The 118,249-nt window shown below is 48.8% G+C and overlaps 2 protein-coding genes across 2 annotated transcripts; both read left to right on the top strand.

Annotated features, from left to right (window-relative positions):
* The first annotated feature begins 46,723 nt into the window (after positions 1 to 46,723).
* coil (coilin p80) lies at positions 46,724 to 57,478 on the top strand. The gene is made up of 7 exons (XM_059948134.1): positions 46,724 to 47,010; positions 47,939 to 48,947; positions 51,192 to 51,278; positions 52,211 to 52,258; positions 52,765 to 52,834; positions 53,730 to 53,821; positions 57,260 to 57,478. Exons 1-7 carry the CDS (start codon positions 46,775 to 46,777, stop codon positions 57,344 to 57,346), a joined length of 1,629 nt encoding a protein of 542 aa, XP_059804117.1. The 5' UTR covers positions 46,724 to 46,774; the 3' UTR covers positions 57,347 to 57,478.
* Positions 57,479 to 61,345: 3,867 nt separating this feature from the next.
* LOC132380338 (rab11 family-interacting protein 4B-like) lies at positions 61,346 to 113,829 on the top strand. The gene is made up of 15 exons (XM_059949085.1): positions 61,346 to 61,504; positions 82,251 to 82,338; positions 86,306 to 86,397; positions 87,112 to 87,314; positions 89,826 to 89,999; positions 92,688 to 92,822; positions 95,140 to 95,175; positions 95,554 to 95,647; positions 98,409 to 98,512; positions 100,555 to 100,695; positions 101,676 to 101,757; positions 112,167 to 112,304; positions 112,883 to 113,041; positions 113,255 to 113,392; positions 113,713 to 113,829. The coding sequence occupies exons 1-15, from the start codon at positions 61,346 to 61,348 to the stop codon at positions 113,827 to 113,829; spliced, it is 1,860 nt and encodes a 619-aa protein (XP_059805068.1).
* Positions 113,830 to 118,249: the final 4,420 nt, after the last annotated feature.

Genomic DNA, 118,249 nt, shown 5'->3' with positions numbered 1-118,249 from the left:
ACCCCTGGTGTTCTTCAGCAAACACCTACGATCACCTGAACTCAAATACAGTGCTTTCGACCGGGAGCTGTTGGCACAATACCTGGCAATCCAGCATTTCAGGTATTTCTTAGAAGGTAGGCCCTTCACCACGTTCACGGACCACAAACCGCTTACCTTTGCGTTCATGAAGGCGTCTGATCCCTGGTCGTCCCACCAGCAGCGACATCTGCCTACCACCCACAATTGAACGGACTAGTGGAGCGTTTCCACTGTCACCTGAAGTGGGCTCTCATGGCCCGCCTGAAAAGGCCTAACTGGGCAGACGAGCTTCCCTGGGTCCTGCTCGGAATCCACACGGCGTCCAAAGAGGATCTGCACACCTTGTCGGCCAAGTTGGTGTACGATGCGCCCCTGGTCGTCCCAAGAGAGTTCATACCAGCCCCAAGGGGGCAAGAGGAAGAACCCGCAGCAGTCCTGGACAGACTACGTGAGAGGCTTAGTAACCTGGCCCCCATACCCACTTCACAGCATGGACAGAGCCCGACCTGCGTACCCAAAGACCTGAAGCACTGTAAATTTGTTTTTGTATGATGGAGTGGACATCGGGCACTGCTGGAGTGGACATCGGCCACTGCTACAGCGGCCCTACGAGGGGCCATTTAAGGTGATCAGGAACAAGGGGTCCACGTTCGTGCTGGACATTGCGGGGAAAGAGGAAGTTTTCACAGTGGACCGACTCAAACTGGCCCATGTGGACTTAGCGCATGGTCGGAGATCAGGCACCGCGGTGCAAAGGCAGACCTCCCAAACAGAGGCCGACTCAGACTGTGAACATTGTGGGGTGTATCGCTGGTTCTGGGGTTGGGGGGTTATGTGGTGACCCACTTTCCAGAGCACTCAAACCGGCTCACAAAATGGCGCATGCCAGCAGAGAGGCTGGCCCCAAAAAGGGCGCCAGGCCTTCTTCACCAGCAAGGGGAAAAGCCCATGTGCGGGAAGGGACTGTGAATATGCGCCCCCCCTACAGCATTCCTGCCCAGGGAGGGCGGAAACAGGAAGGCTTAAAAGTGAGCACGCGAAGTTTGAATAAATCTTTTACACAACTGCAACTCACCGTCTGTGTGTAGCACACCACTACAATGTATACACAGGCCTACGCCCTGCAACCTCAACAGCCTCAACATTTGGCTATACTCCTGCTACCTGCATACAGACAGAGTGAAGAGCAAGGCTCCAGAAATCAAGGCAGCTAAGAAGCTTTCATGAGAGGCAGAGGAACGGTTTCAGGATTGCCTCGAGGCAGTGGACTGGGCTGTGTTCATCTGAGGACCTGAATAACTACAACAGAGTTGTGTTACAGACTTTATTAAACAGCTGTGGATGAGTGTGTTCCCACAAAATCATTGAGGGCTTTCCCCAAACAGAAGCCCTGGATAAACAATGAAATCCAGAACCTGCTGCGAGCCAGATCAAGAATGCTATAAGCGGTGCAAATATGATCTCCAGAAAGCCATCTCTGGGGCAAAGTGGAGATTCTGGACTAGACTAGAATCAATGAGGGATGCTCAACAACCGTGGCTGAGTTTGAACACCATAACCTCCTAAAAAGTTAAACCTTGCAACAGGGGATAGCAGAGCTTCACTTCCAGATGAGCTCAATGCCTTCTACACTCGCTTTGACCATCTGAACAGGGAGGAACCATCACACACACCCTCATATCACCCAGTGATCCTTTGGTATCAGTATCTGAATATGACATGTGGGCTACCTTCAAGAGAGTGAATCCAAGGAAAGCATTCGGTCTGGATGGAGTACCTGGCCAAGTACTGAAGACCTGTGCCAACCAACTGGCTTGTGTATTCACAGATATCTTCAACCTCTCGCTCCAGCAATGTGTGGTACCCTCCTGTTTCAAACAGGCTTCAATCATTTCAGTACCCAAGAAGAGCATAGCAACCTGTCTAAATGACTATCGTCCATTGACACTTACACCCACAGTGACGAAGTGTTTTGAGAGGCTGGTGTTGAAGCATATCAGCTCCTGTCTGAATGGGAACTTGGATCCGCTCCAATTCACCTACCAAAGCAACAGGTCTACAGCAGATGCTATCTCATTGGCTTTTCACACAACCCTGGAACATCTGGAGAGTAAAGATGCATACAGCAAGATGCTCTTTATCAAATTTTACTTTGAACTAGATTTGGTCCAATCTCAAAAAGAACGTCTGGCCTCCAATTTAAAATACCTGTTTTAATAGATGTGAAGACCAAGAGCGAATCAGAGCATGAAGTAGAAAACAAGATTGTACTTCTTCAACCCATTCCAAATGATAGCAACCATCTCAGATGTGAATATTGACACTTTGTCTGATAGAATCATGGATAATAAATTCACCTGAAATGTTGAAACAATAAACAAAGGGGGTTCCGGTGACCTCATCGTCGAGAATGGCAGCTTAAGTCACTAGCTCCTCTGGAAAAACGCGTATTAAGCCCCGTTAACCCGTCAAATATAATATTTTTCAAAAAATATTTGAACTGAAAAGAGGGGCAAGAATGGGGAAAAAGAATGGAAATTAAAAAAGCGACACTGCGGAGCCTGCGGCCGAGAGGAGTACAGCGAGCGGCTCTCCGACCCGACCACGTGCTAGCAAGGCGGTCACTGGGCCTCGTTCAGGCAAAGTGGCGAATATGATCGAAATCCTGAAAAAAATAATGGAGGTCCAGAAAGATATAAAACAGCAGCTCCATGATATTAAGTCAGAGCTTGCCAGCGTCAATCAAAAAATAGCGGTGGCAGAGACTCGAATTGAGAAGGTGGAAGATCGCGTTCAAAACATGGAACGGATACTGAGTAAGACAATAAAAATACTACATCACCAAGAAGGTAAACTGCTTGATCTGGAGGCAAGATCACAGCAGAAAAATATCAGAATCTACAACGTTCCCGAAGGAGCGGAGGGCTCGTCTATGACGGAGTTTGTCGGAAAGTTACTGTGGGACGCGCTGGATCTTCCTTCGGCTATGGAGCTGGAAGTCAAAAGATCCCACTGCACACTCATCCTGAAACCTACCCAGGATAGAAAGCCACGCTCAATAATAATTAAATTCCTTCCGTACAGCACCAAGGCGGAGATTCTAATCAAGGAGACCTGGGGTAAGAAGAGAGTGTTTTTCAACAATAAATTAGTATATTTTGACCAAGATTACCCCCCCCCCCACCACGGTCCTGCAGAAACGCAAAGAATACTCTGAAGTAAAGCGAGTACTAAAGCAAAAAAAGATTAGATTTCAAACTCCGTACCCTGCTAAACTTCAAGTGTTTTATAACAACGGGACACGGTTGTACCAAACAGTGGAAGAGGTGACTACAGACATGAAGGCCAGAGGGTTGCCCATCAGCGAGACCAAAATGAGGGAAAACCTGGCTGGGGAATTATCCCGCTCCACTTGGGAAATAATGCGATAATCGAGAAGGCAAGAGACTGGAGGAGGCCGAGAGAAATATATCAGGAAGAGACCAGGAGTTTCCTAAAGACAGTCCTCACCCCCTTCAGAAGAGCCATAAGGTTTGGCTAACTTTAAAAATGTTGAGAAGCTAAACGGAAGCAAAAGTACACAGTGATATACCTATCTTGAAAAATACTTATTATAATGTGGATTTTATATTAATTAGTTGTTATTCTTTATTCGCTCACTTACTCCTCTTTCCCCACCAAAATGAGAACATAATGCCTCATAGGCCTGATTTTATTCTCACAAATCAATGAATCTGTTGTAAAAAAAAAGATCACTCCCTACTTGTACATAGTTCTTTCCTTTTGCTTGTTTTTTCTTTCCTCTCTTTTCTATAAGTGTGTACCTCAGATAAATACTTTTTGTGGAGATTTGTGATATATATGTACAATGTCTGAAATACATTTTATGGAAATGTTTGTTTGATGATGAACTTCAATAAAAAAATAAATTACAAAAAAAAGAAACAATAAACAAAAACACCTGAATGAGCTGTCACTGGATCTTTTGAACAATCTGTACAGAAAAAGTTTGAAGTACATTTATTATTAAAGTACGTATACATTATACAACCTTGAGATTCATCAGCCACAAAACAAGAAACCCAAAAGATCATCAAACACCCAATGTACAGAGAAAAAAAGTCAAATTGTCCTCTACTTCATTAATAGCTGCAAGCAGTTTCCTAATCACGTAATTTATATTCCCGCCCCTCTTCCACACTGCACCATCATCAGCAGATAACAATTTGGGAATGTCTGAGCCAACATTTAGAAACTACCATTAAAACCATAAGACATCACAGGGAGCCCAACTTTAAATACATGGATGGACATTTACAAAATGGAGAAGATAACAGCATCTGTTAATCATAAGTTGGAACAATTTGATTCATACTGGGAAAAATGGTTTAACTACATAACACCTCGTAGGCCTGATTTTATCCTCACAAATCAATTAATAAGTTTTTAAAAAAAGATCACTCTCTACTTGTACACAGTTTTCTCCTTTTGCTTGTTCTTCCTTTCTTCTCTTTTCTATAAATGTGTATACCTCAGATAAATATTATATGGAGATCTGTGGCATATATGACTATATGATATATGTACAGTATCTGAAATACATCTTATAGAAATGTTTGATGATGAACTTCAATAAAAAATAAATTACAAAAAAAAGACCATAAGACATAGGAGCAGAATTAGGGCATTCAGCTCATCGAGTCTGCTCTGCCATTCCATCGTGGCTGATCCCGGATCCCACTCAATGCCATACACGTACCTTCTGCCCATAACCTTTGATGCCCTGACCAATCAGGAAACTATCAATTTTTGCTTTAAGTATACCCATGGACTTGCCTCCACCACAGTCCATAGCAGAGCATTCCACAGATTCTGGCTAAAAAATTCGTCCTTACCTCTGTTCTCCCTGCAGTTTGCGTACCGTCCCAACTATTCAACGGGCAATGCCACTACCATCACCCTCCACCTGGACCTAACACACCTGGACAAAAAAGACACGTTATGTTCGAATGCTGTTCATAGACTTCAGTTCAGCATTCAACATAATCATTCCTCAGAAACTGATTGGAAAGCTGAGCCTACTGGGCCTGAACACCTCCCTCTGCAACTGGATCCTAGACTTCCTGACTGGGAGACCTCAGTCAGTCCGGATCGGGAGCAGCATCTCCAACACCATCACACTGAGCATGGGGGCTCCCCAGGGCTGTGTGCTCAGTCCACTGCTGTTCACTCTGCTGATCCACGGCTGTGCTGCAACACACAGCTCGAACCACATCATCAAGTTCGCCGATGACACGACCGTGGTGGGTCTCATCAGCAAGAACGACAAGTCAGCTTACAGAGAGGAGGTGCAGCGGCTAATGGACTGGTGCAGAACCAACAACCTGTCTCTGAATGTGAACAAAACAAAAGAGATGATTGTTGACTTCAGGAAGGCAGGGAGTGACCACTCTCCACTGAACATCGATGGCTCCTCGGTAGAGATCATTAAGAACACTAAATTTCTTGGTGTTCACCTGGCAGAGAATCTCATCTGGTCCCTCAACACCAGCTCCATAGCAAAGAAAGCCCAGCAGCGTCTCTACTTTCTGCGAAGGCTGAGGAAAGTCCATCTCCCACCCCCTCCCCCATCCTCATCACATTCTACAGGGGTTGTATTGAGAGCATCCTGAGCAACTGCATCACTGCCTGGTTTGGAAATTGCACCATCTCGGATCGCAAGACCCTGCAGCAGATAGTGAGGTCAGCTGAGAAGATTATTGGGGTCTTTCTTCCCGCCATTACAGAAATTTACACAACACACTGCATCCACGAAGCAAACAGCATTATGAAGGACCCCACGCACCCCTCATACAAACTCTTCTCCCTCCTGCCATCTGGGAAAAGGAACCAAAGCATTCAGGCTCCCACGACCAGACTTTGTAACAGTTTCTCACCCCAAGCCATCAGATTCCTCAATACCCAGAGCCTGGACTGACACCAAGTTACTGCCCTCTACTGTGCCTATTGTCTTGTTTATTATCTATTGTAATGCCTGCACTGTCCTGGGTAGGTCTGTAGTCTAGTTTTTTGTGTTGTTTTACATAGTTCAGTGTAGTTTTTGTATTGTTTCATGTAGCACCATGGTCCTGAAAAATGTTGTCTCATTTTTACTGTGTACTGTACCAGCAGTTATAGTCAAAATGACAATAAAAAGTGACTTGACTTGACTTGACTTGTCTAAAAGGTTGCCCCTCAGTTTTGAAGCTGTGCCCTCCTGAACACCCCCACCATAGGAATCATCCTCTTTACATCCACCTCATCTAGTCAAATCAACATTCAGTAGGTTTCAATGAGATCCCCCCTCACACTTCTAAATTCCAGTGAGTACAGGCCCAAAGCTGCCAAATGCTCCTCATATGTTAACCCCTTCATTCCCAGAATAACCCTCGTGAATCTCCTCTGGACTCTCCAATGACAACACACCTTTTTTGAGATATGGGGCCCCAAAACTGTTGACAATACTCCAAGTGCTGCCTGACTAGAGTCTTATAAAAGCTCAGCATTATCTCCTTGCTTTTATATTCTATTTTCCTTGAAATAAATAGCACCATTGCATTTGCCTTCTTTACCACACTCAATTTGTAAATTAACCTTCTGGGAGTTTTTTTTACCGCCACCACCAAAGTACAGGAGTCTGAAGATCCATGTTCAGTGGATCCACACTCAGAAGTTCTTCCCCTTCTCCATCAGAATTCTGAAAGGTTTATCTTTGAGGAGATGCGAAGGGATTTAGAGAGAGTGGATTGGGTCAAGTTGTTTTATGGGAAGGATGTAATAGAGAAATGGAGGTCATTTAAGGGTGAAATTATGAGGGTACAGAATCTTTATGTTCCTGTTAGGTTAGAATGAAAGGTTAAAGGTTTGAAAGCACCATGGTTTTCAAGGGATATTAGAAACTTGGTTCGGAAAAAGAGGGATGTCTACAATAGATATAGGCAGCATGGAGTAAAGGAATTGCTCGAGGAGTATAAAGAATGTAAAAGGAATCTTAAGAAAGAGATTAGAAAAGCTAAAAGAAGATACGAGGTTGGTTTAGCAAATAAGGTGAAAGTAAATCCGAAAGGTTTCTACAGTTATATTAAAAGCAAGAGGATAGTGAGGGATAAAATTGGCCCCTTAGAGAATCAGAGTGGTCAGCTATGTGTGGAGCCGAGGGAGATGGGAGCGATTTTGAATGATTTCTTCTCTTCGGTATTCACTAAGGAGAAGGATATTAAATTGTGTAAGGTGTGGGAAACAAGTAAGGAAGTTATGGAACCTATGACAATTAAAGAGGTGGAAGTACTGGCGCTTTTAAGAAATTTAAAAGTGGATAAATCTCCAGGTCCTGACAGAATATTCCCCAGGACCTTGAGAAAAGTTTGTGTAGAGATAGCAGGAGCTCTGACGGAGATCTTTCAGACGTCATTAGAAACGGGGATTGGCGTATTGCTCATGTGGTTCCATTGTTTAAAAAGGGTTCTAGAAGTAAGCCTAGCAATTATAGACCTGTCAGTTTGACATCAGTGGTGGGTAAATTAATGGAAAATATTCTTAGAGATAGTATTTATAATTATCTGGATAGACAGGATCTGATTAGGAGTAGCCAGCATGGATTTGTGCATGGAAGGTCATGTTTGACAAACCTTATTGAATTTTTTGAATAAGTTATGAGGAATGTTGACGAGGGTAAGGCAGTGGATGTAGTCTATATAGACTTCAGCAAGGCCTTTGACAAAGTTCCACATGGAAGGTTAGTTAAGAAGGTTCAGTCGTTAGGTATTAATGCTGGAGTAATAAAATGGATTCAACAGTGGCTAGATGGGAGATGCCAGAGAGTAGTGGTGGATAATTGTTTATTGGGATGGAGGCCAGTGACTAGCGGGGTGCCTCAGGGATCTGTTTTGGGCCCAATGTTGTTTGTAATATACATAAATGATCTGGATGATGGGGTGGTAAATTGGATTATTAAGTATGCCGATGATACTAAGGTAGGAGGTGTTGTGGATAATGAGGTGGGTTTTCAAAACTTGCAGGGAGATTTATGCCGGTTAGAAGAATGGGCTGAATGTTGGCAGATGGAGTTTAATGCTGAGAAGTGTGAGGTTCTACATTTTGGCAGGAATAATCCAAATAGAACATACAGGGTAAATGATAGGGCATTGAGGAATGCAGTGGAACAGAGAGATCTAGGAATAACAGTGCATAGTTCCCTGAAGGTGGAGTCTCATGTAGATAGTGTGGTGAAGAAGGCTTTTGGAACGCTGGCCTTTATAAATCAGAGCATTGAGTACAGAAGTTGGAATGTAATGTTAAAATTGTACAAGGCATTGGTAAGGCCAAATTTGGAATATTGTGTACAGTTCTGGTCACAGAATTATAGGAAAGATATCAATAAATTAGAGAGAGTGCAGAGACGATTTACTAGGATGTTACCTGGGTTTCAGCACTTAAGTTACAGAGAAAGGTTGAACAAGTTAGGTCTCTATTCATTGGAGCATAGAAGGTTGAGGGGGGATTTGATCGAGGTATTTAAACTTTTGAGAGGGATAGATAGAGTTGACGTGAATAGGCTGTTTCCATTGAGAGTAGGGGAGATTCAAACGAGAGGACATGATTTGAGAGTTAGGGGGCAGAAGTTTAAGGGAAACACGAGGGGGTATTTCTTTACTCAGAGAGTGATAGCTGTGTGGAATGAGCTTCCTGTAGAAGTAGTAGAGGCCAGTTCAGTTGTGTCATTTAAGGTAAAATTGGATAGGTATATGGACAGGAAAGGAGTGGAGGGTTATGGTCTGAGTGCGGGTAGGTGGGACTAGGTGAGATTAAGAGTTCGGCACGGACTAGGAGGGCCGAGATGGCCTGTTTCCGTGCTTTGATTGTTATATGGTTATATGGTTATAAGCCAATGAACACCACCTCGTTATTCCTTTTTCATTGCACTCTTTCTTTTGTAATTTAATTTTTATGTATTGCTGCCATAAAACAGCAAATTTCACATCAAGTATGTCAGTGTTATAAATCTAATTCACATTCTGTGACATCTTGTACTCAGTGCCCTGACTGATCAAGGCCAGTGTGCCAGTGCCTTCTCCGCCCCGTCTGCCTGCGCAGTCACTGTGAATGTGACTTCTGTTGCGTGAAAACATCTCCATCAAATGAAAGGGTTTTACTGTGTGCTCCCAGTTCCTGATTCACCAGAATGAGAATGGAGTTAAATGAAGCAGCCCTAATGCTGGTCTTCAACCCTTACGTGTTCAAACTTAAACTTGAGTCCCAGTCACCAGTTTGAAATTATTGCACAAGCACAGTAAAATCATTTAGTGCTCATTATCTGCCTTCATCTGATGTTCTTGTGAAAGAAGAGTTCTTGCAAAATATTGGAGCTGTAAGCTGCTTGAAATCTGTATCAGGGTTCTTTGTACACACAGCAAACAATGTCAATGTCAATTTGCTATAATCTCACCTTTTTAAAAACATAATTCAGAATACTGCTTTGTTGACTGTTTATTTCCCTTTATAAATGATTTGTGACCTGCTGACATCCTTGAACATTTTGTGTGTTGTTCAAGCCTCTGAGTCTATCCTGTCATAATCTTATTTGCTTATATCAGGTATCCCCTGAGCTTTGATATTTCAGAGAGAATAGCCCAAGTTTGTCCCACCTTATGTTTGGAAAAAGTTAGATTAATCATGGAATAGGTTAAAGAGTTGACTCACCATTGTGGGCTGAATGGCCTGTACCGAATGGTAGTGTTCTGTGTTCCATGTTACAACCTTCCTGGAGAGGGGAACTGTCAGTAGGTCCTCACCAGCTTGTAGGCTGCTAAATGGGAGGAAGGGAGGGCAGCATCAGAGAGGCTGTCTGGTAAAACCAGGGAGGGTATAAAGTGAGGACAATTTAGATTGGACAGAATGAAGTGAGGACGATTTAGAGTGGGGGAATATGAAGTGAGGGCAATTTAGAGTGGGAGAATATGAAGTGAGGGCAATTTAGAGTGGGCCAGTATGAAGTGAGGACAATTTAGTGGAACTGCAGAATGATTACTAGGAGGAATCTGGAATAAGAATTCCAGAATGCTGATTACTTGATATTGTTGAGTCTAATATAATATGAGAGATAAGACGTGTTTCCTTGAGATTTTCTTGGAAGACAGGGAGGTCAGAGTGGGGGTGGGATAGAGAATTAAAGAGACAGATCACCCTCCCCTGTGGACTAAGGTCCCTCAATCTTGGTTTGGTTTGTCCATTGAAGAGGAGAGCTCAGTGTGGGCAGCAGAAGTGGGAGATATACATGTGAATTGTTGCTGCAGCAGCAGGAAATGGTTGCACAGTATGTAAAAAGAAAAAATAGTGGAGACAAATGTACTTTATGGACAGAAATGGTGGAATTTGCAATGAGAAGCAAAAAAAAATGGCAGAAGAATAGACAGTGAAGAAAATGATCAAAGATCACAGCGTAATCTTCATTACCTGAGTAACTGAGTTGTGGAATGGCAAATGGCTCTCAATTCAGATAAGTTCAAGCTGTCGCATTTTAGGAAGTCAAACCAGCTACTGACTTTCACAGTGAACAGTTAGGCCCTGGGAAGTGCTATGGAACAGAGCGACCTTGGAGAACAAGTGCATAGTTCAATGAAAATGCATCACAAGTAAACAAAGGTGAAGGTGGCCAGAATCAGGTTTAATATCACCGGCATATGTTGTGAAATTGGTTGTTTGGAGGCAGCTGTGCATTGCAATACATAATAATAGAAACAGCAAATACGGTAAGAAGTTTACATGTTAAGTTAAATTGAATTCTGTCAGTAGAGCAAAAAGACAAAAAAAAGTAGTGAGGTAGTGTTTGTGGTTCAGTGTACATTCAGAAATCTGATGGTAGATAGGAAGAAGCTGTTCCTGGATCTTGAGGCTCCTGTACCTCCTCCTTGATGGTAGCAATGAGAAGAGGGCATGTCCTGGATAATGGGCATTCTTAATGATGGATGCTGCCTTTCTGAGGCATCACCTTTTGAAGGTGTCCTTGATGCTTGGAAGGCATCATGATGCTGACAAAGTTAACAACTTTCTGCAGCTTACTTTAATCCTGAGCAGTGCCTCCCACCCACACCCCCCATACCAGACGGGATGCAGCCAGTCAGAATGCTCTCCACTGTACATCTATAGAAGTTTACAAATGTCTTTGGTGACATACCAGATCTCCTCAAACGCCTAATGAAATATAATCGCTATTGTGCCTTCTTTGTAACTGCATCGATATGTTGAGCCCAGGATAGATCCTCAGAGATGTTGATGCCCTGGAACTTGAAATTGCTCATGCTTTCCACCTCTGATTCCTCGATGAGGACTGGTATGTGTTCCCTCCTCTTACCCCTTCTGAAGTTTACAATCAATTCTTTGGTCTTACTGACCTTTTGCATAAAGTTGTTGCTGTGACGCTACTCAATCCGCTGATCCATAATGCTCCTGTACGCCTCCTCGTCACCATCTGAAATTCCACCATTGACAGTGGTGTCATCAGCAAATTTATAGATGGCATTTGAGCTGTGCCTAGCTACACAGTCGTGGGTGTAGAGAGAGTAGTGCAGTGGGCTAAGCACACACCCTTGAGGTGCACCAGTGTTGATTGTCAGCAAGATGGAGATGTTATTTCCAATCTGCAGAGACTGTGGTCTTCCGGTGGGAAAGTTGAGGATCCTGTTGCAGAGGGAGGTACAGAGGGACCAGGTTTTAGAGCCTTATGATCAGAATTGTAGAAACAATTGTGTTAATTGCTGAGCTGTAGTCAATAAACAGCAGCCTGACATAAACATTAGTAATGCCCAGGTGATCCAAGGCCTTGTGAGGAATCAATGAGATCGTATTCGCTGTAGACCTATTGTGGCAATAGGCAAACTGCAGTTGATCCAGGTTTGGCACATTGGCCTTCATCAGTCAGGACATGTTGGGGTGTGAAGGTGAAGTTGTACAAGATGTATGTGAACCCATAGTTGAAGTATTGTGTACAGTTTAGGTTGCCCTGTTATAGGAAAGATGTAATTAAAGTGGAAAGAAGGTAGGAAAGATTTATGAGGATGTTACAAGGACTCGGGGGCCTGAATTTCAGGAAGAGATTGGGCAGGCTAGGTGTAGGAGATTGAGAGTATATAAAATCGTGAAGGGTTAGATTGGTTGAATGCACACAGTCTTTTTCCCAGTGAGGAGGAACTCAAAACTAAAGGGCGCAGGTTTAAGGTGAGAGGGAAAATATTTAAAAGGCATATCAAGGGGAACTTTTTCACACCAAGGAGGGTCAGTATATGTAAAGGAAGTGGTTGAGGCAGGTACAATAATGGTATTTAAAAGATTTTTGAATAGATACATGAATAGGAAAGGTTTAGGGGAATGTGGGTCAAATGTTGTCAAATGGAATGGCCTTGGAGGAACATGGTCAACATGAATGAGCAGGGCCGAGAGGCCTGGACTGTGCTGATTTATACCAACTCAAAAGCAAGTACTTTATTTGTTTTCATAGTAGAGGATGCAACTTCCCAATATGTTAGGGAACTGAGAATGCAATGAGAAAGAGGAAGTTTTGGTTAAACACAGGCAAAAAGATTCTGCAGATGCTGGAAATCTTGAACAACACATTCAAAATGCTGGACGAAGTCAGCAGGTCAGGCAGCTTCCATGGAGGGGAATAGACAGTTGATGTTTTGGTCTGAGATTTATTTCTGGTAATTTTACTTTATGTGTTATGTGTGAGTTATATTAATGTGTTATATATCTTGGGCCAGAAGATGTCGTTTCATTTGGCTGTATACATGACATGTGTACGGTTGAATGACAATAAACTTGAACTTGAAGTTCCACCAGAATTTTGTGTATGTTGCTCAAGATTTGGTTAAAAAAAAGTTTAAGAAATTGATGTCCCTAAGGCTCATAAATGTATTGGGCAGGATGACTGAATCCCAAAGGGAATGATGGAAATTGTGGATACATTAGTTATCATCTTCCAGGATTCTGCAGATAGTGAAATAAATACTTCTGGTGGGCAGGTGAGAGATGCAGCCACACTATTTTATACAAAAAGAGGGAGTGTTTGAGAAATGTGCTGAAGTTTTTGTTGGTAAGGCTTTGGCAAGAGGTGGCTGAGTAGAAGAAGGGAACCAGTGAGGCCTTGTATATCCTTTTTAACTTCACTTTTTAGAATGAGTGTCATTGGGATGTTGGTCAGGACAGTGGTGTGTTCCTCCTGAGGTTATGGGAGATCAGGGAGACTGCCAGTTTCCCTGAAACTACATTCATGAGCAGAGTGCTCAGGGCAGGGCTAGCACCTGATTCACAGCATTAAGGAATTAGAGCTGAAGATGAATATATTGAAGACCATCAGGCTGCTGAGAGCTCTATAGACCAGAGTTTTAGTGAGGTAATCCCACCTAAGGTTTAGGCTGCAGGTAGCTCAGTGATCTCCAAGAGAAGTAATGTCAGGGTCACTTGCAAACTCAAGTGCAGGAATCCTGGAGACTTCAAACAAAACAAAATTTTATTACAGAAATATATCAGCAAAACTAGCAAGAACTCAGGTATACTATATGGAATCTTGAAGAACTGAAGTCACTCACGATGCAGTGAAGATCTTGGTCCGAGTTTCACCAGACAAGGATCAACAATGACTGAACAAAGACTGGTTGGCAAGCCCCTCTGAAATACACCCTAGAGTGCATAGGAATTCAGAACCAATCAGACACCCCCAGTGTCCAGACAGATAAAATTACCTCAAAGACAACAACTACAATACAAGACTTTGGACATCCCGAGCTAATTTAATCACCCCAAATTGAATGAAAGTGATAAATACAAAGCGAGCTTAACAATGCCTATGATCCCAAATGAGACACCTGCAACACAAAGTGAAAACTCAGAGCAAGTCCAAACACAAACAATTCAGCATAAAAGGTAAGCAATCCTAGGAACACTGCATACTCATGAGGTAACACACACTACTGAATTTTTTTAAATGACCCCTGGTTCTGACAAACTACCCCCCCCCCAACCCTTCTAAAGCCAACTCCTGGTTGCTCAGAGCAAGCAGGGTAAAGCCAATGAAAATCAGTAATCAGGTCAGGATCCAAAATATTCCAGACTGGAACCTAACTCCTCTCCTCCAGACCATACCTTTCCTAATCAACTAAATACTGGAATTGCTCCTGAACTTTCTGGAAATTAAGCAATCAGTAGACAGTGTAAACAGGCCCTCAGTCTATAATTCCAGGATTAGGGGGAGGCTTAGCAATAAGGGCCAAAGAACTACAAAGTCAGGGTTTAAATTTAGAGATGTGAAAGATGGGATGGATTTAGAGAGACCTAAGAAACTGTAATCTATAAGTTACAGAACTTAACAATTCTAAAGTGAAATTGAAGCAAGGAGCTGGCTTGCACAATTCAGTTTTATGGGGAGGTATTGGGTAGAAAGCCAAACCAGCTGACCACACAAAAAAAAAAGACTTTGTCACCTCCTGTTGATATGGAATTGCTGCCTCACTGAAAAAAGTTCCAAAGTCTTCTTGGCTTTAAGCCATCACTGCTGACAGCAGGCAGAACACTGAGCTCCGCTTCCTGCTCAGGGAAGAGAAGTATTAAGCAAAGAATGGCGAAGGCTGTAATGAGCTCTCTCTGAATGGTGAAGGGTGTTATTTACTATCTCTGAATGGTGAAGGGTGTAATGAGTTATTTCTGAATAGTGAGGGGTGTATTGAGCTATCTCTGAATGAGGAATGGTGTATTGAACTTTGAATGGTGAAGGGTGTACTAAGTTATCTCTGAATGGTGAAGGGTGTAATGGGTATCTCAGAATCATGAAGGATGTAATCAACTATTGCTGAAAACTGAAGGGTGTAATGAGTTATCTATGAATGGTGAAGCGTATGAGTTATCTCTGAATGGTAAAGTGTGTAATGAGCTATCCCTAAATGATAAAGTGTGTAATGAGTTACTCTGAATGCCTGAAGGGTGTAATAAATGTCTCTGAATGCAGAAGGTGTATTGAACAATGAATGGTGAAGGGTGTATTGAGTTATCTCTGAGTGTTGAAGGATGTAATGAGTATCTCTGAATGGTAAAGTGTGTAATGAGCTATCTCTGAATGTGAAAGGTGTAATGAGCTATCATTGAATGGTTAAGGGTGTAATGAGCTATCTCTGAATGGTGAAGGGTGTAATGAGTTATCTACGAATGGTGAAGGGTGTAATGAGTTATTTCTGACTGGTGAAGATTGTAATGAGTGATCTCTGCCCAAATTAAATGGTCTCTCCAAGAGTATTGGTTACCAGAAACAAGGCAATGAAGAGTGCAATCAAACTCTTGGTTAGTCCACTTGGTCTGACCATTTGTGTGTGGGTGAACACTGGAAGAAAAGTTAGAAGTGGCTCCAATAAGTTTACAAATTGCTTGTGTTACGAAATCCCGTAACTGGAACACTTACCAGCAAAGATAGAGAGGTCCGTTGAAGTCTGATGGTACTATTTTTAAAAGTATTTATTGATAAAGGGCACAAAATTAAGATTAATGCAAACATACAGATAATATACGTCATCAATACTAAATCTAAAGCACAGGTATAATAATAATCAATAAGAAATAGCTCTATCGTTGTCTAGGGGTTAATGTATTGTCCGATGGAAAGATAACAGTCACTATCAGTTCATTCAAGCTGCAGCGTTGTTGGGTTTAAAAGCGATGCGGTTTAAACTTTCCCAAGTCTTTTATGATGCCAATCTGTGGAGTCAGGGGAGTGGATTCCCCCATTGTTAGCTAAAAGCTGTTTTCCATGGTTCCAGCCACCAATTCCAGCCACGGAATTGAACGCACGTGGCCTCCTTCCGATGACTTCCTGCTGTTACGTGGTCGCTTAACGTTTCTTCTGGTGCATCTGAAGGGGTTGGTCCCCAGACCCTCTTTTATACTTCCTCACGGGGTCTCAGATGTCAATCAGGTTGGAATGATGCAATCCCTCAACCAGCCCACTCTGGTCGTCCCCTGAGGGGCTTCAATGAATAGTACAGTACTCAATACACAACTTGGTCTTCCGGCGACAATGGCCATGTCCCGTAGCTTTACATCGCCGGGGAAACGAGGCATTTTGCACGTCCCACTCTCATTTCCTGGGCCCCTTGACCCAACCCAACGGTGATCTTGTGATTCTCACAAAGGAGGGGGCTACGGACGTAATACCCCCTTTCTTCAGGGCGTTTTTTACCATTGGAAAAAAAATGAATTAATACAGAGTCTTACAGGGTGTTAGAATCTATCACAACACCAAAGTTTTTTTTCCTACAGAGTAATACAGTGATACATTCACTTCAGTATCTAAACAGTTAACAATCACAGTGTCACTTTCTTTAATATCTTAACATCGTGTACCGTACTAAAGTCTTGTAGCATCAGGCTTCAATTTAATAACCACCTATTTTTTTTAGTTCTTTCCTTCAGCAACAACTCTAAGGAGGTGTGATCTCAGCTTCCGTGCATCTACAAAAGTTTTTGGAACTACAAATCTTTCTGTCGTTTTCAAACTGAACAGGCAGGCTTCCAGGGGGTTGTCTTTATTATTCACAGGCTGTGTCGAAATCCCGTACAACCGGCTTTGCTATTTAAAAATGGCGTCCCCATTAACCCTCGCCTCGTTTCCGGGTACTTCCCACGTGGGGAGTTGGCGCACCCTGGCGAAATCGGCTTTTGTCCGCTCCTTCCAGAGGAGTTATTTTATCAACAATGTGTTCCAAATTTAGCCCATTTTCCGAATTTCCACCCAATTCCTTAATTTTACTCAAGTTGCTAGTTTTCTCTTCAGGACCCCTGAGGCTATTGGGTCTCGATACCAGCGAACCCTCTTTGTTCAAACAGCATTTCGAATTCTGTGGTTTCACACCACACTCTGGAATAACAATAGCGTATGGGGCCCCTTTTCCTTCTACTTCAATCTGTAATCGATCTGCGGGTTTAAAATTTCTTCATTCGATTTGGGAACCACAGATTTCCCGTTTCCTTCAATGATAATATTTATCTCCCCATTTTTTAACTCCGCATTAACTTTGAACACACCTTTGAGCACAAACACCTGGGAACTCTCACTTCCCACTATTACCAAGGTTAACCCTTTCTTCACTGAACCAAGTCTATCTGACCCACGAGGACGGCCGTCTTGTTCCACTGAATCAAATACCTCAGACTTTTTCTGAGCTCCGTTACTAGGTTCAGTACCACGTGCATCCCCATCTTGGACACACTCAAACGGGACATTGGCCTCTTCCAGGCTTTCAATACCCGTACCCTTTTCAAATTCTAAGTTCCCCCGATCCTCCCAGGTACTCTCTGGGCAACTCCCTTCTGGAGTAAACTCAACCCCGTGGGCTGAAACAACCTCATCTGCCAACCCAGCAGACTTCTTCAAGGTAAGGGCACCCTTTTCATCTAGGACTGCCCTCATTTCATTAACGGGAACACCTTCAGAATTTTCAACTTCTTCAAACAGTTCTGCCAAACCAGACAGATCATCCCTGTCCAACTCTGGACCTCCTAACTGCTCTATCGGTTCCTCATCTTTATTTCCTGCCTCTAGGACCTTTCTTTTCACTAAGGGCAGGTCTACCTCCGCTTCCTTATCCTCTTTCACCTTACTACTCTTCGCTTTACCACCCTCTAAACCCTCATGGTACAGGGTCGGTAGAAACGTCTCGGCCAAATCGAAACTGGTCGGATTTAAACTGCTCTCGTTCTCAGCTGCCTCTCTCGGCAGGCTGCGAGTGACCACGCATGCGGGATAGATCTTGGAATCTAGGGGCGGGGCCTCAACCCTCACAGGCTTGGTTGTCAACTTCACGACTGCACCTATCTTTCCACCCGCTAAGTCGTTACCCAGAAGGACGTCCACACCTTCCCCCGGCAACTCCAGCAGTACCCCCAATTCCACTGGTCCAGACACCAGCTCACAATTCAGAATGACCCTATGCAATGGCACCACTTCGGTCCATTTTCCTATTCCTCTCAGGGCTACCTCTCCCGTCTGAGGACCAAAATCTAGCACCTTACTGCTAATCAATGACAGCTCAGCCCCCGTGTCTCTCCAGATCCGTACTGGAACTGGTGTGCCTCCCTCTTTCACCGACACGGTTCCGTGTGACAGTGTGGTGAACTACATATACCTGTCTGGACAGGCCCCCTGCTGACTGCTCCTGTGGCTCCTCCCACAGACCCCGTGTGGTGAACTACATATACCTGTCTGGACACGCCCCCTGCTGACTGCTCTTGTGGCTCCTCCCACAGACCCCGGTATAAAGGCGATCGAGGCCTGAGCCCAGCCTCTCAGTCTCCAGGATGTAGTATGGTGGTCACTCACTGCTTGTTCCTTCTTCCAGTCAATAAAAGCCGATATCTCGCCTTATGTCTCAGAGTGAGTTATTGATGGTGCTTCAATTTTATTGACTGGAAGTTTTAAAACATGGAAACTGTTTTACGTCCGGAAAGATTGGATTTGGACCCCCAAGACCCTGAAGCAGCTCTTGCTTTTGAACTCTGGCTTGCATGCTTCCAATCATACTTGGAGGAGGTTCGTGCAACTGAACCCGCCGTTATGCACAGAATTCTCCTCTCGAGAGTCGCCCCAAAAGTTTATTCATTTATCAGAGACCTGCCGACCTACAAAGGGGCACTGGACGCCCTCAAAAGACAGTACCTGCGGCCGGTGAACACTGTCTATGTGAGACATTGCTTAGCTACCCGACGGCAGCGGCCTGGCGAATCGTGCGCCGAGTTTCTCCGAGCCCTACAGACACTCGTCCGAACTTGTGACTGCAAAACGCTCACGGCAGAACAGCATGTGGAGCTGCTAGTACGAGACACCTTAGTTACAGGGCTGAGGTCAGTGTATGTGCATCAGAGGTTGCTGGAAAAAGCCAATCTTACCGTACGCTCGGCGATTGAGACGGCTGACACGCTGGAAGCTGCTCTGCACAACGCTGACGCTGTCCAGTTGCGCGATTCCCCACCGGTTCCCGCGGGCGAATTCGCCAACACAGCTGCCAGTCGTGATTCCACGAGCTCCCCGAACCCGACCACGGCTGCGGCCCATCAAAAGCCCGTGCTGATTTATTTCTGCGGAGTCGGAAAACACCCCTGAAAACGCTGCCCAGCGCGAGAAGCGACCTGCTCCAGCTGCGGAAAGCGGGGCCATTTTGCCAAGGTCTGTAAGTCTAAACTACGAGCGGAGTGCTGCGCTGCGGGTGAGACATGGGGGCCGCCATCTTGCATGCCCGGATGTGGGCGGCCATCTTTGTCGGCGTCAGCATGCCCCGCCCCCGACCCGCCGGTGCTTACCGGGCACCAAGACGGCTCAACTCTGGCCTCTGTAACCCTCGACCAGAGCGCCCCACACCAGCTTGCAAGGTCAATGATGGACATCTTGGTGGAGGGGCACAAGACTAGCTGCCTGTTTGACACGGGCAGCACTGAGAGTTTTATTGACCCGGACACAGTGCAACACTGTGGACTCGTGACATGGCCGGTAAGTCAGAGGATCGCTTTGGCTTCTGGGTCGCATTCCACAGACATCCGGGTGGGTTGTGTAGTGACATTGGTGGTGCAAGGCACAGAATATCAGAACCTTGCGCTACTGGTCATGCCTAAACTGTGCGCACCTGTGCTATTGGGGCTGGACTTCCAGAGCCATCTCGAAAGTGTGACTATGGCATATGATGGGCCCCTCCCACCACTCACTGTCAGGAATCCTCAGTTTTGTGGGACTTCATCACTACTGACCACACACACACAGCGACACACACGTCCCATCCAGCACCATGCCGACAGCCGCGCTACCGACACCACTTGCAGCCTCTCCACCCTCAAGGTCTCTCCCCCATCGCTGTTCGCCAACCTGACCCCCGACTGTAAACCTGTGGCAACTAAAAGCAGGAGGTTCAGCGCGGGGGACAGGTCCTTCATTCAGTCAGAGGTACAGCGGCTGCTCAGTGAGGGGATCATTGAGCCAAGCACTAGTCCTTGGAGGGCCCAGGTGGTTGTTGTTTGGACTGGGCAGAAAGATAGGATGCTCGTGGACTATAGTCAAACCATCAATAGGTTCATGCAGCTTGACACGTACCCCCTACCCCGCATCGCGGATATGGTCAACCAGATAGCTCAGTACAAGGTGTACTCGACAATAGATCTGAAATCCGCTTATCACCAGCTCCCCATCCACCCAGAGGACCATCCCTACACCGCCTTCAAGGTGGGCGGCAGGCTCTATCACTTCCTGCGCGTCCCCTTCGGTGTCACGAATGGTGTCTCTGTCTTCCAGAGGGAAATGGACCGGATGGTGGACCAGTACCAACTGAAGGCCACATTTCCCTATCTGGATAACATCACCATCTGTGGTCACGACTGGTCGGATCACGACGCCAACCTCCAACGATTTTTCCAAGTGGCCAAAGCCCTGAACCTACTTTTAACAGGGACAAGTGTGTGTTCGGAACCACCCGCCTCGCTATCCTTGGGTATGTTGTGGAAAACTGTGTCATTGGCTCTGATCCCAACCATATGCACCCCTGTTAGAACTCCCTCTTCCCACCACTCTCAAAGCCCTCAGATGGTACCTGGGTTTTTTTTCCTATTACGCCCAATGGGTCCCCCATTACGCAGACAAGGCCCGCCCCCTGGTCAGGTCTACCACTTTTCCCCTCTCTGCTGAGGCCTGCGCGGCCTTTAGCTGCATTAAAGGGGACATTGCCAAAGCAACGATGCATGCGGTGGACGAGACCATTCCCTTCCAAGTAGAGAGTGACGCCTCCGATTTCACGCTGGCTGCTACCCTCAATCAGGCAGGAAGGCCAGTAGCATTCTTTTCTCGTACCCTTCAAGGCTCTGAAATTTGGCACTCCACGGTGGAGAAAGAAGCCCAGGACATAGTGGAGGCTATTAGGCACTGGAGGCACTATCTCACCGGCAAAAGGTTCACCTTACTGACCAACCAGCGCTCGGTTGCATTCATGTTCAGCAACCAACAGCAGGGCAAAATCAAAAATGATAAGATTTTGCGGTGGAGTATAGAACTCTCCACCTACAACTATGATATTCTGTACCGGCCTGGCAGACTCAATGAGCTCCCTGATGCCCTATCCCGGGGAACGTGTGCTAGCACACAGCTCGACCAGCTATATGCCCTTCATGAACATCTTTGCCATCCGGGGGTCACCCGATTTTACCATTTCGTGAAAGCCCAGAACCTGCCGTACTCCCTGGAGGACATCAGGACAATGACCAGGGACTGCCAAATCTGCGCCGTGCAAACCGCACTTCTACCGTCCTGAAACGGCGCAACTTGTCAAGGCCACCCGCCTTTTTGAGCGACTGAGTGTTGACTTTAAGGGCTCCCTTCCCTCCACCGACTGCAATGTCTATTTTCTCAATATTATTGATGAGTACTCGCGGTTCCCCTTTGCCATTCCCTGCCCCAACACCACTACCACGTCCGTCATAAAAGCCCTGCGCCAGCTCTTCACTCTGTTCGGATATCCCTGCTATATCCACAGTGATAGAGGGTCCTCCTCTATGAGTGATGAGCTGCGCCAGTACCTGCCAGCTAGGGGCATTGCTACGAGTCGTACCACGAGTTATAATCCCCTGGGAAATGGACAGGTGGAGAGGGAGAATGCCACAGTGTGGAAGGCCACACTTTTAGCCCTTAAGTCAAAAGGGTTGCCGGTCTCTCGATGGCAGGAGGTCTTCCCTGAGGCATTCCACTCTATCCGCTCTCTGTTATGTACGTCCACCAATGCCACCCCTCACGAACACCTATTCTCTTTTCCCAGGAAGTCTGTCACTGGGACCACCCTACCAGTTTGGTTGACGTCCCCAGGGCCAGTGCTGCTCCGGAGACATGTGAGGAATACTAAATACTCCCTGCTGGTCGAGAGGGTTCACCTTCTACATGTGAACCCCCAGTATACCTACGTGGTCTTACCTGATGGGCGGGAGGACATGGTCTCCATCCGCGACCTGGCGCCTGCAGATGCAGCAGACCACTACCCTGAACACTCTCCAGTAACTATGAACCCTGTACCCGAGGTGACACCGCGCACACCAGGCCCTACACAGACTCCTCATGACACTCATATACAGGGTGTTTTGTACGCGTATATACCAGGCGCCTCGCACATGCGTGAGAGATCACTGACGCCTAGTGGGCTGACACCTCCAGTTAGGCCGAAACCAGCATAACCTCCGTCTCCGGTGCAAGCACCACTGGCACCTGTGCAATCACGGCCAGTGCTACATAGATCGCTGCGACAGATTCGACCACCTGATAGACTTAACCTGTAAGAAACTTCGCCACATGGGGACTCTTTTAAAACAAAGGGGGGGGGGGGGTGAATGTGGTGAACTACATATACCTGTCTGGACACGCCCCCTGCTGACTGCTCTTGTGGCTCCTCCCACAGACCCCGGTATAAAGGCGATCGAGGCCTGAGCCCAGCCTCTCAGTCTCCAGGATGTAGTATGGTGGTCACTCACTGCTTGTTCCTTCTTCCAGTCAATAAAAGCCGATATCTCGCCTTACGTCTCAGAGTGAGTTACTGATGGTGCATCAGACAGACAAGTCTCAGACCCTTCTCGTACTCTGTCTACCCAAGGCTCTCTTGTCGATTTACGGATTACCAAGGCACATCTGATAGGGACTGCTGCTGTCCCTTTTCCTGTCTCTTTCTTCGGAGCAAAGCACCGAGATGCAATATGTCCCCCCTTTCCACAATTAAAATAGGTCAAGCCCGGAAATCTCTGGCTGTCTGGCTTTTCTTAAATTTCTAAACTTTTGTCTATAGGCCTCAGGTACTAGCTCATAACTCCAGAGAATGGCCGCCTTTACTTTGTCATAACTCTCCTCCTCTCCCTCCTCCATGGCCAACGCCGTATATACCCGCTGTGCCTTCCCCGTTAACATACTCTGTAACAGCGCCACCCACTGATCTCTGGGCCACTTCTGATTCACTGCCACCTTTTCAAAAAGCAAGAAATAACTATCAACATCCGTCTCCTCGAACGGAGGTACTAACCTCAACTCTCGACTAACACTGAACCGCTCCTCTCGGTCTGACCCCGGAACTCGTGGCTCCATCTCCAAGTCATGTTTCCTCTGTTTCTCTTTCTCAGCTGCTTCCAGCTGTTTTAACTGAATTTCATGCTCTCGTTTCACCTCTAACTCCTTCAGCTGGAGCACATGCTCCCTCTCTTTCTCTCTCTCGGCCCTTTCCCTCTCTCTCTCGGCCCTTTCCCTCTCTTGCTCTCTCTCTCTCTCTCTCTCTCTCTCTCTCGGCTGCCTCCAGCTGCTTTAACTTAATTGCATGTTCCAACTTTAATTTCTCCAACTCTAACTGAGCCGTCCCACTAGCTGGTGCCTCTTCAGGGATATTTTCCAACACCTCATCTGTAAACAATTCTTCCCAATATAATACTGAGTTATTGCCCTTTGCACCTCCCGCTTTTTCATTGACAACCTCACCCCTGCGAGGTTTAACTCCTTCGCCAATTTTATCAAGTCTGATTTGGAGGCCGCCTCCAGCCCCTCCAGATTCGGGTTTTCTATAAATTCACCCACATCCATCTTTGCTGGTTTCCCGTCTGGCTACCCGTGTAACCAGATCCAAGTTTTGGACTTACAAGCCCAATTCACTGGCCTCCCAATTTGGTGGCAAATCCCGGATGAGCCCCCAACTTTGTTACAAAATCCCGTAACTGGAACACTTACCAGCAAAGATAGAGAGGTCCGTTGAAGTCTGATGGTACTATTTTTAAAAGTATTTATTGATAAAGGGCACAAAATTAAGATTAATTCAAACATACAGATAACATACGTCGTCAATACTAAATCTAAAGCACGGGTATAATAATAATCAATAAGAAATAGCTCTATCATTGTCTAGGGGATAATGTATTGTCCGATGGAAAGATGACAGTCACTATCAGTTCGTTCAAGCTGCAGCGTTGTTGGGTTTAAAAGCGATGTGGTTTAAACTTGCCCAAGTCTTTTATGATGCCAATCCGTGGAGACAGGGGAGCGGATTTCCCCATTGTTAGCTAAAAGCTGAGTTCCGTGGTTCCAGCCACCAATTCCAGCCACGGAATCGAACGCACGTGGCCTCCTTCCGATGACTTCCTGCTGTTACGTGGTTGCTTAACGTTTCTTCAGGTGAGTCTGAAGGGGTTGTTCCCCAGACCCTCTTTTATACTTCCTCACAGGGTCTCAGATGTCAATCAGGTTGGGATGATGCAATCCCTCAACCAGCCCACTCTGGTCGTCCCCTGAGGGGCTTCAATGAATAGTACAGTACTCAATACACAACTTGGTCTTCCGGAGACAATGGCCATGTCCCGTAGCTTTACATCGCCGGGGAAACAAGGCATTTTGCACGTCCCACTCTCATTTCCTGGGCCCCTTGACCCAACTCAATGGTGATCTTGCGATTCTCACAAAGGAGGGGGCTACGGACATAACACTTGACAAAACTTGGAAATAAATTGTGCGACAATATTGTCGGAGACAATATTGGAAGGAAACACCTGCTTCAATGGAAGGTTTGTAGTTTCACAGACTGTGGGTAATTTAGTGAGGGGAAACAATTTACAAGCCTTGGAAAATCAATCAGCAATGACTAAAATAACAGCAAAGTAGTGTGAAGGGGTAAACTAGTGATAAAATCCAGCAAGAGATGAGACCAGAGATGGGTGGGAGGAAGATGACCCTGGGAGGAGAATTTGGAACAGGTACAAATGTCACAGGCTAGGGACAAATGACTTGACGTCTCTATTCATACCAGACTACCAATAAAATTTTTATGAATTTTAGGCTGCGTAAAATCACAGGATGGGCTATTATCTTGGATGTATGCCCTATCTAAGGAGGTTCGGCCTAAGTTCAAGTGACGCAGAAAGGCAATCTAGGGGAACGTTACTGGGAACTAGATTACTCCCCTCAAGTACTTGTCTGACTTGGGAATCAATATCAAGAACCTATCAAGCTCTGCTTTAAATACACCCAACAACTTGGCCTCCACAGCTGCCTGTGGTAATAAATTCCACACATTCACCACCCTCTGGCTAAAGAAATTTCTCTGCATCTCTGTTTTAAATGGACAGTCCTCTATCTTGAGGCTGTGCCCTCTTGTACTGGAGTCCCCCACCATGGGAAACATTCTTTTCATATGTACTCTGTCTAGGCCTTTCAACATTTGAAAGGTTTCAATGAAATCCCCCCCCCCACCCCACCCCAATCCTTCTAAATTCCAGTGGGTACAGACCCAGAGCCATCAAACATTCCTCGTATGATATTCCTTTCATTCCTGGAAACATCCTTGTGAAACTCCTCCGAATCCTCTCCAATGCCAGGACATCGTTTCTTAGATGAAGAGCCAAAAATGTCACGATCCAGTCAAAAGTCTGCATTCCGGTTCACATTCCAGTCTGCAGGCTCCGGACTCCAGGTCCTCCGACTGTCCCTTGTTTCAGTTGGACTCAAGCATTTGCACCTGATGCTCATCTTGTTGGCTGGGAATATAAGCAGCTCTGGGATTGTATGTAGTTGGGGTTGTCAGTCCCTATTTGGAGTAACCCACTGGTGGAAGGGTAGCTCATTCAGTGAGTTATGGATTTGGCTGTTTGATAGCCTCCGAGGTTACCGGCTGCCTCGAGTCTTGGAGCCACCCCAGACCAAGCTCCCTCCCTGTCCCTCGCCTCTGTTGGGTAAGCCAGGTCATTTGCCGTTACCCTGCGCTTGGTTCTGTCCCTTCCTGTTCCTATCCTCTGTCGGGTTGTGTCCTGCGTCCTGCCCAGGAGGCTAGCTCCAAGAACCCAAGAACTCCAAGCCCCAAGACTCCAGCCTCGAGCTATCCAAGAACTCCAGGAACCCAAGTCTCTGAGATTCCGACTCCTAAAACCCAGGCCTTATCATGTCTCCGCCTGGTTTGGGGGTTCAAGCCAGAGTCTAGGCCCAGGTGCTGGGTCCACGTCCAGTCTCAAGCTCAGAGTCCATCCCAGGCTCCTTGTTTCCAGTCCCTCGTCCCGGTCCTGCTTCCCCAGCCCTGTCTGTGACCTGTCCCGTCCTGTTCCTAGTACCCCAGTGTCTGCGTCCTGCATTTGAGTCCTGTCTCAATGCCCCCCGTGACAAAAAACTGTTCCCAATACTCAAGGTGAGGCTTCACCAGTGCCTTATAAAGCCACAGCATCACATCCCTGCTCTTGTATTCAAGCCCTCTTCAAGTGAATACTAACATTGCATTTGCCTTCCTCACCACCGACTCAACCTGCAAGTTTGAAAAAAGCAGCAAGTTTTTCAATGGGAGTTGTTGATTGGAGTACTGTACAGAAACTTCATGAGCACTCCTGAACAGGTCTGACAAAGAGCCTAGAAATCAAGAAGTTTTTCGATGGGAGTTGTTGATTGGAGTTCTGCATAGATGCCACAAGAGTGTTCAAGCGCAGGTCTGACAAAGAGTTTTTAAAAACCCCAGTCTCTATAAAAGTGAGGTACCACTTAGTGGAGCCGATTGTGGGACCGGTCATTGTTTAAGTAGTCTTGAATCAGAGTAGTAAGGCTTTGGCAAGAACAGATGGAGACCAGTTAAGTTTGTTCCTTATTTCTTATTTAACTCTAGATAGAATAGAGGGTATGTCTACAGAGCCAGTGTTCTGTTCCAGGTGTCAGATGTGGGAATTTCAGGAGACTCCCAGCCTCCCCGATGGCCACATCTGTGGCAGGCACATCGAGATACAGCTCCTTAGAGAGCATGTTAGGGAACTGGAGCTGCAGCTCAATGACTTTTGGCTTGTTGGGGTCAGTGAAGCAGTGATAGACATAAGTTACTGGGAGGTAGTCTCCCCAAGGCTACAGGACACAGATAAATAGGTAACTGTCAGGAGAGAGAAGGGAAAACATCAGATAGTGGAGAGCACCACTGAGCCAGCCCCCTCAACAATTACTCCATTTTGAGTACTGTTGAGGGAGACAGCCTATCTGGGGGAAGAGTCTGGCCCTGTAGCTCAGAAGTGTAGGGAACAGAAGAGGATGGCAGCAGTAATATGGGAATCTATGGTCAAGGGGACAGATAGGTGATTCTGTGGACAGAAAAAGGAAACACAGATGGCAGTTTGCCTCCCAGATGCCAGGGTCCAAGACGTTTCTGGACGCAGCCACAATATCCAAAAAGGGAGGGTGAGCAGCCAGAAGTTGCGGTATATATTGGTAGCAATGACATGGGTAGAAAAAGGGAGGAGGTCCTGAAAAAAGAATACAGGAGTTAGGAAGGAAGTTGAGAAGCAGGACCTCAAAGGTAGTAATCTTGGGATTGCTGCCTGTGCTACGTGACAGTGAGGATAGGAATAGAATGAGGTGGCAGATAAATGTGTGGCTGAAGAACTGGAGCAGGGGGCAGAGATTCTGTTTTCTGGATAATTGGGACCTCTTCTGGGGCAGGTGGGACCTGTACCTGTGTCCGAGGGGGACCAATATTCTTGTGGGCAGATTTACTAGAGCTGTTGAGAGTGGTTTAAACTATTATGGAAGGGGATGGGAACCAGTATGATAGAGCTGAGGATGAGCCAGTAGGTTTACAAGTAGATGATGGGTGTAACATGAATGTAAGGAAGGACAAGCCAATGATTGGGTACAAATGCAGAGAGAGCAGAGTTAAATTGTACCACAGAAGCAAAATTCAAAGGGGTGAAGAATGCAGGATTGAAGGAGCTGTATTTAAGTGCACGTAGAGTTCAGAATAAGGTGAATGAACTTGTGACACAATTAGAGATTGGTCAGTATGAGGTGGGCATCACTGAGTTGTGGCTAAAAGGAGGCCATAGATGGGAGCTTAACATTAAAGGATATACTTTGTATTAAAAGGAGACAGGAGGGCAAAGGCGGTGGTGTGTTTCTGTTGGTAAGAGATGGAATTACATCTTTAGAAAGAGGTGACATAGGGTCAGAGAATGTTGAATATTTGTGGGTGGAGTTAAGAAATTGCAAGGGTAAAAAAAACAATTTTGGGAATTATATATAGGCCTCCAAATAGTAGCCAAGATGTAGGGTTGAGATTGGAAAAGGTGCTGGAAAGGACATGTAATAAGGGTAATGACACAAATGTAATGGGGGACTTCAATATGCGAGGGGATTAAGAAAATAAGGTTGGTGTCGGATCACGAGACAGAATTTATTGATGGCTTTTTAGAGCAGCTTGTGCTTGAGCCTACTCGGGAAAAGGCTATCTTAGATTAGGTGTTGTGTCATAACCCTGATCTTATTAGGGAGCTTAATGTAAAGGAACCCTTAGGATTGAATTCATACTGCAGTTTGAGAGGGAGAAGCATAAGACACATGTATCAGTATCGCAATGGAATAAAGGGAATTAGAGGCATGAGAGAGGAGCTTGCTCAGGTGGATTGGAGGAGGATACCAGCAGGGATGATAACAGAGCAGAGATGGCTGAAGTTTCTGGGAATAGTTCACAAGGCACAGAATAGATATATCCCACAGAGGAAAAAGTTCTCAAGTGGCGGAGTAGGCAACCTTGTATGACAAAGGAAGTTAAGGACTGTTTTAAAGCCAAATAAAAGGCTTATAAGGTAGCAAAAGTGAGTTGGAAGTTGAATGATTGAGAAGCTTTTAAAATCCAACAAAAGGCCAGTGGGAAAAAAAATATTCTGGAAGTTAGGGGACAAACCAGTAATAACTCCCCCAGATCAGTCAATCACAGAGACAGGCTAAGACAAACAAGAATAAGAGGGATTCCTGGAATGAATTGATTGGAACTTTAATGTTTCATGGTGTTTCCCAATCCGAGAGCCTAACAGTCTGGAAATATAACAAACTTTCCCTGTCTTGAGAGGCCTACTATCCTATGCAGTGGCAGTAAAGGGATGATAAAGCTTTAAGAGAGGAGCCCCACTTGTAAGTGCCAACCCTAAATCTAAAAACTTAGTTACTGAACCCAAGTCAACAAATGCACGAATGGGAAAGTCCTTTCGATTTCATATCAGACAAGAGGGTAAATGTTATCCCAAAGAAGTACTTATAGGAGAAGCCATGGAGATCATCACAGATGTCCCCTCAATGGACAACCCCTGGAGTTTACTGACCTCTTGAGGCACATGGCCAGATAATGCCCCAATTCCCCACAGTACAAACAATGTGTGACAGACAGGAGCTACAGGGAGGTAGTTAGCCCCAGCTTGCAGGAGACAGGAAAATGACTGTCAGGAGAAAGAGGTGAACTGCTCAGCCAGTGCAGAGTACACCTGTGGCTATTCCTATCAATAATAACTTTATAATTTTAGGTACTATTGAGTGGGAAACAACATACTGGAGGGTAGCTACAGTGATTGGGTCTCTGGCACTGGGTCTGGTGCTGTGGTTCAGAAGAGCAGAGATGTGAAGTTGGTTTTTTAAAAAAAGAAATTAAATCATTGGAAAGAGGTGACAGAGAGTTGGAGGATGTTGAATTATTGTGTCTAGAGCTAAGGAACTGCAAGGGTAAAAAGACCCTGATGGGAGTTGTATACAGACCCCCAAACAGTAGTAAGGATGTAGCCTGTAAATTACAAAGGGGGATAGAAAATACATGCCAAAAGGGCAATGTTGACATAAGATATAGGAGCAGAATTAGGCCATTTGGCCCATAGCATCTACTCTGCCATTTCATCATGGCTGCTCCAATTTTCCCCTCAGCACCAATCTCATGCCTTCTCCCCATATCCCTTCATGCCCTAACCAATTAAGAATCTATCAACCTCTACCTTAAATATATAGTGCCTATAAAAAGTATTCACCCCCCTTGGAAGTTTTCATAGTTTATCATTTTACATCGATTGACAGTGCATTTAATTTGGCTTTTATTGACGCTGATCAACTGAAAAAAATCTTTCATGTCAAAGTGAAAACAAATCTCTACAAACTGATCTAAATTAATTACAAATAAAAAAACAAAATAATTGATTGAAGAAGTATCACCCCCTTCAATATTTAGTAGATGTACCTTTGGCAGCAACTACAGCCTTGCATCTGTGTGGATAGGTCTCTATCAATTTTTTACATCTGGACACCACAATTTTCCCCCATTCTTCTTTACAAAACTGCTCAAGCTCTGTCAGATTGCTTGGAGATCGTGAGTCCCTTTCAAATCCAGCCACAAATTCTCAATTGGATTGGAGGTCTGGACTCTGACTTGGCCACTCCAGGACATTAACTTTGTTTTTAAGCCATTCCTGTGTAGATTTGGCTTTGTGCTTGGGGTCATTGTCTTGCTGGAAAACAAATCTTCTCCTAAGTCTCAGTTCTCTTGCAGACTGCATCAGGTTTTCCTCCAGGATTTCCCTGTATTTTGTTGCATTCATTTTGCCCTCTACTTTCACAAGCCTTCCAGGACCTGCTGCAGTGAAGCATCCCCACAGCATGATGCAGCCACCACCGTGGTTCATGCTAAGGATGGTGTGTTTTTGATTATGTGTGGTGTTTGGCTTATGCTAAACATAATGTTTAGTCTGATGGCCAAAGAGCTCAATTTTGGTTTCATCAGACCATAGAATATTCTTCCAGCTGACTTCAGAGTCTCCCACATGCCTTCTGGCAAATTCAAGTCTCTTTGCCACTCTACCATAAAGCTGCGACTGATGAAGCAACAGTTGTCGTTTGCGTAGTCTCTCCCATCTCAGCCACTGAAGCTTGCAACTCCTCCAGATTTGTCATAGGTCTTGTGGTGGCCTCCCTCACTAGTCCCCTTCTTGCATGTTCACTCAGTATTTGAGGACAGCCTGTTCTAGGCAGATTTACAGCTGTGCCATATTCTTTCCATTTCTTGATGATTGACTTAACTGTATTCCAAGGGATATTCAGTGACTTGGAAATTTTCCTGTATCCATCTCCTGACGTGCTTTTCAATAACCTTTTAATGGAGTTGTTTGGCATATTCTTTTATCTTCATGGTGTAGTTTTTTTTCCAGGATATTGACTCACCAGCAGTATCAACTGAAACACCATGAACACAGGTGTTCTCCATTTAACTAATTATGTGACTTCTAAAACTAATTGGCTGCACCAGTGATGATTTGGTGTGTCATATTAAAAGGGGTGAATACTTGCACAATAAATTATTGTGTGTTTTATATTTGTAATAATTTAGCTTGCTTTGTAGAGATCAGTTTTCACTTTGATGCAAAATAAACTTCCGGTGGGGGGGGGGGGGGTGCAAGTACTTCTTATAGGCACTTTACATAAAGATTCTGCTTCTACAGCTTCACCATTTTTTGGCTAAAGAAATTCTTCCTCATCTCCGTTCCAAAAGGACGGCCCTCTATTCTGAGGCTGTGGCCTCTTAGACTCTCCCACCATCAAAAACAGTCTTTCTACATCCACTCTATCAAGGCCTTTCACTATTTGATAGGTTTAGACAATAGACAATAAGTGCAGAAGTAGACCATTCGGCCCCTCGAGTCTGCACCGCCATTCTGAGATCATGGCTGATCATTCACTATCAATACCCAGTCCCTGCCTTGTCCCCATATCCCTTGATTCCCCTATCCATCAGATATCTATCTAGCTCCTTCTTGAAAGCATCCAGAGAATTGGCCTCCACCGTCTTCCACACCTCCACAACTCTGGGAGAAGAAGTTTTTCTTCAACTCTGTTTTAAATAACTGACCTCTTATTCTCAATCCATGCCCTCTGGTACTGGACTCTCCCAACATCTAGAACATATTTCCTGCCTCAATCCTATCAAATCCTTTAATTATCTTAAATGTTTCAAACAGATCCCATGAGGATCCATGACGTTTCCATGAAGTTATCCTTCATTCTCCTGAATTCTAATGAATACAGGCCCAGAGCCATGTAACACTCTTCATATGACAAGCCATTCAATCCTGGAATCATTTTCGTGAACCTCCTTTGAACCCTCTCCAGTTTCAGCAGATCCTTTCTAAGATAAAGGGCCTAAAACTACTCTCAATACTCCGAGAGGCCTCACCAGTGCTTTATAAAGGTTCAACATTACATCCTTGCTTTTATATTCTAGCCCTCTTGAAAGAAATGCTAACATTGTATTTGCCTTCCTCACCACAGGCTCAACCTGCAAGTTAACCTTTAGGGAAACCTGCACAAGGAATCCCAAGTCCCTTTGCACCTCATTTTTTTTTTGTATTTTTTCTGCATTTAGAAAATAGTCAACCCTTTCATTTCTTCTATCAAAGTTCATTACCATACACTTCCCGACACTATATTCCATTTGCCATCTCATTGTTCATTCTCCTAATATGTCTAAGTCCATCTGTAGTTCCTCTACTTCCTCAAAACTACCTGCTCCTCCAGCTATCCTGGTATCATCTGCAAATTTTGCAACAAAGCAATTAATTCCATCATCCAAGTCCTTGACATATAATGTAAAAAGAGTTGGTCCCAACCCTGTGAAATACCATTAGTCACCAGTAGCCAACCAGAAAAGACTCCCTTTATTCCCACTCTTTGCTTCCTGCCGATCATCCACTGCTTTATCAAATCTAGTACATTTCCTGTAATACCACTGGCTCGTAGCTTGTTAAACAGCCTCATGTGTGGCACCTTGTCAAAGGCCTTCTGAAAATCCAAGTACACAAGATCAACTGATTCTCCTTTGTCAATCCTGCTTGTTATTTCTTTAAAGAATGCCAAAAGATTTGTCAGGCAAGATTTTCCCTTGAGGAAACCATGCTGACTTGGGCCCATTTTATGTTACACCAAGTACCGTGAGACTTCATCTGTAATAATCGACTCCAACATCCTCACAACCATTGATATCAGACTAACTGGTGTATAATTTCCTTTCTTCTGTCTCTCTCCCTCCTTGAAGAGTGGATACAATAGACAATGGGGATTTCAATACGCAGGCAGATTGGGAAAACCAGGTTGGTGTGGGATTTCAAGAAGGGGAATTTCTTGAATGCTTATCAGATGGCTTTTTAGAGCAGCTGATGGCTGAGCCCACTAGGGGATCAGTTATTCCGCTTTGGGTGTTGTGCAATGAACCAGAATTGATTAGAGAACTTAAGGTAAAAGAACCCTTAGGGGAATGTGATCATAATATGTTCAAATTCACACTGAAATCTGAGAAGAAGCTAAAGTCAGATGTATCAGTATTACAGTGGAGTAAAGGGAGTAACAGAGGCATGAGAGAGGAGTTTGCCAGAGTTGATTGGAAAAGAACACTGACAGAGATGTTGGCAGAGCAACAATGTCTGGAATTTCTAGAAGCAATTCAGAAAGCACAGAATATATACATTCCAAAGAGGAAGAAATATTCTATAGGCAAGATGACACAATAGTGGCTAACAAGGGAAGTCAAAGTCAACATAAAAGCCAAAGAGAGGACATACAATAAATCAAAAATTAGTGGGAAGTTAGAAGATTCAGGAGCTTTTTAAAAAAAAACAACAGAAGGCAACTAAAAATGTAATTAAAAAGGAAAAGATGGAATACAAAAGTAAGTTAGCCAATAATATTAAAGAGGATACTACAAGTTTCTTTAGATGCATAAAGTGTAAAAGAGAAGTGAGCATGGATATCAGACCACTGGAAAACGATACTGGAGAAGTAGTTATGGGGGACAACGAAATGGCAGACAAAATGTATAAGCATTTTGCAACAGTCTTCACTGTCAAAGACACTAGCAGAATGGTGGAATTTCTTTGGTGTCGGGTCAGAAGTGTCTGAAGTTGCCATTACTAGGGATGAAGATCTTGGGAAACTGAAAGGTCTGAAGGTAGGTAAATCACCAGGACTAGAAAACCTACAACACAATACAGGCCCTTTGGCCCACAATGCTGTGCCAAACATGTACTTACTTTAGAAATTACCTTGGGTTACCCATAGCCCTCTAGTTTTCTAAGCTCCATGTACCTATCCAGGAGTCTCTTAAAAGACCCTATCGTATCCACCTTCACCACTGTCGCCAGCAGCCCATTCCACACACTCACCACACTCTTTTTAAAAAATACTTACCCCTGACATCTTCTCTGTACCAAGTAGTTGGGAAGATGATGGAATCAATTGGTAAGGATGTGATTTTGGGGCACTTGGAGGCACATAATAAAATAGACCGTAGTAAGCATGGTTTTCTTAAAGGAAAATCTTGCCTGACAAATCTGTTGGAATTCTTTGAAGAAATAAGCAGGACAGACAATTGGTTGATGTTGTGCACTTGGATTTTCACAATGCCTTTGACAAGGTGCCACATATAAGACTGCTAATCAAATTAAGAGCCCATGGTCTTACAGGAAAGGTATTAGAATGGATAAAGCAGTGGCTGATTGACAGGAGGCAAAGATGGGAATAAAAGGAGTCTTTCTGGCTGGCTGTCTGTGTTGGGACCACTTCTTTTTACATTATATGTCAATGACTTGGATGTTGCAAACTTTGGTGTGATACAAAGATAGCTGGAGTGGCAAATAGTTCTGAGGAAGTAGAGAGGCTACAGAAGGACTCAGACAGATTAGAAGAATGGGCAAAGAAGTGGCAGATGGAATACAGTGAAGTGTATGGTCATGCACTTCGGCAGAAGAAATAAAAGGGTAGATTATTTTCTAACTGGAGAGAAACTTCAAAGATCTGAGGTACAAAGGGACTTGAGAATGCTTTCACAAACAAGTCTGCGGATGCTATAAATCTAAGCAACACACACAAAATGCTGGAGGAACTCAGCAGGCCAGGCAGTATCTATGGAATCCGCCAGTATTTTGTGTCTGTTGCTGTGAGTGCTTGTGCAGGATTCCCTAAAGGTTACTTTGCAGGTTGAGACTGTAATGAGGAAAGCAAATGTAATGTTAGCATTCATTTCAAGAGGACAAGAATATAAAAGCAAAGTTGTAATGATGAGGCTTCATTAAGCACTTAGTGAGGCCTCATTTAGAGTACTGTGAGTAGTTTTGGGTCCTTTATCTTATAAAGGATATGCTGACACTGCAGAGGGTTTGAGCGAGGTTCACCAAAGTTAGAAGACTGGGAAGTTTTTAAATACGAACAGAAGGCAATGAAAAATGTCATTATGAAGATAAAGATAGAACCAATAATATTATTGATGAAATAACCAATAATATTGAAGAGAAATGCACAGGCAGAGACTCAAGTTTTTGGGTCATAGGGAACTTTTCTGGGTCTGGGGTGCCTTACACAAGAGGGATGATTTCTACTTGAGCTGGAGGGGTACCAACATCTTGGCTGGGGGATTTACAAATGCTACTCAGCCGTGTTTAAACTTGAGTGACAGAGAGGTAGGACCTTGAAAGTGGAGTGGCTGAGGAGAAAGCAGGGATCAATACTAAATGCAAGAAAGTCTGCCGATACTGGAAATACAAAGCAACACATACAAAATGCGGGAGGAACTCGGGAGATCGGGTGGCGTCTATGGAAATGAATAAACAGTCAACATTTTGGGCCAACACCCTTCATCAGGACTGGAATAGAAGAGGATTGACAGAGAAGATGGATGAACCCAACGTGCAGATTGGTTCTGGGAACTGAGAAATCAGAGTCAGAACAGAAACATGGCTAAGGGAAGGGCAGGACTTGCAGTTCAATGTCCAGAATACAGATAAATATTTAATATTTAATAATATTAAAGAGGATACCAAAAGTTTCTTCAGATACATAAAGTGTAATAGAGAAGTGGATATTTGACCACTGGAAAACAACGCTGGAGAGGTAGTAATGGGGACAAGGAAATGGCAGACAAACTGAAGAAGTATTTTGAATCAGCCTTCACTGTGGAAGACACCAAAGCATGATGGAAGTTCCAACTGTCAGGAGGCATGAAGTGTGTGAAGTTACCATAACTAGAGAGAAGGTTCTTGGGAAACTGAAATGTCTGAAGGTAGATAAGCCACCTGGACCAGATAGTATACATCCCAGGGTTCTGAAAAAGGAAGCTGAAGAGATCGTGGAGGCATTAGTAATGATCTTTCAAGATTCTGGAATGGTTTCAGAATACTGAAAAATTGCAAATGTCACACCACTCTTTAAGAAGGATCAGAGGCAGAGGCATAGTCAGCATGGTTTCCTCAAGGGAAAATCTTGCCTGACAAATCTGTTAGAATTCTTTGGGAAATAACAAGCAGGGTGGACAAAGGAGAATCAGTTGATTCAGTATCTGGATTTTAGAATGAATAAAATAGTGGCTCATTTGCAGGAGGCAAAGAATGGGAATAAAAGGTATTTTTTCTGGTTGGCTGCCAGTAATTAGTGGTGTTCCACAGGGGTCTGTGTTGGGACCTATTCTTTTTGTTATATGTTAATGACTTAGATGATGGAATTGATGGCTTTGTTGCAAAGTTTGCAGATGATATGAAGATTGGTGGAGGGGAAATTGTTTTAAAGAAGTGGGGAGGCCACAAAAGGACTTAAACATATTGGGAGAATGGGTAAATAAGTTGCAGATGGAATACAGTGTCGGGAAGTGTATGGTCATGGACTTTGATAGAAGAAATGAAAGAGTTGACCATTTTCTAAATAGAGAGAAAATACAAAATAGAAAATACAAAAAAAAACTGAGGTGTAAAGGGACTTGTGCAGGATTCCCTAAAGGTTAATTTGCAGATTTGAGTTGGTGTTGAGGAAAGCAAATATAATTAATACACACAAAATGCTTGTAGAAGAAATGAAAGGGTTGACTATGGTGTCTGTGGTGCAGAAGGCAAATACAATGTCAGCATTCATTTGAAGAGGACTAGAATATAAAAGCAAGGATATAATGCTGAAACTTTATAAAGCACTGGTGAGACCTCACTTGGAGTATTGTGAGCAGATTTCAAGTCATGTCATCTTTTATTGTCATTTCGACCGTAACTGCTGGTACAGTGCATAGTGAAAATGAGACAACGTTTTTCAGGACCATGGTGTTACATGATACAGTACAAAAAACTAGACCGAACTACGTAATAAAAAAAAACACAACACAGAGAAAGCTACACTAGACTACAGACCTACACTGGACTGCATAAAGTGCACAAAAACAGTGCAGGCATTACAATAAATAATTAACAGGACAGTAGGGCAAGGTATCAGTCCAGGCTTTGGTTATTGAGGAGTCTGATAGCTTGGGGCAAGAAACTGTTACATAGTCTGGTCGTGAGACCCTGAATGCTTTGGAGCCTTTTCCCAGACGGCAGGAGGGAGAAGAGATTGTATGAGGGGTGCATGGGGTCCTTCATAATGCTGTTTCCTTTGTGGATGCAGCGTGTAGTGTAAATGTCTGTGATGGCAGGAAGAGAGACCCAGATGATCTTCTCAGCTGACCTCACTATCTGCTGCAGGGTCTTGCGATCCGAGATGGTGCAATTTCCGAACCAGGCAGTGATGCAGCTGCTCAGGATGCTCTCAATACAACCCCTGTAGAATGTGATGAGAATGGAGGGTGGGAGATGGACTTTCCTCAGCCTTCGCAAAAAGTAGAGACGCTGCTGGGCTTTCTTTGCTATGGAGCTGGTGTTGAGGGACCAGGTGAGATTCTCCATCAGGTGAACACCAAGAAATTTGGTGCTCTTTACGATCTCTACCGAGGAGCCGTCGATGTTCAGTGCCCCTATCTTAGAAAGGTTGTGCTGAAACTGGAGAAGGTTTAAAGGAGGTTCACGAAAATGATTCCAAAGTTGAATGGCTTGTCATATGAAGAGTATCTGTTGCCTCTGGGCCTGTATTCACTAGAATTCAGAAGAATGAGGGGTGATCTCATTGAAACCTATTGATTAGTGAAAGGCCTTGATAGAGTGGGATGTGGAGAGGACATTTCCTGTGGTGGGAGCATCTGAGACCAGAGGGCACAGCCTCAGAATAGAGGGCCATCCCTTTAGAACAGAGATGAGGAGGAATTTCTTTAGCCAGAGAGTGGTGAGTCTGTGAAATTCATTGCTACAGGCAGTTGTGGAGGTCAAGTCTTTATGTGTACTTAAGGCAGAGGTTGATAGATTCTTGACTGGTCAAGACATGAAGGGATACAGGGAGAGGAATGGAGGCTGGTGCTGACAGAAAGAATGCATCAGCCATGATAAAATGGTGGGACAGACTCGATGGGCCAAATGACCTAATTCTGCTCCTGTATCTTATGGTCTTACAAGGGTGCGACAGAGGTTCAGAGAAGAGAAGAGTGGGTGCTCCCTTGTTGATGAAAGAAGAAGGAACAAGAGTCCTTTGGGAGGATTTTCAGTATGTAGAAGTCCCAAAGAGAGAGTGTGCAATACTGGATCTATTATTAGGGAATGAGACAGAAGTAGGTGTAGGGGAGCACTGTGCATCCAGTGACCACAATGTCATTAGTTTCAAAGGAAATGTGCAAAACAGTAGGTCTGGTCCGTGGGCTGAAATTCTAAATTGGAGAAAGGCCAATTTTGATGGTAACAGAAAGGATCTGGCAAGTGTGGTTTGGCTGTTTTCTGCCAAAAGTGTAGTTGGAAAGTGAGAGGCCTTCAAAAGTGAAACTCTGAGAGTACAAAGGTTGTATGTGTCTGTCAGAATAAAAGGTAAAGAATACAAGTGTAGGGGACCTTGTTTTTCAAGAGATATTGAAGCTCTGGCTAGGGGTTAAGGGAAAAAATATAGCAGGTACAGGCAATTAAGTGCAGATGAGTTGCGTAGAGAGGACAAGCAATACAAGCAGACATTTAAGAAAGTAATCAGGAAGACTAAAAGAAGGCAGGACGTTGCTCTGTCAGATAATGTGAAGGAGACTCTTAAGTGATTCTACAGGGATGTTAAATGGATTGTTTGGGACAAAATTGGTCCTCTGGAAGACCAGAATGGTAATCCATATGTGGAGCCAAAACAGATGGAGGAGATTTAAAGTGCATTCTTTGCATCTGCATTTACTCAGGAGATGGACACAGAGTCTACAGAAGTGAGGCAAAGCATCAACTTCATGGACCCTGTACACATTACAGAGGAGGAACTGTTTGCTACCAGGGTGATTTGCAAATCAGGGTGGTAAATCCCCAGGGCCTGACAAGGGGTCCCCTCAGACCCTACAGGAGGCAAGTGCAGAAATTGGCGGGGCCCTAGTGGAGTTATCTAAATTATCCTTGGTGACAAGAGAGGTACCAGAGCATTGGAGAACAGCCAATGTTGTTCTACCATTTAAGAAAGGCTCTAAACGTAAACAAGGAAATTATAGGCCATTGAGTCTGACATCAGTTGTGGGAAAGTTATTGGAAGGTATTCTAAGGGACTGGATATAAGTATTTGATAGACATGGGCTGATTAAGGATAGTCAGAATGGCTTTGTACATGGAAGTTCATGTGAAACCAAGATTAAAAAGTTTTTTGAGGAATTTGCCAGGAAAGTGGATGAAGACAAGGCAGTGGGTGGTGGGATCTGCATCAGGTGAAAAAATGGGCTGAAAACTGGCAGATGGAATTTAGTGCAGACAAATGTGAGGTTTTGCACCGGTAGGACCAACCAGGTCCTGCTTACACTGCAAGCAGGCTTTCTCCACTGAGCTTGAGTAGGACCACAACCAGAGGCCATGGCTGGAGGGCCATGAGAGTGTCGACTGAGCTGCAGCACAAGTGGTGCTGTGAGCTCGATTTCAACATTTAAGAGAAAATTGGATAGATACATAGATAGTAGGAATATGGAGGGCTGTGGTCCCAGTGCAGGTCAGTGGGAGGAGGCAGTTTAAATTGTTTCAGCACGGACTAAAGTTCAAAGTTCAAAGTAAAATGTATTATCAATGTACATGTCACCACATACAGTCCTGAGATTCTTTTTCAGCAGGCATAATGAGCAAATCTACAGAACAGTAACTCTAAACAGAATCAGTAAACTGTGATCATCAGGAACTGTAAACAAGCCGTGCAAATACAGATAATTAATAAATGGTGACCCACTTCCTAGAGCCTCGAACCAGCTCACAAATAGCCAGCGCGCCGGCATAAAGGCCAGTCCCAAAAGGGTGCCAAGTCTGCTTCACCAGCAAGGGGAAAAGCCCGCGTGTGGGACGGGACTGTGAATACGTGCCCCCTACAGCATCCCCACCCGGGGAGGGCGGGATCAGGAAGGCTTTAAAGCGAGGCCGTGAAGTTCGAATAAAATCTCTTTTGTAACTGCAGTTCATCGACTATGTGTCGTTATTTCAGCGCTGCGTGTAGCACATCACTACAATTGGTGACCTCGACGGCCCAAACGATATTTGGGCCGAAGATGAACAACGCCGCATCTGTTCATGCGGTTTCGTTAAAACTGCCAAGCTTCTGGAAGCATTAGGGTCCCTAATGCGACCTCACCTATGGTTCCAGCAAGCAGAAGCCCAATTCCACATTCGGCAGATAACCTCGGATGCCACATGTTACTACCACGTGGTGAGCTCCCTCGACCAGGACACAGTGGCCCAGGTTGAGGAGTTCATACAGTCTCCCTCAGCAGATGGCAAATACACAGAATTCAAAGCCCTGCTCATAAGGACTTTCGGACTCTCACGGCGCGAGCGAACTGCTCGCTTACTGCACCTGGATGGGTTGGGAGACAGACCGCCATCGGCTTTGATGAATGAGATGCTATCCCTGGCCAGAGGACACAAGCCCTGCCTCATGTTTGAGCAGCTGCCCGAGGACATCCGCCTGCTGCTGTCCAACGCGGATTTCAGCGACCCCTGGAAGGTGGCAGTCCGGGCGGACTTGCTGTGGAAAGCCAAGAAGGAGAATGGGGCGTCCGTCGCACAGATCACCAGGCCACGCTCCCAGCAGCAGACCAGACCAGGCCCGGCTGCAGAGCCCACTAACCCCAGAGGCAGGGTTGAGCAGATCAACGAACAATGGTGCTTCTACCGCCAGTGTGGGGTGCAGAAGCCCGCCGCTGTAGCCCGCCCTGCAAGTTCCCGGGAAACACCAGGGCCAGCCCCTGCTGATGGCTACGGCAGCTGACTATTGGGATAGCCTCCTGTATGTGTGGGACAAGTGGTCGGGACGCCGTTTTTTGGTCGACACCGGAGCCAAGATCAGCGTCTTACCTCTGACAAGTTACGACACCCGCAACAGGGCACCGGGTCCCACCCTGAGGGCCGCAAACGGCAGCACAGTAAGGACCTTCGGCACTTGTACGGTGCGGCTACAGTTCAGCTCCAGCCAGTTCATGTGGGACTTCACACTGGCTGCCGCAGCCCAACCGCTCCTGGGTGCGGATTTTTTGTGGGCTCACAGCCTACTGGTCGACCTGCCCAGGAAGAGACTGGTCCACGCCGAGACCTTTCAGACGTTCTCCCTGGGTGCAGCCCAGTTGCCAGTCCCACACCTAGACTCCATCACCCTGTCTGACAACGACTTCACCAGAGTCCTGGTGAATTTCCCATTGGTTCTGACACCGCAGTTCACAGCAGCCATGCCCCAACACAGCGTACAGCACCACATCCCGACACAAGGACCACCCCTCCACGCCCGTGCTCGATGGCTTCCCCCGGACAAGCTCCAACTGGTGAAGGAGGAGTTCAAGAGGATGGAGGAATTGGGGATCATCTGGCGGTCCAACAGCCCATGGGCCTCCCCCCTGCACATGGTGCCCAAAGCATCAGGGGGCTGGAGACCATACGGCAACTACCGCAGGCTGAACAAGGCTACGACACCGGACCGCTACCCTGTGCCACACATTCAGGACTTTGCAGTAAACCTGCATGGCACATGGATCTTCTCCGAGGTAGATCTCGTCCAGGGATACCATCAAATCCCAATGCATTCTGACGATGTCCCCAAAACGGCACTCATCACCCCTTTCGGCCTTTTAAAGTTCGTCCGCATGCCGTTCGGCCTGAAGAATGCTGCACAGATGTTTCAGCGGTTAATGGACACGGTGGGACGTGACCTGGACTTCGCTTTCATCTATTTGGATGACATCCTCATAGCCAGCAGCAGTCGTCAGGAGCATCTGTCCCATCTCCGTCAACTCTACGCCCGGCTAAGTGAATACGGCCTGACAATCAACCCGGCCAAATGCCAGTTCCGGCTCGACACCATCGACTTCCTGGGCCACAGGATCACTACAGACGGAGCAACCCCTCTGCCCACTCAGGTAGATGCAATCCGCCATTTCCCCCGACCCACCACAATCAAAGGCCTTCAGGAATTCATGGGTATGGTAAATTTCTACCACCGCTTCCTCCCTTCAGCTGCCTGAATCATGCGCCCCCTGTTCGCCCTGATGTCAGGTCCGGGCAAGGACATTACCTGGGACGAGGAGTCCACCGCCACTTTCATTAAAACGAAAGAAGCCTTGGAAAATGCCGCGATGCTAGTGCACCCCAGAACAGACGTCCCTACCGCTCTCACAGTGGACACATCTAACATGGCAGTCGGTGGGGTACTGGAGCAACTCATCACGGGTCACTGGCAACCCCTGACATTTTTCAGCAAAGACCTGCGACTACCCGAGCTCAAATACAGTGCGTTCGACCGGGAACTGTTGGCGCTATACCTGGCAATCCGGCATTTCAGGCACTTCTTAGAAGGTAGGCCCCTCACTGCGTTCACGAACCACAAACTACTTACCTTTGCGTTCATGAAGGTGTCCGATCCCTGGTCGTCCTGCCAGCAGCGCCATCTGTCCTACATCTCTGAATACACGACGGAAGTCCGGCATGTCTCGGGAAAGGACAATGTTGTGGCGGACGCTCTCTCTCGCCCTACCGTTCATGCCCTTTCCCAAGGGGTAGACTTTAAGGCACTGGCAGAGGCGCAGCAGGCAGATGAGGAGATCCCTAGTTACAGAACCGCAGTCTCCGGTTTGCAGCTCCAGGACCTCCCCGTAGGCCCAGGTGAGAGGACCCTACTCTGTGACATCACCACCGGCCAACCCCGCCCCGTCGTCCCGGCAGCCTGGCGGCAGCACATTTTCCACTCCATTCATAACTTAGCACACCCCTCCATCAGGACAACTGTCCAGATGGTGGCCAACAGGTTCGTTTGGCACGGACTCCGCAAGCAAGTCAGTGAATGGGCCAAAATGTGCATGCACTGCCAGACGGCCAAGGTGCAGCGGCACACCAAAGCTCTGCCGCAGCAGTTCCATCCCACCCACTGGCATTTCAACCACATTCATGTGGATATCGTGGGCCCCCTGCCAGTGTCGCACGGAGCGCGGCACCTCCTGACTATCGTGGACCGGTTCACAAGATGGCCAGAGGCGATCCCGCTCACTGACACCACCTCCGAATCTTGCGCCCGGGCACTGATCGCCATCTGGGTGTCCTGCTTTGGTGTACAGGCCCACATTTCCTCCGACAGAGGCGCCCAGTTCACCTCCAGCCTGTGGTCAGCTATGGCCAGCCTTTTGGGGACACAGCTGCACCACACCACTGCCTACCACCCATAGTCGAATGGACTAGTGGAGCGTTTCCACCGTCACCTAAAGTCGGCTCTCATGGCCCGCCGCAAAGGGCCTAACTGGGTGGACGAGCTTCCCTGGGTCCTGCTCGGAATCTGCACAGCACCCAAAGACGATCTGCACACCTCGTCGGCCGAGTTGGTGTACAGTGCACCCCTGGTCGTCCCAGGGGAGTTCATACCAGCCCCAAGGGGGCACGAGGAAGAACCCGCAGCAGTCCTGGGCAGACTACGCGAGAGACTCGGCAACCTGGCCCCCATACCCACTTCGCAGCATGGGCAGAACCCGACCTGCGTACCCAAAGACCTGCAGAACTGTAGGTTTGTGTTTGTACGAAAGGGCAGACATTAGGCACCGCTACAGCGGCCCTACAAGGGGCCATTTACAGTGATCAGAAACAACGGGTCAACATTTGTGCTGGACATTGGGGGGAGAGAGGAGGTTTTCACAGTGGACCGACTAAAACCGGCCCCTGTGGACGTGGCGCAACTGGTCGAGTTTCCGGCACCGCGGCACAGAGGCAGACCTCCCAAACAGGGTCTGGCCCAGACTGTGGACATTGGGGGGTGTATCGCCGGTTCTGGGGGCGGGGGTTATGTGGTGACCCACTTCCTAGCACACTGGAACCGGCTCACAAATAGCCAGTGCGCCGGCATAAAGGCCAGTCCCAAAAGGGCGCCAAGTCTGCTTCACCAGCAAGGGGAAAAACCCAAGTGCGGGACAGGACTGTGAATACGTGCCCCCTACAGCATCCCCGTCCGGGGAGGGCAGGATCAGGAAGGCTTTAGAGTGAGGCCGCAAAGTTCGAATAAAATCTCTTTTGTAACTGCAGCTCATTGACTACGTGTCGTTATTTCAGCGCTGTGTGTAGCACACCGCTACACAGGCATAATTAGCAAATCTACAGAACAGTAACTCTAAACAGAATCAGTAAACTGTGATCATCAGGAACTGTAAACAAGCTGTGCAAATACAGATAATAAATAAATGGCAATAATTAACAAGCATGGAATAAGAAAATAGAAGTGTCCTTAAGTGAGTGTAGTTATCTCCTTTTGATCATGGTTCACAAGCCTGATGATTGGGGACAACAGATTTGACACTGTGGCCCCTGCCCAACCCCCACATAATTCATCTATTGTCTGCCCCCAACCAACACATACTCCACTCTCCCCTTCTTCCCTTCCTCACAGCCCCCCACCCTGCTCTCGTGACTACACCCCTCCCACACCTGAAACCACCATGGTGGGCTTCACAGCTGAACAGGTGAGAAGACAGCTGAAACGTCTCCACCCAAGCAAGGCTGCAGGCCCGGGTGGTGTCAGCCCCAGGGTGCTCAAAGCCTGTGCCCTCCAGCTATGTGGAGTACTTCACCATGTCTTCAACCTGAGCCTGAGGGTTCCTGTTCTGTGGAAGACGTCCTGCCTTATCCCTGTACCGAAGGCACCGCGCCCCAGTGGCTCCAATGACTACAAACTGGTGGCATTGACCTCCAACATCATGAAGACCCTGGAGAGACTTGTTCTAGAGCAGCTCCGGCCTATAGTTAGGCCACACTTAGACCCCCTCCAGTTCGCCTATCAGCCCTGACTAGGAGTTGCCATCGTCTACCTGCTGAACCATGTCTACGCCCACCTGGACAAGCCGGCGAGCACTGTGAGGGTCTTGTTTTTTGACTTCTCCAGTGCGTTCAACACCATCCACCCTGCTCTGCTGGGTGAGAAGCTGACAGTGATCCAGGTGGATGCTTCCCTGGTGTCATGGATTATTGATTACCTGACTGGCAGACCACAGTACGTGCGCTTGCAACACTGTGTGTCAGACAGAGTGGTCAGCAGCACTGGGGCTCCACAGGGGACTGTCCTGTCTCCCTTTCTCTTCACCATCTACACCTCGGACTTCAACTACCGCACAGAGTCTTGCCATCATCAGAAGTTTTCTGATGACTCTGCCATAGTTGGATGCATCAGCAAGGGAGATGAGGCTGAGTACAGGGCTACGGTGGGAAACTTTGTCACATGGTGCGAGCAGAATCATCTGCAGCTTAATGTGAAAAAGACTAAGGAGCTGGTGGTGGACCTGAGGAGGGCTAAGGCACCAGTCACCCCGGTTTCCATCCAAGGGGTCAGTGTGGACATGGTGGAGGATTACAAATACCTGGGGATACGAATTGAAAATAAACTGAACTGGTCAAAGAACACTGAGGCTGTCTACAAGAAAGGTCAGAGCCGTCTCTATTTCTTGAGGAGACTGAAGTCCTTTAACATCTGCCAGACGATGCTGAGGATGTTCTACGAGTCCGTGGTGGCCAGTGCTATCATGTTTGCTGTTGTGTGCTGGGGCAGCAGGCTGAGGGTAGTAGACACCAACAGAATCAACAAACTCATTCGTAAGGCCAGTGATGTTGTGGGGGTGGAACTGGACTCTCTGATGGTGGTGTCTGAAAAGAGGATGCTGTCCAAGTTGCATGCCATTTTGGACAATGACTCCCATCCACTCCATAATGTACTGGTTAGGCACAGGAGTACATTCAGCCAGAGACTCATTCCACCGAGATGTAACACTGAGCATCACAGGAAGTCATTCCTGCCTGTGGTCATCAAACTTCAAAACTTCTCCCTCAGAGTGTCAGACACCCTGTGCCAATAGGCTGGTCCTGGACTTATTTCCACTTGGCATGATTAACTTATTATTATTTAATTATTTATGGTTTTATATTGCTATATTTCTTCACTATTCTTGGTTGATGCAACTGTAACAAAACCCAATTTCCCTCGGGATCAATAAAGTATGTCTGTCTGTCTGTAGTAACTGTTCTTGAACCTGGTGGTGGCACCTATATCTTCTACTTGATAGCAGCAGCAAGAAAAGAGCATGGCTTGGGTGGTGAGGATCTTTGATGATGGATGCTGCTTTTCTACAACAGGATTTCATGTAGATGTGCTCAATGGTTGGGAGGGCTTTATCAGTGATATACTGGGCCGAGTCCATACCTTTTGCAGGCCGGCTGTCGTGCTATATTTCCCGATGACTCAGCATTTGTGAGGGATTGCTCAGTCAGGCCATTTGGGCAGGTTAGAAATAGGAAAAGGGTGGAACATCACAGGATAGAGTGGGAGATTGCAGCTGTTATCTTGGCCAGGTAAGAATGGGCGCGGTCTGAGGCAGCTCCGCCCATCTGCAAAAGGGGAGGGGTCATCTTGCTTGTCAGTAGCCCCTCCCACTTCGGACTGCAGAAGCTCCACCCCCGCTGCAGAAGGGGTGGAGTTTGCAGTGGACCCGCCCTCAACGCCGGAAGGGGCGGGTTTTCCGGCGGACTTATCCCCGGCAACCAGCGGCCTACCATGGCGGCGCTCCGCCTGCGCCTCGCTTTCGACTATCCGCCGCCGCTGCTGCCTTCCGCCCGGTTTTGCTGGCTACTACTGCCCGACGAGCAATGCCGAGTGGTGGCCGACCTGGAGAGCATCATCCGTGGCCGCTTCGGCTTCAGTCGCCGCACCCGGCTGCACCTCTTCCTGGACGGTGGTCTGCTGCCGCCCAACGAGAGCGTCCTGTTGGTGCGGGACAACGACTCGATCCGGTGAGGCTGGGGCGGCATACCGCCCGGGATAACCCTCGATCCCGAATACCCTGGGTAACAACGCCCCAATACCTAGATATCCCTTATGGCACCCGATATCCCGGGACAACGATTCAATCTGGTGAGGCTGGAGGGCCGGCGCCTAAATCCCCATGGTGCCCATCTCGTAACCTGGGGAAACACTCCTAATGTAGTCTGCGTACATTCTGCAGTACCATGCTTCCCGTACCCCGATAATACATCCGGTACCCTGAGCTAACACCTCCGATATACCCTGCATACACTCTCCCACTACCAACGTCCCCAGTAACTCGATAACCCACCCGCTACCCCGGGGTAACACCTCTGATATACCCTGCTACACACTCTTGTATCCTCATCATCTGCCCGGTACCCTGCCTGCAATACCCTCCCATGCAGGGGATCTCTGCCAGTATATCATCTGGTGCTGATGCCACTGTTATCCACCATTCCCCAGAGACCCTCCCTGATATCCATTCTACTGAAATCCCTCAATACCCCCCCCAGCAGATCCCCTCAACCCACTGCCCCAAGCATCTTCTGTCTTCCCAACCCGTGACCTTCCTTTTCTGCTCCCTCTCCTTGTGCCCTGCAACCTCTGTGCCAGGGCTGGGTGGGGGGGGGGGAGGAGGAGGGGTGGGCAGTCTCCTGACCAATTGACCTACTGAAATTGCATTAAGAATGTACATGTGACCAATGCACTGGGGGGTGGGGGTGGGGGATGGAGTCAGCCACCGAGAGGCGCAGGCAGCTGTGGGGTGTCGTGGACAGATCATCGCTCTGGTCAGTGTGACTAGTGACTGCAGTCAATGCTGCGTGTGGATGGAGTAGTTGTGCCAGTCAGTGTGACTGGTCACACAGTATGGTTGTGGGTGTGTGTGACCGTGTGCTGTGCACTCTCTGACAGGGTGAGACAAGAGGAGTTGCCAGTGGACGGGCCTGTGGCCAGTGAGGATGCAGGTGGGCTGCTGCTGATGAACAGGAAAGGGAACAGACACCAATCGGCGGAGAGGAAGAGCAGAAAGCGGAGGAAGCTTGCGGAGCTGAGTGAGGGGCAAACCCCCAACTCGACTGAGGAATCTGTCTGCGGCATAACCACAGAACATTTGGGGAAGAGAAAGAAGGCAGCAGAGGATGGTGCTCAGAAAAAACAAGGCAAGAAGAGAAAATATAAGCATAGCAAAAAGTGGGAGAGGATTGAAGCTTGCAGTGAGAGCCCTACGTTACAACGACACTCTCTGGCCACAACATGCACTGTCCCAGCCTTGGGGAGCAGAGACTGGGAGAGGGTTGTACCTCGCAGTGAGAGCCCTACATTACAACGACACCCCCCAGCCACAACGTGCACTGCCTCAACCTCAGACAGGTTCTCAGCTGGTGAACCGGATCACCATGCTCCGGCGACTAATGGTTTTTTATCGGTGCCCGGCCTCGCTGGGAAGGGACAGAACTGCAGGAGTTCGGAGCAGACAAGAAGCATGCTGGCAGCAGCAGAGACAAGCAGCAGCACTGACACACACAGCAGTGATTCAGACACCCCCATGGGGAGCCGGGAGGCTCTTCCTAGCCCTGCCTCGATCACAGCCCTTCCTGCCTCCAGCTCGTCTGCAGGCTCCGGGGATTCCCAGCCAGAGAAGTCCGGGGAAGTGGAGACTGCATCAGGATGTCAGACCGCCTCTCCACCTGCCCCACCCTGTCATCCAGGCAGAATAGGCTTTGGACTGGGGTGCGGGAGGGGCCGTGGACGAGGAGGTGTGACTCCACCGTGGGTTGGTGCTAGGGGCTGGCAGCAGCGGGGTCCCACCCGGGGCAGGGGCCGAGGGACTGGAGGCCCACATAACCGCTGTCCACGTGGCCGTGATACAAAGCCAGGAGAATGGTTGGACCCCTCACCTGCACAGCACTGGACCTCAGAGGTGAGCGGTACAGAGCCGGTGTCTAGGTAGGGGTGGCTGAACAGTTTGTTCTGTCCATTCTTGCTAAACCCCCTGGGAGCTTGTCTCTGGGTTACTGTTGTGTTGGTCTGTGTCAAGCCCGATATTCTTCCCCTCTCCCATCATAGAACACAGCACAGTACAGGCCCTTGTGTACTCCAAGATCAATCTAACCCTTCCTTCCTACATTGCCCTCCATTATTCTCTCATCCATGTGCCCATCTAAGAGCCTTTTAAATGTCCCTAATGTATCTGTGTCTACCAACACCCCCAGCAGCATGTTCCACACACCCACCACTCTCTGGGATTTAAAAGAAAAACTTACTTCTGACATTGTCCCTATACTTTCTTCCAATCACCTTAAAATTATGGCTCCTCGTATTAGCCATTTTTTTCCTGGGAAAGTTTCTTGCTGTTCACTTAATCTGTGCCTCTTATCATCTTATACACCTGTACCAAGTTGTCTTTCATCCTCCTTTGCTCAAAAGAGAAAAGCTCTAGTTCAGACAGACAGACAGACATACTTTATTGATCCCAAGGGAAATTGGGTTTTGTTACAGCTGCACCAACCAAGAATAGTGTAGAAATATAGCAATATAAACCATAAATAATTAAATAATAAATTAATCATGCCGAGTGGAAATAAGTCCAGGACCAGCCTATTCGCACAGGGTGTCTGACACTCCGAGGGACGAGTTGTAAAGTTTGATGGCCTTAGGTAGGAATGACTTCCTATGACGCTCAGTGTTACATCTCGGTGGAATGAGTCTCTGGCTGAATGTACTCCTGTGCCTAACCAGTACATTATGGAGTGGATGGGAGTCATTGTCCAAGATGGCATGCAACTTGTAAAGCATCCTCTTTTCAGACACCACTGTCAGAGAGTCCAGTTCCACCCCCACAACATCACTGGCCTTATAAATGAGTTTGTTGATTCTGTTGGTGTCTGCTGCCCCAGCACACAACAGCAAACATGATAGCATAGCCTCGTAGAACATCCTCAGCATCGTCCGGCAGATGTCAAAGGACCTCAATCTCCTCAGGAAATAGAGTTCCTCAGGAAACAGGTTCGTTCAACCTGTCCTTATAAGACACGCTCTCTAATCCAGACAGTATCCTGGTAAATCTCCTCTGCACCCTCTCTAAAGCTTCCACATCATTTCTAATGAGCTGACCAGAACTGAACAGAATTTTCCACTGTGGTCTGACCAGAGTTTTCTGTGCAATCCATGAATGTGACTGCATTATTCCTTTTTATTTATGTATATATTTGTGATTTTATGTCTTGCATTGTACTGCTACCACAAAACAAACGATGTCATCTGAGGCAGTGAAAATCAAGCTGTTTGTAATTCTGGAATCAGGGTCTCAGGATCGGATTGTGCTTCAGTTCCACTGCCTCTGACAGAAATAGTCAGTGCCCACAGTCACTGTGGAGCTGGGAGGGAATTTGTCAATGTGTGAAACGGTTCCTGTCTGAGGACAAAGGAGGGTGTGTATTTGTGAGCCCTGCAGGTTTGTCAGGTGGTTGGGATACTGCCCGTGTGATAGAGATGCAATAGCTCCCTGCACCAGCCGTGTTTCTATTGGGAGAAGTCCTGGCAGTTTGGTAGAGTCTGTGTGTGGGCATTACAGAGTGGGGCTCTGCATGAGTCAGCAGGCCCAGGGCCTGTGGGAAGGGCCCTAGCCTCAGGGAAGCCTGGCCATGACCAGGAAGGTGGGAGCCATGGTCTGGTACAGACAGGGGCAGCATTGACCCAGGGCAATCTGGCATTGGCGGGGGGTGGGTGTAGCCTGGTACTGATAAGGGAGGGGCTGGTGGTCTGGCATTGACGAGGTGGTGGTACGGAAATGTGAAGGAATTTCTTCAGCCAGATAGTGGTGAATCTGTGAAATTCATGGCCACAGGTTGTTGTGGTGGCCAAGGCATTGGGTATATTTAAGGTAAAGATTGATAGATTCTTGATTGGTCAGGGCACGAAGGGATACAGTGAGAAAGCAGGAGACTGGGGCTGAGAGGGAAATTGGATCAGCCATGATGAAATGGCAGAGCAGACTTGTTGGAATAAATGGCCTAATTCTGCTCCTGTATCTTGTGTACTGACCAGGCCAGCACTGTCCAGTGGGCACTGATTAGAGGCAGTCCGGCACTGATCCAGGACAGGCAGTTCCCATCTGTTACTCCCGGCAGCCTTAATAACATTGTCTGTGCTCTACCCTGAGCAGAGTGTCCCTAAGGTTCCTCAGAGGGATTACAGCAAACTGCCGCTCCTGGCCGCTCCACCGCAGGTTGGGGAACGGATTGCCTTCAAGGTAAGCTCTGCACTAGCTGAGTATCACCAGTGTTGACCTAGATTGTCTCTTGTGAAGATAGAGCTGGGATCCTCATAGGTAATTCTGCCCTAGGGAGAAATGCAGAGAGTGGGCATATCATATAGTCATAGAGCACTACAGCCCTTCAGCCCATCTGCTCTGTGACTACCTGTTATTCTACCTACTCCCATCGACTGCACCCAGACCATAACCCTCCATATCCCTCCCATCCATGTACCTATCCAAACTTCTCTTAAACATTGCAATCAAACCTACATCCACCACTTCCATTGGCAGCTTTTTCCACATGCTCACCACTCTTTGAATGATGGTTCCCCTTAAATATTTCACCTTTCACTCTTAACATATGACCTTTAGTGCCAGTCTCACTCAACCTTAGTGGAAAAGCATCCTAACTACACAACTCATAATTTTGTATACCTCTGTCAAATCATTGACACTCCAGGGAATAATTCCTAACCTATTCAACCTTTCTCTATAACTCAGGTTCTCAAGCCCCAGCAACATCCTTGTGAAATTTCTCTGTACTCTTTAAAGGTTATTGATATCTTTCCTGTTGGTGAGTGATCAATAATACTCTGAATTAGGCCTCATCAACATCTCATACAACTTCCAACATAGCATCCCATCTCCTGTACTCAATACTTTGATTTCTGAAGGCCAACATGCCTCAATATGTTCATGAACTAAACTGTTTTAGTGTAAGAAGGTTTTCAAGTTATATGGAGCATTGAGAGCGCTGTGTGAAGGACCCCAGAGAGTGAGGAGTGGGGACAGTTCCATTCTGTGGGTGTCTGAGGGTTTGTGTGGGTTTCAGGATGGTGTGAGAGGGCAAAGGGGAAGTGTCTACAAGAGGGCACTCTGTTCTTTCTTGAACCTCTGGCGCTTGTGACTCTGGATTTCCCATTAAGGTGCTGGAGTTGTCGGAGAATTACACACCGGAACTGTCTGATTACAAGGTACTGAGATACCCTTTCTTATCGCACTCGTGTACGGACTCTGTAGCACTGCCTTGGTGTGCAGAGCACATGCCAGCAGGAGCTGATTATGGGCTTGGTAATGGGTGGGAGGAGGGCTGATGAATTCTGCACCAGTGAAGAGGGAGGGTCTGGGCGGGAGGTGGAGGGGCAAGACCCAGTTGCAGCCAGGCAGTGGGATGCAGGCGGAGTTGAGGAGTAGGCAACATTTTGCTAGAGGGGGTTGTTGTAACGTGGATTCAGGGAACAGCAGGATTAATGGGGAATCGGGGAACGGTGGGATTAATGGATGGTTGGTGTGCAGATATAGAGGGGATGGTGGAATTAACGGACTGTGGGTGTGCAGTTAGCGGGGATGGTAGGATTAACGGACTTTGGGTGTGCAGTTAGAGGGGATGGTGGATTAAAAGACCAGTCACGGTGAGGATGGAGGGAACAACGGGAAGCATAAGCTCACTGTGTGACTGTTTGGTAACTTTCTCCTGAAGGAAGGAAGAATCGTGAGCTACGATGCTGAAACCCAGCAGGTGGAGCTCAGTGTGGAATCGGAATCCTCAGGTGAATGCTCTGCACAGTTGCGCTGACCGCTACACTTGCTGTGCCCACAGTTAGACCTGGGAGACGTTCCTTTGGACGGGATGTGATCCCCTGGCTCACTGCACTCTGTGCTGAAGGCTCTAGCATCTGATTTGGTGGTCAGGATGGCAGGGAGTGACATGTAGAGGGATCTGGGGGGGTGGTCAGATGAAATGGGGTTGATAGTGCAGCAGGGTCTGATGGCGGAGCAGAGTTTGGAGGGATTGTGGAGTGGGGAATGGGGGCTGATAATGGACTGGCTCAGTTCCAGGAATGGACAGTGGAGAAAGGTTTGGAGAGAAGCTGTAGTGGGGAGTGGGGCCTGATTGTGGACTGAACTCAACTCCAGGAGCTGACAGTGAAGTGGGGAGCGGGGATCCAATGATGGACCAGCTCTGCTCTGGGACCTACAGTGGAGAGGTTCGGAGGGATATGGAGTGGGGAGCAGGGTCCTGGTGACAGAACAGCTCAGTGCTGCTCAGTGGCTCTCTCTTCAGACTAGAGCAGGGATTAGGGCCCTGGTGACAATAGCTCAGCTCCTGGAGCTGACAGTGGAAAAGGGTTCGGGGGGGTTTGATGGAGTGGGGAGCAGGACCCTGGTTTTGGACTGGCTCAGCTCAGTTGCCTGATGCTCTCTCTCCTCCTGCTCCTGACTGGAGTGGGGCCTGATGATGGACTGGCTCAGCTCTGTTGCCCGATGATCTTTCTTCCTACTCCTGACTGAATTGCCTCTTTAATTAGAATCACTGGTCTCCGTAATCTTACACATTTCACCTTTTGGAACCTCAATCCCGTGTAACCAGCTCTTGCCCTGTTCATTGTTAAATAAAATGACTGCTCTTCTGACACTTTAGATCACAGTTCTTCTCTCTTCCAGAAAGTTCCAAAGAGCCTGGAAAGTTCGACCTCGTTTATCAGTCTGAGAACGGAGAGGAGGTGGTGGAGTATGCAGTGACAAGGGAGACCCAGGTACCTGTTGGCTAACTGCTCACTTCACCCTGCCTGACGCTCCAACCCAGGCCCCTTCTGGTCTTAGCCCCTGGTGGAGATGGTGAGGGGGAATGGTAGGGAAAGGGCCGCCCAATCCAGCAGTTCCTTTCCCAGCTCGGGATCGGCTGCAGGAATCTGAGTACGGGGGCTGCAGAATCATGTTCTAGCTGCACGATACACACTCAGAGAGCCATGTCCAGTTCTGGTCACCACATGTCACTAGGGGTGTGGGGCAATGGTAAGAGCGCAGGAGAGATTCACCAGGATCTCTGCATCCTCACTTCCCTCGGGAGTAGTACCAGAATATTGCTTAGGGCAAATACTGCATTGTTCAGAAAGATAATGATGATGATCCTGGGAATTATAAAGCAGTGAGTCTTCTGCCAGTGATGACAAACTATTAGAGGGGACTCTGAAGAATCAAGGTTAAAGAGCTTTTGGAAAAGCTCTGGATAGCCAGCATGGCTTTGAGAAGGGCAGGTTATACCTCACAGGCCTGATTGACTCTTTTTTGTGGAAGTGAGAGAACCATAGAGTGGATAATTATAATTAATACCTTTTTCTCCGGGCGGAAACGGTTACTATCAGAAGGTATAACTTTAAAATGATTGGAGGAGCGTATAAGGGGCATGTCAGGTAGTTTTTTTTTACATTGAGAGCGGCACATGTGTGGGATGCACTGCCCAGGGGAGATAGAAGAGGCAGATACATTAGGGGCATTTAAGTACAGCCAGGGGTGGTGGGTAGAGGCAGATATATTAGGGACACTCCTGGTTGATTTTTAAAAAATGGAGGTCTATCTCAGGGTTAGATTGTTGTTTGAGTACATTAAATGGCACAACATTGTGGGCTGAAGAGTCTATACAGTGTTTGCTGGAATGGAATGTGTAGTCACAAAGAGGGACCGGATACGTTGAGTGTCAGAGGTTGGAGTGCTAGTTACATTAGAGGAGTGAAGAGAGACAGAATTAGGGTAGATAGTGTCTTTTTCTCCAGACAGGTGAGTGTAGAATTCCATAAGACTATAAGATATAGGAGCAGAATTGGGCCATTCGACCTATCAAATCTTCTCCACCATTTCATTATGGCTGATCCATTTCTGTCTCCACCCCAGTCTCCTGCCTTAACCCTTCATGCCCTGACTAATCAAAAATTTATTAACATCTGCCTTAAATACACAGAATAACCTGGCCTCCACAGCTGCCTGTGGCAATGAGTCCCACAGATTTAGCCTATGGCGAAAGAAATTTCTCTTCATCTCTGTCCTAAATGGATGTCCCTCTGTTTTGAGGTTGTGCCCTCTGGTCCTAGACTCCTCCACTATAGGAAGCATCCTCTTCACATCCACTCTATCTGTGTCCTCTGGTCCTAGACTCCCCCACTACAGGAAACATCCTCTCCACATCCACTCTATCTGTGTCCTCTGGTCCTAGACTCCCCCACTATAGGAAACATCCTCTCCACATCCACTCTATCTGTGTCCTCTGGTCCTAGACTCCTCCACTATAGGAAGCATCCTCTTCACATCCACTCTATCTGGGCCTTTCAGTATTCAATATGTTTCAATGAGATCGCCTCTCATTCTTCTAAATTCCAGCGAGCACAGGTTCAGCATCATCGACTGCTCCTCATATGATAACCCTTTAATTCCCAGAGTAACTTCAGTGAACTTCCTTTCAACCCTCTCCAATGTCAGCACATCCTTTTTTAGATAAGGGGCCCTAGACTACTCTCAGTACTCCAAGTGAGGCATCACCAGTGCTTTATACAGCCTTAACATTACATCCTTGTTTTTATATTCAAGTTCTCTTGAAAAGAATGCTAACAGTGCCTTCCTTACCACCGACTCATCTTGCAAATTAACCTTTAGTGAATCCTGCACAAAAACTCCCCAGTCACTTTGCACCTTGGATTTTGAAATTTTCTCCCTGTTTAGAAAATAGTCTATACTTTTATTTCTTCTACCAAAGTGCATGACAGTACACTTCCTGGCACTGTATTCCATCTGCCACTGCCCATTCTCCTAACTTGTCCAAGTCCTTCAGCTTTCCTGCTTCCTGAACACTACCTGTCTATAACATCTGCAAACTTGACCACAAAGCTATTAATTCCCTCATCCAAACACTGACATATCATATAAATAAGTGGTCCCAACACCGAACCCTGTGGAACACAACTAGTCACCAGCAGCCAATCAGAAAAGACCCTTTATTCCCACACTTTCCCTGTTGCCTATCAGACATTGTTCTATCTATCCATAGTAGTATCTTTCCTGTAATACCATGGGCTCTTATCTTGTTAAGCAACCTCACGCGTGGCACTTTATCAAATACTTTCAGTCCTGTATTTGTCACCATTTTCAATTTTGTCCTTATTACACTTCAGTTCATCCCGCTGACTGCAATTTTGCTAATCATTTGCCTGTCCTTCCTGTCAGTCTCACTACACACTGCTCTGCTTATATATCAACTGCCTCATCCTCAATTTCCTATCCCTCTCGAGGGCACTGGTTTGAGATGAGAAGGGAGATTTAAGGAGTAAGTGTCGCCGCTCAAAAGGTCATAATGAATATTTGGAATGAGGTGTCAGAAGAGATAGTTGGAGCAAATCCAATGACAGTGTCTAAACCACACTTCAATAGGAAGGGAATAGATGGAGACAGGACTCGTGTGGGCAAGTGGGATTAGTTTTTGGATAGGAATTGGGAGCATGGACAAGATGCATCAAAAAGTGTGGGAAGAGCTACGATCTGACCACAGACCCTGGAGTGAGAGGGGGAGACCCATAGACTCACTCTAGGGAAGATCCCAGGATACTTAATCAACAAAACAGACAAACTCTCAATGATGATCCTACTTTCTGATTGGTGGGTAAGGATGGAACTGGGTTTAGGGTCACTGCGACTGGGAGGGGCAGGAAGTGGAGCTTCGGTGGATCACTGGGTCAGAAACTTATTGGTGGTGTTGGATTGACCTGGCAATGTTGATGAGGACAGTGGCTATGGTAGTTGCAGATGCTAATCAGGGAGGGGACTGGACACTGGGGATGAATGGTATGGGGTAAGTTTCTGGGAGAGGAGCTCAGGGAAGGTGGCAGAGAGGCTGGAGAGAAAAGCCAGTCAGGGCAGTGTCCATGTGACCATGGGAAAACTTGGCAGCCATCCTGATGTCCTGAGAAATGCTCGTCTGGTAACCAGAGAGGGGCAGGTGGGAGGGAAGGAGGGTGGTTGGCTGGGAAGATTTCTGCAGGGAGAACAGCTGGACAAGCTTGGGCCTGCAGTCCTCCTTGTGCAAAGTGGGAGCTTTGATAAAGCATTTGACGACAGCTGCAGTGGAGATGGGTTGATTGTCCTTTTGGTTCAATTATGTCTGCCATTAGCTACCAATGTTCTGCCTTGTTTTTCCTGTGTTCTTACAGTTGACACAAAGCTGGAGTTCACTGGTGGAGCCTCGTCTGATAGTGCCTTCTGCTGCTGAGACCGAGGCGTTGGAGATGGCCTGTTAACCCCCTCCTTCCTGCACTCTCTCCTCCACACTTTGCTGTATAGAGCTGTGTGTTGTAGGTGAACCATGCAATTGGACTGTGATGGCTTTGGTACCTTTGTGAATCATGGAATAAATGTTTTTGTTTATTAAATTTCTGCCTTTATATCTTCCTACACACAAGAATGTGTATTGGAGAAAGACACAAAATGCTGGGGGATCTCAGCAGGTCAGGCAGCAGCTATGGAGAGGACATTTCCTCAGGACTGGAAAGGAAGTGGGAGAAAACCAGAATAAGATGATGGAGGGGGTAGGGGAGAGGAGTGCAAACTAATAGGTAGTAGGTGAGACCAGCTGAGGGGGGGAGGAGGTGATGGAGCTAAAGAAGAAAGAATCTAATAGGAGAAGAGAATGGACCATGGGAGGAGGGAGGTGATGGACAGATGAAGGGTGAGAGGGGAACCTCAGTGGGAAATGAAAGTAGAGGCAAGGGTGAAGGGGGGCAATTACCAGAAGTTAGAGAAACCTATGTTCATGCCATCAGGTTGGAGGGTACCCAGGTGGAATATGAGGTGTTGCACTTTCAACCAGAGTGGCCTCATCGTGGCAGAAGAGGAACACACAAAAAATGCTGGTGGAACACAGCAGGGCAGGCAGCATCTATAGGGAGAAGCACTGTTGACGTTTCAGGCCGAGACCCTTCGCCAGTCCTGACGAAGGGTCTTGGCCTGAAACGTCAACAGTGCTTCTCCCTATAGATGCTGCCTGCCCTGCTGTGTTCCACCAGCATTTTGTGTGAGTTGCTTGAATTTCCAGCATCTGCAGATTTCCTTGTGGTATATTGGAATTGGTTTGATTGTCATGTACAGTGCAATGAGGTAGAGCAATAATGATGCAAAATAAAGTGTTACATAATCTACTTACATTTGTATCTTCCTCTGGCTACTGGGAGGCAAGGAATAAAACTCCATCAAAGTGACTGCACCTTTCTTATTCCTGAGCTCTACACAAAGTGTACAAGCCTTCCAGGATATTGTCTCTGAATGCTGGTATGACATTCTCTGATCAGTGGGGCAACTCCCTTCTCTTTTATACCCTCTCTAATGCATCTGTAACATTGAACTGTCCTTGTAACCATGTCTCTGTACTGGCCACAGTATCACAGTTCCATGTACTGATCAAGGCTCCAAGTTAATCTGCCTTATGTGTTGTACTCTACATTGAAACACTCAGTCCATCAATCCAACCACGTTCATTAACACTGCACCACTCACAAACTTACTGATCATGATATCCACCTTCTCAATCCTTCCACTTGCTGACCAGCTCCCTCTTCCCACTGCCAATTTAGTGTAAACCCTCCCAAGTAGCATGGGTGTGCTTCCCCTCGGATAAGTTGTTGTACTTGGAGCAGTGGGTGTGTGGACCATGCTACCAGGGTTAGTGGTAGAGCCAAACACATTAGGAACATACAAGAAACACTTAAATAGGCACATGGATGTTAAAAAAAATAGAGGACTATGTTGTGGGGGGGGGGGGGGCAGGTGGAATGGTTAGATGGATCTTAGAGTAGGTTAAAAGGCCAGCACAACATCATGGGCTGAAGGGCCTGTAATGTTCTGTATGTTTTATGTTCAGATGTAGCCTGTTCCTGTTGTACAAGTCCCATGCCAGTATATTTCTTGTAACACCATAGGATTTTATCTTAAGCAGCCTCATTTGAAGCACTTTTTCAAATCCCTTTTGAAAATCTAAGTAAATGATATCCACTGCCTCTCCTTTGTCCACCTTGACTGTTACTTCCTCACTCTTATCAGATTTGTCAGGCAAGACTTCCCTTCACTGAAACCATACTGACTTTTGACTTATCATTAATGTTGAAGTACAGTACCCTGAACCCTCCTCCTTAATAGTGGACTTTCCCAACCACTGAGGTAGGGCTAACTGACCTATAATTTCCTTGCTTTTGTTTTCTTCCTTTTGCAATTTACAAATTTGCAAAATGATATTTGCAATTTAACGTCACAAACAGCAGAGGTCTCAGTACAGATCCCTGCAGACACCACTAATCACAGACCTCTAGCTGGCATGAAACCTTTGAACACCACCCTGTCTTGTATGGGCAAGCCAGGTATGAATCTAAATGGCCACTACACCATGGATCCCATGAATCTTAATCTGGAGACTGTCCCATGAGGGACCTTGTCTAACTCCTTACTAAAATCCATGTAGACAACATCCTCAGCTCTACCTTCATCAACCACCCTCATCACTTGGTCAAAAAACTCAATCCCTTCACACACTGGACCCCGTCTCCACTCCCCTTCACACATCGGACACACCAGACCCCGTTCTCACTCCCTCTCAAACCAGACCCCGTTTGCACTCCTCCTCCAACCGGACCCCGTCACCACTCCCCTTCACACACCGGACCCCGTTCCCACTCCCTTCACACACCGGACCCCGTTCCCACTCACTTCACACATCGGACCCCGTTCCCGTTCTCACTCCCTTCACACACCGGACCCCGTTCCAGTTCTCACTCCCTTCTCACACCGGACCCCGTTCCCACTCCCACTCCCTTCACACACCGGACCCCGTTCCCACTCCCACTCCCTTCACACACCGGTCCCCGTTCCCACTCCCACTCCCTTCACACACCGGACCCCGTTCCCACTCCCACTCCCTTCACACACTGGACCCCGTTCCCGCTCTCTTCACACACCGGACCCCGTTCCCACTCCCACTCCCTTCACACACTGGACCCCGTTCCCACTCCCACTCCCTTCACACACTGGACCCCGTTCCCACTCCCTCTCCCTTCACACACTGGACCCCGTTCCCACTCCCACTCCATTCACACACCGGACCCCGTTCCCACTCCCACTCCCTTCACACACCGGACCCCGTTCCCACTCCCACTCCCTTCACACACCGGTCCCCGTTCCCACTCCCACGCCCTTCACACACCGGACCCCGTTCCCACTCCCACTCCCTTCACACACTGGACCCCGTTCCCACTCCCTTCACACACCGGACCCCGTTCCCACTCCCACTCCCTTCACACACCGGTCCCCGTTCCCACTCCCACGCCCTTCACACACCGGACCCCGTTCCCACTCCCACTCCCTTCACACACTGGACCCCGTTCCCACTCCCTTCACACACCGGACCCCGTTCCCACTCCCACTCCCTTCACACACTGGACCCCGTTCCCACTCCCACTCCCTTCACACACTGGACCCCGTTCCCACTCCCTCTCCCTTCACACACTGGACCCCGTTCCCACTCCCACTCCCTTCACACACCGGACCCCGTTCCCACTCCCTTCACACACCGGACCCCGTTCCCACTCCCTTCACACACCGGACCCCGTTCCCACTCCCTTCACACACTGGACCCCGTTCCCACTCCCACTCCCTTCACACACTGGACCCCGTTCCCACTCCCACTCCCTTCACACACCGGACCCCGTTCCCACTCCCTTCACACACTGGACCCCGTTCCCACTCCCACTCCCTTCACACACCGGACCCCGTTCCCACTTCCATCACACACCGGACCCTGTTCCCACATTACAGCTTTTCCGTGGCCACACAGCATTGGTGCCATATTTTATATCAGGAGATGATCGGCTATGCTTAATGCCAAGGGAATGCACTTGAGTTGAATTATTGCTGTTTCTGATGGAGGACACTCCCGCCTGCTGTATTGGTGTGTTTGATGCCATTGGTCTCTGTGCTGCTGTAGTGCGATATTTGGTGCTTGTGATATGCATTTTTGCTGCATTGCAGTGCTGTGTTGGGTGTTGGGGTCTGTCTTTTGCATCAGTGCTGTTTTGATGTTGCATTTGACGCTGGTGGTCTATCTTTGTGCTGCACTGCACGCCGAGGGTCTGCCTTTGTGCTGCATTGGTCCTGCGCTCTCCCAGAGAGTGATGTCACCGGCTCGGCGCTGGCGCTGGCCCTGGGCTCGGTGCTGATGGCGGCCGGCTTCCGACTGCTGCAAACAGCGAGAGGGGATGGAGGTGGCCGAGACGCCGGCGGCGGAGGAGGAATCTCTGGGCGATTTTGTGCAGAAACTACAGCTCGTGTTTGATGCGGTGGCCGAGGAACCGGGCGGCTTCCTGCCGGTGCAACGCTTCATTCAGATGGGGCTGCGCTTCGTGGAGGGAGACGAGGTGAGAGGTCCCGTCCGCTAACGGGAAGATGCCGTGACCCGTGATTTAACGGGACGGGACCGGGCCCCAGCCCATAACTGGAAGACACCGTGACCCCGATCGTTAACGGGGACAAAGTTTGTTATAAGAAATGGGAGCGGGATTGGGCCTTCCGCCAGCACAGTCAGGGAATAGTCTCCCCTCGGGTAAAAACAGAGCCTTGGGTTCTGTCGGTTACTCTGAACCTCCAATACGGAGGGGAGAGACCAGTTTCTCCCCAGGAGTGGCTGAACGGCTCCATAACCTGATGTGAGAATTCCCGGTTCCCCATCCTCAGAAGGAACATTCTGTCTGGACCTAGGGTGGGACCCCTCACCCCGTGATAACCCCGTTGGTGGGTCATACCCACGCCTCTCTGCCTCGTCCCCCTACTGCTAACGAGTTCCCACCGGGAATAAGAACGGCCCCTCAGGAAAAGGTGAGGGAACAAGGGAGCAGAACTGGCTCTGGAGACTGGGAGAATTGCGGTGCAAGGGGGCGCTCAGTATGGTCTCCAACAAGACACCAGGGTGGTATGTTGCCTCCCGGGTTCCGGGGTCAAGGACATGTCCGAGGTGGAGGGCACAGGCCAGAGGTAGACGCAGGATGGAGTGAGATAGGCGGAAGATTAAAAAGCAGGACTTTCAGCGTGTCGTTTCTGAATTACTCCCAGTGCCAAGTGCTGAATCAGACAATAGGCAGAGGAATCTGTAGTTGGGGAGCAGGTTCGTCAATCATCGGAATCTCTTCTGGGCGGGTTGTACCTGAACTGGAGGGGACCAATGTCTTGCCTGGCAGATTTGCTAGTGTGTCTGGTCGGGGGCGGGGGGGGGGGGGGCATGGGAAGCAATACTGAAGCAGAAGGCCCTTCGGCCCAATTCGCCCATGCCAACCAAGCTGAGGGAAATGTAGAAGTTAAAACGAGCAAGGTCAGTAGGTGGAACTGGCAGGGCAGGAGTTAGGATGTTCTGAGGGGGATATCTAAGGTTTTTTTTAGGAGGTGGGGCAGACGGAGTGAGGTCGTTTTGAGGGAGGTGTCAGAGGTAGGGTTTTGTTACTCAGAGAGCAGTGGGTGTGTGGAATGTGCTGCCAGTGGTGGTGGTAGAGTCAGATACATTAAGGGCAATTAAGACACTCTTAGCTAGGCACATAGTTGATAGAAAAATGGAAGCGATGTAGAAGGAAAGGCTAGAATAGGTTAAAGTTTGTTCCAACATTGTGGGCTGAAAAGCCTGTACTGTGCTGTAGTGCTGTAGGTAAACTAAACTATATTTAATTAAATGCAAGATAGATGGTGTAGATTAGTTTAAGATACAGCTAGGTACATGGGATTGGGGTATTAATCTATAACAGAAACATAATTGAAGGAAGGCAGGAATGGCAGCTTAATTGTCCAGGGTACAGGCCTGATAGAGGTGGGGTAAGAGGGAAGAGAGCTGTGCTTTTTGATTGGATAGCCATTCAGGTCTTTAGATTGGGTGTTCAATGATGGCATAAGGGTGGAGCTGACGAATAAGGAGAGGTCACTTTGATAAAATTGTACACAGCTCCTTCCCCCCTCATAGTCAATGGGCAGTAAAGCTGGGCAGATCACAGAGTGCTGTGGATACGAGAGGTTTATAATAGTGGGTGACTTTAACATTGGCTATTTACATTGGGAGAAACCTGTTAACTATGTGCAGGATCATCTTCTCAAACAATATGCAGGTGGTCCTACCAGAGATGGGGCAACATTGGACCTCCTGCTGGGGATTGAAGCTGGAGGGTAGATGGGACAGTGAAGGAATGGTGCAATCTGTGCTCATAGCTCTGACTGTTTTAAAATTATTACAGAAAAAGAGAAAGGTCCACAAGTTAATGGCCATCACACTGTTTGGTTGGGAGAGGCTGCATACCTCTAAAGGGGCATCTGACAAGTTGGAGGCTTTTACATAGAACATAGATAGTACAGCACAGTACAGGCCATTCAGCCCACAATGTTGTGCTGACCCATAAACCCTGCATCTCAGATAACCCCCACCTTAAATTCCTCCATATACATGTCTAGTAGTCTCTTAAATTTCACTAATGTATCTGCCTGCACCACTGACTCAGGCAGTGCATTCCACGCACCAACCACTCTCTGAGTAAAAAAACCTTCCTCTAATATCCCCCTTGAACTTCCCTCCCCTTACCTTAAAGCCATGTCCTCTTGTACTGAGCAGTGGTGCCCTGGGGAAGAGGCACTGGCTGTCCACTCTATCTATTCCTTCTCATAGCTTGTATACCTTTATCATGTCTTTTAAAAGTGAGACAAGGAATTCAGGGTTTGCATGTTGTTGTCAGAGTGAAGGGTGAAGCTGGCAGGATTAGGCAACCCTGGATAGAAGGAGGAGTTTTTTGTCAGGTTCAGCAGCTGGGATCAATCCAATCCCTTGGGCAGAGTGTAAAGGAAGTAGAATTGAGTTGGAAAGTTATTATTACAACTGGGGGTGTTCCAGAGTTTGTTCAATTCTGATGCCATCTGTAAGGAATCTGTATGTTCTCTCTGTAGAATGAATAAGTTTTCCATGAGTGCTCTGGTCTTCTCCCACAGTCCAAAGGCATACTGAGTGGGTTAATTGGTCATTGTAACTTGTCCCTTGGTTAGGTTAGGTTTCTAAAATGTTGAGTGTGGGTGTTCAGGCTCCTGTACCTCTTCCCAGTAGTAATGACAAGAGACCATGACCTGGATGGTGAGAGTCCTTAAAGCTGGATGCCACCTTCTTCAGGCATTGTCGATAGTGGGGAGGGCTGTGCCCCTGATGGAGCTAGCAGAGTCAGAACGTCATACAGGTCCCCAGATATTCTCATACCAGGTTCAGCAATCTCTTCCCTTGCCTCGTGGAGCAGCCTGGGGAATATTCCATCAGGCCCCAGGGACTTATACGTCCTGATGTATTTTAACAACTCCAACACCTCCTCTCCCATAATATCAACATGCTCCAGAACATCAGCTTCACTCATATTGTCTTCACCGTCATCAACTTCCCTCTCAGTGGTGAATACCGAAGAGAAGTATTCATTAAGGACCTCGCTCACTTCCACAGCCTCCAGGCACATCTTCCCACTTTTATCTCTAATCAGTCCTACCTTCACTCCTGTCATCCTTTTGTTCTTTACATAATTGAAGAATGCCTTGGGGTTTTCCTTTACCCTACTCGCCAAGGCCTTCTCATGCCACCTTCTTGCTCTTCTCAGCCCCTTTTTAAGCTCCTTTCTTGCTATCCTATATTCCTCAATAGACCCATCTGATCCTTGCTTCCTAAACCTCATGTATGCTGTTTTCTTCCACGTGACTAGATTTTCCACTTCACTTGTCACCCATGGTTCCTTCACCCAGGTGCTCACCCACTGAGAGATCTGTGACCTGATCCGGTTTGTTACCTAATACTAGATCTAGTATGGCATTCCCTCCTGTCGGCCTGTCTACATACTGTGGCAGGTATCTGTCCTGGACACATTTAACAAACTCTGCCCCATCTAAACCCTTGGATCTAATCAGGTGGCAATCAATATTAGGGAAGTTAAAGTCACCCATGATAACAACCCTGTTATTTTTGCACCTTTCCAAAATCTGCCTCCCAATCTGCTCCTTGGTATCTCTGCTGCCACCAGGGGGCCTATAGAATACCCCCAGTAGAGTAACTGCTCCCTTCCTGTTCTTGACTTCCACCCATACTGACTCAAAAAGAGGATCCTGCTACATTACCCACCCTTTCTGTAGCTGTAATAGTATCCTTTCCCAAAAATGCAGCAGAAATCCAGTCCCTTCCCAAAGGCACAGCAGAAATCCAGTCCCTTCCCAAAGGCGCAGCAGAAATCCAGTCCCTTCCCAAAAATTTATCAGAAATCCAATCCCTTCCCAAAAATGCAGCAGAAATCCAGTCCCTTCCCAAAGGCACAGCAGAAATCCAGTCCCTTCCCAAAAATGCAGCAGAAATCCAGTCCCTTCCCAAAGGCACAGCAGAAATCCAGTCCCTTCCCAAAGGCGCAGCAGAAATCCTGTCCCTTCCCAAAAATGCAGCAGAAATCCAGTCCCTTCCCAAAGGCGCAGCAGAAATCCAGTCCCTTCCCAAAAATGCAGCAGAAATCCAGTCCCTTCCCAAAAATGCAGCAGAAATCCAGTCCCTTCCCAAAGGCACAGCAGAAATCCAGTCCCTTCCCAAAAATGCAGCAGAAATCCAGTCCCTTCCCAAAGGCGCAGCAGAAATCCAGTCCCTTCCCAAAAATGCAGCAGAAATCCAGTCCCTTCCCAAAGGCACAGCAGAAATCCAGTCCCTTCCCAAAAATGCAGCAGAAATCCAGTCCCTTCCCAAAAATGCAGCAGAAATCCAGTCCCTTCCCAAAGGCACAGCAGAAATCCAGTCTCCTCCCAAAAATGCAGCAGAAATCCAGTCCCTTCCCAAAGGCGCAGCAGAAATCCAGTCCCTTCCCAAAGGCGCAGCAGAAATCCAGTCCCTTCCCAAAGGCGCAGCAGAAATCCAATCCTTTCCCAAAAATGCAGCAGAAATCCAGTCCCTTCCCAAAGGCACAGCAGAAATCCAGTCCCTTCCCAAAAAATTATCAGAAATCCAATCCTTTCCCAAAAATGCAGCAGAAATCCAGTCTCTTCCCAAAGGAACATCAGAAATCCAATCCCTTCCCAAAGGCGCAGCAGAAATCCAATCCTTTCCCAAAAATGCAGCAGAAATCCAGTCCCTTCCCAAAAATTTATCAGAAATCCAATCCCTTCCCAAAAATGCAGCAGAAATCCAGTCCCTTCCCAAAAATGCAGCAGAAATCCAGTCCCTTCCCAAAGGCACAGCAGAAATCCAGTCCCTTCCCAAAAATGCAGCAGAAATCCAGTCCCTTCCCAAAGGCACAGCAGAAATCCAGTCTCTTCCCAAAGGAACATCAGAAATCCAATCCCTTCCCAAAAATGCAGCAGAAATCCAGTCCCTTACCGAAGGCACAGCAGAAATCCAGTCCTTTCCCAAAGGCGCAGCAGAAATCCAGTCCCTTCCCAAAGGCGCAGCAGAAATCCAGTCCCTTCCCAAAAAATTATCAGAAATCCAATCCTTTCCCAAAAATGCAGCAGAAATCCAGTCTCTTCCCAAAGGCGCAGCAGAAATCCAGTCCCTTCCCAAAAAATTATCAGAAATCCAATCCTTTCCCAAAAATGCAGCAGAAATCCAGTCTCTTCCCAAAGGAACATCAGAAATCCAATCCCTTCCCAAAGGCGCAGCAGAAATCCAGTCTCTTCCCAAAGGAACATCAGAAATCCAATCCCTTCCCAAAAATGCAGCAGAAATCCAGTCCGTTCCCAAAAATGCAGCAGAAATCCAGTCCCTTCCCAAAGGCACAGCAGAAATCCAGTCCCTTCCCAAAAATGCAGCAGAAATCCAGTCCCTTCCCAAAGGCACAGCAGAAATCCAGTCTCTTCCCAAAGGAACATCAGAAATCCAATCCCTTCCCAAAAATGCAGCAGAAATCCAGTCCCTTACCGAAGGCACAGCAGAAATCCAGTCCCTTCCCAAAGGCGCAGCAGAAATCCAGTCCCTTCCCAAAAATTTATCAGAAATCCAGTCTGTTCCCAAAGGCGCAGCAGAAATCCAGTCCCTTCCCAAAAAATTATCAGAAATCCAATCCTTTCCCAAAAATGCAGCAGAAATCCAGTCCCTTCCCAAAGGCACAGCAGAAATCCAGTCCCTTCCCAAAAAATTATCAGAAATCCAATCCTTTCCCAAAAATGCAGCAGAAATCCAGTCCCTTCCCAAAGGCACAGCAGAAATCCAGTCCCTTCCCAAAAATGCAGCAGAAATCCAGTCCCTTCCCAAAGGCACAGCAGAAATCCAGTCCCTTCCCAAAGGCACAGCAGAAATCCAGTCCCTTCCCAAAGGCGCAGCAGAAATCCAGTCCCTTCCCAAAGGCGCAGCAGAAATCCAGTCCCTTCCCAAAAATGCAGCAGAAATCCAGTCCCTTCCCAAAGGCACAGCAGAAATCCAGTCCCTTCCCAAAGGCGCAGCAGAAATCCAGTCCCTTCCCAAAGGCGCAGCAGAAATCCAATCCTTTCCCAAAAATGCAGCAGAAATCCAGTCCCTTCCCAAAAATTTATCAGAAATCCAATCCCTTCCCAAAAATTTATCAGAAATCCAGTCTCTTCCCAAAAATTTATCAGAAATCCAGTCTCTTCCCAAAGGCACAGCAGAAATCCAGTCCCTTCCCAAAGGCACAGCAGAAATCCAGTCTCTTCCCAAAAATGCAGCAGAAATCCAATCCCTTACCAAAGGCACAGCAGAAATCCAGTCCCTTCCCAAAAATGCAGCAGAAATCCAGTCCCTTCCCAAAGGCGCAGCAGAAATCCAGTCCCTTCCCAAAGGCACAGCAGAAATCCAGTCTCTTCCCAAAAATGCAGCAGAAATCCAGTCTCTTCCCAAAGGCACAGCAGAAATCCAGTCCCTTCCCAAAAATGCAGCAGAAATCCAGTCTCTTCCCAAAAATGCAGCAGAAATCCAGTCTCTTCCCAAAGGCACAGCAGAAATCCAGTCCCTTCCCAAAGGCACAGCAGAAATCCAGTCCCTTCCCAAAGGCACAGCAGAAATCCAGTCCCTTCCCAAAAATGCAGCAGAAATCCAGTCCCTTCCCAAAAGTTCATTAGAAATCGAATCCCTTCTCAAAAGTGCATCAGAAGGTGATTACAATTGTCTATTGTTATGAGTAGTTCAGGCAGGGAGAGGGGACTGGTGAGTGTGGAGGGGAGAGAAGGGACTGATGGAGGGGATGGTTTGGGGGATGTGGATGATGGTGAGGTGGGAAAGGATGGGGAGGTGTGGGGAGGGGAATTAATTAGTGGGTGGGGAAGAGGGGATGGGGATTGGTGAATTGGCAGAAAGGGGAGAGGCAGGACTAGTGGTTGGGAGAGTGAAGTGATTGTGAGTAAAGGGAGAGGAGTGACCAAGGGACAGATTGTTAGGGGCAGATATCAGATCCTGGGAATGGGAGTGTTGGGGATTTCAGCTCCTGGGAATAGGGGGTTATGGGAATATCAATTTCTGGGAATAGGGGTGATAGGGATATCAATTCCTTGGATTTGGGGGTGGTGATGGAGATATAAAATCCTGGGAATAGGGAAGTGATTGGGATATCTGCTCCTGGGAATGGGTGAGTGACAGAGATATCCGCTCCTGGGAATGGGGGAGTGACAGGGATATCCACTCCTGGGAATGGGGGAGTGACAGGGATATCCAGTCCTGGGAATGGGGAAGTAACAGGGATATCTGCTCTTGGCAATGGGGAAGTGACAGGTATATCCAGTCCTGGGAATGGGGGAGTAACAGGGATATCTGCTCTTGGCAATGGGGGAGGGTTGATGAGGGTATCAATTCCTGGCAATGGGGGTTGATAGGGATATCAGATTCTGCTAAAGGGAGTGGGGTGATGGGGATATCAGTTCCTAGTAATGGGGGGGGTGAGAGATATAATTTCCTGGTAATGGGGGGATAACGATGAGGATATCATTTCCTGGTAATGGGGGGGGATGGTGAGAGATATCATTTCCTGGTAATGGGGGGTGGGAGATATTAGTTCCTGGTAATGGGGGGGTGATGAGGATATCATTTCCTGGTAATGGGGGGATAACGATGAGGATATCATTTCCTGGTAATGGGGGGGGGGGTGATGAGGATATCATTTCCTGGTAATGGGGGGGTGGGAGATATCAGTTCCTGGTAATGGGGGGGTGATGAGGATATCATTTCCTGGTAATGGGGGGATAACGATGAGGATATCATTTCCTGGTAATGGGGGGGGGGGTGATGAGGATATCAGTTCCTGGTAATGGGGGGGGTGGGAGATATCAGTTCCTGGTAATGGGGGGGTGATGAGGATATCATTTCCTGGTAATGGGGGGGGGTGGGAGATATCAGTTCCTGGTAATGGGGGGGGGTGGGAGATATCAGTTCCTGGTAATGGGGGGGTGATGAGGATATCATTTCCTGGTAATGGGGGGGGTGGGAGATATAAGTTCCTGGTAATGGTGGCGGGGTGATAGGGATATCATTTCCTGGTAATGGGGGGATAACGATGAGGATATCAGTTCCTGGTAATGGTGGCGGGGTGATAGGGATATAATTTCCTGGTAATGGGGGGATAACGATGATGATATCAGTTCCTGGTAATGGGGGGGGGAATGAGGATATCATTTTCTGGTAATGGGGGGGGGGATGGTGAGGATATCAGTTCCAGGTAATGGGGGGGGGATGAGGATATCATTTTCTGGTAATGGGGGGGGTGGGAGATATCAGTTCCTGGTAATGGGGGGGGGATGAGGATATCATTTTCTGGTAATGGGGGGGGTGGGAGATATCAGTTCCTGGTAATGGGGGGGGGATGAGGATATCATTTTCTGGTAATGGGGGGGGTGGGAGATATCAGTTCCTGGTAATGGGGGGGGATGAGGATATCATTTTCTGGTAATGGGGGGGGTGGGAGATATCAGTTCCTGGTAATGGGGGGGGGATGAGGATATCATTTTCTGGTAATGGGGGGGGTGGGAGATATCAGTTCCTGGTAATGGGGGGGGGATGAGGATATCATTTTCTGGTAATGGGGGGGGGGGGTTGGGAGATATCAGTTCCTGGTAATGGGGGGGGATGGTGAGGATATCAGTTCCAGGTAATGGGGGGGGTGGGAGATATCAGTTCCAGGTAATGGGGGGGTGATGAGGATATAATTTCCTGGTAATGGGGGGATAACGATGAGGATATCAGTTCCAGGTAATGGGGGGGGGATGAGGATATCATTTTCTGGTAATGGGGGGTGGGAGATATCAGTTCCTGGTAATGGGGGGGGGATGAGGATATCATTTTCTGGTAATGGGGGGGGTGGGAGATATCAGTTCCTGGTAATGGGGGGGGATGGTGAGGATATCATTTTCTGGTAATGGGGGGGGGGGTTGGGAGATATCAGTTCCTGGTAATGGGGGGGGATGGTGAGGATATCAGTTCCAGGTAATGGGGGGGTGATGAGGATATCATTTCCTGGTAATGGGGAGGTGGGAGATATAAGTTCCTGGTAATGGGGAGGTGGGAGATATAAGTTCCTGGTAATGGTGGCGGGGTGATAGGGATATAATTTCCTGGTAATGGGGGGATAACGATGAGGATATCATTTCCTGGTAATGGGGGGATAACGATGAGGATATCAGTTCCTGGTAATGGGGGGGTGATGAGGATATCATTTTCTGGTAATGGGGGTGGGAGATATCAGTTCCTGGGAGTAGGGTGTGACACTGTTACCAGATTCTGGGAATAGGGGGTGATGGGGATATCATATCCTGGGAATAGGGGAGAATGGGAATATCAGCTCCTGGTAATGGGTGATGGGTATATGTCCTGGGAATGGGGGGAGGGGTGATTGGAAACAGATGATGATGGGGAATTCATCACCTGGGAATGGGGTAGTGATGGGGACATCAGCTCATGGGAATGGGGGGGTGATGGGGATCGGATCCTGAGAATGCTGGAGGGTGGTGTTGGTATATCTCCTGGGAGGTTGGTGATGATGGGGATATCAGCTCATGGGAATGGGGGGGTGATGGGGATCGGAGGGTGGTGTTGGTATATCTCCTGGGAGGTTGGTGATGATGGGAATATCAGCTCATGGGAATGGGGGGGTGATGGGGATCGGAGGGTGGTGTTGGTATATCTCCTGGGAGGTTGGTGATGATGGGGATATCAGCTCATGGGAATGGGGGGGTGATGGGGATCGGATCCTGAGAATGTGAGCTGATCGGGATTTATACTCTGGGAAATGGGGGGGGGAGTAATGAGGATAGTTCTTCTGGGATTGGGGTATCATGGGAATATCTCCTGGTAACAGGGTGATGGGGATATGAATTCTTGGGAATGTGCAGATGATGGGGATATCAGATCCTGGGAATGGAGGTATGATGGTGATATCAGCTCCCGGGAATTGGGGGGGGGGGGGAGGAGGATGGGTTAGTGATTTCACATCCTGAGAATAGACCATAAGACACAGGAGCAGGATTAAGCTATTAATGGATCCCACTCAACCCCATACATGTCTTATCGCCATTTCCTTTGATGCCCTAACCGATGAAGAAACAATCTTAAATATACCCACGGACTTGGCCTCCACTGCAGTCGATGGTAGAGCATTCTCCGGATGCACCACTCTCTGGCTAAAAAAAGTCCTCTTTACCTCTTTTAAAGGTCACCCCTCAATTTTGAAGCTGTGTCCTCTAGTTCTGGATACCCCCACCTTAGGAAATATCCTCTCCACATCCACCTTATTTAGTCATTTCAATATTCGGTAAGTTTCGATGAGATCCCCCAGCATTCTTCCAAATTCCAGTGGGTACAGGCCCAAAGCTGCCAAATGCTCCTCCTATATTAACCCAGAATCATCCTCGTGAACTTCTTTTGGACTCTCTCCAATGACAGTACATCTTTTCTGAGATAAAGGGCTCACAACTGTTGATAATACTTCAAATGTGCGGCCTGACTAGTGTCTTATAAAGCTTCAGCCTTATCTCCTTGCTTTTATATTCTATTCCCCTTGAAATAAATGCCAACATTGTATTTGCCTTCTTAACCAGAGACTCAAACTGTGAATTAACATTCTGGGAGTCTTTTTTAAAAAATTTTTTTTATTGAGTTTTCAAGTGCTTACAGAAAGAAAAAAATTATCAACCCTTCCCCCTCCCCTTAACCCCTCCCCCTAATGTATCCCTACAGAAAGAGAAAAAAAAGAGAGAAAAGAAAAAAGAAAGAAAGAAAGAATGCCTGGATATCGGAAGATCCCCTCATGCTCCATGGAGTTCATAATAGCTTTAGTATATATATTTATTTCTTTCCCCAGATAACCAGTAATTTTATCTTCGGAGCACCTATATATTTAATCCTGTCTTTTGTAAATAAGGGTGCCAAATTTTCAGAAATACTTCATATTTATCTCTTAAATTATAAGTAATTTTTTCAAGTGGAATACAGCTGAAGATTTTATTCTTCCAACGATCTATACTTAAGTATGAGTCAGATTTCCAAGTAACTGCAATAGCCTTTTTGGCTACTGCCAATGCAATTTTTATGAATTCTTTCTGATATTTATTCAATTTGGGTTTCGGTTTTATCCCTTCAATACCAGCTAGTAAAAATAATATTGGGTTATGTGGAAGTTGTGTTCCAATAATTTGTTCCAATAAAACTCTTAAATTTGTCCAAAAAGGTTGAATTTTAAAACAAGACCAAGTAGAATGTAAAAAGGTACCAATTTCTTGATTACATTGGAAACATTGATCAGATAAATTTGGGTTTAATTTATTTATTTTTTGTGGTGTAATATATAATTGATGTAAAAAATTGTATTGCATTAATCTTAACTGGACATTTATTGTATTTGTCATACTCTCAAGACATAGTCTTGACCAACTTGTTTCTTCAATTTTAATATTCAAATCAGTTTCCCATTTTTGTCTTGACTTATGAATTCCTTGTTTAATTGCCTGTTTTTGAATCAAGCTATACATACAAGAAATAAACTTTTAAATTTTTCCTTTTTGAATTAAAGTTTCTATTTCATTAGGTTTCAGCAATAACATTGTTTGACCCAGCCCTTAATTGGAAATAACAAAAAAGAGTGTTGTTTGGTATTTTGTATTTATTCTTTAATTGATCAAATGACATTAATATACCTCCTTCAAAACAGTCTCCTATATATCTAATCCCTTTTTGAAACCAGTTATGTAAACCAGTTGTTATCCATTGTAAAAGGAATAAGTTTATTTTGATTTATAGGTCTCTTTCTCATCATCAGCATTTATCTTATTCCATAAATCAATCAAATGTTTTAATACAGGAGTGTAGCGGTGTGCTAAATGCAGCGCTAAAATTACGACACGGAGTCGGTAACTGCAGTCGAAAGAAAAACTTTATTCGAAATCTTCAGCCTCACTTTTAAGCCTCCCTCAACCTGCCCCCCGTGGCGCAGAGGCTCCAAAGCTCTGTGCTCGCAAACCCCAGTAGGCTATCTAATTGTGAGCCGGTTCGGATGTGCCAGGAAATGTGTTGCCACATAACCCCCCCCCCGCCCAGAACCGTCGATACACCCCCCAATGTCCATAGTCTGGGCCGGAACCTGCTTGGGAGGTCGGCCTCTGCGCCGAGGTGCTGGAAACTCGGCCGGTTGCGACAGGTCCACATGGGCCGGTTTGAGGCGGTCCACCGTGAAAACCTCTTTCCCCCCAACGTCCAGCACGAACGTGGACCCGTTGTTCCGGAGTACCATAAACGGCCCCTCGTATGGCCACTGCAGCGGTGGCCGATGCCCGCCCCTTCGTACATACACAAACTTACAGTTCTGCAGGTCTTTGGGTACGCAGGTCGGGTTCCGCCCGTGCTGTGAAGTGGGTATGGGGGCCAGGTTACCGAGCTTCTCGCGTAGTCTGCCCAGGACTGCTACTGGATCTTCCTCTTGCCCCCGTGGGGCTGGTAGGAACTCCCCGGGGATGTCCAGGGGCGCGCTGCATACCAACTCGGCCGACGAGGCGTGCAGGTCGTCCTTGGGCGCTGTGCGGATGCCGAGTAGGACCCAGGGAAGCTCATCCGCCCAGTTGGCTCCTCGCAGGCGGGCCATGAGGGCAGACTTCAGGTGACGGTGGAAACGCTCCACTAGCCCGTTCGACTGTGGGTGGTAGGCAGTTGTGTGGTGCAGCTGAGTCCCCAAAAGGCTGGCCATAGCTGACCACAGGCTGGAGGTGAACTGGGCGCCTCTGTCGGAGGTAATGTGGGCTGGTACACCAAAGCGAGATATCCAGGTGGTGATCAGGGCTCGGGCGCAAGATTCGGAGGTGGTGTCGGTGAGCGGGACCGCCTCTGGCCATCTTGTGAACAGGTCCACGATAGTCAGGAGGTGCCGTGCTCTGCGCGACACTGGCAGGGGGCCCACGATATCCACATGAATGTGGTCGAAACGCCGGTGGGCGGGATGGAACTGCTGCGGTGGGGCTTTTGTGTGCGGCTGCACCTTGGCCGTCTGGCAGTGCATGCACGTTTTGGCCCATTCACTGACCTGTTTGCAGAGTCCGTGCCAAACGAACCTGCTGGAAACCATCCGGACAGTCGTCCGGATGGAGGGATGCGCCAAGTTATGAATGGAGTCGAAAACACGGCACCACCAGGCTGTCGGGACGACGGGACGGGGCTGGCCGGTGGCAACGTCACAGAGTAGGGTCCTCTCACCCGGGCCCACGGGGTGGTCCTGGAGCTGCAAACCGGAGACTGCGGTTCTGTAACTCGGAATCTCCTCGTCTGCCTGCTGTGCCTCTGCCAGTGCCTCAAAGTCTACCCCTTGGGAAAGGGCATGAACGGTAGGGCGAGAGAGCGCATCCGCCATGACATTGTCCTTACCCGAGACGTGCCGGACATCCGTAGTGTATTCAGAGATGTAGGATAGGTGGCGTTGCTGGCGGGATGACCAGGGGTCGGATGCTTTCGTAAACGCAAAGGTAAGCGGTTTGTGGTCCGTGAACGCGGTGAAGTGCTGACCTTCTAGGAAGTACCTGAAATGCCGGATTGCCAGGTAGAGCGCCAACAGTTCCCGGTCGAAAGCACTGTATTTGAGCTCGGGTGGCCGCAGGTGTCTGCTGAAAAACGCCAGGGGTTGCCAGTGACCTGCGATGAGTTCCTCCAGCACCCCACCGACTGCCGTGTTTGATGCGTCCACTGTGAGGGCGGTAGGGGCGTCCATTCTGGGATGTACTAGCATTGCGGCGTTCGCCAAAGCTTCCTTCGTTTGAACGAAAGCGGCGGCGGACTCCTCGTCCCAGGTAATGTCCTTGCTCAGACCCGACATCAGGGCGAACAGGGGGCGCATGATCCGGGCAGCTGAAGGGAGGAAGCGGTGGTAGAAATTGACCATACCTATGAATTCCTGAAGGCCTTTGATCGTGGTGGGTCGGGGGAAGAGGCGGACCGCATCTACCTTAGCGGGCAGAGGGGTTGCTCCGTCTTTAGTAATCCTGTGGCCCAGGAAGTCAATGGTATCAAGTCCGAACTGGCATTTGGCGGGGTTGATTGTAAGACCGTATTCACTCAGTCGGGCGCAGAGTTGATGGAGGTGGGACAGATGCTCCTGACGACTGCTGCTGGCTATGAGGATGTCGTCCAAATAGATGAACGCGAAGTCCAGGTCCCATCCCACCGCGTCCATTAACCGCTGGAACGTCTGTGCGGCATTCTTCAGGCCGAACGGCATGCGGAGGAACTCGAAAAGGCCAAACGGGGTGATGAGAGCTGTTTTGGGGACATCGTCAGGATGCATCGGGATTTGATGGTACCCTCGGACGAGGTCTACCTTGGAGAAGATCCGTGCGCCGTGCAGGTTTGCTGCAAAGTCCTGAATGTGCGGCACAGGGTAGCCTCGTTCAGCCTGCAGTAGTCGCTGCATGGTCTCCAGCCTCCCGTCGCTTTGGGCACCATGTGCAGGGGAGAGGCCCATGGGCTGTTGGACCGCCAGATGATCCCCAATTCCTCCATCCTCTGGAACTCCTCCTTCGCCAGTCGGAGCTTGTCCAGGGGAAGCCGCCGAGCACGGGCGTGGAGGGGTGGTCCCTGGGTCGGGATGTGGTGCTGTACACCGTGTTGGGGCATGGCCGCTGTGAACTGCGGTGCCAGAACCGATGGGAAATCCGCCAGGACCCTGGTGAAGTCGTTGTCGGACAGCGTGATGGAGCCGAGGTGAGGGGCTAGCAACTGGGCTGCACCCAGGGAGAACGTCTGAAAGGTCTCGGCGTGTACCAGTCTCTTCCTGGGCAGGTCGACCAGTAGGCTGTGAGCCCGCAAAAAATCCGCACCCAGAAGCGGTTGGGCTACGGCGGCCAGTGTAAAGTCCCACGTGAACTGGCTGGAGCCGAACTGTAGCTGCACCTGATGGGTGCCATAGGTCCTTACTGTGCTGCTGTTCACGGCCCTCAGGGGAGGACCCGGTGCCCTGCTGCGGGTGTCGTAACTTGTTGGAGGTAAAACGCTGATCTCGGCACCAGTATCGACCAAAAACCGGCGTCCCGACCTTCTATCCCACACATACAGGAGGCTATCCCGATGGCCAGCCACCGTAGCCATCAGCGGCGGCTGACCCTGGCGTTTCCTGGGAACTTGCAGGGCGGGCGACAACGGCGGGCTTCTGCACCCCACCGCTGGTGGTAGAAGCACCAGTGTTCATTGGTCCGGGGGTTGGCGGGCTCTGCGGCCGGGCCTGGACTGGTTTGCTGCTGGGAGCGTGGCTGGGAGATCCGTGCGATGGACGCCCCGCTCACCTTTTTGGCGTTCCACAGCAAGTCCGCCCGGGCTGCCACCTTCCGGGGGGTCACTGAAATCCGCGTCGGACAGCAGCAGGCATATGTCCTCGGGCAGCTGCTCCAGGAATGCCTGCTCAAACATGAGGGAGGGCTTGTGTCCTCCGGTCAGAGACAACATCTCATTCATTAAAGCCGATGGAGGTCTGTCTCCCAAGCCATCCAGGTGCAGTAAACGGGCAGCCCGCTCGCGCCGTGAGAGTCCGAAAGTCCTGAGGAGCAGGGCTTTGAATTCCGTGTACTTGCCATCTACCGGGGGCGACTGTACGAAATCCGCGACCTGGGCCGCTGTGTCCTGGTCGAGGGAGCTCACCACGTAGTAGTAGCGGGTGTCTTCTGAGGTGATCTGGTGAACGTGGAATTGTGCTTCGGCTTGCTGGAACCACAGGTTCGGTCGCTGTGTCCAGAAACCCGGCAGTTTCAACGAAACCGCATGAACAGAGGCGGCGTCGGTCATTTCTGGTCCAAAAATCGTTTGGACCTTCGGGGTCACCAATTGTAGCGGTGTGCTACATGCAGCGCTAAAATTACGACACGGAGTCGGTAACTGCAGTCGAAGGAAAAACTTTATTCGAAATCTTCAGCCTCACTTTTAAGCCTCCCTCAACCTGCCCCCCATGGCGCAGAGGCTCCAAAGCTCTGTGCTCGCAAACCCCAGTAGGCTATCTAATTGTGAGCTGGTTCGGATGTGCCAGGAAATGGGTCGCCACAGGAGAATCTTTCTTTTCCCATATCCATTTAGATTCCTACTTATATATAAAATCTTCTGATATATTTTCTCCTATTTTATCTAGTTCTATTCTAATCCATGCCGGCTTAGCTTCATCAAAAAAAGATGCAATAAATCTAAGTTGATTTGCTTTATAATAATTCTTAAAGTTTGGAAGTTGTAACCCTCCTAAATCGAAGTTCCATGTCCATTTTTCCAATGGTATTCTTGACATCTTACCTTTCCAAAGGAACTTCCTCACATATTTATTTAACTCTTGATAAAACTTCTACGGTAATTGTATTGGTAGTATTTGGAATAAATATTGTAATTTAGGGAATATATTCATTTTTACAGCATTTACTCTACCTACTAATGTTATTGGTAACATCATCCATTTACCAAGATCTTCTTGAATTTTTTTCAATAATGGTAAATAATTTAATTTATATAAATTCTTTATATCATTATCAACTCATACCTAAATATTTTATACCATTTATCGGCCATCTAAATTGAGTTATTAATCGATATTGACTATAATCTCCTTTAGTAAGGGGTAGAATTTCACTTTTATCCCAATTTATTTTGTAGCCTGATATTTTCCCATATTCTTCCAACCTAGAAGATAATTTACGCAGCGAATACAATGGGTTTGTTAAATAAAGCAGAACATCGTCAGTAGATAAGTTAATCTTGTATTCCTCCTGGTTAACTCTGAAACCCATAATATCTGGGTCCGTTCTAATTAATTCAGCTAATGGTTCTATCGCCAACACAAATAAAGCAGGTGAAAATGGACAACCTTGGATAGTTGACCTTGTTAACTGAAATGATGTTGAAATTTGACCACTTGTCACTACTTTAGCTTTGGGATTAGTATTTAAGGTTTTAATCCATTTCATAAAAGATACTCCTAATCCATATTTTTCCAATACCTTAAACAAAAAATCCCATTCCAATCTATCAAATCCTTTTTCTGCATCTAAAGCAACTGCCACACTCAGCATTATTTCCTTCCTTTTATATTCTATTCCCCTTGAAATAAATGCCAACATTGTATTTGCCTTCTTAACCAGATGCTCAAAACTGTGAATTAACATTCTGGGAGTCTTGCATAGGGATTCCTAGGTCCCTCTGCACCTCTGATGTTTGAACCTTCTCCCCATTTAGATAATAGTCTGCAATATTGTTCCTTTTACCAACATGCATTATCATACATTTCCCAACACTGTATTCCATCTGTCACTTCTTCCAATTTGTCTAAATCTGCTGTGATCACTTTGCTTCCTCAGCACTACCTACCCCTCCACCTATCTTCATATCATCTGAAAACCTTGCCACAGAGCCATCAATTCCATGAGCCAGATCATGCATAAACAATTATACTGACCCCTGATGAACCTCACTAGTAACTGGCAGCCAACCATAAAAGGCCCCCTTTATTTTCACTCGATGCCACCTGCATATCAGCTATTCCTCTATCAAAGCCAGTATCTTTCCTGCATGCCATAGGATTTTATCTTGTTAAGCAAAAAAACTGGGGGGGGCGCTGATGGGGTTATCTGATCCTTGAAATGATGATTGACAGGAATATCAGATCTTGGGAATGGGGGAATGGATGGGGATATCAACCTCTGGGAATGGGGGTGTGCTGATGGAATTATCAACTCCTGGGAATGGGGATGTGCTGATGGGGATATCAACTCCTGGGAATGGGGGTGTGCTGATGGGGATATCAACTCCTGGGAATGGGGGTGTGCTGATGGGGATATCAACCTCTGGGAATGGGGGTGTGCTGATGGGGATATCAACCTCTGGGAATGGGGGTGTGCTGATGGGGATATCAACCTCTGGGAATGGGGGTGTGCTGATGGGGATATCAACTCCTGGGAATGGGTGTGTGCTGATGGGGATATCAACCTCTGGGAATGGGGGTGTGCTGATGGGGATATCAACTCCTGGGAATGGGGGTGTGCTGATGGAATTATCAACTCCTGGGAATGGGGGTGTGCTGATGGGGATATCAACCCAAGGAATGGGTGTGTGCTGATGGAATTATCAACTCCTGGGAATGGGGGTGTGCTGATGGGGATATCAACCTCTGGGAATGGGGGTGTGCTGATGGGGATATCAACCTCTGGGAATGGGGGTGTGCTGATGGGGATATCAACCTCTGGGAATGGGGGTGTGCTGATGGGGATATCAACTCCTGGGAATGGGTGTGTGCTGATGGGGATATCAACTCCTGGGAATGGGGGTGTGCTGATGGGGATATCAACCTCTGGGAATGGGGGTGTGCTGATGGGGATATCAACCTCTGGGAATGGGGGTGTGCTGATGGGGATATCAACCTCTGGGAATGGGGGTGTGCTGATGGGGATATCAACCTCTGGGAATGGGGGTGTGCTGATGGGGATATCAACTCCTGGGAATGGGGGTGTGCTGATGGAATTATCAACCCCTGGGAATGGGGGTGTGCTGATGGAATTATCAACCTCTGGGAATGGGGGTGTGCTGATGGGGATATCAACCTCTGGGAATGGGGGTGTGCTGATGGGGATATCAACCTCTGGGAATGGGGGTGTGCTGATGGGGATATCAACCTCTGGGAATGGGGGTGTGCTGATGGGGATATCAACTCCTGGGAATGGGGGTGTGCTGATGGGGATATCAACCTCTGGGAATGGGGGTGTGCTGATGGGGATATCAACCTCTGGGAATGGGGGTGTGCTGATGGGGATATCAACCTCTGGGAATGGGGGTGTGCTGATGGGGATATCAACCTCTGGGAATGGGGGTGTGCTGATGGAATTATCAACTCCTGGGAATGGGGGTGTGCTGATGGGGATATCAACCTCTGGGAATGGGGGTGTGCTGATGGGGATATCAACTCCTGGGAATGGGGGTGTGCTGATGGAATTATCAACCTCTGGGAATGGGGGTGTGCTGATGGGGATATCAACCTCTGGGAATGGGGGTGTGCTGATGGGGATATCAACCTCTGGGAATGGGGGTGTGCTGATGGGGATATCAACCTCTGGGAATGGGGGTGTGCTGATGGGGATATCAACTCCTGGGAATGGGGGTGTGCTGATGGGGATATCAACCTCTGGGAATGGGGGTGTGCTGATGGGGATATCAACCTCTGGGAATGGGGGTGTGCTGATGGGGATATCAACCTCTGGGAATGGGGGTGTGCTGATGGGGATATCAACCTCTGGGAATGGGGGTGTGCTGATGGGGATATCAACCTATGGGAATGGGGGTGTGCTGATGGGGATATCAACTCCTGGGAATGGGGGTGTGCTGATGGGGATATCAACCTCTGGGAATGGGGGTGTGCTGATGGGGATATCAACCTCTGGGAATGGGGGTGTGCTGATGGGGATATCAACCTCTGGGAATGGGGGTGTGCTGATGGGGATATCAACTCCTGGGAATGGGTGTGTGCTGATGGGGATATCAACCTCTGGGAATGGGGGTGTGCTGATGGGGATATCAACTCCTGGGAATGGGGGTGTGCTGATGGAATTATCAACTCCTGGGAATGGGGGTGTGCTGATGGGGATATCAACCCAAGGAATGGGTGTGTGCTGATGGAATTATCAACTCCTGGGAATGGGGGTGTGCTGATGGGGATATCAACCTCTGGGAATGGGGGTGTGCTGATGGGGATATCAACCTCTGGGAATGGGGGTGTGCTGATGGGGATATCAACCTCTGGGAATGGGGGTGTGCTGATGGGGATATCAACTCCTGGGAATGGGTGTGTGCTGATGGGGATATCAACTCCTGGGAATGGGGGTGTGCTGATGGGGATATCAACCTCTGGGAATGGGGGTGTGCTGATGGGGATATCAACCTCTGGGAATGGGGGTGTGCTGATGGGGATATCAACCTCTGGGAATGGGGGTGTGCTGATGGGGATATCAACCTCTGGGAATGGGGGTGTGCTGATGGGGATATCAACTCCTGGGAATGGGGGTGTGCTGATGGAATTATCAACCCCTGGGAATGGGGGTGTGCTGATGGAATTATCAACCTCTGGGAATGGGGGTGTGCTGATGGGGATATCAACCTCTGGGAATGGGGGTGTGCTGATGGGGATATCAACCTCTGGGAATGGGGGTGTGCTGATGGGGATATCAACCTCTGGGAATGGGGGTGTGCTGATGGGGATATCAACCTCTGGGAATGGGGGTGTGCTGATGGGGATATCAACCTCTGGGAATGGGGGTATGCTGATGGAATTATCAACTCCTGGGAATGGGGGTGTGCTGATGGGGATATCAACCTCTGGGAATGGGGGTGTGCTGATGGGGATATCAACTCCTGGGAATGGGGGTGTGCTGATGGGGATATCAACCTCTGGGAATGGGGGTGTGCTGATGGGGATATCAACCCCTGGGAATGTAATCGATCATGTTGCTCTCAGGCTCAGTAGAACCTTGATTGCCACAAGATGGAGATTGACATTGACCTTGACGGAGTGGCAGGAAGGGCTTAGCAGCCTCTCCCTTCTCTGAACTTGGAACCAGCACCATGTCTAGTGACTGTTCTGATTGTCCACATTGCCAGCTGGGGGCCATGGTGGTGGTGGGGTGATGCCTTGGGTGCCAGTCTAATAGACCCTGTATTTCCAGCTGCAGAGAATGGCTGAACTGCTTGATCCCCACAACTTGGGTCTCATCACCTTCCATGAATTCTGCAGAGGAATCTTTGCCATAAAAGGTATTTCCAGCCCTTCCATTGTAGGACCGTGTCTTAGTGAGGGTCAGTGTGTGTGTGGGACCATCCCCCAGGGAGGGTCAGTGTGTGTGTGGGACCGTCCCCCAGGGAGGGTCAGTGTGTGTGTGGGACCGTCCCCCAGTGAGGGTCAGTGTGTGTGTGGGACCATCCCCCAGGGAGGGTCAGTGTGTATGGGACCGTTGCCCAGTGAGGGTCAGTGTGTGTGTGGGACCGTCACCCAGTGAGGGTCAGTGTTTGTGTGGGTCTGTCCCCCAGTGAGGGTCAGTGTGTGTGTGGGACCATCCCCCAGGGAGGGTCAGTGTGTGTGTGTGGGTCTGTCAGGGTAGTGTGTGTGTGGGACCATCCCCCAGGGAGGGTCAGTGTGTGTGTGGGACTGTCCCCCAGTGAGGGTCAGTGTGTGTGTGGGACCATCCCCCAGTGAGGGTCAGTGTGTGTGTAGGACCGTCCCCCAGTGAGGGTCAGTGTGTGTGTAGGACCGTGTCTTAGTGAGGGTCAGTGTGTATGTGGGACCATCCCCCAGGGAGGGTCAGTGTGTGTGTGGGACTGTCCCCCAGTGAGGGTCAGAGTGTGTGTGGGATCGTCCCCCAGTGACGGTCAGTGTGTGTGTGGGACCGTCCCACAGTGACGGTCAGTGTGTGTGTGGGACCATCCCCCAGGGAGGGTCAGTGTGTGTGTGGGACCATCCCCCAGGGAGGGTCAGTGTGTGTGTGTGGGTCTGTCCCCCAGTGAGGGTCAGTGTGTGTGTGGGACCATCCCCCAGGGAGGGTCAGTGTGCGTGTGTGGGTCTGTCCCCCAGTGAGGGTCAGTGTGTGTGTGGGACCATCCCCCAGGGAGGGTCGGTGTGTGTGTGTGGGTCTGTGAGGGTAGTGTGTGTGTGGGACTGTCCCCCAGGGAGGGTCAGTGTGTGTGTGTGGGTCTGTGAGGGTAGTGTGTGTGTGGGTCTGTCAGGGTAGTGTGTGTGTGGGACTGTCCCCCAGTGAGGGTCAGAGTGTGTGTGGGATCGTCCCCCAGCAAGGATCAGTGTGCGTGTGCGACCGTCCCACAGTGAGGGTCAGTGTGTGTGTGTGGGTCTGTGAGGGTAGTGTGTGTGTGGGACTGTCCCCCAGGGAGGGTCAGCGTGTATGGGACCGTTGCCCAGTGAGGGTCAGTGTGTGTGTGTGGGTCTGTGAGGGTAGTGTGTGTGTGGGACTGTCCCCCAGGGAGGGTCAGCGTGTATGGGACCGTTGCCCAGTGAGGGTCAGTGTGTGTGTGGGTCTGTCAGGGTAGTGTGTGTGTGGGACTGTCCCCAGTGAGGGTCAGTGTGTGTGTGGGTCTGTCAGGGTAGTGTGTGTGTGGGACTGTCCCCAGTGAGGGTCAGTGTGTGTGTGGGACTGTTCCCCCAGTGAGGGTCAGTGTGTGTGTGGGACCGTCCCCCAGTGAGGGTCAGTGTGTGTGTGGGACCGTCCCCCAGTGAGGGTCAGTGTGTGTGTGGGACTGTCCCCCAGTGAGGGTCAGTGTGTGTGTGGGTCTGTCCCCCGGTGAGGGTCAGTGTGTGTGTGGGACGATCCCCCAGTGAGGGTCAGTGTGTGTGTGGGACCGTCCCCCAGTGAGGGTCAGTGTGTGTGTGGGTCTGTCCCCCGGTGAGGGTCAGTGTGTGTGTGGGACCGTCCCCCAGTGAGGGTCAGTGTGTGTGGGACCGTCCCCCAGTAAGGGTCAGTGTGTGTGGGATCATCCCCCAGTGAGGGTCAGTGTGTGTGTGGGACTGTCCCCCAGTGAGGGTCAGTGTGCATGTGGGACCGTCCCCCAGTGAGGGTCAGTGTTTGTGTGGGACCGTCCCCCAGTGAGGGTCAGTGTGTGTGTGGGACTGTCCCCCAGTGAGGGTCAGTGTGTGTGTGGGATCATCCCCCAGTGAGGGTCAGTGTGTGTGTGGGATCATCCCCCAGTGAGGGTCAGTGTGTGTGTGGGACTGTCCCCCAGTGAGGGTCAGTGTGCATGTGGGACCGTCCCCCAGTGGGGGTCAGTGTGTGTGTGGGACCGTCCCCCAGTGGGGGTCAGTGTGTGTGTGGGACCATCCCCCAGTGAGGGTCAGTGTGTGTGTGGGACCGTCCCCCAGTAAGGGTCAGTGTGTGTGTGGGACTGTCCCCCAGTGAGGGTCAGTGTGCATGTGGGACCGTCCCCCAGTAAGGGTCAGTGTGTGTGTGGGATCATTCCCCAGTGAGGGTCAGTGTGTGTGTGGGACTGTCCCCCAGTGAGGGTCAGTGTGTGAGTGGGTCTGTCCCCCAGTGAGGGTCAGTGTTTGTGTGGGACTGTCCCCCAGTGAGGGTCAGTGTGTGTGTGGGACCGTCCCCCAGTGAGGGTCAGTGTTTGTGTGGGACTGTCCCCCAGTGAGGGTCAGTGTGTGTGTGGGACCGTCCCCCAGTGAGGGTCAGTGTGTGTGTGGGACTGTCCCCCAGTGAGGGTCAGTGTGTGTGGGACCGTCCCCAGTGAGGGTCAGTGTGTGTGTGGGACCGTCCCCCAGTGAGGGTCAGTGTGTGTGTGGGACCGTCCCCCAGTGAGGGTCAGTGTGTGTGTGGGACTGTCCCCCAGTGAGGGTCAGTGTGTGTGTGAGACCGTCCCCCAGTGAGGGTCAGTGTGTGTGTGGGACCGTCCCCCAGTGAGGGTCAGTGTGTGTGTGTGGGACCGTCCCCCACTGAGGGTCAGTGTGTGTGTGTGGGACCGTCCCCCAGTGAGGGTCAGTGTGTGTGTGGGACCGTCCCCCAGTGAGGGTCAGTGTGTGTGGGACCGTCCCCCAGTGAGGGTCAGTGTGTGTGTGGGACTGTCCCCCAGTGAGGGTCAGTGTGTGTGTGGGACTGTCCCCAGTGAGGGTCAGTGTGTGTGTGGGACCGTCCCCCAGTGAGGGTCAGTGTGTGTGTGGGATTGTCCCCCAGTGAGGGTCAGTGTGTGTGTGGGACCGTCCCCCAGTGAGGGTCAGTGTGTGTGTGGGACCGTCCCCCAGCGAGGGTCAGTGTGTGTTTGGGACTGTCCCCCGGTGAGGGTCAGTGTTTGTGTGGGACCGTCCCCCAGTGAGGGTCAGTGTGTGTGTGGGTCTGTCCCCCAGTGAGGGTCAGTGTGTGTGTGGGACCGTCCCCCAGTGAGGGTCAGTGTGTGTGTGGGACCGTCCCCCAGTGAGGGTCAGTGTGTGTGTGGGACCGTCCCCCGGTGAGGGTCAGTGTTTGTGTGGGACGATCCCCCAGTGAGGGTCAGTGTGTGTGTGGGTCTGTCCCGCAGTGAGGGTCAGTGTGTGTGTTTGGGACCGTCCCCCAGTGAGGGTCAGTGTGTGTGTGGGACCGTCCCCCGGTGAGGGTCAGTGTGTGTGTGGGACCGTCCCCCAGTGAGGGTCAGTGTGTGTGTGGGTCTGCCCCCGGTGAGGGTCAGTGTGTGTGTGGGACCGTCCCCCGGTGAGGGTCAGTGTGTGTGTGGGACCGTCCCCCAATGAGGGTCAGTGTGTGTGTGGGTCTGCCCCCAGTGAGGGTCAGTGTGTGTGTGGGACCGTCCCCCAGTGAGGGTCAGTGTGTGTGTGGGACCGTCCCCCAGTGAGGGTCAGTGTGTGTGTGGGGGTGCCCCCAGTGAGGGTCAGTGTGTGTGTGGGACCGTCCCCCAGTGAGGGTCAGTGTGTGTGTGAGATTGTCCCCCAGTGAGGGTCAGTGTGTGTGGGTCTGTTCCCCGGTGAGGGTCAGTGTGTGTGTGGGACCGTCCCCCAGTGAGGGTCAGTGTTTGTGTGGGTCTGCCCCCGGTGAGGGTCAGTGTGTGTGTGGGTCTGCCCCCGGTGAGGGTCAGTGTTTGTGTGGGACTGTCCCCCAGTGAGGGTCAGTGTGTGTGGGACCGTCCCCCAGTGAGGGTCAGTGTGTGTGTGGGGGTGCATGTGGAGTTCACAGAGTTTGATCACAGTGGTCACCATCTGTCTGAGCTGACCTGTCTCTGATTTGTACAGGGTGTGGTGACCTGTTGGACAAGGGTGAGCGTGCAGAGAGTTCGGCTGTCGCTCATTACCACACACAGGATGGAGATTATGCATACCACCAGGTAATGGGGTCACTGGCAGAGACCAGCCCTCAGCCTCACTGCCCACTCTCCCCTTTACACAACCTGGCGGGACAGGGGAGTTGGGGAGGTACGGCATGGGGAGCTACCTGTCAACCTCTTTTCCCATCTCTTTACTTATCGTTGCTTCCCTCTCCCTTCCTCTGCTGCAGCTCGCCGCCCCCCCCCCAACAGTCAGTGAGAGTAGGGGGTGGGAGAGAGGTATGTGAGCAAATCAGCAAGGGCTAGGGCAGGAGTCACATTCCTGGGGGGGGGGGGGAGATTCAACTTCCCTGAATAACTGCAGGATCTATTGTTGTTTGTCATCTATATCAGTGATCTGGATGATAATATGGTTAATTGGATCAGCAGATTTGCAGATAACACCAAGACTGGGGGTGTAGCGTGCAGTGAGTATGGTTATCATGGCTCTGCAAACATGGGCTGAAAAATGGAATTCAATGCAGACAAGTGTGAGGTATTGCATTTCTGTAGGACCAACCCAGGTAGGACTTACACAATGAACGGTAAGGCCTGTGTGGTGGGACAAAGGGATCTGGGAAAATAGGTACATAATTCATCAAAGGTAGTGGCCCAGGTAGATAGGGTCGTAAAGAGAGGTTTTGGCATATTGGTTTTCATAAATCAAAGTACGGAGTACAGAAGATGTGACTTTATGTTCAAGCTGGAGACCTGTAAGTCTGCTCCTATTGACAGGCAGCTGCTGGGGGGTCCATGGGCTACCATAGGGGGCTCAGTGGATGCAATCACTATCCCAGTGATCTCATCCTGACCATCGACCGTCAAAATGAGCACCCCGAATCTGACATGGACGGCTCCTTCAAGAGAATCCGGACCTCAGGCATGCGGAGCAGCAGGGGCGAGGGGAAAGATGGCCTCTCCATACAGAGCCCACAACGGTAAGTCTCTCACAGGCTGACTTATTCTGAGAGATCACTGTCCAGTGACCCAGGGGTGGAGGGAAGAGAGAGAGCCAGGGTTTATGCTTCCCTGATCAGATTCTGAAATATCATGGAATCAGAACAAATGGGAATTTCCATGGAGAAATGGAACCAGCACATGTCCGAAGCCTGTACACCACACTGCCTGTACACAACCCTTGTACACCACACGGCCTGTACCCCACACCGCCTGTATACCTCAACACCTGTACACCACAACCCCTGTACACCTCAATGCCTGTACACCTCAACCCGAGTACACCAAAAACCCTGTACACCACAACCACCTGTATACCTCAACACTTGTACACCACAACCCCTGTACACCTCAACCCCTGTACACCCCACCTGTACACCTCAACCCCTGTACACCACAACTGTACACCGGAAACCACTGTGCAACACAGTACCTGTAGATCTCAACGCCTGTACACCACCCCACCTGTATACCTCAACACCTGTACACCACAACCCCTGTACACCTCAATGCCTGTACACCTCAACCCGAGTACACCAAAAACCCTGTACACCACAACCCCTGTACACCACAACTGTACACCGGAAACCACTGTGCAACACAGTACCTGTACACCACACCACCAGATATACTACAATTTTTGTGCACCATGCTGCTTGTACACCTCAACCCTTTCAGCAGAGGCTTGGCCCAAAATGTGGACTGTACTCTTTTCCATAGATGCTGCCTGGTCTGCTGAGTTCCTCCAGTGTTTTGTGTGTGCTGCTCGGCTTTCCAGCATCTGCAGACTTTCTCTTGTTTGTGAGGTGGCATGCTGTACGGGGATATGGTGTACAGGGATTGAGTTGTACAGATGGTGTGTTGTACACAAGTGCTGTGGTGTCCAGCGGTTAAGGTTTACAAGCAGTGTGGTGCACAAGGGTTGAGGTGTACAGGCGCTGAGGTGTACAGGCGCTGAGGTGTACAGGCGCTGAGGTGTACAGGCGCTGGGGTGTACAGGTGCTGAGGTGTACAGGCGATGTGATGTTAAGTGATTGAGATGTACAGGTAGCGTGGTGTATAGGCGATGGTGTGCAGACAGCATGATGTACAGGCAGCATGATGTGCAGGGGTTGAGGTGTTCAATTGGTGTGGTGTACATAGTTTAGATCTACATGAGATGTAGTGTATAGGGGTTGAGGTGCACAGGCTACATTGTGCAGTAGTTGAAGTTTACAGCAGTGGTATACTGGAGTTGAGGTGGACAGATACTGTGGTGTACAGCATTTGAGATATACAGGCAGTGAGGTGTACAGAGATTGAAGTGTACAGGCAATGTGGTGTACAGGTGGCATGGTATACAGGGTTTGAGGTGTACAGTGAGTGTATTATAGGTAACTCAATTCCTGTACACCATGCCACTTGTATATCTCAACGCATGTACAACCTATACATTATGCTGCCAATATACCTCAACCCTTGTACACCACTCCACCTGTACATGTCAATGCCTGTAAACCACACTGCCTGTACTCCTCAATCCTTGTACATCATTCCACCAGTACAACTCAACCCCTGTACACCACCCCGCCTGTACGTTACAACCTCTGTACAACATGCCGCCTATACACCACACCACTTTTACACCTCAATTGCTGTACACTATGCCACCTGTACATCTCAACATCTGTACACCATGCTGCCTGTATACCTTAATCCCTGTACATACCTCCTTTGCACATCACCCCAGACACCACATCCCCCATACACCTCAAACCCTCTACACCACAAACCCTGTTCTCCACTCTGCCTGTAGCGCTCAATGCCTGTATACCACACCAGCTGTACATCTCAATACCAGTACACAATCTCTATACACCATTCTGCCAGTACACCTCAACCTCTGTACACCACATCACCTGAACATGTCAGCCCCTGAAAACCAAACCACTTGTACATCCCAATCCCTGTATCAGCCCCCGTACACCTTAACATCAGTACACCATGCTGCCTGTACACTACACTGGCTGTACAGCTCAAATGCTGTACACTATTATCCCCTGTACACCATGCCATCTGTACAACTCAACCCTGTGTACACCACTCTGCCTGTACACTACTCTGCCTGTACATCTTAATCACTGTACGCCTCACTGCCTGTACATCTCAAACACTGTACACCTAAACTTGTGTATACCAGTATGCCTGTACACAATGCTGCCTGTTCACCTCACCACCTGTACACATCAATCCCTGTGCACTACACCACCTGTACATTTGAACTGTTGTACACTCCACCAGTATATTTCAATGCCTGTACATCACACCAACTGTATACCTCGACCTCAGTGTACCATGCCACCTGTTCACCTCACTGCCTATACCCCATAACTGTTGTACACTATGCTGCGTGTACACCTCAACACCTGTACACTGTGCCACCTGTAGTCCTCAATCCCTGTACACATCAACCTCTGTGCAGGGATGAGATTGGGTGCTACCCTATGTTACAGGAGCAGCCATTGCGTGGAGAGTGGACACGTGTCACCTGCGGTGAGCTCCCTGCACAGTGGCGAAGAACAGTTTGAGGATTACGGGGAGGGGGATGTCTCCCCAGGCAGCCCATCTGCTGACGAGGAGGGACGGACACATGCCTGCTCTGATCTAGGGTCATCCCTCTGCTCCAGGTGAGTCGCAGCAACCTTCCACCACAGGAATCGGGGTGGCAGAGTGTAATGATTAGTACCGCTGCGCCTGAAATAGGGGGATGGGGGGATTGATCCCTACCCCCATGCACATAGTAGGGACCTGGACTCGATCCCATCCCCAGTACTGTGTGTGTGAAGTTTGCATATTTCCCTCTGACCTTGGGTGTTCCTCGAACCCGGTATTGCTGGGGTATTTTGTCTCCCCCACCCATCAGACCCATTTTGTCACACCCAGCGGTGACTCTCTCATGCCTACAGTGCTGGACAGACCCCGCGGAGAGGGGAATGGGGGGGTGAGGGGTGGTGGGGGTGAAGGACAGACTGCACTACACCCAGCGGTGACTCTCTCATGCCTACAGTGCTGGACAGACCCTGCGGAGAGGGGAATGGGGGGGGTGAGGGGTGGTGGGGGTGAAGGACAGACTGCACTACACCCAACGGTGACTCTCTTGCCTACAGTGCCGGACAGACCCCGCGGAGAGGGGAATGGGGGGGTGAGGGGTGGTGGGGGTGAAGGACAGACTGCACTACACCCAACGGTGACTCTCTCTTGCCTACAGTGCCGGACAGACCCCGCGGAGAGGGGAATGGGGGGGGGGGGTGGTGGGGGTGAAGGACAGACTGCACTACACCCAGCGGTGACTCTCTCATGCCTACAGTGCCGGACAGACCCTGCGGAGAGGGGAATGGGGGGGTGAGGGGTGGTGGGGGTGAAGGACAGACTGCACTACACCCAACGGTGACTCTCTTGCCTACAGTGCCGGACAGACCCCGCGGAGAGGGGAATGGGGGGGTGAGGGGTGGTGGGGGTGAAGGACAGACTGCACTACACCCAACGGTGACTCTCTTGCCTACAGTGCTGGACAGACCCCGCGGAGAGGGGAATGGGGGGGGGTGGTGGGGGTGAAGGACAGACTGCTCTACACCCAGCGGTGACTCTCTCATGCCTACAGTGCCGGACAGACCCCGCGGAGAGGGGAATGGGGGGGTGAGGGGTGGTGGGGGTGAAGGACAGACTGCACTACACCCAGCGGTGACTCTCTTGCCTACAGTGCCGGACAGACCCCGCGGAGAGGGGAATGGGGGGGTGAGGGGTGGTGGGGGTGAAGGACAGACTGCACTACACCCAGCGGTGACTCTCTCATGCCTACAGTGCCAGACAGACCCCACGGAGAGGGGAATGGGAGGGTGAGGGGTGGTGGGGGTGAAGGACAGACTGCACTACACCCAACGGTGACTCTCTCTTGCCTACAGTGCCGGACAGACCCCGCGGAGAGGGGAATGGGGGGGGGGGTGGTGGGGGTGAAGGACAGACTGCACTACACCCAACGGTGACTCTCTCATTCCTACAGTGCCGGACAGACCCCGCGGAGAGGGGAATGGGGGGGGGGTGGTGGGGGTGAAGGACAGACTGCACTACACCCAACGGTGACTCTCTTGCCTACAGTGCCGGACAGACCCCGCGGAGAGGGGAATGGGGGGGGGGTGGTGGGGGTGAAGGACAGACTGCTCTACACCCAACAGTGACTCTCTTGCCTACAGTGCCGGACAGACCCCGCGGAGAGGGGAATGGGGGGGGGGTGAGGGGTGGTGGGGGTGAAGGACAGACTGCACTACACCCAGCGGTGACTCTCTCATGCCTACAGTGCCGGACAGACCCCACAGAGAGGGGAATGTGGGGGGGGTGAGGGGTGGTGGGGGTGAAGGACAGACTGCACTACACCCAGCGGTGACTCTCTCATGCCTACAGTGCTGGACTGACCCCGCGGAGAGGGGAATGTGGGGGGGGTGAGGGGTGGTGGGGGTGAAGGACAGACTGCACTACACCCAACGGTGACTCTCTCTTGCCTACAATGCCGGACAGACCCCGCGGAGAGGGGAATGGGGGGGTGAGGGGTGGTGGGGATGAAGGACAGAGTGCACTACACCCAACGGTGACTCTCTCATGCCTACAATGCCGGACAGACCCCGCGGAGAGGGGAATGGGGGGGTGAGGGGTGGTGGGGGTGAAGGACAGTCTGCACTACACCCAGCGGTGACTCTCTCATTCCTACAGTGCTGGACAGACCCCGCGGAGAGGGGAATGGGGGGGTGAGGGTTGGTGGGGGTGAAGGACAGACTGCACTACACCCAGCGGTGACTCTCTCATTCCTAAAGTGCCGGACAGACCCCGCGGAGAGGGGAATGGGGGGGTGAGGGGTGGTGGGGGTGAAGGACAGACTGCACTACACCCAGCGGTGACTCTCTCATGCCTACAGTGCCGGACAGACCCTGCGGAGAGGGGAATGGGGGGGTGAGGGGTGGTGGGGGTGAAGGACAGACTGCACTACACCCAGCGGTGACTCTCTCATGCCTACAGTGCCGGACAGACCCCACAGAGAGGGGAATGTGGGGGGGGTGAGGGGTGGTGGGGGTGAAGGACAGACTGCACTACACCCAGCGGTGACTCTCTCATGCCTACAGTGCTGGACAGACCCCGCGGAGAGGGGAATGGGGGGGGGTGAGGGGTGGTGGGGGTGAAGGACAGACTGCACTACACCCAACGGTGACTCTCTCTTGCCTACAATGCCGGACAGACCCCGCGGAGAGGGGAATGGGGGGGTGAGGGGTGGTGGGGATGAAGGACAGAGTGCACTACACCCAACGGTGACTCTCTCTTGCCTACAGTGCCGGACAGACCCCGCGGAGAGGGGGAGCCGTTTCTCCCAGGGCGGGTCTCGAGGTGTTCTGTGCTCAGTGTAGCCGCCGCATTGATCTGCTCAGTGACCTGGCGACCCGGCTCCGCAAGCTCAAGGCTGAAGGGTGAGAAAGGCTGTCACCACGGCAATTGGACTGCGAGGTGTGGGGCGGGGTTGAGATGGAGAGTGGTCTGTGTGGGTGGTGATGTGTGAGGCATTGGGCATGGTGGTGAGGGGGATTAGGGAGTGTTCAGTGTGGGTGGGGTGGGACAAGAGGCAGTCAGTGTTGGTGGAGAGTGAGGGTTTGGGGTTGGCAGTGATGGCAGAGGGTTGGATTGTGGTTGAGGGGTGGGATGGGTGAGACTGATTAGTGGACAGTGTGGATGGGATGGCATTGGTCAGTAGTCAGACCCTGATGGGAGTGATATACAAGCCTCCAGCAGGATGTTGCATATGAATTTCAAATGGAAATAGAAATGTTGTGTAATAAGAGAAATGTTATGAAAGTCGTGGGGGGATTTCAATATGCAGATAGATTGGGAAAATCAGGTTGGTGTTGGATGCCAGGAGATGAAGTTCGTAGAATGTTTATGAGATAGTTTTTTTGGGACAGCTTGTGGTTGAGCCCACCAGGGGAATAGGTAATTCCTGATTGTGTATTGAACCAGATTTGATCAGGAGCTTAAGATAAAGGAACATTTAGGAGACAGTAATCATAATATGATAAAATTCGCTCTGCAAGTTTGAGAGGGAGTGGATAAAGTCAGATGTATCAGTGTTACAGAAAAGTAAAGGGAGTTGCAGAGACATGAGAGAGGAGCTAGCCGAAGTTGATTGGAAGGGGACATGAGCAGGGAGACCAGCAGAACAACAATGACTGGAATTTCTGGGGGCAATTCAGAAGGCACAAGATAGATACGTCCAAAAGATGAAGAAATATTTTAAAGAGGTAATGACACATCTGTGGCTAACAAGAGAAGTCAAAGACAGCATAAAAGCAAAAGAGGGGGGTATATAATAGAGCAAAAGTTAATAAGAAGGTAGAGGATTGGGAAGCTTTTAAAAATCAACAGGAGGCGACTTAAAAAGCAATTGCACAGAAAAGATGTAATTTAAAGGGAAGCTAGACTACAAGATAAAGGAGGATACCAAAAGTTTTGTTTTCAGATAGTTTTTTTAAAGTTTTAAATTTTTTTTTAAAGAATCAAAGAGAGGTGAGAGTGGGTATCGGACCGCTGGAAAATGATGCTGGAGAGGTAGTAATGAGGGACAAAGGAATGGCAAACAAAATTAATAAGTATTTTGCATCAATATTCATTGTGGAAGACATCAGCAGATTTCAAATTCAAGGGTGTCAGAGAGCAGAAGTGAGTTTAGTTACTATTACTAAGGGGAAGTTGCTTGGGACGCTGAAAGGTCTGAAGGTAGATAAGTCACTTGGACCAGATGGTATACACCCAGGGCTCTGAAAGAGGTGGCTGAAGTGATTGTGGTGGCATTAGTAATGATCTTTCAAGAATCACTAGATTCTGGAATGGTTCCAGAGGACTGGACAATTGCAAATGTCACTCCACTCTTTAAGAGGTAGAGGCGAAGAGGGAAGGAAATTAGGCCAGTTAGCCTTCAGTGATTGGGAAGATGTTGGAGACCATTATTAAGAAGGAAGTTTTGGCATACTTGATAAAGTAGGCCAAAGTCAGTATGGTTTCCTTAGGGCGAAATTATGCCTGACAAATCAATTGGAATTCTTTGAGAAAGTAACAGGCAAGATAGAGTCAGTGGATGTTGCTTACTTGAATTTTTAGACAGTGTGCCACACATGAGGCTGTTTAACCAGTGGTATTACAGGACAGATACCAGCATGGTTAGAAGACTGCCTGACTGGCAGGAGGCTAAGTGTTAGAATAAATGAGGCCTATTCTGGTTGGCTGCAGGTGACTAGCACTGTCCTGCAGGGGTCTGGGTTGGGACCACTTCTTGTTGTATGTCAATGATTTGGATGATGGAATTGATGGTTTTGTGGCCAAATTTGCAGAAGATACAAAGGTAGGAGGAGGGGCAGGTAGTTTTGAGGAAGCAGGGATTCTGCAGAAGGACTTTGACAGACTGGGGGTGTCTCACTGAAATCCATTAAATATTGAACCGCCTCGACAGAGTGGATGTGGAGATGTTTCCCTTTGTGGGGTGGTAGTCTAGGACCAGAGGGCACAGCCTCAGGATAGAGGGATATATAAGCTGGAGGTTAATAGATTCTTGACAAATCAGGGCATCAAAGGTTACAAGGAGAAGGCAGGAGAATGGGGTTGAGGAGGATAATAAATCAGCCATAAAGGAATGGCAGAACAGACTCAATGGGCTGAATGGCCTAATTCTGTTCCTATGTTTTATGGTTAGTGCATCCATGCACTGATCTGCAACTTTCTCTATCTCTGCCTTTCCAGCTCCAGCAGGAAGTTGTCGTCTACAGCATTTGGAAGGTGAGAGTAACCCCTTCCCATCCCTCCTGTCTACTTCCTTCCCTTCCCGAACCCAACTCCACCCCTACTCACAATTCCACACCTCATAGCACCTCCCCATTCTTCCCCAATGGTGGTGAATAAGGGGCTAGTGTGAAGAGGGCAGGGAAGCGACAGGAGGCACAGGAGAGAAATCAGGTAATTGACCTCGCTGGGATGGAGAGCGAAGCAGTCAGGGTGCTGGGGGCCAACAGATCTCAGGAGCCTGGACTTTGTTGGAAGGGTGTGGGGGGGAAGGTCAGCTGTCTTGCTGGGTGTTACAGCTGGAGCACTGGGGGTGTGGGGGCTTCTCTCAGACCACGGTTTGGTGAACACAATAATGTCTCGTCTCTCCTCAAGACAACTCTTCCACACCAGTAACTACAATAGCAACAGCTCTGAGGACTTGTTCCGGGACACCATCGACCCCTGTGAAGACGACATCGCCCAGAAGGTGAGAGACAGACAGTCTGATGCTTGCTGCTCATTTCATAAGATTTTATTCTTTAAAGTGATGTCATTTACATTTTAAAATAAACTGCAGCTGTCTGCCTGAGGTGCGCGCTACACCCTGTTGTTCCCAATGGCTGCAGGCAAAGTCACACCCTTGGAAGAGGGGTAGGAGGTCACAACTGACCACTGCCTGGGCCCATGAATGACCACACAGGTCAGGCCCAGAAACAGCCTGATGAGAGGGATCCCCCGACTGACCTCCCCCACCAATCCTCCACATCAGCCCAGGGGTCAGACGGATGAGGCTGAAGTCTGACTGGAGCCAGAGAAACAGTCCCTTTACACACTCAGACCCGGCCGGGGCCCTGCATATGGGAACGCTCTATGTTGCTTCGCACTCTCAAACAGACTGTAACCTCTCCCATGATATACAGTGCCCTGCAGGAGGTGACCACATCCCAGATTTGCAAAGCTCCCACACAGCCTGATGGTCACTGTTGGGAGAAAAACTGCACCATTGGGGAGCAGCTCAATGTACTTGGGAGTGTGTGATGGGACGGTGTGGAGGGAGCTTCACTCTGTGTCTGACCCTGGGAGTGTGTGACGTGACAGTGTGGAGAGAGCTTCACTCTGTGTCTGACCCTGGGAGTGTGTGACGTGACAGTGTGGAGGGAGTTTCACTCTGTGTCTGACCCTGGGAGTGTGTGACGTGACAGTGTGGAGGGAGTTTCACTCTGTGTCTGACCCTTTTTTTTTTCTATTACAAAATCCTTTATTACAAATTTAGGTGCTATACAATATATACAAAACAGTGGCAAACACAATTACTGCACTACAAATAGACAATAGACATTACACCAGAATGTTGCCATCTCTATCCACGATGGCATTTACACCCCGCGGAGCCCAACGGTCTCGAAACTCCTCCAAGGCCACTGTGGACTGCGCGTGTTCCTTTTCAATAGTTACCCGAGCACGAACATACCCCCTAAACATTGCCAGGCAGTCTGCCCGGTGAGATCCTCCCGCCACCCGTTTCCAAGACCCTCGGATGGCGGATTTCGCCAGCCCCAGGAGCAAGTTGACTAGGACATCCTCATCCCTCCATGCCCCCTTCCTTACTGGATGACCATATATAAACAGGGTGGGACTAAAATGCAGCCAGAAGGCGAGAAGCAGCCCACGCAAATATGCAAAAAGAGGCTGCAGCCTCACACACTCCATGTACATGTGGTACACGGTCTCCTCCAGCCCGCAGAAGTGGCATGCGGGTGGGAAGTCCATGTACAAACTGAAAAACTTATTGCAGGGCACTGCCCTATGCAGTACCCTCCAGCCGAGATCCCCCAGGTGCATGGGAAGAACCCCGGCGTAAAGGGACTTCCAGTGGGGACCCTCCTCACCTCTGGGTGGAAGGACTGACCGCCATGGCGTGTCGGGACGGTGTACAAGGGCAAGGAAGTGGAGGATGTGGAGTAGCAGCCCATACAGATACCTCCTACTTGCATCCCTGAATGGGACTGTGGGTATCGATGAGAGACGGCTCAAGTTGTGCGGACACGGCTCCCGGAGAAGATTGCGGGGTCTGGGCCCGACCAGCAGCTCAGCCTGAGTCGGTCCACACAACTGAGCCGCACCGACAGCCACTGAGGTAGGGCAAGGGCCGGCCAGGACCCCGCCCTCCGCCTGAGGAGGGGATTCCCGGCCTGAGGTGACCATGTTCCAGACTCTCAGTAGGTCCTGATAGAAGCTGGGCAGACTCCGCAAAGCAGTACGGCTGACACCCGCTGGTGGTAGCCGCATGTCTTCGTGAAGACAGCAGCCCCTCCGGAGGAAGAAAGTCGCCAACACGTGCCACCTGGGAGGGTGCTCGGCGTACAGGAATCTCTGCAGAGTCCTGAGGCGGAGAGCCGCCAGCTGCGTTCGGACGCACACCAGCGACTGTCCGCCCTCTCCCACTGGGAGACTCAAGACCGCTGCAGAGACCCAGTGTTTCCTGTTGCCCCAGAAGAAGTCCACTAATTTCCTCTGCAGTCTTGCAACAAACGGGGCAGGAGGGGCCAAGGTGACCATCCGATACCACAACATGGAGGCCACCAGCTGGTTTATGACCACCACCCTGCCTCGATAGGAAAGCACCCTGAGAAGGCCTGACCAGCGCCCCAGCCGGGCCATGACTTTCATCTCCAGGTCCTGCCAGTTCGCCAGCCAGGTCTCCCCAGAAGGACTCAGGTAGACTCCCAGATAGAGGAGACGCCGAGTACTCCACTCAAAAGCTCTCATCTCCTCCGGCAGGGAGTCCACCTGCCACTGACCCACTAAGAGTCCGGAACATTTCGCCCAGTTGATCCTGGCGGAGGATGCTGCCGAGAAAATGTCTTGGCACTCGCGCATCCTCCGCAGGTCAGTGTGTGACGTGACAGTGTGGAGGGAGTTTCACTCTGTGTCTGACCCTGGGAGTGTGTGACGTGACAGTGTGGAGGGAGTTTCACTCTGTGTCTGACCCTGGGAGTGTGTGACGTGACAGTGTGGAGGAAGATTCACTTTGTGTCTAACTCCGGGGGTGTGTGATGGGATGGTGTGGAGAGAGTTCCAGTCTGTGTCTGACCCTGGGAGTGTGTGACGTGACAGTGTGGAGGGAGATTCACTCTGTGTCTGACCCTGGGAGTGTGTGACGTGACAGTGTGGAGGGAGATTCACTCTGTGTCTGACCCTGGGAGTGTGTGATGAGACAATAAACTGAACTGGGTTTTCTTTGTCAGGTGTGTTACTTGGAGAGGAAGGTTTCGGAGCTGGAGAATGAACGAATCATTAAGGGCGACCAGAAGAGTAAACTGAAACAGGAGAATGTTCACCTGGTCCACAGGTAATGTCCTGGATGAGGGTCAAGGGAACCAAAAGGCCATTGGAATTGATGGAACCAGAGGAAGGGGTGAGGGTCCTAGAGGGAGGGTGTGTGTGCAGTAGTGAGTGTTGGACTACCTACAGTAGACAACTGAAAGCCCTGGAACCATACCACCAAAGAGCCTTCCAAAAGATTTTGAGGATCATCTGGATGGAGAGATGCACTAACATTAGTGTACAGGAGGGCGCCAGCACGGACAACAACTCCAGCACGAGTTGATGGATAGGTCATGTCATCCAGATGCCTAACTCACATCTCCCCAAACAGATCCTTAATTTCCTGTTGAAGGAAGGTCAGTGAGCCTTTGGCAGGCAAAGGTAATGCTTCAAAGAAAACTTCTATAGATGCATAATGGAGAGTTTACTGAGTGGTTGCATGGATTTACATGATACTGACTGAGAGCCAGAACCATATCATGGGAAATGATATTGTGCAGTTGAACCTGTTGCAGATATGCAATGTTGTTACATTGAACAGTGTGAGGTGTTTGTGTGTAGCTGAACAGATGACCAGCTACAATCCAACCCATGGAACACATCAGATCCTGGGACGAGGGCCACTTGGCCCTTTGAGCCTATCCCACCATTCAATGTAATCATGGTTGATGAGCCCCTGGACTGAACTGCTTGCCTGTGCCATTTCCCCCAAATTTTCTACAATTACATTTCATCCCTTTCTCAAATATATAATAAAATGTTTAAAAACACATAGCACCTCTACTTCCTTCAAAGTTTGTAAAGATTCAATATGAAATCTAAAGCTTTGACCAACTTCTACTTTAGATACATGTCGGAGAGTATAATGACAGGCTGCATCACAGCCTGGTTTGGGAATACCTATATGCTTGAACGGAAAATCCTACAAAAAGCAGTGGTTAAAGCCCACTCGATCACAGATAAAGTACTCCCCACCCCTGAGCACATCTACACAGCAGAAAACCCTCCACCATCAGGTCATACTGTCTTCTCACTTCTACCATCAGAAAGAAGGCACAGGAGCCTCAGGACTTATACCACTGTGTTCAGGAACAGTTATTACCCCTCAACCATCAGGCTCCTGAATCAAAGGGGATAACTTAACTCAATTTCACTAACTCCATCACTGAAATGTTCCTACAACCAATGGACTCACTTTCAAGGACTCTTCAAGTCATGTTCTCGATATTTATTGCTTACTTATTAATTGTCATCATTTTATGTTTTTTTTTGCTTTTTATACTTGCATAATTTGTTGTCTTTTACACATTGGTTATTTGTCTGTCTTGAGAGTGGCAGTTCATTGATTCTGTTGTATTTCTTTCTTTCTTGGCTGCAAGTAAATGAAACTCAGGGTTGTATAGAGTAACATACATGTACTTTGATAATAAATTTACTTTGAACATCGAAATGATCCTGAAGAAACTCAAGCTTCAGTGTAAAAATTGGGAAAACGTTGCACTCAATAGATCCACCTGAGGAAATCTGTTCAAGGGAGCTCTGCAACACAAGTGCGCCCCCTACTGTACGGCAGAGTACAAGCAGCAGCGGTGAAAGGAGACACTACAACCTAAAGACCCAACCGCTAACCACAGCCAACACTTACTCTTGTCCACACTGTAGCAGAATATGTGGGTCCTGTATTGGCCTCTAAGGCTACCTGGGGATCCACCAATGGAAATCTCTTAGGCGGGCATCATAATCAGCTCGAGAGATTACGTTGCTACAGGGTGATGGGTGTCTCTGCAGGGTGGGGTGGGGACAGGGTGGTGGGGTTTGGGACACAGGTGGGTGTGGTGTGTGACTGGGCTGCATTGTCTGACCCAACACCCCCACAGGGTGTGGTGTGAAGTTTGTGTGCATGGTGCTGACTGCAACGAAGAATCGGGATTGTGTGGAATTGGGGTGCGAAGGTGAGACTAATGTCTGACCGCCCCCTGCAGGGTATGAATGTGTGTGTGTGTCTGTATGAGTGTGTGTGTGTGTGTGTGTGTGTGTGTGTGTCTGACCCTGCCCCCACCGATGCAGGGTACATGCAATGGAGGAGCAGCTACGGGAGCAGGAGAGCCGAGCGCAAGAGGAGCTACAGCAGGAACTGCGACGACAGCGACAGCTGCTCAGCCGACTCGAGCGTCAGAAGGAGGAGGAGATCCTCACCCTCAACTCCAGGTTCATCTGAGCCTCCTGCCCCTGCAGAGCACCCTTCCACTGACCGTCCCCACTCTCCCCACTGACCGTCCCAAACCCCCCCACCGTCCACCCCAACCCACCCCACTGACCGTCCCCAAACACCCCCACCATCCACCCCAACCCACCCCACTGACCATCCCCAAACACCCCCACCGTCCACCCCAACCCACCCCACTGACTGTCCCCAAACACCCCCACCGTCCACCCCAACCCACCCCACTGACCGTCCCCAAACACCCCCACCGTCCGCCCCAACCCACCCCACTGACCGTCCCCAAACAACCCCACCGTCCACCCCAACCCACCCCACTGACCGTCCCCAAACACCCCCACCGTCCACCCCAACCCACCCCACTGACCGTCCCCAAACACCCCCACCGTCCACCCCAACCCACCCCACTGACCGTCCCCAAACACCCCCACCGTCCACCCCAACCCGCCCCACTGACCGTCCCCAAACACCCCCACCGTCCACCCCAACCCACCCCACTGACCGTCCCCAAACACCCCCACCGTCCACCCCAACCCACCCCACTGACCGTCCCCAAACACCCCCACCGTCCACCCCAACCCACCCCACTGACCGTCCCCAAACACCCCCACCGTCCACCCCAACCCACCCCACTGACCGTCCCCAAACACCCCCACCGTCCACCCTAACCCACCCCACTGACCATCCCCAAACACCCCCACCGTCCACCCCAACCCACCCCACCCCCACTGACTGTCCCTCCCCACTGACATCACCCACTCACGTTCCCACTGACTGTCATCCAGCCCCCCCTGATCACCACCCACCCCTTCCGACCATACCCACCCACCTTCACTGACCGTCACCGACCCCCTCACAACCCTCTTCCATCTGTGCCCATCCTCCCCTTTTCCAGCCCAGCTGATAATCCCATCCTCTCCCATCCCCTCCCCGGTGGTAGGTAACGTGCTCCCTCTTTCTGCTTCAGGGCCCAGCAGCTAGAGGAGGAGTCACAGCAGCTGAGACAGACAGCCACCCGGCTGAAGACCCAGACCCAACGGCTTGACCAGGTGAGGGGTGGGGGCGGGGAGATGAGGAGGGGGAGGGGTTGGGGCTCGTTTTTTCCTTCTCTTCTTTATATCTGCATAGCTGGGACAGCAGAGACGCAGGGTTGGGTAGTGAAATGCTTCTCTTGCAGGATGTGAGAGAGCAGGGAGGCCTCCTGTGTCCCTGACGACTACAACTGTGAGAAGTGCATTCAGCTGCAGCTTCTAACAAACTGTGTTAAGGAGTTGGAGCTGGAACTGGATGAACTCTGGATCATTTTGGCAGCTGAGGTGGTGATAGATAGGACTTATAGAGAGGTAGTTACACCCAAGGTACATGACACAGGAAACTGGGTGACAGTCAGGAAGGGGAAAGGGGTTAAATGGCCAGTGCAGAGTACCCCTGTGGACATCCCCCTCAACAACATGTACATCACTTTGGATATTGTCAGGGGTGGGGGGATGATTTAACAGAGGAGAGTCACAGAGGGGTCTGTGGCACTGAGTCTGGCTCTGTGACTCAGAAGGGAAGAGGGAAGAAGGGGCACACTGTGGTGACAGGATTTATTAGTCAGGGAAATGGACAGGAGGTTCTGTGGGCGAGAATGAAATTCCCGGATGGTATGTTGCCTCAGTCCTCAGCATTCTTAAAGGAAGGTGAACAGCCAGAAGTCGTGCTCCACGTAGGTACCAATGACATGGGTACAATGAGTGACGAGGTTCTGCATAGGAGTTTCAGGGACGTTAGGTGATAAGTTAAAGAGCAGGACACCCAAGATTGTGATCTCAGGATTGCTGCCCGTGCCACATGATTATGAGGCCAGAACTAGGAAGATTATACCTTTTAACACATGGCTAAGGAGTTGGTGTAGGAGGGAGGGCATAAGATTTTTGGATCATTGGGCTCTCTTCCAGGGCAGGTGGGACCTGTACAGATGGGACAGTTTGTACCTGGACTGGATGGGTACTAATATCCTAGTGGGAAGGTTTGTTAATGCTGCACAGTGGGGTTTAAACGAGAGTTGCAGTGGGATGAGAACCAGAGTGCCAGAACAGTTAGTGGAGAGGTTGTGGAGGCAGAAGTTGGTAAAACCTCAGACAAAGTTAAGAATCAAAAGGTTGAACACGGTGCGACCACTCTCCTGAGCTGCCTGTATTTCAATGTCGTAGGAAAGGCAGATAATAGTGCTGAAGATCAGGTTACAAACAGAGGCTGTGTGCAGTCAGGAGAGGCTGTTGAAAGGGCAAACTTGCAGTCAACAGGATGAGATGCAATGTAAAAGACAACATTGAAAAGGGTGAATACAGGACTGAGGGTGTTGTATCTGAATGTGCACAGTATATGGAATAAGGTAGATGAACTTGTAGCACAGTTACAGATTGGCAGGTATGATGTTGTAGGCATCACTGAATCATGACTGAAAGAAGATTATAGCTGGGAGCTTAACATCCAAGGACAAACATTACATCGAAAAGGTAGGCAGGAAAGCAGAGGGGATAGTGTTGCTCTGTCGGTAAAAAACTTAAATCAAATCATTAGAAAGAGGTGACACGGGGTCAGAAGGTGTTGAATTGTTGTGGGTAGAGCTAAGGGTAAAGGGTAAAAAGACCTTGATGGGAGTTGTATACAGACCCCCATCAGTAGTAAGGATGTGGTCTATAAATTACAATGGGAGATAGAAAATACATGACAATAGTCATGGAGGAATTCAGTATGCAGGTAGATCGGGAAGATCAGGTTGGTGTTGGATTCCAGGAGAGGGAATTTCTGGAGGGCCAAAGAGATGGCTTTTCAGAGCAATTCATGGTTGACCCCATTAGGGAAACAGCTGTTCTGGATTGGGTGTTGTGCAATGAACCAAAATTGATAGAGAGCTTAAGGTTAAAGAACCCTTACGGACAAGTGATCAGATTATGATTGAATTCACCCTGAAATTTGAGAAGAAGAAGCAAAAGTCAGGTGTATCAGCATTACGGTGGAGTAAAGGGAATTGCAGAGGCTTGAGAGGAGTTGGCCAGAGTCGACTGGAAGAAAACAATGGCAGGCACGACGGCAGAGCAGCAATGGCTAGAATTTCTTGAAGCAATTTGGAAGGTGCAGAATATATATATATATATAGATATCCTATAAAAGTATTAACCCTCTCCACCCCCTGGAAGTTTTTATGTTTTATTGTTTTACAACACTGATTCACAATAGATTTAATTTGGCTTTTTTGACACTGATCAACAGGAAGGACTCTTTTGTATCGAAGTGTAATCGAATTTCTACAGATTAGTTTAAATTTATTCCAGTTATTAAATATAAAATAACTGATTACGTAATTTCTCACCCTCTTCAAGTCAGTACTTAGTAAATGCAACTTCGGCAGCAATGACAGGCTTGAGTCTGTGTGGATAGGGGAGTGGCTTTTCATTGATTCTATTGTATTTCTTTCTTTCTTGACCCAAAGAAAATGAATCTCAGGGTTGTATAGAGTAACATACATGTACTTTAATAATAAATTTACTTTGAACATCAAAATGATCCTGAAGAAACTCAAGCTTCAGTGTAAAAACTGGGAAAACGTTGCACTCAATAGATCCACCTGAGGAAATCTGTTCAAGCTGTGCAACACAAGAGCGCCCCCTGCTGTACCACAGAGAACAAGTGACAGCAGTGAAAGGAAACACTGAGCAGCTGGACACTTCAATTTTTTTCCCCATTCTTCTTTATAAAATTGCTTGAGTTCTGTCAGATTGCATGGGGATCATGAGCAAACAGCCCTTTTCAAATCCAGCCACAAATTCTCAATTCGGTTGGGATCTGGACTCTTACTTGGCAGTTCCAGCACACTAACTTTGTTGCTTTTAAGCCATTCCTGTGTAGCTTTGGCTTTGTGCTTGGGGTCATTGTCTTGCTGGAAAACAGATCTTCTCTCCAAGTCTCAGTTCTCTTGCAGACTGCATCAGGTTTTCCTCCAGGATTTCCCTGTATTTTCCTGCATTCATTTTGCCCTCTACCTTCACAAGCCTTCCAGGGCCTGCTGCAGTGAAGCATCCCCACAGCATGATGCGGCCACCACCATACTTCATGGTAGGGATGGTGTGTTTTTGATGATGTGCAGTGTTTAGTTTGATAGCCAAAAAGCTCAGTTTTGGTTTCATCAGACCATAGAACCCTCTTCTGCCTTTTTGTAGAGTTGCTTGGAATGTTCTTTTGTTTTTGACAGAATACTGATTCTCCCACAGTTGGAACTTCCAGATGCAAGTGTATTTTTATTACAATCAATCTCCATTTAACTAATTATGTGACTTCTGAAACCAATTGGCTGCACCAGTGATGATATGGTGTATCATATTAAAGGGGGTTATTACTTATGCATTCAATTATCTTGTGTTTTATATTTGCAATTAACTTAGATCACTTTGTAGAGATCTGTTTTCACTTTGACATAAAAAAGTCTTTTTCTGTTGATCAGTGTAAAAAAAGTCAAATTAAATCCACTGTGATTTAATGTTGTAAAACAATAAAACATGAAAACTTCCAAATGGGTAAATACTTTTTATAGGCACAGTACATCCCAAAGAAAAAGAGGTATTCTAAAGGAAGGATGACACAAACATGGCTAACAAGAGAAGTCAAAGCCAACATAAAAGCCAAGGAGAGAACATGTAATAGAGAAAAATTAGTGGGAAGTTAAGAGGATTGGGAAGCTTTTAAAAACCAACAGAAGGCAACTAAAAATGTAATTAAGGAGGTAAAGATGGAATACGAAAGTAAGTTAGCCAATAATATTAAAGGCAATTGCAAAAGTTGCTTCCGATACAGAAAGGGTAAAAAAAAGAGGCGAGAGTGGACATCAGATCGCTGGAAAGTGATGCTGGAGAGATAGTAATGGGGGACAATGAAACTGCGGACAAACTGAATAAGTATTTTGGATCAATTTTCACTGTGGAAGACACTAGCAGTATGGTGGAAGTTCCAGGTGTCAGGGGTCATGAAGTTAACCATAATCAGAGGGATGGTTCTTGGGAAACTGAAAGGTGAGAAAGTAGATAAGTCACCTGGACGTGTATACCCCAGATGGTGTACACCCCAGAGTTCTGAAAGAAGTGGCTGAAGATATCATGTAGACATTAGTAATGATCTTTCAAGAATCACTAGAGTTTGGAATGGTTCCGGAAGACTAGAAAATTGCAAATGTCACTCCACTCTTCAAGAATGGAGAGAGGCAGAAGAAAGGAAACTATAAGCCAGTTAATTATTGGAAAAGAACGTTAGCAGGGATGACAGCAGAACAAGTCTGAAAGTAGCTAAATAACATAACAACATAAGAAATAGGAGCAGGAGTTGGCCATCTGGCCTGTCGAGCCTGCTGCACCATTCAATGAGATCATGGCTAATCTGGCCATGGACTCATTTCCACCTACCTGCCTTTCCCCCATAACCTTTAATTTCCTCTACTATGCAAAAATCTATCCAGCTTTTTCTTAAGTATATTTACTGAGGCAGCCTCCACTGCTTCACTGGGCAGAGAATTCCACAAGTTCACCACTCTCTGGAACAAGCAGATCCTCCTCATCTCCATGCTAAATCTACTCCCCCAAATCTTGAGACTATGTCCCCTAGTGCTAAGCTTACCTACCAATGGAAACGTCTTTCTGCCTCTATCTTATCTATACCTTTCGTATCACCCCAGGGTTCTGAAAGAGGTAGATGAAGAGAGGGTGTGGAGGCATTGTAATGATCTTTCAAGAATTACTGGATTGTGTAATGGGTAGGAAGACGGGAAAATTGTAAATGTCACTCTACTCTTCAAGAAGGGAGAGAGGCAGAAGAAAGGAAACTATGGAAACAACACACACAAAACGCTGGTGGAACACAGCAGGCCAGGCAGCATCTATAGGGAGAAGCGCTGTTGGTGTTTCAGGCCAAGACCCTTCGTCAGGAAACTATGGACTAGTTAGACTGACCTCAGTGGTTGGGAAATTGTTAGAATTGGTTGTTAAGGGTGTGATTTTGAGGTACTTTCAGGCACATTATAAAATAGGCAATAGTCTGCATGGTTTCCTCAAGGGAAAATATTACCTGACAAATCTGATGGGATTCTTTGAAGAAATAACAAGCAGGATAGACAATGGAGAATTGGTTGATGTTGTGAACTTGGATTTTCAGAAAGCCTTTGACGAAGTGCCACACACAAGGCTGCTTAACAAATTAAGAGCCCATGCTATTACAGGAAAGATTCTAACATGGATAAAATGATGGCTGACTGGCAGGAGGCAAAGAGTGGGAATAAAGAGAGCCTTTTCTATTTGGCTGCCGGTGTTGATGGCTTTGTTGCAAAATTTGAAGATGACATGAAGATACTTGGAGGGGCAGATAGTTTTGAGGCTGCAGAGAGACAGATTGGAAGAATGGGCATGAAGTGGCAGATGGGATACTGTGTCAGGAAGAGTATGGTCATGCATTTTGGTGGGAGACTGAAATGGTTGACTATTTATGGTGAACTACATATACCTGTCTGGACACCCCCCCTGCTGACTGCTCCTGTGGCTCCTCCCACAGACCCCGTGTGGTGAACTACATATACCTGTCTGGACAGGCCCCCTGCTGACTGCTCCTGTGGCTCCTCCCACGGACCCCGTGTGGTGAACTACATATACCTGTCTGGACAGGCCCCCTGCTGACTGCTCCTGTGCCTCCTCCCACAGACCCCGTGTGGTGAACTACATATACCTGTCTGGACAGGCCCCCTGCTGACTGCTCCTGTGCCTCCTCCCACAGACCCCGTGTGGTGGACTACATATACCTGTCTGGACAGGCCCCCTGCTGACTGCTCCTGTGGCTCCTCCCACAGACCCCGTGTGGTGAACTACATATACCTGTCTGGACAGGCCCCCTGCTGACTGCTCCTGTGGCTCCTCCCACAGACCCCGTGTGGTGAACTACATATACCTGTCTGGACAGGCCCCCTGCTGACTGCTCCTGTGGCTCCTCCCACAGACCCCGTGTGGTGAACTACATATACCTGTCTGGACAGGCCCCCTGCTGACTGCTCCTGTGGCTCCTCCCACAGACCCCGTGTGGTGAACTACATATACCTGTCTGGACAGGCCCCCTGCTGACTGCTCCTGTGGCTCCTCCCACAGACCCCGTGTGGTGAACTACATATACCTGTCTGGACAGGCCCCCTGCTGACTGCTCCTGTGGCTCCTCCCACAGACCCCGTGTGGTGAACTACATATACCTGTCTGGACAGGCCCCCTGCTGACTGCTCCTGTGGCTCCTCCCACAGACCCTGGTATAAAGGCGATTGAGGCCTGAGCCCGGCCCTCAGTCTCCAGGATGTAGTATGGTGGTCAACTACTGCTTGTTCTTTCTTCCAGTAAATAAAAGCCGATATCTCGTCTTCATAACTCAGAGAGTTATTGATGGTGCATCACTATTATCTAAATAGAGAGAAAATACAAAAAAAACTGAGATGCAAAGGGAGTTGGGAATCCTTGTGCAGGATTCCCTAAAGGTTAATTTACAGGTTGAGTTTGTGGTAAGGAAGGCAAATGTGATGTTAGCATTCATTTCAAGAGGGCTAGAATACAAAAGCAAAGATGTAATGTTGAGACTTTAGAAAGCACTGGTGAGGCCTCATTTGGAGTATAGTGAGCAGGTTTGGGTTTGTTATCTTAGAAAGGATGTGCTGAAACTGGTGAGAGTTCAAAGGAGGTTCACAAAAATGATTCCAGGATTGAATGGCTTGTCATATGAAACATGTTTGATGGCTCTGGGCCTCTACTCACAAGAATTCAGAAGAATGAAGAGTGACCTCATTGAAACCTATTGAATGGTGTAAGGCCTTAATAGAGTGTACGTGGAGAGGATGCTTCCTACGGTGCGAGAGTCTAGGACCAGAGGATACAGCCTCAGAATAGAGAGGCATCCTTTTAGAACAGAGATGAGGAGGAATTTCTTTAGCCAGAGAGTGGTAAATCTGTGGAACTCTTTGCCATGAGAAACATGTGGCAGGGAATTCAAAGGATCACAGACTACAAGTCTATCCTGCATGTCAGTGACCAGGATGCTTCACTCTCCGAGAGGCTGAATGTCCTCTATGTCTAGTTTGATATGCAGAACAAAATGCTGGTGAGGAAGACACCCCTCACCTCAGGGGAGCAGACTCTCTCTAGCTGAAGCTGAGGTGAGGGGTGCCCTGGATGAATGAAATCACGCAAAGCTGCAGGGTCTGTTGATATACCAGGTAGGGTCCTGAAAAACTGCCTTCCAGCTGACAGAGAGGCTAATGGATGTATTTAACATATCTCTGGAACAATCCATTGTCCTCACGGTTTTCAAGGTGGCAACCATCATTCCAGCAACAAAGAAGGCGACAGTAACCTGCCTAAATGTCTTATTGTGTCCGATGATATTAACCAACCATTATGAAATGCTTTGAGCAGCTCATCACGGAGCACATTAAAACCTTTCTCCCAGCTACACTGGACCCTTTCCAGTTCACTTACCACTCCATTTGATCTACTCTGTCCTGTCCCATCTTGGAAATGGGGTCTTGTATGCCAGACTGCTGTTTATAGATTTCAGTTCAGCATTCAACACTATCATACCCCAACAATTGGTGGGGAAACTGTCCTCGCTGGGCCTCAACACTTCCCTCTGTAATGGATACCAGACTTCTTAACAATGCGGACACAATCAGTCTGTGTGAGCAGCAGCGTCTCTTGTTCCGTTACACTGAGCACTGGCGCTTCCCAAGGCCGTGTGCTCAGCTCACTGCAGACGTATGAGTGTGTCGCAGGATCCATCTCAAACCATGTCATCGCGTTTGCTGATGACACAACAGTGGTTGGCCTTATCAACAATGATGACAAGACAGAGTATAGAGAGGAAGTGGAGTGGCTGGTGGATTGGTGTGAGAGGAACAACCTAAGCCTAAATGTGGAGAAGACAAAGGAAATCATTGTGGACTTCAGGAAGGTGCAGATGAACCATCCCCCTCTGCGAATACATGACTCCTCCACGTGACTGGTTAATCTGTTCTGTACCGTACAATATATAATATTAATGCACTTTAGTTTGCTGTTAATGTGTGATTCCTCAGTAGACTTTATCCTTACCTTCATAAGTTATCGTGTGTTGTGAGTACTACTGTGCCTTACACCCTAGTTCGGAGAAACGTTCTCTCATCTCCATATACATTATATGATTATATATGTTATATACATGTATGTAGTTAAATGACAATTAAGTTGACTTGACCTAACTGTGAAGACCAAGTTTTTATGAATATTTAAGGCAAAGGTTGATAGATTCTTGATTGGTCAGGGCATGAAGGGATATGGGGAGAAGGCCGGAGATCGGGGCTGAGAGGGAAAATAGATCAGTCAAGATAAAATAGCAGACAGACTTGACGGGCCCAATGGCCTAATTCTGCTCCTATATTTTATGGCCTTATGGGTGAAGTGACTTATTTGAGCTGGAGGTCTGTAATGAGCTGGGGTTCCATGGGGATCTGTACTGGGACCACTGAGGTATGTAAATGAAAATGTAGATGAGTTGATTAGTAAGTTTGCGGATGATACCAAGATTGGTGGAGTTGTGAATAGTGTAGAAGACTGGCAAAGAATACAGCACGATGTAGATTAGTTGCAGATATGGGCAGAAAAATGGCAGATGGAGCTTAACCCAGACAAATGTGAGGTGTTGCACCTCAGTAGGGCAAATGGGTAGGAGACAGTAGGGCAAGATCATTAACTGTGTTGCTGAGCAGAGAGATCTTGGGATCCGAGTTCATGGCTCCTTGAAAGTGGCTGAACAGGCCGACGAGGTGGTTGAGGAGGATTACGGAATGCTTGCCTTTATTAGTCATGAGGTCAAAATTCAAGAGATAATGTTGCAACTTAAAAAAACTCTGGTTTGGCCACATCTGGAGAATTACACATAGTTCTGGTCGCCCCACTATAGGAGGGATGTTGGGGCTTTGGAGAGGGTGCAGGAGAGGTTTACCAGGATGCTGCCTGGTTTAGAGGTCATATATTATCACGAGAGGCTGGATAAATTTGGGTTGTTTACTCTGGAGTGTCGGAGTCTGAGGGAGATCTGATAGAGGTTTACAAGATTATGAGAGGCATAGATAGAGTGGGCAGAGAATATCTGATTCCCATGGTTGAAATGCTTAATACCGGAGGGCATGCATTGAAGGGGAGAGGGGTAGGTTCAAAGGGGGATGTGAGGGATGAATTTTTTACTCAGAGTTGTGGATGCCTGGAATACGATGCCTGGTGTGGTGGTAGGAGTAAATATATTAAAGGCTTTTAAGAGATGTTTGGATAGGCACATGAATGTAAGGAAGATGGAGGGATATGGACATGGTGTAGGTAGGAGGGACTAGTACTTGTGTGTTTTTGATTTGATTTTTAGCTGGGTGGGCACAACATTGTGCTGTACTATGTTCAATGCCCTATCATATTTGGCAGATCACAGTGCAGTTGTCCATTACTCCAGTGGTGAGGCTACACTTTGGAATAATATGAACAGTTTTGGTCACCCTGCGATAGAAAATATATTAATAAACAGGAGAGAGTGCAGAAAAGATTTATAAGGATGTTACCAGGACTTGAGGGTCTCGGAAGGAAAGATTGGGTAGGTTAGAACTTTATACCTTATGAGGGAGATTGTGAGGTGATCTTACAGAGCTGTATCAAATCATGAGAGGGGTAGACAGAATTGGGAAATTACAAACAAGAAGGCATGGGATTAAGGTGAGAGAGGAGAGACTGACTGGCAGTTTGTTCACCCAGAGGTTGGCCATTACATGGAACGAGCTGCCAGAGGAAGTGGTTGAGCCAAGTACATTAACCTATCATAATGGTTAGCAGACATGGAGTGTTGGAGTGCGGAGTTCAGTTCCCTTTGCCATCTGTAAGAAGTTTGTCTGTCCTTCCTGTATGTGTGAACTTTCTCTGGGTGCTTCAGTTTCCTCCCAGAGTCCAATGACGTATTGGTTAGTAGGTTAATTGGTCGTTGTAAATTGTCCTGTGATTAGGCTAGGGTTAAATCAGTGGGTTGCAAGGTGGCATGGCTTGTTAGGCCAGAAGAACAGTTCACGCTGTATCTCTTAAGTAAAATAAAGCAGTAAACAGCTTTTAAAAGTCAATTGAAAAAGTTTAGAAAGTTAATGGCCAAATGTTAGCAAATGACACAAGTTTAGTCAGCTATCTGGATTAAAATGGATAGGTTGGGCCAAAGGGCCTGTTTCTATGTTGTATACCTCTGTAACTCCCCGTTCTCTTCCCTGTCCCCTCTCTTCCACCCTCTCCCCCTCTCTCCCCTCCCTTTCCATCTCTCACATCTCCCTCCTTTACTCCCTTTCTCTCACCTTCCATCCCTCCCTCCCACTCCCTCAATCCCTCTCCCCGTCCCTCCCACAACTCAGGAGCACCAGCGGATCTCGTACAAGCTGGAGGAGACGAGCCTGCGCCTGCGGGACGAGGTGGATCTGTACCGCAGGATGGTGGAGAGGATGAGGCAAAACCGGCAGGAGTTCCAGAGAGAGCGCGAGGCTATGCAGGAGGTGGGGGAGGGTGTTGACGGCTTTGGGTAGAGGGAGAGCGGAGCGACAGGTGATAGGGGGAAGGGAGAGTGGGTGGGAGGGAGAGAGAGATGGGAGCAAGAGGGGATAAGGGAACAGTATGAATGGGGGATGTTGGGAAGGGAGGGGCAGGAAGGGAGAGGGAGGGTGATGGAGTGGCACAGGAGAAGATGGTGATCCTGCAATGACAGTGGATGATGTTGAATTGGCAGCTGTGGGAGGGGGTACAAAGGGGGGTGTGAGTATGGGGCTCAGTTTCCCAGTCTGTGTCCTCAGGCTCAGACCGAATATAGCCCCTACAGCCTGGTGAACCCCTGCAACAGGGCAAGAGACAGACATGCTCCACTATCCCAACCCCATTCTGATCAGTGATGTACCGACAGACCCCAAACCACTGGTTCTCACTGTCTCCTCTCTCTCCCCCCCCTCTTACCCTCTCTCCCCCTTACCTACTCCCCGTTCTTTTCTGTCTCATCTCTCTTCCCCCTCTACCCCATTACCCACTCCTCATCCTCCCTCTCTCCCCCCCTCCTCACCCCCTCTCCTCTCCTGTCCTCTAGCTGATTGAAGACCTGCGCAGGGAGCTGGAACACCTTCACCTCTTTAAGCTGGACACTGAGAGGCCAGGCTGGGCTCATGGTTCACCGTCCGCCCTCTACCGCCTTTCCCTCCGCTCCCGGGAGCTTGAGCTCGAACACGAGGTCCGCCGACTGAGGCAGGTGGGTGGGGGATCCTGGGGTGCTGGCATGTCCCCAGGGCAGACTCGTGAGTGGGGATTGGGTGTGTCTCCAGTGCAGGTGGGTATCTCGGATGCACTCCTGGGACGGGGTCAGGGTGGGAATCCGCAAGGATGAGTCAGTGTCTGGCTGCTGAGTGTCCCCTGCCACGGGTCAGTCTCTCACCAGTGCTCTGACTGTGTCCATCCCTGACAGGAGAACGCGAGGCTCCGGGAACAGAACGTGGAGCTAAATGGGCAGGTCCTGGGCCTGAGTCTGAGCGAGGCGGCCGGCCTGTTCCAGAGCCCAGCGCAGAGCCTAGCCACGGAAATCGACACCGCCAGCCGTGACCAGGTGCGAACCTATCTGGGAGTGGTTGCGGGCTGGTGAGTGAGGAGAGTTTGGAAGGTTAAAGTGGGAGGGGGTCCTAAGCACTGTACTGGCAGCCTGAGGGCGCGGTGTGTAGGGAAGCGTGGGGGGTGGGTTTCAGAGTGAGAGGGTGGGGGAGGGGAGGGGTACCTGACTGTGCTGGGGTAGAGGGGAGGTGTGGTTATGGTGGTGTGCCACAGCTGTCAGTGGCGTGTAGGATGATTGGGAGGGGTGTGCTGGCAGAGGGAGGGCTGGGAGAATTGAGGGGATGAAGTTGGGAACCTGACCCTGACCCTGTGCCACAGCTGATGGAGGCGCTGAGGGACCGGGAGGAGATTAACCTGCGACTGCGTCAGTACATGGACCGAATCATCCTGGCAATAATTGACCACAACCCCTCAATCCTTGAGATCAAAAAGTAGCGCCCGGCGAGGGAATATTCACACCGAGGGAGCGTCCAGACCTGGGGAGCGTCCACACTGAGTGAACAGCCACACCGAGGGAGCGTCCACATCGAATGTCCAGTGAGGGAGCGCCCCAGCGAGAGCGAGCTCCGGGTGCTATTGCTCACCGAACCCTGGCTAACGTTCATATGTCGGTCCCTCACAGGACAGTGATCAGCCACGTCACACAAATGTTGAATGGGACTCTCGTTACTCTGCAGGGACGTAGACGAAGTGAAACCCCGACACCTCTGTCCACCCCGTCCGATCATTGGTCGGCATCTGTGGGAGAGTCTCTGCCCGCCCAGTGTGGGGGGTGCTGAGTGACCAGGACAGTGATGTGGGTGTTCTCCTGGAAGATGGGTCACTCAGGGTTGAGGCTAGTCTTAAGGTGCAGATCAAATATGGAGTCAAATCTCATCTAAAGCTGCATATGGGGCCCTCCCTCTCTACTCCTCACCCTCTCCTCCTCCTCATCCCAGACAGGCCATAGACAGTGCCTGCCCCGTCCCTGACGGACCACAGACAGCACCTGACCCGTCCCGGACAGAGTGAGATGAAAGGCAGTGTGCAGATGGGTTTGTGAGAAGTGGGCAGCGATATTTTTGGGAATTTGGTTCAATGGCCAGTGGGTGGGACTGAGGAGGCATAGGGCAAGAGCTGTTTGAGGGAGGGGTTCAGCAGGTGAACCAATGCCAATGAGGAATGGAAAACTCCAGCTGGGCTGTGGAAGATACCAGAGGACTTCCTAACTCATGCCTGACTTGGTTCTGTGGTGGGGTGATAGAACACAGAGCCAGGGCTGGGGTATGGTGAAGGAGACAACCCCAGTCTGGACAGCCTAGATTGCTTGATGTCAGAGGTGGGAAGATGGAGTATATGGGAGGGGGTCTCAGAGGGAGATCTACAGATGTTTGGAAGAGGCTTTTAGAACACAGATGAGGAGGAATTTCTTTAGCTAGAGGGTGGTGAATTTGCGGAGTTCATTGTTACAGACGGCCATGGAGGCCAAGTCATTGGGTATATTTAAAACAGAAGTTGATAGGTTCTTGATTGGTCAGGACATGAAAGAATACAGGGAGAAGGCAGGAGATTGGGGCTGAGAGAGAAAGTAGATCAACCGTGGTGAGCAGACATGATGGGCCAAATGGCCTAATTCTGTTGCTATGGGGGGGGGGGAAGTGTTTCCAGGGTTAAGGTGCAAATGAGGGTGTGGGTAAACGACACAGGTTAGGGAACAGGGAAAGGTGGAGTGTGCAGGTGGGGGCAGTAGGACAAAAGGGTGCAGACGCAGCAGGCGTGGCTGGGTCCTTCAGGGACTGACAGAGCGTGGCATGATCAGACGGTATATGAGGAAGCTTGAGTAGCTGAGTTATTGGAGCAGAGGTCAAAGTTAATTGGGAGATGGATTAATATAAGTATCTACTATCAGTACATAGTTCCATGAAAGTGGTGATACAGGTAAACAAGATGTATGACACACTGGCCTTGGCTGGTTGGCCCATTGAGTGCAGGAGCTGGGATCTTATGTTAACAATATACGAGCCATTTATGGGACCATGCTTGGAGTATTGTGTGCAGTTTTGGTCACCCAGCTTTAGGAAAGATGTCATTCAGATGGGAAGGACGAGGAAGAGATTCACAAGGAAGGAGGGCTTATAAGTAGTAACTGTATAGCAAGAGAGTGGTTGGGCTGGAATGCTATCCCCTGGAGTGTAGGGGGCTGAGGGGCATTTATAACATCCTGCAATAAGTAGATAAAATGGGGATGGGGGGGGGGGTCACATGCGTTTTTCCCAGGATCAGGGAGCCTAAAACTAGTTTGAGGTGAGAGGGGGAGAAAGGGGAGCTGAGGGGAAGGTTTTATAGACAGATGGGAAGTGGGTATGTGGAACCAGCTGCTGGAGGTGAGTTCATTTACAGTGCTTAGTTACTCTTGGACAGGATATGAGCCAGATGCAGGAAATGGGAGAAGCTCAGGTAGGTGCCATGGTCAGCATGGAGCATTTGGGCCAAAGGGCCAGTATCCATGCTCTATCTTTGTCAGAGAGGCAGATTGCATCACCCGGCTGGAGCAAGGGGAATTGGTCACTTTTGCCTACCTACAGCAGAACACTCGGAATCTCCTGGGACTTGGATAGACACTGAAGAGGCATATCAGGCAGGGGACAGTGGGAAAACAAATGGCAGTGGGCAGAATGGCCTCACTCTGAATCTATTCTTGTCCAATCTCAGACTGATCCTGTAGCCCCAGACCATATAGGCAAGGGTTTCCACTCACAAACCCCCAACTGAGGTAACTCTGACCCAGGGATCGGAGAACGATATTGTGCTGGAATATTGATTATGGGCCTGGCCCACTCTTAACGCCCAACATTTACAGGACCCACATGCCAGTTCACTGAGCTGAGGGGGCCCAGGTCACCATCTAGAACAAATCCCACACTGAGTGCAACGACTCCTCTCCATCCTTGGCATGGGGGTTGACTGAAACGACTAGGCAGTTCCCCATTGACTAGAGCTACCAGATCTCACTGCCTTACTTGGTTGGGTGCTGCCTTAATGACTACCACCACTTCTTGGGTGTGTGTTTGGAGTCATTTTTGGATCCAAAGCACAGAATGGGCAGTGGTGAGAAGGTACAGGAGATGGGGGAGTGAGGAGGGATTAGATAGTGATGAGCTGGTCAGAACACGGCGGGATGAGGAGGGACAGGGCAGTGGTAAGTTGGTGAAGGACACGGGGGCATTAGTGAACAGGTACAGGACGTGGGAGTGAAGAGGGACTGGTTAACCAATACAAAGCCGAGTTTGGGATACATGGATGATATTCTGGTTGGCAGTCAGTGGTGAGCGGTGTGCAGCAGGGATCAGTGCTGGGCCCACAACCGTTCACGACAGTTCTGGATACCCCACCATAGGAAACATCATCTCCACACCCTCATCTATTCCTTTCAATATCCAGCAGGTTTCAATGAGAAATTCCAGTGAGTACAGGCCCAAAGTTGCAAAACACTCGTATGTCAACCCTTTCAATCCCAGAATCATCCTTGTGAACCTCCTCTGGACTCTCTCCAATGACAACACATTCTCTCTGAAATGAGCCTAAAACAGTTGACAAACTACAAGTGGCCTGACTAGTGTCTTATAAAGGCTCAGCATTGTCTCCTTGTTATATTCTGTTCACCTTGAAATAAATGTCAACATTGCATTTGCCTTCTTTACCACAGACTCAATCTGTGAATTAACCTTCTGGGAGTCTTGCACGAGGACTCCCGAGTCCCTCTGCACCTCTGATGTTTGAATTTTCTCCCCATTTAGATAATTATTTGTACCATTGTTTCTTTTAACAAAATGCATTATCATACATTTCCCAACACTATTCCATCTACCCCTTTTTTGCCCATTCTTCCAATTTGTCTAAGTCCTGCTGCAATTGCATTGCTTCCTCAGCACTACCTACCCCTCCTCCTGTCTTCGTATCATCCACAAACTTTGCCTCAAAGCCACCAATTCCATTATCCAAATCACTGAGAAACAACGTGAAAAGTAGCAGTCCCAGTACTGACCCCTGAGGAACACCTCTAGTCACCAGCAGCCAACCAGAAAAGACCTCCCTTATTCCAAATTGCTGCCTCCTGCCTGTCAGAGATTCCTCTATCCATGCATATCTTTCCTGTAATGCCGTAGGATTTAATCTTGTTAAGCAGCCTCATGGGTAGCATCTTATCAAATGCCTTCTGAAAATCCAAGTACTGTAAGTGACAGCCACTGCCTCTCCTTTGCCCACCCTGCTTGTTACTTCCTCAATGAACTCTAACAGATTCATCAGGCAAGATTTTCCTTTACAGAAACCATGCCAACTTTGACTGACTTTATCATTAGTCTCCAAGTACCCTGAAACCTCAAACTTAATAATGGACTCTGATACTTACCCAACCACTGAGTTTAGGCTAACTGGCCTATAATTTCCTTTCTTTTGCCTTCCTCCCTTAAAGAGTGTGTGACATTTGCAATTTTTCGGTCCTCCGGGATCATACCAGAATCAAGCGATGCTTGAAAGATCACGATCAATGCATTCGTTATCCCCTCGGCAATCTCTTTCAGGACTCTGGGATGTAGTCCATCTGGTCCAGGTGACTCATCCACCTTAAGACATTTCAGCTTGCCTAGCACCTTTTCATTTGTAATCGCAATGGCACTCACTCCTGCTCCCTGACACTCATGGACCTCTGGCATACTGCGAGTGTCTTCCACAGGGAAGACTGATGCAAAGTACCCATTAAGATTATCTGCTATTTCTTTGTCCCCCATTACTATCTTGCTAACATCATTTTCCAGTGGTCCAATATCAACTCTCACCTCCCTTTTATTCATGATATAACTGAAAAACATTTCAT

This window comes from Hypanus sabinus, chromosome 23, assembly GCF_030144855.1.
Source record: "Hypanus sabinus isolate sHypSab1 chromosome 23, sHypSab1.hap1, whole genome shotgun sequence".
Classification (NCBI taxonomy): domain Eukaryota; kingdom Metazoa; phylum Chordata; class Chondrichthyes; order Myliobatiformes; family Dasyatidae; genus Hypanus; species Hypanus sabinus.
This window is presented reverse-complemented; position numbering and strand designations above follow the sequence as displayed.

Excerpts from the sequence above, each read along its gene's own strand:
- coil (XM_059948134.1), top strand. The coding sequence starts at position 46,775 with ATGGCGGCGCTCCGCCTGCGCCTCGCTTTCGACTATCCGCCGCCGCTG. Across the intron at positions 47,011-47,938 it reads CGGGACAACGACTCGATCCG|GGTGAGACAAGAGGAGTTGC; the intron begins GTGAGGCTGGGG and ends ACTCTCTGACAG. Across the intron at positions 52,835-53,729 it reads TGTGGAATCGGAATCCTCAG|AAAGTTCCAAAGAGCCTGGA; the intron begins GTGAATGCTCTG and ends TCTCTCTTCCAG.
- LOC132380338 (XM_059949085.1), top strand. The coding sequence starts at position 61,346 with ATGGAGGTGGCCGAGACGCCGGCGGCGGAGGAGGAATCTCTGGGCGAT. Across the intron at positions 98,513-100,554 it reads AATGTTCACCTGGTCCACAG|GGTACATGCAATGGAGGAGC; the intron begins GTAATGTCCTGG and ends CCACCGATGCAG. Across the intron at positions 113,042-113,254 it reads AGGTCCGCCGACTGAGGCAG|GAGAACGCGAGGCTCCGGGA; the intron begins GTGGGTGGGGGA and ends CATCCCTGACAG.